Here is a 144179-nt window from a genome sequence, read left to right as displayed (position 1 = left end):
TAAAAAAGGTATTAAAAGTAGTAAATTTAACTTAAGGATTGCTGTATGATACTGTATTAATTAAATAAAACAGTTACTTGTCATGTTTTATGCATATGGTTGTGTTCTTTATTCTTTTAAATTAATCTTATTGTAACAAAAACGACTATGTGAGTTTAATGTCTCGGGGAATAATTAACTCAAAAGGGATTTAATATTCAATATTCATGAATTTATGAATATAATTTGCTAGTCGTTCATTACGTATTAAAATTTTCCGCTAGGGAAAAATGTTTAATTAAATACAAGTAACCCTTTACGGAATTGCTTGAAATGATCTTACTAAGTTTGTCCTGCAAATTAGTTATAGACTTTCAAATCAACTCTCAATAAGGGATTACTGCTTTACGAGCGCATAAGAAACATTAACTTTACTGATCAGGACAAAGTCAATATTTCAAATGGTCGTACAAGTTACTTTACTAAAATAGTAGCATAAGCAGTTAGGTAACGTTAGATCGTAAGTTTCATTGACTTCGTGTATGTGGAAGAATAACAGATTCAACTCATTAAATGTCTTTTGGAGGTTTAATAAACACAGACTAAAAATAACACTACAATTCACACAGAAAGTACACACTAAATATGCATCAAGAGAGTAGAAATATAGATAGTAAATGAAAGAATATGGTACATAAACGAGAATAATGAATAGACTAAAATTAGAGAGATAAAGAGAGATAGGGAGAGATAGAGAGGTAGGGATGAGAAGCAGCTTCCCTTCAGTTCATCAAACACAGCCCTCACGGAGTTAACTTGTCCCAACGGGAAAATAACACGACCCTCTTAACAGCAGTTTGGATTTTAGAAATAAGAATACTTGCTTTAGTTTTGGCTTCTCGCATGTGTGCGTGTGTTCCGAGTTCAAATGTCCTGCGTGTCCGGCGGTTCTTTCCGAGGTCGGGGTGGAGCGGCTGGTCGCTCTAGAAATGGGCTGCGTTCTCCCTCGGGGCTAGTAAGTTGATGGATCGCCCTGAGGCTTTTCTGATGCGATGAGGAAGCGAGGAAAGAAGAGGAAGAGGGGAAGAGCCCGGAGAAATGTCTCCACTTGTCTTTTAAGACAATTAATCCACGCCCCTTCTGGGTTAGTTTACCCAATCCAGAGGGTGAATTCTGAGCGGGGCAGGGTTCAAGTCATGTGACCAGATCACTGCCTGTTTAATTTCGTCTGGGTCATAAAAACTGTCTTAGGTGTCACTTGCCCAGACTCGTTGGCATCGGGCCCCTAATTTAGATGTGGCTAAAAGCTATCCCCCCTTTTACAATCAACATTGACTCATCTTTGATCCTCATTGTAAGAGACCACAGACGCTACATTATTAAAGATAAGTTGTCTGAACTTAATCCCAGACTCGTTTACCTTGAGTAAGCAAGGTTTGGGTTAATCAACCGTGAGTTCAAGGTATGTGTGAGGCCAAGTTAACTTTCCTTTCTGAAATACCCCCCAGATCCTGGATAGCAAAACATGGGATTTCCAAATCTAGATAATTCTGATCCAAATTTAAAAAAATTGAACAACAGGGTCCAGGAGACTCTGGTGTATCTTCTACTGGATTCTTTATTGAGAGCAAATTTCTTCATTAAGTCTTCATGTAAGGGTAAAAGACAGTGCTCCTCAGCTATTTTGAATGACATTGTTATGAATATGATATCAATTCACCCCTTCTGGGCCCTCCGCACCGTGTCCACCTTTCCCCCTCAGTGCAACACAATTGGGAAAAGGATCTAGTTCATTTTGATACTTTACATGCCTAAATGTTTTGTTGTCTGTTGCTTTGTGCCATTTAATTGGTGTTGATATCCATTTGTCTCTTTTCATCTTAGACCTGATGGCCCTGAAAGAGGAGAGTGAAGAATTGAATGAAATTGAAGAGAAAGATCAATATAAGAACCATGATTTCATAACAAAAGGAAAAACTGTGTTTTGCTCACAGGCTGGAAAGACATTGTCACGAAAAAGGGCTAAAAAGAAGGTAACTAGAAGTAATTTCACCTGCCAACATTGTGAAAACATATTCACTCTAAAGAAAGACTTTAACAGGCACATGAGGATTTACACAAGAGAGAAGCCCTGTACCTGCCAACACTGTGGAAAGAGTTTCACTAAAAAACAACACTTAGAATACCACCTAAGGATTCACACAGGAGAAAAGCCATTCATCTGCCAAAAATGTGGAAACAGTTTCAACCGAGAAGGAAGCCTTAACAGACACATGAGAGTTCACACTGGAGAGAAACTGTACACCTGCCAACAGTGTGGAAAGAGTTTCACTCGAGAAGAAAGCGTTAAGAGGCACATGAGACTTCACTCTGGAAAGAAGCCTTACATGTGCCCTCAGTGTGGAAGGACTTTCAATCAAAAACAATACCTTAAATTCCACATAAGGATTCACACTGGAGAGAAGCCGTTCACCTGCCAACAATGCGGAAAAAGTTTCAACCGAAAAGAGAGCCTTAACAGACACATGAGAATTCATACTGGAGAGAAGCCTTACATCTGCCCTGACTGTGGAAAGAGCTTTGATCAGCATGAAACCGTTAAAGACCACATGAGGATTCACACTGGAGAGAAACCTTACAAATGCCAACAATGTGGAAAAAATTTCAAACGAAAAGGAAACCTTAACAGACACATGAGAGCTCACACTGGAGAGAAGCTGTTTATATGTGGTGGGGAAAGTATTAAAGTGGTGATGAATTGAGAAATCAACTTTCCCTTGAGCTTTTGATATATAAAAGGTCATCATAATATAAGAATATCCTATAAGTTTTAAAGTTTTATAAGCCTAAAACTTTTATAGAGACACCAGGCCCAGCATACGACAGGTTGGGGATCTATGACGTCAAAGAAAGCTATATATATATATATATATATATATATATATATATATATATATTAGGGCCGGGACTCGATTAAAAAAATTAATCTAATTAATTAGAGGCTTTGTAATTAATTAATCGAAATTAATCGCATTTTAATCGCATATAAATATTTTACCTGAGAACAATGAGAAGTCATTTTTCACATGGATTTTTAGTATACCATTGAATAATGACTGAATACATAAGCTTAATCAACAAAATATTGTTTATTTATTTCAGTCCAGCAGACCAGTGCAATGTTTGCCATTAAGTGTAGCAAAAGCATATTTGTGATATTTGAGGCTTGATGTGCTGCGGTGATACGCTAATTCCTTGTTGTATAGCAGGGGTGTCCAATCCTGCTCCTGGAGGGCCACTGTTCTGCTGAGTTTAGCTCTAACCCCAATTAAACACACCTGTACCAGCTCATTAAGGTCTTATTAGGCATACTAGAAACTTTAGCAGTGTATTGAGGCAAGCTGGAGCTAAACTCTGCAGGACGTCAGTGGCCCTCCAGGACCGACTTTGGATACCCCTGTTGTATAGCTTGCACACAACCATGCTCTTGTCGACGCTTCCATCATTTCGTTTTTTAAAACTAAATTTCCCATCCACGGGGCCAAGCAAAGCGGTCTCATCAGCTTCTTCGTTCATGTTCACTATGGTTTGTTGTTTTCATGGTTGTTGTCGTGACTCATGAGCGCTAGTTGGTGTTCCAGTATAATCGGTCCGTCAAAACTCATTCATTGAAAAACGTTCCGCGGGGCAAAAATAAGTGCGATTAATTTTTTTTTTTTTGCGTAATTAATTAACGCGGTAAAGTCCCGTAGTTAATTAATCTTAATTAACGCGTTAAAGTCCCGGCCCTAATATATATATATATATATATATATATATATATATATATATATATATATATATATATATATATGAGCAGGGATGGAAATTAGCACCGTCACCAGCCAAATGCGGGTGATTTTGAGTTGTGGTGGGTAAACTCGCTTCACCTACCTGCCCCATGGCGGGTTAATAAAAATATCTATCGTTTCACCTCTTTGTAAACTTTGTTTAATGCATGCGAGTGCTGCTGCCGTATATGAGCAGTTGTTTTCGCCGTCATCACCACCCTCCGGGTGTGTGTAATGTTAGAGCCAGAAGACGCGAATGAAGACTCGCGCGCGGAGAGAAGATCCTGTCTCTGTGCATCATCCGAAAGTGCGCTCTCGTCTCACCGGGCGCATATATTGAGTTCTCTTTCAAGTCTTGCGCTGGAATGGACAAACTCCCACAAAAAGTATGTCAACATGTCCACCTTGTACACACGAGTGAGGTCAAGTTAAACATTTTATTTTGAATTTTATTTTATACTGTGCATTGTTGCAATGTGCTAAATAAATATTTGCATAACTTGTAATTGATTTATTATTTGAAACTTTAATATTAATTTATGCAATTGCGATGCCTTGATTTTTAGTAAAGTTACACAGCCATAGCATTAGCCATGAATGCAATGGTACTAATAATTGGCATAATTTCGTTTGGCTTTTTGGCCTTGGTATCCTCTCTTTCGGTTTTGGCCAAGAATTTTGATTTCGGTGCATCTCTTCTGACAATGTTCTGCTCGGTATGTCATCAACACGCTTGGGACTAAAAACCTAAAACTGGAAGCCATAAAAGACCACGAATCATCCAAATGCCACATCCAAGTAAAAACAAAAAACAAAACAAAAATGCACAGACCCCTGCTCATTTAATGAAATGTATATCAGTTCATGGTTTGTGTGTGTATAAGAGAAAGTGTCAGTATTTCATTGAGACTTTGAGATAAATAAACGGCTTAAGTATTGTAGAGCTTATGGTATTAATTTTCACGTGCAGTTACACATTGTCGGTTAAAAACAAGAAAGTGGCTGGTAAAAACATTGAGTGGCTGGTAGATTTTGAAATCCATCAGCCACAGTGGCCGGTGGACAAAAAAAAGTTAATTTCTATCCCTGCCCTGATACCTTTGAAAGTTACCTCCGTTTTAGGAACCGAAAGTTGAGGTTATCTAGGGAGGGACCTATAAAACCTGTTTTATTTTTTCCAAAATTCTGTTGTTTTGTTGTTGTTCATTTTTGCAAATTCGTTTTTATTTTTGGGAATATATATATATATATATATATATATATATATATATATATATATATATATATATATATATATATACTTTTTTTTTTTTTTACTCTTTACTGTTATTTTAGTCGTAAAAGGAGTGTGCTTTTAATGTTAATATAATAGAACATAAAACATAAAAAAAAAAGGAATGACCTTAAATTTATTGAGTTAACAAACATCACATTTACTTTTCAGGACAAATACTGCATGATGCAACATAACACTGCATTTCAAGTACTTCAAGTCACAACAAAATATTATGGTTATGAGCTTTAAACTTTCCAGTAAAATACATTATATCAGTTTATATAAGTTTAAATGACGTAATAAAGTCACGTAATTAATTAATCTTAATTAACGCGTTAAAGTCCCGGCCCTAATATATATATATATATATATATATATATATACAGCATGTTATATGCATATGTGTTTGGGTCGAGCAGACCACCAGAAAAATCTGACAGACGGTATTTGTCTGTATTTGCAATACACGAGCCGCGGTTCAGCTGCGCGTGACAAATGCTGCCTGTGTAAAAAGATTTGCTTCCCCTGGTCGTTTTCCCCAGACTTACGTTCCCACACAAAACAGAATTTCCAAATATGTAAAATTCCGGGAAAGTCTGCGTTAACACTAGATTCAGCGTTAATACACAGATTCCGCATTATATGCCAGTGATATGCCAATGACGTTATATGTTCACGGAAATTATAGGGCCCTAGTTATCCACTCTCTCACTCCTAAACATATCTGGGTATTTCACATACCCCCCCCCCCCCCCCCCCCCCCAAATGTCTAAATGTTTTGTTGTCTGTTGTTCTGTGCCATTGTACTGGTGTTCATTTTGCATTTGTCTCTTTTCACCTTAGACCTGATGTCCCTGAAAGAGGAGACTGAAGTACTGAATGAAATAGAAGAGAATGATCTATTCAAGAATTGTGATTTCATAACAAGAGAACAAACTTTTAGTTGCTCACAGGGTGAAAAGACGTCACAAAAAAAGGCTGAAAAAAATGGAACTAGAAGTAATTTTACCTGCCAAGATTGTGGAAAAATATTCTCTCTTAAATCAACCCTTAACAGGCACATGATACTTCACACTGGAGAGAAACCTTACACCTGTCCTCAGTGTGGAAAGAGTTTTGCTGATAAATTAAGCCTTAACAGGCACATACGAAGCCACACTGGAGAGAAACCTTATATCTGCCAAAAGTGTGGAAAAAGATTCAGCCTAAAGGGAAACCTTAATAAACACATGGGTGGTTGACATATTTGGCTGAAAAAAAGTTTTAAAAAAAAATCTCAAATGCAAGTCATGAAACTTATTGGGTTATATTCAACCAACTCTTATATTTCCATATAGATATGTGGTCTTGTAGATTTTGTTCGGAATTTTACATTTATTCACTAGTTTACTGTCTTAGTGACAAAAATTGTCATATGGTGTGACATGATTGTTATTGTGTATTAAATTAAAAAGGGGTATAATGTGATCATGTAAGTCTATTTATCTTGCTTCTTTATCATTTCTATTTAAAAGTATAGCATTTCTTATGTGCATATATATTACATTTTGCATTATTTTACTTTATCAACACTCATTAAGATGTTTACTCGTAATCTTTCAATATACTTCAAATTAATTTGGGAATACCTTGTTATAAAAGTACCAAAATGCTTGTAACCTTTCCTGGCACTATTCCCCATCTGTCACATTGATGATTGTATGATTAATAACCAAAAAGCCTTTTTTTTTCCCCAAAATTCTGAATGTCACACCAAATGACATGGTGTCACACCATATGAGGAATCACACCAAAATAAACAATCTGAATGCAAAAAAAAATTTATTAGCTGCATTTAACAAACAACCAAACTGACAAGTTGTTGTTGTTGATACTTTATTGATCCTTTACAGGAAATTACATTGTCACGCTAGCTTCAACTCACAAAAGAACACAGCACCACTTTTAAGTCTTTTACGATCTACAGTATAAAAATGAAAAGGAAATAGTATCTAAAAACTGACATAATAAGATAAGAAATGAGCACTAACAAGTGAATCTTTGTTTCAGCAACAAAAACACAAAATTGTTTAAACAAGTGAATTCACTCTGAACGTTTGAACCTCCTCTTTAAGTTTTTCTCTTGATATCTGTAAATAGACGAATTCAATCATGTATATTCAGAATACATGAAATTCATGAATGAAATTCAAGCATTTCAGAAATACAGAAATATCCACTGCAAAAAAATTACAGATTAATACTTTATTACATTTACTTTTGCATTCAAGTGTGATTGAGTGAGTCTGCATGATTGCTAGTGTGTTTGAGTGAGAGTGTGTGTTTGTGTGCGAGTGTGTGTGAGTGTCTGAGCGAGTGAGTGTGTGAGTGAGTCAGTGAGTGAGTCTGTCTGCTAGCGCAAGTGTGTGTGTATTATTATAATTTTTTTTGTAGAGCCTTCTTTGAGCTGAGTTTTTCCATTGATAATGTGCTTTTCAATTTGGTCTCAATATAACTGCACAATGGTGCTGCATCACTATCAATAAGTTAAATGTTTGTATTTACTTTGCTAGGCTGAATCCAAAATCACCTCCTAAACCCTCATTCACTGTTCCCTACTTTAGTCCACTAATATACCTGAAGGAGAGAATAAAAACGTGTGAGTGAATTCGGACAGTCATTGTGTGTACATCTGCTGTACACTTGTTATTGTGGTGCATTGTGGGATAGAATGTGTGCACTGCTGCACCCAATAATATCCACTATGGTTTCGGACAACACTACAAATAGCTGTCTCTCAAATAATGCCCTATTGGAGGGTATAGGGGGCGATTTTGGATTCAGCCCTTGTCTTTTCCTCAGGACCTCCTCTCGACTTGCAGCATCTGCATTTAATCTTTCCCTGTATTTTCTTTTTCTTTCTGTACTAACTACTGAAAATGTACATCAAACTGAACAATAAATAAATATAGGGAAACATTTAAGTGACAAAATGCTGTAGTTTAACATTGATTCAGCTTAAAAATGGGATAGTATAGGGAAGTAAGGATTCACCAAATGGAGGTGGTCTATCGATATTAAATGTATGAATAATATAGTATCAAAATATGTTAAAATGACAAAATATTCAATAAACTTAACTATTAGCTATAAAATATGCTTCTAAGAGCATTATTTATGTATTTAAATACAGTTCATATCATATAGTGTGACAAAATGATCATATGGTGTGACAAGAAAACCTTGTCACACCTTATGATATTGTGTCACCCCATATGAGGTTTTATGTACTTATATTGGTATTAAGAAATGTGCTTTATGCTAACATTCTAATGCCATGCTAACTACAATATGACAATATAGTTTGAAAGGTAATATTGACTGAAAAGTAATTTACTTTAGGCATTTTTGTGTAAAATGCGTCACACCAAAAGACAGCGCAAAAGGGAACTGAAGCAGGAGTGCCGGATATACTTGATTTTTTTTTAAACATGAAGAGAGAAAACTCACCTTGTAACTTTAAGTGTCCTTCTGAGGTGTTGTTCTTCCTCCTAAAAGAAAAAGGAACCTCCACTCCCCAAAGGTCTCCAAACAATTGCCCATTTAAAAAAAGGAATATGGCGTCACACCATATGATATCCATTTTTGGGACAAAATGTTTTAGTTAAGGGTGGCTTCAAAATATTTTGCCTAAACTTTTAATCAATCATTGTCACAAGTAGACATTTGGGTTATCAATATAGGATTGAATAAACATAAAATAAAATAATTTTCTTGTTTTATTCAAAATCTAAATTTGTGAAATCTGCTTGGGACAGTCACGCCATATGAGCTTTTTATGGTTTGGCTGAAAATTGTGAAAAAATGAAAGATTAATCCTATAAATGCTCTGTATGTCCATATATAACAGCACTTTCTGAACAATATCATAACAGTTTTTGACATATTTTTTTATAATTTACGTTACTTTGACACATTGGACCAAAAAAAGGTCATGTCATGTCAACCACCCACATGCAAATTCACCCAGGAGAGATTTTCACATGCCAACAATGTGGAAAGTGTTTCAGCCTAAAGGAAAACCTTAATAAACACATGCAAATTCACACTGAAGAGCAACTCTACATATGTCCTCAGTGTGGAAAGAGTTTCAATCATAAACGACACTTTGTAGACCACATAATGATTCACACTGGAGAGAAGCCGTTCACCTGCCAACAGTTTGGAAAGAGTTTCAACCGTAAAGGAAGCCTTACCAGACACATGAGAGTTCACACTGGATAGAAGCCGTTTACATGTGGCCACTGTGGGAAAAGTTTTAGGTATAAAAAAAGTGCTGAAGTACCACATGAGTGTTTATGAATGAGTGAACTGATTTTTTTTATGACATCAGTGTGGAATGAATTTCACAGAAAGGATACACCACATGTTTGAGAGACTATTGAGAATATTGTGCTGATTATTGTTTTGGTATTAAATCACCTTAGAGGCCTGGGGCCCATTCTTCGTACCATGTAAGAGTTTCCATGATGAAAGCATTGTTGATTAGTAGTACCCAGAGATGCTCACAAGTCTCTGAGCTGGAGTCCAAGTCAAGTCTCAAGTCTCTGAGCTGGAGTCCAAGTCAAGTCTCAAGTCTCTGGGCTGGAGTCCAAGTCAAGTCTCAAGTCTCTGAGCTGGAGTCCAAGTCAAGTCTCTGAGCTGGAGTCCAAGTCAAGTCTCAAGTCTCTGGGCTCAAGTCCAAGTCAAGTCTCAAGTCTCTGAGCTCGAGTCCAAGTCAAGTCTCAAGTCTCTGGGCTCAAGTCCAAGTCAAGTCTCAAGTCTCTGAGCTCGAGTCCAAGTCAAGTCTCTGGGCTCAAGTCCAAGTCAAGTCTCAAGTCTCTGAGCTGGAGTCCAAGTCAAGTCTCTGAGCTGGAGTCCAAGTCAAGTCTCAAGTCTCTGGGCTCAAGTCCAAGTCAAGTCTCTGAGCTCGAGTCCAAGTCAAGTCTCAAGTCTCTGGGCTCAAGTCCAAGTCAAGTCTCAAGTCTCTGAGCTCGAGTCCAAGTCAAGTCTCAAGTCTCTGAGCTGGAGTCCAAGTCAAGTCTCAAGTCTCTGAGCTGGAGTCCAAGTCAAGTCTCAAGTCTCTGACCTGGAGTCCAAGTCAAGTCTCAAGTCTCTGAGCTGGAGTCCAAGTCAAGTCTCTGGGCTCAAGTCTCAAGTCTCTTTTTTATGATAAGTCTCTTAAGCATTGCATCACGTACGGCGGCCCATCCAGGCTGTGTAGAACACTGCAAAGCTATAGGAATTCAAAGCATGTAAAATGTTATTTTGACACCTTTCTCTATTAACATACCGTATTAGCTTTGATTTTGTTATATAACTGTAAACAGGCTATTGCAACATGACAAAAACACCAAGAATGCTTTACCTTTAAGATAATATCTGTATTTTGCCTTAGAATAAACGCACAATAGCCTATACAGTACAGACCAAAAATGTAGGTTCTGAAGAAAATGGAGGAGGTCCATATTCCACGAGTAGGAATATAATGTGGCCCCTTTAAGAGCTGCACGTTTCCCCATTGAACCATGTATGTATCGCTGCAGCCCGGAGACCTGCAGGTGGGAGGAGCTTACGCAGCAAGTGGGTGGAGCTTATGCCGCAAGTAGGAGGGATTTTGACAAATGTGCAAGTAGGAGGGGCTTATGCCGCGAGTAGGAGGGATTTTGACAAATGTGCAAGTAGGAGGGGCTTATGCCGCGAGTAGGAGGGACAAACGTGTGTGGAAATCCTTTTCGGTCTATGAGAAATCCCCAAGCGTCATTGAGGCAGAGGACCGCGGTGAATGAGAGAGGCAGAAAGTAGCGACAGTAATGAAATGAGACCATTAAATATCAGGTTCTATTTCATGGTTTAATTTCTTACGTCTTTGTTATTTATCGTGTGTCCAGACTGGCTTTCGACGTGACTTCATCGTTTACATTGAGCGGTACTGGCTACCACTCAATGTAAACGATAAAGTCACTTACACCTTTTGCCATACTTAAAGGAATGCTGTTTTAAATTCAAGGCTGTAATGTAGGCCTTCCTCAAGCCTATTTCTCAATATTAGCTACACATTCTACAATATCACAATGAGATGCAATTGCTCTAAGCGAAGTGAATTTCTAAATGCATGAAAAACAGTTGGCTAATGTAAACTTTTGTTGTCGTTACCATTCATCTTTACTGGATTTTTTTTTTTAAATAGCAGACTAATGTTCTTCTGAAGATACACATTAAATTGAAATCTCAGGGTGGATAAATTATTTTTTAATGAATAAAATCATGTACAAGTCATTCATTAATTGTATTATTTTTAGTGTTTTTTTAATTATTTGTATAAACACTATTGCAGCACATTGGAATTCATCTACATGCAGTAAACACAGCAAAATCCAGGGTGGGATGTTTCTGAATAAATGCCCTGGAGCTCGCCTCGCTTTCCCTTCCCAGCATAACCTTGAGACACAAGAAGCGCAATAAGCACTAGGGTTTATGTTGACATTGAACAATTACAAACATTAAGAATAATTTCTCAGCTCTGTAGGTCCACGCCGTGCAAGTGAATGGTGTCCAGAACTCCAAGCGCTGACATGAGTAAATTAGACTTTATTACTATTTTTAGTATTCCTTTTAAATGCCACAACTAGACTAACAACTAATTTATTCATCACCAATTTACACAAAATGTTCAGCATTTGTACTCAAACTGGCACTCCAAACAAGTGGAGATGGAGTACATTTTCCATAAGAGCTGTTTGTAGTGTGAAGATGTATTTTTCCAACATGCAACACCAGAGGGAAAAATATTTTAAAAATAATTTAAAAAAAAAGTAACATAACATTTAACATTATCAGTGTTGTTCTTGTTATGGGTTTTATTTTTTAATGTCAATATTTCATTTCTAGCCATAAGAAGTGTGCCTGATTTTTCAGTTTTTATCCCCCAACTATATCCCTGAACCTAGAGCGAACCAATGCCGGGCTTGTAGGCAGCATCTCCTTCTTCAAGAACAACTTCAAGCAATATGTTCTTAAGCAACGCTCCTGATAACTGAAAAGATAGCAACAGTTAGCACAGGCCGTTAAAAAAGCACATTATATAACATTATTCAACTACTTGAAGATGAAGCATGATGAAGGGTCATCATCTCTTAACACTCCATCCTTAAAGAAAAAGTGGATTCAAGTTGTAATATTATACACATTTTAAATCATTATTAAAATGGGTTATGCATACCTTGCTAATTTTATCTAGTAAAAATTAAGTAATTTAAAATTAGCTGAGCAATATTATAGTTAGCCTACATAATTAGAAACCCAGCATAGTGTATTTTTGTATTGCCACAGGTTTCAGGGAGAAGTGCAGAGCATTCTTCTTCTGAAATTGGATTAGAATAAAAAAAAGATACAATTATCCATTACTTTTTAATTAATTATTTAATTAATTATTAGCAGTACAATATCAAAATTAATTGAATACAAGGATGCATTAAATTGATCACAAATTACAGTAAAGACTAGTCAATACAAAAAATTGAATTAACTACAAAATGACAAACATTACACTGCTTAATACCTCCATAAACACTCCATAATACCTTCTTATGGTCTTCAAAATCCATGATCGAGAGCAAATTGTAGAAATGGATGTTACAGATTTTGTAATTTGTGTGTGCTACTTAAAAAAACTACAGAAATAATTTGGATACACTTTACTCTTATTCTTTTTAAAGACTAAAAACAGTGTACAAACACCATTATATGTACTTTTTCACAACTTCTAATGCATTTTTACTAAACCAAAAAAAATTAACAACAAGCTTACCCCTTCAATTTAACGATGATGAACACGTGAAAGTGTTTTCGTCTTTCTTTGTTTTCTGATGGATCGCAACAAAACTTACCTTACCGCCACCAACCAATAGCTATACACAGTTTACTCAATAAACCAATCAAAATCCTGTGGAAGTTTGCACAGCCCACTTGCGGCTAAAGCTCCACCTACTTGCTGCTGACCCACCCATTTGCAGCTGGCCCCGACCCAACTCCCTACCTGAGGGTGCGTCGTTTCAAGCTCCGCCCCCATTTCGATGGCGCGCCACTATTCAGTGAGGGAATGTTTGGTGTGCAGTCCTGTGGTGACGTGTGTGTGCAGGCTTTTGTTATGTGTAGGTTAGCTAAATTATATTGTTTGTCCATGTTAATGTGTTGTTTGTGGTAACTTGCGTTCATTCAATTCCAGTGGTTTTAATGTAAATATGTGAGCCGCGGTGATTCGTGCTGTGAGTAATTGTACAGCTATGCGTTTCGGTGACAATCACTCGGTACGTAAGGTTAACCGTTTTGACTAACGTTAAGTGAGCTAACCAATTGTTGTTTTAGCAGGAGAATCATTTCCTTCACGGACGCTCGGCATAGAAGATGCTGGGGTGACGGTCTCCTGCATGAAACACGTTTGAGCTCGCGCTGCTGTTTTGTTGCTATATTACAAGTCTGACGTTTTCCTGAAAGTCTGCTGTTTCCACAGTTTCATCATTGTGCGGTTTAGTTTGATCTTCCTAATAGTAACTTGTTTCTGAGATTATCGTCTCTGAGGTCTGAGCGGCCTGGCTGGCCGATCTGTTTCCGCCGACTGCCACCTGTTTGATTCTAGTGGCTGTATATCAGTACTGTGTGCATTCAGTCAATGAATGTCACCTCACTCTGACATTGTAACTGTAGTGCCAGAAGTCCGAGTGAATTTTAAGTGTGAATTTGTCTTTAATTTAACTTAGGGATATTTTCAATTGTTAAGGTTTCATTTTGTATTGTTATTTTTGTTTTCTGTCCAAATAGTTTTTCATTGTGTTGTCATTTAATTTGTTACAGGAGCTGGGAGTTTTCTGGAGGGCGACGTCCTGCTGCCATAGTGTGGTGTTCACACCTAGTGCTGTGTGTTTTCTTGTATCCAATCTTCACGTGTGGTATGGGCGTGTATTGTATCACGGGAACGTTCTATATTGGACAGTGGGCCCAACCCTCCAGATACTTCCGCTTCTGGTCATTTTGTATTATTTGTATTGTGTGTGTATGTGTCGGATGGAGATTGGCGACTCCTGCTCGGAAGTTGTCTTTTATTCAATATTGTGTTAAATTAAATAAAGTGGTCATTTTTCATACATGCGACTTGCGTCTCTTCACCCATATAGATAACGAACCTGTGGTGTCTTAACAAAAGAGAATTTACTTGGTATCGTCCCTGGCGAATTTCCAGGGTGGCGTATTCGTTGAATTAAATCTATAACTCTCCCTTTGGAATGCCACATATGCAAAAAGAATAATTCTGCTACCCATTTGTTTATTGTTTCTATTGGCTGTTAAACAGAGAAGCACTAATGGGAGTGTAGGCGGGGTGTGTTCTGGGGAGATGTCCTCTTCAAAAGACTGTTCTCAAATTCCCTACCTATCTTCTTGTTCGCTGTTACTGTCTAGTGCAGCCAGTATGTTACATTGGATACAAGGTTAGATTAAGTTAGTGCTGTAATAAAATCCAATACACTAGCCAGTGTTTTGTTTTAATTGAATTATTCTGTCAGTTGTGTCTCTATGGGCCATGCTAAATGTGCACGATTCACCTCTGTACTCACTGCTCTTTTATTCATTTTTGTTAATGTTAATTTCAAAATTTACTAAAACATTAACAATCAAAAGTTGTATTTGATAACATTAGTTAGTGCACTGTGAACTAACATTAACAATGAAGATCTCTATTTTTAATAACTAACGTTAGCAAAGACTTAAATACAGTGCACTGTCTTAGTTGTATATTCAATTTAAATAAAAGTCTCATATTTATTGCCATTTTAATTTAGCAGTGTAAATTATTTAATCTGTTAGGTAACAAGCTTATAGTGGATGATTATAGCTACATTTGTAAGATGTTGACATTAAAGGGGGGGTGAAACACTCAGTTTCAGTCAGTGTCATGTCAATCTTGAGTACCTATAGAGTAGCATTGCATCCTGCATATCTCCGAAAAGTCTTATTTTTTTTATAATTATATACAGTCTTGTTCAAAATAATAGCAGTACAATGTGACTAACCAGAATAATCAAGGTTTTTAGTATATTTTTTATTGCTACGTGGCAAACAAGTTACCAGTAGGTTCAGTAGATTCTCAGAAAACAAATGAGACCCAGCATTCATGATATACACGCTCTTAAGGCTGTGCAATTGGGCAATTAGTTGAATTAGTTGAAAGGGGTGTGTTCAAAAAAATAGCAGTGTGGCATTCAATCACTGAGGTCATCAATTTTGTGAAGAAACAGGTGTGAATCAGGTGGCCCCTATTTAAGGATGAAGCCAACACTTGTTGAACATGCATTTGAAAGCTGAGGAAAATGGGTCGTTCAAGACATTGTTAAGAAGAACAGCGTACTTTGATTAAAAAGTTGATTAGAGAGGGAAAAAACCTATAAAGAGGTGCAAAAAATGATAGGCTGTTCAGCTAAAATGATCTCCAATGCCTTAAAACGGAGAGCAAAACCAGAGAGACGTGGAAGAAAACGGAAGACAACCATCAAAATGGATAGAAGAATAACCAGAATGGCAAAGGCTCAGCCAATGATCACCTCCAGGATGATCAAAGACAGTCTGGAGTTACCTGTAAGTACTGTGACAGTTAGAAGACGTCTGTGTGAAGCTAATCTATTTTCAAGAATCCCCCGCAAAGTCCCTCTGTTAAAAAAAAGGCATGTGCAGAAGAGGTTACAATTTGCCAAAGAACACATCAACTGGCCTAAAGAGAAATGGAGGAACATTTTGTGGACTGATGAGAGTAAAATTGTTCTTTTTGGGTCCAAGGGCCACAGGCAGTTTGTGAGACGACCCCCAAACTCTGAATTCAAGCCACAGTACACAGTGAAGACAGTGAAGCATGGAGGTGCAAGCATCATGATATGGGCACGTTTCTCCTACTATGGTGTTGGGCCTATTTATCGCATACCAGGGATCATGGATCAGTTTGCATATGTTAAAATACTTGAAGAGGTCATGTTGCCCTATGCTGAAGAGGACATGCCCTTGAAATGGTTGTTTCAACAAGACAATGACCCAAAACACACTAGTAAACGGGCAAAGTCTTGGTTCCAAACCAACAAAATTAATGTTATGGAGTGGCCAGCCCAATCTCCAGACCTTAATCCAATTGAGAACTTGTGGGGTGATATCAAAAATGCTGTTTCTGAAGCAAAACCAAGAAATGTGAATGAATTGTGGAATGTTGTTAAAGAATCATGGAGTGGAATAACAGCTGAGAGGTGCCACAAGTTGGTTGACTCCATGCCACACAGATGTCAAGCAGTTTTAAAAAACTGTGGTCATACAACTAAATATTAGTTTAGTGATTCACAGGATTGCTAAATCCCAGAAAAAAAATGTTTGTACAAAATAGTTTTGAGTTTGTACAGTCAAAGGTAGACACTGTTATTTTTTTGAACACACCCCTTTCAACTAATTGCCCAATTGCACAGCCTTAAGAGCGTGCATATCATGAATGCTGGGTCTTGTTTGTTTTCTGACAATCTACTGAACCTACTGGTAACTTGTTTGCCACGTAGCAATAAAAAATATACTAAAAACCTTGATTATTCTGGTTAGTCACATTGTACTGCTATTATTTTGAACAAGACTGTAAGAAAGATGCGCTGTTCCAAGTCTTTCCGAAAAAAGCAGAGCGGGTGGGGGCGTATCGTGTGAGCGGAGCTAAATAATGACGTGTGCGCGCCGCTGTTATTGTGTTGAGTGCGTCGTAAAGCTGTGTCATCCCTAACAGCGGGAAAAAAACGTTATTCAAAATAAAAATATGGCTTTTAATCAGATACAGCCATACATCTATGATCCGGAATCAGACCCAGAGGCTGCAGTTGAACAGGAGCAGCAGCAAAAACGACTAGAGCAGGACGTCTCTATGTGGTACAACTTGTGTTATTTACATATTTATACTTGAATTATATCGTCGTATTTTTGTCTTTGAAGGTGTACATGTGGGAAGTGCAGTTGTGCACGTGTGTGTGTGTGTGTGTGTGTGTGTGTGTGTGTGTGTGTGTGTGTGTGTGTGTGTGTTTACGCGTGGTTTGTGTAGACAGTAAGCGGACCGGTTTTGCACGGCAGGTTAAGTTAGTGTTTACATAGAAAGACATGGAATAGTAGCGCATTTGAATGAAGAAGCGTGCTTATTTAGTTCAACATATTTCCCCACTCTTTGTGTATTGTTGTTTGGAGTGCTTTTACAATACACAAACATAAAGTTACACATATAGTGGCCAGCTAAACAAATGTACGCGCACTACACATCGCATGCTCCATTGATCAATTAACTATACGTGATCATGTTTGGGCTACTTGATGAGCATAGGCAAAAACACAGACATTTGAAGCAGTCTTACTCACCGTCTGCGGTACTAACGTTGGGACCTTTATCGTTGGGACTGCTCCATCCTTCAGCATTAGGCGATTGGAAAATCCGGCGTCGAGCTGGGCCTTGTTTATGAAACAGTCGGCACCGAAATGCAGTGAACAGATATAAACATTCGCGCAACTCAGTTGCTGATCCGGAAAAGCAAATTACATCCACTGTTTCCTTAACGCGGGGTTTTTGGCAATCTGTACAGGACTGTCTTGGTCTGGCAACCAAAAATGCACTTTTTTGGTGACCTTGTTAATTTCTTGAAGTCACATCACCTTTGCAGCGCAGCCTACGAGCCAGCACTTTGATGGGCGTAGCCTGTTACTTTCGCTCTCTCTCTCACGCTCTTCCGGTAGAATTGTCCGTAAGGCCCATACAAGGAAATTCCGAAACTTTAACGTCAAGTGGACCCATGAATGAAAAAAAATTGCCAAACCTTATGACTAACCGGAAGTAGTATTTTTGACAAAGAAATACTGCCATCAAACTTCCACCTTAACTTTTGAAACTTTGTCTATGTTTAGTATGGGATTCCAAGTCTAACAGTGTAAAAAGATCAGTATGCATGAAACAGCATTTCACCCCCCCTTTAAAGAGGACACTTTTTGTGACACACAAATGTACTTTTTTCTGGAGTTAAATATCACAAATATGCAGGTTTAAATTAGCCTGACGTGGTCATACTCAGTTCTAGTCAGAATATGAGTCTGTCTACTTGTCAGCGCACTAAATGTCTGTCAAACACACGCGATTACTGGACAGTCTTACTGTCAAATACACACAAGGTTAACATATAAACACAGTCGGTTACATCTAAAGTGAAAGTAAAATTGAGTGTATATGATATGTGACCAGGCCTGACAGCAGCGCAGCCTAGTCCTTAAAGGGACGGTTCACCTCTAAAATGAATAAAAAAGACCTTTAATACAGTAGCTTTTAATCAATGTTGTATATTGAACAATATGTAGTTTTAATTTTAGCCTACATTTATTCATTCAATTTCATACTTAAATGCTACTGTACATCTCTGAGCTGCCACTGTAAATCTTTATATATATATATAAAATATTATACAATACACTAGGAATGTGTACAAGGGTTTTTAAGTAAAGTTTTAAGTTTAAGTAAGGATTTAAGTAAGGTCTTTTAAGTAAAATAAAGAAAGCATATTGCAATAAAAACATTTTCTCCTTAACCTTTTCTGTTCCAGTTGCCTAAGAATAGAATAGCAAAAAAAAAAAAAAAAAACGAACCTAAAAACCGAGGTATGTATTGAACCGTGGACTAACTGTATTGTTGCATCCCTATTAGATACATTTAAAATGATGTTATGGCGTTACTCTGTGTGTGTGCTCAGCGGCTGCTGTGACACTTGTTCACACTGCAGTGAGAGTAATGCGCTTCTGCAGAATAAAACTGGAAATCGCAGATATGACGCAATTGACAGGCATTAGACATCTCGGCTCCTTGTTAAAATAGCAATTTTCTCACAATTTACAAATAATTTTAAACATTTCGAATTTTGTAAGAACTCAACTGAACAAAATATATAACACTGGCCTAGTGGTTTTTGGATATTTTACTACAAATATACAACAACATAGTGCACTGTTCATGACGAGTATAACCATTAATAACTATTATTCTTTCTGAAAACACAGTATACTACTTTTTTCATAGCTGTTTTATCAGACAGAAAAAATGTCACTATCTTGATTAAGCATCTATAACCATTGACTAAATTGCTAGACGTAACATTAGCTAGCAAGTCAGTATCAGGTTAAAGCGCGTCAGTAGATAACAGAGAACACCGACACTATCCACATGTGAAAATAATTCTAAACCCAAAATGAGTTTAAAGCCACTTATACTAATCAATAACAATAATAAACTTACCACGATCTTGGTCGGTCCATGTCGGCTGCAACTTCATAGGCGCACTTCTATTATGTGGACTATTTTGTAGGATAATTCATGTATACATGTCCTTCTCAAAAAATTAGCATATTGTGATAAAGTTCATTATTTTCCATAATGTAATGATAAAAATTAAACTTTCATATATTTTAGATTCATTGCACACCAACTGAAATATTTCAGGTCTTTTGGCATACAGCTCATGAAAACCCGAAATTCATGTCTCAAAAAATTAGCATATTTCATCCAACCAATAAAAGAAAAGTGTTTTAATACAAAAAATGTCAACCTACAAATAATTATGTTCAGTTATGCACTCAATACTTGGTGGGGAATCCTTTTGCAGAAATGACTGCTTCAATGCGGCGTGGCATGGAGGCGATCAGCCTGTGGCACTGCTGAGGTGTTATGGAGACCCAGGATGCTTCCATAGCGGCCTTAAGCTCATCCAGAGTGTTGGGTCTTTCGTATCTCAACTTTCTCTTCACAATATCCCACAGATTCTCTATGGGGTTCAGGTCAGGAGAGTTGGCAGGCCAATTGAGCACAGTAATACCATGGTCATTAAACCATTTACCAGTGGTTTTGGCACTGTGGGCAGGTGCCAGGTTGTGCTGAAAAACAAAATCTTCATCTCCATTAGGGCTGCACGTTTTCAAGTTTTTCATTAACCGTTAACCGAGGCCCTTAGCGGTTAATACTCGGTTAACCATAGTGTGCGTCAGGGTTATTTTTAGCTTATTAATTTGACGACCACCATCTCCGTAGTGAACGCGCCTATATAGAGAAATGCACATCATGGATTACATAATCAGAGAGTAGCCTATTTCTTTTCGTTTTAAATTGTTAAAAGACATTTCAAGTTTCTTAAGATCTATTTCATGTCTGCGAGGCGTAAGCTGAGTTTCGTTAAATTAGGATGAGATGCGCTCCAGTTCACGAGCAATGAGAGTGGCCGCGAGGGCGCCTGCACGATTAGAGCATGTAGTAAAATATGCAGCCGAGAATGATTCACACAGACACAGCGTTTGACTCGCGCGGCTGAGCCTCTCCCGGCAGAGAGTTCAAGCATCTGTGGACTCGTTCCTTCAGCTCTGGCCATATTGCTTTCAGTCCGCGATTAGCTTTTTTGTTTTCTTCATTACAGTTAAAGTAAGGTCTGCTTTTCTCTAGTCATTCACAAGTTTCTCACTTCAAACTTCCTTTCTTCTGCTCCGTTATGCACAGCGCGCGCGGCTCCCGCTCTGCTTCTGCCCTAATGCGACTTATAGTCCAGTGCGACGTGTTATTTTCCTCTTCATGACGCATATTTTGACTGATGCGACTCATACTCCGGAGCAACTTATAGCCTGAAAGATGCGGTAAGCACTGCATTGCAATACTTGCATTTTGCCCCGTCACTCATTTTTAAAGTGCTCCCACGCTTTCTTTGCCCGCTTCATTGCCCGCTTAGAAAGCTGGTCATGACTTCTTTTGGATATTACAAATGTCTGGGAGCGCTCTGGCGGTCTCTAGGGGTGCAAACATATATTACAACTAAATTCAAGGCACGCCACTTAACCGAGCAAAATGTTTCACTCGGTTACGCAATTTTTTACGGTTAATTGGTCAATCGGTTAACCATGGACACCCCTAATCTCCATAAAGCTTTTCAGCAGATGAAGTGCTCCAAAATCTCCTGATAGCTAGCTGCATTGACCCTGCCCTTGATAAAACACAGTGGACCAACACCAGCAGCTGACCATCACTGACTGTGGGTACTTGACACTGGACTTCAGGCATTTTGGCATTTCCTTCTCCCCAGTCTTCCTCCAGACTCTGGCACCTTGATTTCCGAATGACAAGCAAAATTTGCTTTCACCCGAAAAAAGTACTTTGGACCACTGAGCAACAGTCCAGTGCTGCTTCTCTGTAGACCAAAAGTGGCTTGACCTGGGGAATGTGGCACCTGTAGCCCATTTCCTGCACACGCCTGTGCATGGTGGCTCTGGATGTTTCTACTCCAGACTCAGTTCATTGCTTCCACAGGTCCCCCAAGGTCTGGAATCGGTCCTTCTCTACAATCTTCCTCAGGGTCCGGTCACCTCTTCTCGTTGTGCAGCGTTTTTTGCCACACTTTTTCCTTCCCACAGACTTCCCACTGAGGTGCCTTGATACAGCACTCTGGGAACAGCCTATTCGTTCAGAAATTTCTTTCTGTGTCTTACCCTCTCGCTTGAGGGTGTCAATGATGGCCTTCTGGACAGCAGTCAGGTCGGCAGTCTTACCCATGAATGCGGTTTTGAGTAATGAACCAGGCTGGGAGTTTTTAAAAGCCTCAGGAATCTTTTGCAGGTGTTTAGAGTTAATTAGTTGATTCAGATGATTAGGTTAATAGCTCGTTTAGAGAACCTTTTCATGATATGCTAATTTTTTGAGATAGGAATTTTGGGTTTTCATGAGCTGTATGCCAAAATCATCAGTATTAAAACAATAAAAGACCTGAAATATTTCAGTTGGTGTGCAATGAATCTAAAATATATGAAAGTTAATTTTTTATCATTACATTATGGAAAATAATGAACTTTATCACAATATACTAATTTTTTGAGAAGGACCTGTAGATTATTGCAGTGTTCCAGGTAAATTAATCATTAAAGGATGGACTAATCTACAATATCATGCACTTTCCCAACTAATCCTAAACTAACTTTTCCTTATGAAATAATAAAACAAGTTATTTCGTTCTTTGTGCTCGTCCTTGTGCTTTTTCTCTTGCTCATGTTTTCACTACTTATTTAAAGCTCAGAGCATTAATCTCAAAACATTTATAAGACACCTCTACATGACAAAATTAGCACAACAAAACTGAGAAAACAGCAAGAACTTTAATAAAGCATAATGAAAGCATTTGATCAAAGCAATGTGAATTTTTTTATAGGACTTTATACAATAAATTGCTTAAAATCAAGCAGCTTTACAGTATTAAACATGAACAACAGTGTCTCATTTCGCTCTCCAGTGTGTTCAAGTTCTCACTCACAGACGTCTGATCAGTCTTCCTCTTCTACTTGTGATCCGATCGCCAAAACATCTTAATACCAGGTGTAAACATGGCCTTAGATTAAATCAAAACTCAGTTTTCCACATTTCTAATAAACTTTCTTCTGTTGCGAGAACCATCGTCAAAGTAGCTCCATAAGAACCGACAGTAAAAACACAGGATGAATGAACCCACGGCAGTCCCGGGGCCAAACGCAGATAAAGACATCTGAATGCTGATGAGAGTTTGACGATCGTTACAGAACATGGAGTTACCATTTGGCAAAACTCTAAACATCAGGTTCAGATGCAGTGTGAATATAGCCCTAATTTCACACAGATACATATTTTCTGGTGCCATTTGAAATAGTAGAGCCTTAGATCTGCATGACTTTTCAGGAGTATCTGTAAAGGCAACAACGTACTCTGCAAGTACAGAGAAAAAATGTTCTCGCTGCCAGGGCTGCGAGAACAAAATGACCAATCACACAATAGTTCTCGGACACCCGCAAGAAAAAAGTTCTGCTCAGGCGATGTGTCGAGAACAAGCTGTGAGAACTCCCAAACCAGGTCTGTGAGAACAAAATTACGTCATTTTGTTCTCGCAGCCCTGGGAGCGAGAACTTTTTTCTCTGTTTTTGCGGTGTATGTTGCAGCCTTTAAAGTGTGATGGCAAGAGACAATTCAGTTGATTTTTAAAATTGCTGCTTCTTTAAATATTTAAATATTTATTTCCAGATTGAGTTTTCAAATGCTGTTTAAGGTCTCTTTAATATGAGAAAGCCTTCTAACACTGAAGACATGGGAACTTCTTTCTGGTGTGAGTTATCATTTCCTGTCTGTAAAACCAATTCTCATGTGAACTCTCATGTGGCCCTTAAGGTTATCTTTATATCTGAAACTCTTTCCACACTGTTCACATTTAAATGGCTTCTCTCCACTGTGAACTCTCATGTGGCCCCTAAGATTATCTTTATATCTGAAGCTCTTTCCACACTGTTCACATTTAAATGACTTCTCTTCACTGTGAACTCTCATGTGGGCTACAAGGTTTCCTTTTAGAGTGAAACTCTTTCCACACTGTTGGCAGGTGTAAAGCTTCTCTCCGGTGTGAACTCTCATGTGGACTATAAGGCTTCCTAATTGAGTGAAACTCTTTCCACACTGTTCACATTTGAATGGCTTCTCTCCAGTGTGAATTCTCATGTGACAATTAAGAGTTAATTTACGTCCGAAACTCTTTCCGCACTGATCACATGCAAATGCCTGTTCTCCAGTGTGACTATTCATGTGATCCCTAAGGCTTTGTTCCCATGTAATGCTATTCCCACACAGAGTGCAGGTGTAAGTTAGCCTGACAAGCCAGACCCACATCAAGATGTTTGGTCTGGAAACTCACCATTGACAGGGCTCAATCCGAGGGGCGGGATAAACGGTTGTCTTTCAAACTCCCTCTGCACGCGATAGGATAGCGCTATACCAACCGGAGCAACGACGGTGAAGGGGAGCTCGCTGACTGATTAAACATTCGCCGTATCCGGTCAGCTAAACTCCGAACACATCTTCCCTTTTTGAGAATGACTTCAGTGCCGCTCTTTGTTCTTTTCTCAGAGGAAAGCTTAACTCCAAGTCTTCCAGAGTCGCGGTCAGAGCTGATTCGAAAGACCGCCGCCGTTCGCCAGTTTCTGTGTTACTAGAAGCACGCAAACGCAACTCGACCGTCGTCATTATGGCCCCGCCCGCCGAATCTATAGCCTACACGATGTGATTGGGCCGTCCAGATTCTGAGGAATACAGCTCAGATAGGAATTGAGAGTTGCTAGACCACACTTGCGGGCAAATTCAATTTGCTGCCGCTAGGGTGCGTCAAGATTTCTAGGCTAGGTGTAAGTTTCTCTCCAGTGTGAACATTCATGTGTTTCTTAAGGCTATGTTCCTGTGTGAAGCCATTCCCACACAGAGTGCAGGTGAACGGCTTCTCTCCAGTGTGAACTCTCATGTGGGCCACTAGGTTTCCTTTATGTCCGAAGCTCTTTTCACACTGTTGGCAGGCATAAGGGCTCTCTCCTGTGTGAACTCTCATGTGGGCTACAAGGTTTCCTTTATTTCTGAAACTCTTTCCACACTGTCGGCAGGTGTAAGGCTTCTCTCCAGTGTGAATCCTCATGTGGACTATAAGGCTTCCTGTGTGAGTGAAACTCTTTCCACACTGTTGGCAGGTGTAAAGCTTCTCTCCGGTGTGAACTCTCCTGTGGACTGTAAGGCTTCCTAATTGAGTGAAACTCTTTCCACACTGTTCACATTTGAATGGCTTCTCTCCAGTGTGAATTCTCATGTGACAATTAAGAGTTAATTTACGTCCGAAACTCTTTCCGCACTGATCACATGCAAATGCCTGTTCTCCAGTGTGACTATTCATGTGATCCCTAAGGCTTTGTTCCCATGTGAAGCTATTCCCGCACTGAGTGCAGGTGAACGGCTTCTCTCCAGTGTGAACATTCGTGTGTTTCTTAAGGCTTTGTTCCTGTGTGAAGCCATTCCCACACAGAGTGCAGGTGAACGGCTTCTCACCAGTGTGAACTCTCATGTGGGCTACTAGGTTTCCTTTATGTCCGAAGCTCTTTTCACATTGTTGGCAGGCATAAGGGCTCTCTCCTGTGTGAACTCTCATGTGGGCTACAAGGTTTCCTTTATGTCTGAAACTCTTTCCACACTGTCGGCAGGTGTAAGGCTTCTCTCCAGTGTGAATCCTCATGTGGACTATAAGGCGTCCTGTGTGAGTGAAACTCTTTCCACACTGTTGGCAGGTGAAACTTTTAGTTTCTGTCTTTTGAGCTCTTTTTTTAGAGCAAGTCTTTTTAGCCTGTGTTGTTCTTTCTCCAGTCATGAAATCATGATGTTTATCAGAATGGTCTTCTTCCCTTTCATTGAGGTCACGACTCGCCTCTTTTAGTGCACTCAGGGAAAAAACAGACATAAAACAAGTGAGACATTTAAAGCATCAAAAGCAATAGCATGTTTGTTATATACACTATCTAGGGACCAGTACTGCGCAGCTTTGGCCCTGGACGGCCACTGTCTTGCAAATGTAAATGTTTAATCCCCAATTAAAGTCACCTGTCTGTAATTTTCAAGCAGTCCTGAAGTCGTCTTCTCATAGGATAAGGACACAGACTCATGAATAATTATGAGAGACTGGTGAGTCGTCAGTGGTCGCCGTACTACAGTACGACAAAACTTACAAAGATAAATTTAAACGTAGAAGTTAAATATAGGTTTAAAATGAACTAGTTTTCGACTACAATAAGAAAAATGGATGATGACATTGACTTCTATGATGCTCAACACTCATAACGCTGCTAAAATCTCAATTTGGTTTAGGGTTTCGTGACCCTTTAAAAAGTTATTTGCATCTCAGTTCAAGCTCAGTGTCAAATATGCATGTCAAGAAAATAACATTTCCCCCCCATTTTCACAGACAAAGCTTAAGGTATTCCCAGACTAAAGGACATGTTTGAGGTGTTTTAACTGAAAGCAACTTGCACAATTGTATGTTAATATGTGTCAGTGCCTATAGCCGTATTTTAACAGGACATGTTTGTGTAACAAATCTTACAATCTGATCACAATCTCTCAACGTCTGTGATTTCATGTAGCGGTTTGAACAAGACCATCATCCCTGTGTTTATTACAGTGGTGGGAAATATACACGTCTTTTAATGTTTTATTTGTTAATACAACTTTAATTGATAATTTAAAAAAAACCTATTTAAGTAAACTTCACCAGTTTATAGAGTGGCTGTTTGTAATAGTTCATGAGTGAGCAGAGGAATCTAGGCCAATTTTTGCAGTTTCTGTGATTTGGCTCTCTTCATTGAATGTATGTGTTGATGTTTTTTTGTCAGATACCATCCATATTGAAATGTAAGTATGCTGAAGACTGGTGTGTAAACAGCAGGTCAAAAAACACACGAGGAGAAGCTTTAGGATAATACAACATCAGCAATCACAGACAGTCGCATTCAGACAGGATTAGATTTCTCAGAGGGCCGATGAGTTTGCCAAAAACAGTAGGTCATAAAAACACTGTTGTCCTCAACAATCCAAACTAAATTTCAGAGTGTCTCAATCAGATTTGGACCGGATTGAAATCACTAAATACGAATTTTCACTAACGTCCCCCTGGAAACTAGTCCTGCCCGAATATGGCCATTGTTTGGTCTCAAGATGATCATTAATGTTGTTGTTTTTTTTTTTCTAAGACATGTTTATAAATGTTCATTTACTACTATTTATGTTCAGGTATGTTATAATAATAGTAGATATTGGGTTTAAAACACAAAATAACAATAAATTACGGTGTTCAGCTTTGAGAATAAACCAACCTGTTTGTTCCTCAGTTTCTTCATCTTTCACGCTGAATATTTCTTCAATCTTTAACTCTTCACTCTCCACTTTCTTTGTTTGTTCCTCAGTTTCGTCATCTTTCACACTGAATGTTTCTTCAATCTTTAACTCTTCACTCTCTTCACTCTCCACTTTCTTTGTTTGTTCCTCAGTTTCGTCATCTTTCACACTGAATGTTTCTTCAATCTTTAACTCTTCACTCTCCACTTTCTTTGTTTGTTCCTCAGTTTCTTCATCTTTCACACTGAATGTTTCTTCAATCTTTAACTCTTCACTCTCTTCACTCTCCACTTTCTTTGTTTGTTCCTCAGTTTCTTCATCTTTCACACTGAATGTTTCTTCAATCTTTAACTCTTCACTCTCTTCACTCTCCACTTTCTTTGTTTGTTCCTCAGTTTCTTCATCTTTCACGCTGCATATTTCTTCAATCTTCAAGTCTTCACTCTCCACTTTAATAATCACCATCTTTATGTCTTCACTCTCCACTTTAATGAAAGCAATCTGTATAATAGTGTCACGTTGATCTCAGTTGCTTAACCAGGAGTTTTTCTGTGTTTGTCCTGTTTAAGATGAGAATAATTAATAGAAAAACACAACACTAAATATCTGATTGTGTCAATCAGCTCTAGTTCAGTAGTTCAGTCACTGGTAAGAGTCAGAGTTGATGGACTTAAATCATTTGATTAGACTAAAAACACTTAAAACAATCTCTGAGTGTCCCACTCAGCTAGCTAGTAGTTCAGTAACTTGTAAAGGAAAAAAAACTCATAAAGCTTATAAAAACACTCTACATACTACAAATTATTAAAAGAGCACATTATATTGTATGTTTTGTATTTAGACACTTATGCATTACATTTATGATTTGTAGATTAAATAAACTAAATTTCCATGAAAAAATGAACAGTTGGTTTGCAGAATTTATAAACGTTTGATTGTTCTCATTGCATTTACACTTTTTGACCAGCAGGAGTCAGTGTTGGAAGTGATTTGAGTGATTCGACTCAGTGAATCATTCTGTGTTGCGATTGATTCAGTTGACTGTTACAGGGTTCCCTTTTGAATAGTCAGTTGTACTGCGTCAAAGACGCACTGGGAATTCTCCTATTTTCAAATATACTGAAGTAATTTGTAAAATCACTACTGCCCAGTCAAAACAGTGTCGGACGTCTCACATGCTATTGGCTGGCCAGTGGGAACCGAATGAGCCAACGGCAGAACAGCGCAATCTGAGCGCACCACGCAGATACTGCCATTGCTGGTTTCGGCTGCTCTCACTGCATCGGTATGGCCATCTCCTCCCTCCATTCACGGATGGCACTCTTCGCAGAGCCCGACCCAGTCCCTCACGCACTCCCATTTCCTTTTCAGGCCAAACCTCTGTGTAAAAAAACTGGGAAACCAGAGGGCACCGTTGACAACCCCATCCCCTCAACATCACAACTCAAAGGCTGGTGCGAAACCCAAACTACGCTGTGTCCTCACTAAAGCTGTGGGTGACCTGGGCCTGGATTGAGCCTGCGCACAGCCGCCTTGATGAGTGGTATCAACTGGGGCTCCAACAGGCCCCTTGACAGAGAGGCGCTCCGTTCTTCCCTGAGGTGCACGCAGAGCTGGTGAAGTCATGGCAGGTACTTCACTCTGCCCGTCCACGGCGCACACGCTCTCGACCATTGACGGCAGCATCGGAAAGGGCCACGAGAAGCTTCCTCTACTCGAGGAAATGGTTGCGGCTCACCTCTGCCCACGCTCTGTGATCGGCTGGAAGCACAACATCTCCCATCCCTCAAAGCCCTGTCGTACTACGTCAGCCTTGGCGAATCAGGCGTATGCTTCCGCTGGACAAGCAGGCTCCACGCTCCACTCGATGGTGGTTCTGCAAGAATTTCAGGCCAAATTTCTCTGTGATATGCGTGAGTCTGGTCAAGATCAGGAGGCTTTCCGATCTCCGGAGCGCCACAGACCTGGCCCTTCACACCAAGAAAGCCACCACCCAAGCCATAGGCAGATCGATGGCCAGCCTGAACATTCTGGAACACCACCTATGGCTTAACCTGATGGAGATAAAGAAGGGCAATAAAACCGTTTTCCTCAACGTTCCAACTACCCCTGTACGGCCCAGCGGTGGATGGCTTTGCAGAGCATTTCACCACAGAAAAAAAGCATCCCAAGCGGTGCCATTTTTTACCGACACGAGCCAGCAACAGCGCAGGCGCCTGGGCCCACCCACCGCACGACCAACGTCCAATTCACTAGCAAACCACCTGTTTCGCAGGTATGATGCTCACTTCTGTGGAGAGCAACGTGACACATGTCCTCAAAACCAAAGTGGAAAGCCTACTAATGAAAAAAGCTAGAGGTGGTGCCTCACGCCCAGAGGGAGTCAGGGTTTTACAGCCACCATTTCCTCGTCCTCAAAAAAGATAGCAGCCTCAGGCCCATCTTAGACCTCATACATCTAAACAAGGCTCTTATCAAACACACTTTCAGAATGCTGACATTTACCCTCTAGGCGCCACGGTCGAGTATACTCTACAAGATGTGGCACTGAATAAAACGGCCGATTTTGTCAAATAGGGTGTCAAATTTAATTTGAACTCCCCACCACTAGATGGCAGACATGTCATACTTCATCCCTACTCAAAAAAACATCATGATTCTATACAAAATCTATAAGCAAGAGTAAGAGTGCATTGAATCAGTGCAAACAAAAGCAGAGCTGGTGTGCAAGTGAGCCGTTTTATCAGAGCATTGTCAACGTCAGCGAGTATTTGCATTAGATTACTTATTACTATTATTATTTTCTAATGGCATCACTGTGAGAGACATAATCTAATAAAAAAATTCAGAAATCACAATATGATTTTTTTTTACTATTTATTTGTATGATACAGCTGCAAATAAGTATTTGAACACCTGTCTATCAGCTAGAATTCTGACCATCAAAGACCTGTTAGTCTGCCTTTAAAATGTCCACCTCCACTCCATTTATTATCCTAAATTAGATGCACCTGTTTGAGGTCGTTAGCTGCATAAAGACACCTGTCCACCCCATACAATCAGTAAGAATTCAACTTCTAACATGGCCAAGACCAAAGAGCTGTCCAAAGACACTAAAGACAAAATTGTACACCTCCACAAGGCTGGAAAGGAATATGGGGAAATTGCCAAGCAGCTTGATGAAAAAAGGTCCACTGTTGGAGCAATCATTAGAAAATGGAAGAAGCTAAACATGACTGTCAATCTCCCTCAGACTGGGGCTCTATGCAAGATCTTACCTCGTGGGGTCTCAATGATCCTAAGTAAGGTGAGAAATCAGCCCAGAACTACACGGAAGGTGCTGGTCAATGACCTGAAAAGAGCTGGGACCACCGTTTCCAAGGTTACTGTTGGTAATATGCTAAGACGTCATGGTTTGAAATCATGCATGGCACAGAAGGTTAACCTGCTTAAACCAGCACATGTCCAGGTCCATCTTAATTTTGCCAATGACCTTTTGGATGATCCACAGGAGTCATTTGAGAAATTCATGTGGTCAGATGAGACCAAAATAGAACTTTTTGGTCCTAATTCCACTAAATGTGTTTGTAGGAAGAAGAATGATGAGTACCATCCCAAGAACACCATCCCTACTGTTTAGCATGGGGGTAAGCATCATGCTTTGGGGGTGTTTTTCTGCACATGGGACAGGGTGACTGCAATGTATTAAGGAGAGGATGACCGGGGCCATGCATTGCAAGATTGTGGGAAACAACCTCCTTCCCTCAGTTAGAGCATTGAAGATGGGTCAAGGCTGGGTCTTCCAACATGATAATGACCTGAAGCACACAGCCAGGATAACCAAGGAGAGGCTCTGTAAGAAGCATATCATGGTACTGGTGTGGCCTAGCCCGTCTCCAGACCTAGACCCAATTGAGAATCTTTGGAGGGAGCTCAAACTCTGTGATTCTCAGCGACAGGCCAGAAACCTGACTAATCTAGAGAAGATCTGTGTGGAGGAGTGGGCCAAAATTCTCCTGCAGTGTTTGCAAACTTGGTGAAAAACTACAGGAAACGTTTGACCTCTGTAATTGCAAACAAAGGCTACTGTACCAAATATTAACATTGATTTTCTCACATACAAATAAATAGTTAAAAAATCATACATTAACTACAACAATTTCAGACCCCTCCATGATTTCTAAGTGGGAGAACTTGCAAAATAGCTGAGTGTTCAAATACTTATTTTCCTCAATGTATAATATATATGTGCCCCATATATGGAATCAGAGTGCCTACTGTATGTAGTAAATGGAAAATCTCTACAGCAAAAGGCAAACCGCTACATGCATTCAGTTTGTTTCTGCCATTTATTAGTAATGATTTACAGTTTGTTTACTATTTACCTGAACATTCAGTATCGTGCAATATAGCATATATAAAGTAAGGGACATTTTGGGGGGAAAGAAGTGCTGCATTTTATCATTTAAACGTGGCTTTTCATTAAAATTCTATAATCCAAGATTGCCACCACTATATACCATCATAATATGCAAATTAGATGGGAAAATGTAATCCCTACATAAACTTTTGGGTCATCCTTAATATTTCTCTAGTTTACAGAAAGTGTCTATCTTTTATCACTTTTAAGATATAGCCTTTTGAACAGTGGTGGAATGTAACGAAGTACAAATACTTCGTTACTTTACTTAAGTATATTTTTCACGTATCTGTACTTTATTTAAGTAGAATAAATAGTGCATACTTTTTACTTTTACTTCGTTACATTTTGCAGCAATTATTATACTTTCTACTCCACTACATTTCTACAACGTTTCGTTACATTTTCGTTACATTTTCTGATCAGTTTCAGGGCTCGAGATTAAGGCTTGCCCGGATAATAATATTTCGTAGTATAATGTACGTTATAGGCTAATGAATTGACGGTTGCGCTGTTGAGGCTTGCGCAGCCTCTCGAGGAGAAATGGAAACAAATCAGCCCCGCTCACACAAAGAAACTTAGTAACTGCATTAAAAATTCAAAATGTTTAGTTTTTATATTTTATAACAGTTAAAAAAACACCACGACACGACCAACGAGTGTAGTTTTCCTGAATACCATCACGACAGAAAATTTGACACTGATTTCATTTGACAGTTCCATAAACAATGAATTAACATCAAGTCACTTACATTTTACTGATTGCTTTATTGCTTTTGTTCTATTTCAGCAACAAAAATATTTCCAAGATCAGATTTCCACATCCGAACCATAACGTATTGCACAGCAACAGTGCGTTACTGAATCAAAGATTCAATGCCCTATTCATAAACGACTGCCTCATTTATGAACGAATCAGCTGTTTGAACGAATCGACTCAATGACTCTCTCATAAGGATTCACCTGCCGCCATCTACTGGTGGTTTAGTTAACTTTTTTTTAGTTAAAACAATCTCATAGCATTATTTAGTGCAGTTGTAATTTTTCAGTGTTAATTATTTAATTTGATTGGTAACAACCCTATTGTATCTTATTCTAATTTAATTTATTAATCAAATTTAAGAATATAAAGGGAAAGCTAAAGCAAAGCCTATATTTAATAAGATTTGGGGAAAATGTCCTTTATAAAAGGTAAAAATATCATACATATGAAGATTTAAATACATCAAAGCTGATGAGAATGTTGCTTCAGAAAAATGACATTGCAGATAACCAGAATTGTAAGTCCGAATGTAAACTAGGCAACAGATGGTAAGAACAATTACATTAACCCAAAACTAACTAAATTAAAATGCCACCGCTCATACTGTTTTCTTCTTTTTAATTATTAGAATTAGACATTAAGAGAATACATTTTTATGCAAGTACTTTTACTTTTAATACTTAAAGTACATTTAAAATCAGGTACTTTTTACTCTTTACTTAAGTAGGGTTGTCGTTGTAGTACTTCTACTTTCACTAAAGTAAATATATTTCTGGTTACTTGAACTTTTACTTAAGTACTGAGAATCAGTACTTCCTCCACCACTGCTTTTGAAATTAAGATGTCAAAATCGAATGTTTTAGGAAAAAACCTCTGGCGCCTAAGGGTTAAAAACAGATCCTCGCACAAATCCGCCCAATGGACTGTTTTTTCTCAGTGGAGCTGATAGATGCTTACTTTCATATCAAAATTATTCCACATCACAGACCATTTTTGACATTCGTGTTCGACGGGAAGGTTTATCAGTACACAGTTCTACCATTTGGCCTTCCGCTCTTTCACTAAGTGTATGGATGCAGCTCTCGCCCCCTTTAGACAAGCGGGAATGCGCATTCTGAACTACCTTGATGACGCTCGTACTGGCCAGGTTAGAGGAAGAAATAAAATCAGTGCTACTCAGCCGGCTAGAATGCCTGGGTCTCAGGCTGTATATATCTGAGTAAATACAGCCAAGAGCTCATTGCTTCCCAGGCAGAGAATCTACCTCCTGGGAACAATTTTGGCTATTGAACGAATGCGCTCTGACTACACAGCAGCTTGCATGTTCGTACAGAAAAAGCACCAACAGACCAGTTACAATTTGTTCAGAGAATGCTAGGCCTAATGGCATCAGCTTCTCCAGTACTTCCGCTGGGCATGATGCACATGCGCCCCCTGCAGTACTGGCTAAAATCACGGGTTCCTCCCCAAGCGTGGCATTCAGGCCAGCTTTGGATAACTTTGTTCATTTTGCAAAGTGGCTCGTGGCTGTGTCAAAGCCCTGGCCCCGTGGTCAAATCACTGGGGACAGTTTCCAGATGTATGTATGGTGGTCACCACGGACGCCTCCAACACGGGTTGGGGCGCTCTGTGTAAAGGCCAACACGGGTTGGGGCGCTCTGTGTAAAGGTGCTCCAAAGTCTTTGCTGCTACAAAGTCATCTAAAGCATCCCATAGCTTAATGTGAGGGACAGACAAATATAGATTGTTAAATTAAAGTTGACAGAAACTCTTCAGATATCAATCATTTAAAACAGAGCATCATATTCCTTACCAACCTCTTTTTTTTACAGTGTATGGTTACGTATCAGTGCAGTAAAACTCTCCAATTTGATATTTTGCATTATAATACTTGATCTGTTGATAAAGGTGCTGTGAATTGGCATAAAATCACTTGCTGGAGTTTATTGCAGTTTCTAAACAATGTTGTACTCGCTAGTACATATATACAGACACAGGGTGTCTGTTAGATCACACATCACAAGGACTATGAATTGGCATCAGACACACACACTAACTGTAACATATACTGTATGCTGTTAATGCTCTTCACCTCCCAAAAGAAGATATAAATACGCAAAACAACTGTTGATGTCAAATTATTATTTAAAAATGACAGAGTGGATGAGCTTTCTATCATTGTCCTGCATGGTTTGCAATCAGTAATGTGTGGAACTGCACCTATATAACAGTTTTAATACACTAAATTCTCTTTGAATTTCCACCCTGTTAGGTTGATAGACCTGGAATCGAACTGGGTGGAACATTTTCAGTTAGCTGTGGCCTTCAAAGTGATCAACATTTATCTAGCTAACCTTCTACAGATAAACAGATCTTTAATAACCATGTCAGATATGTTTTTACATTATTACGACCGTCGACCAGACAAACATTCTTCATAACATAGCCTAACAGGGTCAACAGCATTAAACTACATTCTCACCTGAAAAACTCATTTTGTGACACAATAACTGTAGTATTTTTACATTACTCTGGCCTCGAGGTTTGCCTTCCATCACTTCATCCACTTGACAGCAGGAAGCAGGCTCCTGATTGGTTACCGCAGTGCGAATATCCGCCAAAGTTCAAATTCATGTTGCTCAATTCGCGTAATTCGTGCCGCAGAATGTCTATTCGCGTCTTTGCATTGACTTAACATGTAAATCACTCACGCTTATCGCTTCATTCACATCTGGTGTGAACGTACCATAAGAGTGGGACAAGCAGGATAACATTTCACAAACTAAAAAAACAGGCAGGAGTGAGAGTTGAAGGTTATTTCTGTTTACAGTGGTCTTTTTTGGAAGGCCGAGAAAATACTTACTAACAGGGAAGATGACCTCAGGGACACTGTAATGAAGAAAATTGTATAAAAAACTATAGATTCACTTTATTTATATGAATGATTTGAGGAAGTTTAGCCTATTCTATAACAATCTACAAATATTTAGAAATTATCATCATTTCATGGTTTATAGCTCTTGTGGAAGTTGATTACTTTGCATGAGGACATGATACGATTGAATCCATCAATAAATACAACATTTATTTTTTAATATCTGTTTAAGTGATAAAGAGAACCTAAATATGTAATTTAAGCCATTTATTATAAATATGTGACGTATAAATCAGAGAAAGAAAAGTCACAGTATAACAGGACCAGCCCAGCTTATGATTATATTGTATTTTCTATAATAAATTAGTGTGCTCTTACTGGAATCTGGATTGTGATTAACAAATACGAGTGACCAATAGTTCAATAAACAAATAAGAGTGACCATTAGTTCAATAAACACAGACGTAGATTCTACAGTGATGTGGAAATATATGAATGATACATTTAAACCCTTTTCTATACTTAAACAAACACTTTGAGCCAGGAAAACCCCTGTATTGAGTTTCAAAAGCTCAGTTTCTCTCAGCTCTACTCACCAGTGACCGAATTCATGTTTATCATAAACCGATTCACGATATATAGAGAAATGAGACGCATAATTTATGTTACTCATGTATGAATTGGTCTTTACTCACACAAAATAAAGTCTATTAATGTTAGATAACGCATTATAATGTTAAGTTTAATATTCAAACAGTGATTTGACGGTTCTTGTTAAAACGATAGCATTGCCTGAACAGTTTATATTGATTTATACGCTTAAAACAAACCTTTCTTCTGCAGAATCACAACAGATGCAGGAGCGCGGCGCAGCCTTCTGACGTCACAACACCACTCCAAAATAAACGTCCTGCACACACGCTCAATTCACAGATGTGCATAGGCATTCGCATACAAAAACACAAAAAAACATAAGTTGAATTCTTGTTGAAATACATATTTAAACACGTATTGGTCATTGATGTACTAAAATTAATTTAACAAACAAAGAGTTTGAACCACATCTAATATGTGAGATTCTGTGCTGTGAGCAGAAACCAACAACTTTTTTTCAATGACAATGATTGCAATTTTTCTAAAGAGCAAAAATAGTACATGTTTTTAAATATAATTAAACCTTTTTAGGGCCACAGACTCAACAAACAAAAAAATATGCAACAATAATTAACATTTTGAAATATGTTACAAATAGTGAAAAAATAATTTCTCTCGTGTATTTCCCTTATATTAGATGAATAGGGTGGAAAACTGAATAAGGAGCACACTAACAAGGAGGCTAAAAATTGCAGTTTATAACGTCAGTTTTTTTCTTCTTTTATTATTAATGGAAAGGATACAGAGATGACATGTTTATGAATGTAAAAAAAAAAAGAGCATATATTTATTATGCAGTTTTCAATCAACAATATAGGAGAGGCTCAAATATTTTTGTATAAGTGTACATATAAACCAGAACAAGACCTTTGGTCACCAAAAAAAGAAGAAGAAGAAGAAAACAGAAAAAACCCAAAGCGGAAGTATAATACAATTTTGTAGCAAGTAAAATAAGAGTTTATACAGATACTGATTGTAAGAACTCTATGCAGGGTTGCCAACTATTACAAAAACCTGAGCGATTATCCTTCAATAAATATATATATTTTTTCCAAATGTTAAGTATTGGACAGATTTTAAAGCCACATTTTGTCAGTGGTTATAGCTGGTCCTTTCCATATCTTACATGATTGTAAATGAAAAGCTACACACTCCATCAATTAGTGATAGAAGAACATATAATAATAATCACAGACTCTGAAGCATCTGCAGCAGTGCCGCCACATTCCTCCAGCGTTCCATTAGAATGTTCATCAGTGCTGATCTCTCTATTGTGATGTCACAGTCAGAACACACTATAACTGCCGCTGCAGGAGTCCTGAAGCCCATCGCTTTCTGCAGTCTCGGTGTAAAGTCATTCGTCCTCAGTATTTGGTGTTTGATGATCGTTTACAATGGCTTGTAATACTGGAGTTCAGTCAGACCATTACAGAGAACTGGCCTATGCGGTGCGTTTAGCTGCAAAACTCTCTGTACCACAGCCGGAGAACGTCACTACTCAATCAGTCATAGACAACTTCTTCTGGAATCTGACTGAGCGGTATGTCTATTTATTTATTTGTACAATAAAAATAGAAATATCTATTATATTCTAGTGATGAAACTTATTTTAAAGCAGTTTTTGTGTAATTGTGTTAATGAGTCCTCTTTCACGCTTGAACGAACAGTAAAACACAAAATTGAGCCAAAATGCCCGTTTTGTCAATTATTCTTAAAAGACTAGTCTTAAATGAGTCTTAAACTTAAATAAGCTAAATAACGTCTTAAATTAACTAAAAGAGTTAAGAGAGAAAACGCGTCAGATCTGCAAAATGTTTGGCAGCGGAAGATCTTAAAGTGAGAGCTGCCTAATAAACCAGTTTCTGTCATTAAAGATGCACTATGTAACATTTTTGCAGTAAAATATACACAAAACTACTCTGTCTGTGTTTTACATTTGGTTCAGTTGAGTACTTATAATACTCCAAATGTTTCCAAATATTTGTAAATGTGAGAAAATTGCTATTTTAACCAAGGAGCCGGGACGTGTGCGGCAGTCGCCTCTCAGTTTCGTCACGTCTGCGTTTCCCTCAGTTTCCGGATTTATTTTGCAGAAACACTTTACTCTTAGCAGTGTGCAATAACAAGTGTCACAGCAGCCGCTGAATAACATCATAGCATCCATTTCAACACACTCGAATGTATCTAACAAGACAAACAGAGCTGTATTACCTCATACTCATGACCAGTGTTGGGGAAAGTTACTTTTAAAAGTAATGCATTACAATATTGAGTTACTACTAAAAAAAGTAACTAATTGCGTTACTTAGTTACTTTTTATGGAAAGTAATGCATTACTTTACTTTTGAGTTACTTTTGAGTTACTTTTTCTTACCTGGCTGAGTCTTGAAATTCTTGTACTAGTGTTTAACACAGTAATGTTCCTTCTGTACTTTTTGTGTGGGTAGATTATGGACTGCAAAATTGAAATTTACTGTCCATTGTGATAATAAACAGTATAAAATAGGCTAGATAATTGCCATTATGAATTAAGTTATATTAGAGCAAAAGACATAAATAGACATACGTTTTAAATGTTTAATAATAACTTATTAAAGAACATGATACTACAAACAACGCCACAAATTTGTAAGTACATTTGTAAGCTTTTAAATTTGATACATTTCACATGGCCTATATAAATTCATAAATTTATTCCAATAGACCAAATGTCCTCAAAACAAAATTTATTTTGTGAAAAAAAAAGTCCAAATCACTTCTGCAATGTAATGCAATAATAATAATAATACAAAAAAAAGATTTATCTTAATGTAACGTTTAGATTATTATCTTAATACTAAGAGTTCACCATTTCATCTGGGTTTTATTTCAAAGTAACGATTGTAGCGAAGAAGGAGCAGTTTCTCAAAGCGCTGGTCTGTGAGACGGTTTCTTTTTGGGGTGAGAATGAGACTTCCAATACTAAACAGCCTCTCAACTGGCGCACTGGAAGGTGTTGCTGTGTTGGCTTTTAAGAAGATCTTCAAAATCCGGGGGAATTCATGTAAATTTCCCATATCAGCTGATTTCAGGTATTCGCAAATCTCCATGTCCACAGTAATTGCTTGTTCGTCATGTTGATTCTTCTCTTCAGGAAATGCAAAGAAGTCATCTTCGTTGTCTCTGCTTTCAGGAGACTGCAGTGGCTCTTTCTGTGGTATATCAATGGTGAGAGCACGACACTGTGCTGCCAGAATCATCTTGATGTTGTCTTTTCTTGTTTCATCCCTCATCCACCGCAGCTTGAATTTTGGCAGTGTTACCGCAGCAAGCAAAGCTTCATCACTGTCAAGGATGGAGCTAAACCCTGTCTTGATAGCCTGTAAGAGAATTTTAGATGGGTTTTAAAATCTAGTTTTAAACTGAATTAAAACTACCAGTTTATAAACTAATAGACATGCGTTCATAATTAAATTTATGTCAGAAAAGTAGAATTAAACTTACAGACATAGTTCACCCAAAAATGTAAATTAGCCAATGATTTACTCACCCTTAACTCATCTTAAAAATGATATTAAAAATTAAGAGTTATATAAAAATGTCCTGGCTAATCCAAGCATTATAATGGCAGCCCAAAATTTGAAGCCCCCCCAAAAAGCATCCATCCATTATAAAAGTGCTCCGTAGGATCCAGGGATTAATAAAGACCTTCTGAAGCGACATGATGGGTTTGTGTAAGAAAAATATCAATATTTAACACATTATAAAGTAAAATATCTTGCTTTTGGCGGACCACCTTCTGTATTCATCTTACGGCAACGCCTTTAATATGGATATTTTTCTTACACAAACCCATCGATTTAATTCAGAAGGCCTTTATTAACCCCCTGGCGTGGTATATATTGCTTTTATAATGGATGGATGTGCTATTTTGGTCTTCAAATTTTGAGCTGCCATCCACTGCCATTATAAAGCTTGGAAGAGACATGTTTTAATAACTCTGAATGTATTCATCTGAAAGAAGAATGTCATACACCAACTAGGTGAGTAAATAATAGGGTAATTTTCTTTTTTTGGGTGAACTATCCATTTAAACAACCATTTAGCTATATATTGAACTCATTTCATAATTGATGAACTACACAGTTACTGAACCAAACTAAAACACTGAACTGATTTGAACTGAATAATGACTGTTAACTATTTTCTTTACAGTGCTGCTTAACAGCGAAATTTAATTCTGTTTACATCATTGAATCATTATTTTCCTGTTATCACTGAAATGCTGCTTTTAAACAATCTATATTGTATAAAGTTCTATATAAATAAAAGTTACTTGACATAATATAAAACTACAATAATAATAATAATAATAATAATAATAATAAAAATAATAATACAACTAATAATAAGACAATATTAAACAGACTTACTTGAACTATGAGGTCTGGGAGGTCAGCCATCATATGAGAGAGGCCCTCTTTCAGTGCCACGATTTTGGCCATCAGGATTTCAAGGGTAGGTTGAAGGGTCCCATAGAAACAGTCATCTTCACCTTGAAGTATATCCAATGCCATACAGACAGGCTTCAGAACCTTGCAGTATTCTTTAAGGAAAAGATACTCTCTCTCCGTAATGCATCTGATGTCCAGGCGAGTGCAAAGTTGATTGAGGTCCACTAAGGGAATGTCTGTGACTCTGCTTAGCGCATCATGAAACGAGTTCCACCTTGTAGTTGAAGGGACCAGCAACTTCCTTTTGCTGAATTCCTCCAGGCTCTCTGATGCCACAGTTGATCGACTAACTTTTGACCACAAGGCTGAACATTTTCCAGTTGCACTCCTGTACACTGCTTTGCATTCTACCTTCGCTGTCAAAAATGTGACTACGTCGTTCGTGCATATAAGGTTAAGGGTGTGGGATGCACACCTGTGATGCGGAGGTAGAACATACCTTTCGCTGGTCTCAATGTCATCGCGTAAAACTTCATTCAAGTCCGTAAAGATGACCTCGTCTTCATTATGCTCTGCTTCATCGTCATCATCAGCTTGAAACATTCTGAATGCTTTTACAAAGTTCGCGCCATTGTCAGTGACAGTGGCAGTTATCTTACCACAAAGAGCAAACGAGCTGTGAATTTGCTCTATCTCCGCTGCGATGGCATCGTACGTGTGTCTCCCACGAAATCGTCTGCAGGCAATTGCAGCTTTCTGGCGATGCAGTGTAGCAGGTAGTGTTGTAGTCAAGACCACCTAAACCGAGACCAAGACAAGACCAAGACTTTGAAGGGTCGAGACCAAGACAAGACCAAGACTTTGAAGGGCCGAGACCGAGTCAAGACCAAGACCAAGACAGGCCGAGACCGAGTCAAGACCGAGACCAATGCATGTCCCCACACTTATGATAAAATGTGGAATATGCATATGATTGGCACTTCTCTCGTATGTGTGGGTGTGTAAGTGTACCATGAGAGAAGTTTTGATCAAATAATCAAAAGGCATTGCAGCTTTGTGGGAATTAATCTTTTTCTTCTATAAGCAAATAACACTTAACTTTTCTTAAATGGGAGGCACTGAAGACGACGTGTCCATATTGTTTACAGTCTATGGTGGACACAAACACCAAACTGACACTAACAGAGCTTTGTGTTTTGTTTTGTGAAAAGTGCTCAATCCCATTTTAAAACTCAAAGCTCCCTAAGAATGCTAATCTGGATGAGGTATTAATCTCAGACACAGTCCATTATGTCTTAAATGAATGTGAATAATAGGAGGTGGAAGATGTATCATACAGATATGCATTAGTATGCTGCTTAAGCAAATTATTTTAAATATGTACATATTTTTCATTTACAAATTGAAAATGTTATTGTGCAGCTTTATTGTGCAACAACAAGGAAAAGAAACCCTGTACTTGCATTTTTTGATTAACTACAGTTTGATTTAACAAATATTTCACATGTGCAGGGTTTTGGGTCAAAAATGGTCTTTGGTGGTGGCTGACACACACACACACACACACACACCATTTTTTTTTTTTTAAAATGCAACGAAACAATCATTCTTTATTATCTTATGTTATATCTCATATTATGTATGATCTCTTATCTTGATGTTTCTTTTGTTCCAACAGGTTGAATTGTTTTGGTATATAATCATATCAATATTAGAAATAGCATTAACAGTTAAGAAATAGCCACAATTTCTGCCATATACAATTTAATAAAATGATCCGCTAGCTAACAAACAGTTTTGTTCTGTTTTCACCTCACTCCAGTCTAAACTAAATGATTTTAGACTATTTATTTTACTACACATTCAACATACATAAGCTGAAATACTGTGGATAGTTAAAACTAATAAATCTTACTCTCCACTCTTGCTAAATTGGGTAAGCACACTTGCGTTCTCATTTCTGAGGTGTTCTGAGTAAATGATTAAACTGATTCGTTCAGTTCATTGTTGAACAGATCAGTTCTTATTACTGTCGTTAAAATGATTCGGTTCAAATGAGTCATTGGGTCGTGAATCGGACATTAGCAGACCCGTTGTATGTGAATCACGGCTGTCAGAACATCGCGGAAGGTTTGTCACACAGAAAACACTTCATAACTGGATAGAAATTGTTTCCTATTTATTTAATGTATGATTTATGTCAGCTGTTTAGCTGGTCAAACGTTTTTTGAGCACAATTCACACCGAGCGGTACTTCAAAACAGTTGTCCGAACGCGCAACGTTCAACATGGATTCGGTTTTCTGAACTTTTGATTTAGCTTAATATGTGAAGTATCAGAGAGAGCGTATGTGCTTATTTTGAAGACAGAGAGAGTGCGCGCAGGGTGGAGTTCTCTGTTCTTTATATGCCTTCAGCTGTGGTCTTGACCGGTCTTGAGACAAAATCCCGAGTCATCTTCGCCCGAGACCGAGACGAGACCGAGTAAAAATGCGGTCGATACCGAGACGAGACCAAGACCTTTAAAAAGTCCGATCTCGAGTACTACAACACTAGTAGCAGGATCGATCCAGTGTACAGTAATTCCCAAAAAACTTTTATTCTGAGCAGTCCATAGATCAGCAGTGGTGGAAACATATTCCAGATCGGCAAAAGTTTTCTTCAGGTCTGTCTCCATGTCCATATACGCCTTGTCCAAAAAGCTTGTAAAAGTTTTGCGATCGGGCAGCACGGCCCCCGGCCTTTTCCCTGTCACGGAGATTTTGCTGATGATATTGCGAAATGTGGGCGCCTCCACAGTGGACAGTGGCTGCATCTCCTCAACAATAAAAGCAGCAACCAATTTGTTCAGTTCAGTCGAACTAATTGTTTTACCTGGCGAACTGAAATCAAGTTTTTGTTGTTTAGCTTCAGGCGGGGTGCAGGAATCATTCGGCTCTCTCGCTTCCAGCGATGTAGTGCTGTGCTTTGCATGCAGGTGTTTTTTTAAATTTGAAGTGGTGTTTTTAGCAGTTGACAAAAGCTTTTCAACCGCACATAATCTACACTTAACGATTATTCCCTTCTCCTTTTCTTTTACGATTTCAAAATAATGAGAATACTTCCATCGCAGTAATGTACAGCTCTGGCCTGCCATCTTCGTTTCTGACTGACTAGTCTGTTCCCGCGCACGTGAGTGCGTGATTCTACGACAACGTTCATTTTAATTCAAAAGGCTATTTAAATTTTTTTTTAATGCAAAATTAATAAAACTAAAAAGTAACTCGCATTACTTTTTTTAAAAAGTAACTCAAATATTAATGTGTAAATTTATAAAGTAATGAGTTACTTTACTCGTTACTCCAGAAAAGTAATATTATTACGTAACGCACGTTACTTGTAACATGTTACCCCCAACACTGCTCATGACCAGAAAAACGGAAATGGTGTCGGCGACTGTGGCATAATAAAAGTCCCGCTGCTCACGAACCGTGTGTTCATCTCAATAACACTCGCTCCAGTGGCCATGCTCAGCTCTACAACACTCGCTCCTGCTCTGCTTTATACTACAGTAACATTAATAACCGCACCCATGACTATGATTTCTGCCAGAGTCTATCCCGATTATTTCCCACCGGCTGTGAGCTGAAGAACACATGTCCCAAGATACTGCGCTCAAACTTGGCGGCATCAAAATATGCCGTTGTTTTGAATAGGTGACCTCTAGAGGACAGACAAGTTACAAAGTGCACATTTAATGTTTATCAAAAAACAAAGGTAGCAAGAGAAAATTGCAGCTTTAATAAGGATTCATCTATATTTAGTTTATAATTTATCTGTATATTGATTATATATGAAGGCCGCAGTTAAATATGACTTATAATGTGTTTATTTGAAGATTATTCTAAGTTCACTTAAATTAAAAGCTTTTATTTTTTAAACTAATAAATGTTGTAATAAATGTTTTAATCAATTCTCAGCACAACAACAGCACAATGAATCAAAACCTTTCGGAAAACAAAAGCTTATTTAAAAATCAATTAATCACATATTAAATAATCAATCAAATAAGTCTCAGTTATACAAACATTTAAATACCCTTACTACACATTAGGTACTTTAAATATATACTTTTTAATAAAATTATTATGTTTCTACTCCAATTTGTTGGTTAAATATAAACACTAACAGGTTAAGTAAACATAGAATGAATATGTAATAGAGTGGATATATTTAGCAAAATCAGTTATTATTTTTCTAGCTAACTAACAAGATACATTTACTTGTCTTATATTATATTCATGGTTTTGTGTGTTTTTCAGGAATTTGGAAGTGATACAGGCAGCACTGAGCTACCCTGTAAGTCTACTTTTGCATATTAATACATGTTTATCATTTATAAGTCCATGTTTAGGAATAAAGCAAACGATCTGCTCAAAGAAAATTTTTATTCATTAGAACAAACTAATTTAGCTTTCCCCCTCACACACACAGTTCTCCAGACAGCAAATCCATCAAATGCTGACTGCCATTGCAGCGTCAGCCACCACAACTGCAGCTGGTTTAATGTCAAAACTATCTGGTGTAGTGGGCATGGATACCTCTGCAGTGGTGAACCCAAACAGGCCATCCACATCCGCATCCACTGAGGATCTTCAGCAGGACCCTTCAGAAGAAGGACCAGTGATCCTGAAGACGGAGCGGCTCCCATTTGTGTATCTACTTGAAACCCTTTTTGGGATCACGGTGGATGTTCTCCTCAGCAGCGGTGAATGTGATTTCAGCAACTCTCTGGGTGAAGACGGTGAACTCGCTGGCATTGTGGTGGAGGAAGTTTGGCATCAGGTGAATGTGGTGATGCACAACAACATCCTGAAGATCAACGCAGCCTCGTCACCGTGCTTCGTTTACTTCTGTCCGGATGAGTCCTGCTCTAATATTGGGGAATTACTGATCAGTAGGGTCATCCGAAAGCTGAGTGTTTTGCATTGCCACATCACCCGCGGAGCGGCCATGACAGCCATCGGCACGGTCCTCGCGGCAATAGAGGCCAAACTCCCCTGTGCTCTCAGACCAAGTCGTACGGTTGAGGCCACAAGCAATGTAATCGACTACATTGTGGAGGAACTCATTCGGGCATGGGATCCTACTGCAGCGTCCAGGACATGGAGAAGTGGGCCTGTTCCAGTTCTGCAGCCGACTTTTGAGACACATGAGGGTGGACTGTCACTCGTCCTGCTGGAGTCAGATCAACCCTCAGACAGTGACGGGCCAAAGACCATCACCTTATTTGACTCTCTGATGACCGCTCTTTACATGTCGAAGTGCAGCGGTCACGTCAGCGGGCAGGACATCGGTTACGCAGCTTCAGGACGACTGCAAAGGCTCACAGATTTAATGAACTGTGTCCAGAGATGTGAGATGCCGCCCACAGAGAGAGACTCGGAGGAGGTCAGAACGACTGCTAGAGATTTTCTCCATTATTTTGTGGAGGAACTCGTGCAGCGTCTTCTTGTGTCCTCCAGATTCCCTCAACCTGCGAAACTCCCTGAAAATACTCCAGTGATGCCCTTCTCCATTAAAGAAGAAGATTTCGATCTGACAGTGGTGGATCATCTGACTGAGTTGGTGGTCAGCCAAGTTTTTGACTCGCTGGAAAAGAAATTTCCACCGGCTGAACAGTTAACATCGACTGAGATGAACAGTCAGGCTGTGTCGGTTCAGGAGGATCTGCCAAAGCTGACCTTCAGAAACAGGTTAAAGATGATGAAGTCAAACATCCTTAAAAAGGTCATTTCTCCTCTGTATAAATGTTTAATGTTCTACCTAATACCTATACTTGCTGAAATTAATTCTGTTTTAAACACTACTGTTTTAAATCATGAGTGTCATTTGTTTGCAGATGAAGAATCCCTTCAGGTCCAAAAAGGACAGGAAGAGCAAGGGTGATACTGAGGAAAGAGCAGCTCAAGAACCCAAAAAGAAGTCGTCATTTTTAGGGCGGAGGATTTCCTTCTCCCTGAAAATTAAGTTCCGTGGCTGGTTTTAGCCCGTTGGTGCATGAACCTCACATCTGTGGTCATGAAATCATTTGAGAGGCTAGTTTTGGCCCACCTGAAGGACATCTCTGGACCCCCTGCAGTTTGCTTATCAGTGGATGATGCTGTCGACACGGGGCTGCTCCACATCCTGGGACTCGTGTAAGGAGCCTGGACTTCAGCTCCGCTTTAACTCATCATCACGGATACCCACAGCCTTCTGTGCCCTCCTCCATCTGTCAGTGGATCATCAGCTTCCTGACAGACAGGCGGAGGGAAAAGCGCTCTAGATGGCTTTCCACTTTCCAAAACATCTGCTTTTAAAGATGCACATGGAGATGTGTCTGATCTTTGATGCCATCATGGGCAACAAAGCAACGTTGATTCTGTGTTAATTTGATCTAATATTTGATGTTTGTTTTGTATGTTGTAGATTTATATTGCAAATAAGAATCGATAAAATGTTAAAATGCTATTTTGATAATAATAAACATAATAAACATTTGATAATAAGACAGTTTTTCAATAACAAAAGGGCCCCTGTTGTTGGGGGGAAAGGCACAATGTTAGACCGGATGAAATCTCCACGTCACAAATATCAAATCCAGCCCTGGACGCCGTATCTTGTCAAAAGATATCAGTTTGTCTGGTGTGTGTGTGACCAGCAAACCTGTAAACAGAAAGACTTTACTAAAGACTCTGTTAACAGCTTTATCAGAGTTTGACTGAGAAAGAAAAAGAAGAGCAGGAGTTGTGATGATAATAAATGAGCAGAGTTTATTGAATAATCTTAGTTGTGTGTATTTCAATGCTCAGACTTCGTCTATATGTTACACTTCATCTGACCAGTACAATTCCAACAAGTGTTAATTTACCAATGGAAAAACTACACTCCAAAAATGGCTTGGTTAAAAACAACCCAATTGGCAACTCAGCGCTGGGTAAATATTGGACAGAACACATTCTAGGTTAAATTAACCCAGTGGCATTTTAACCCAGGAGGCTGGGCTGTTGAGAAAACCCAAAATGTAGTCAATTTTTTGCCATTAATGGATTTGCTCTTCTGGGTTATTCTTGCTGGGTTGTTCTTAAAATCTCTCCTGTGCATTAGCCTACTGTAAAACTAGACAACCATGAAAGAACAAATGAAGAATGCATGTTTAGACTGTTAAAACAATCATTTTTATTGCTTGACAAATGGTACAACACACAAAGTGTTAAAATTGCCAACAATGAAAACTACAAATATACTGTAATATATAATTATAATATATTCTATCAATGTATTCACGTTTAAATCAAACTTTTATTTTGAAGGGTTGCCGTGAAGTTCGAGTGTCTGTGTTCATGATATGACAGTTTTCTCAAAATGAAACGGTAAATTCTCATGTCCTAACCAAGCCTGCAGTCTCCCTCTCAGATACTGAAGCTTTCGCGCCTCGATCGCCCCCCGGTGACCGGTCCCAGTATAGCCGCCCCTCTGTGTTTTCTTTTTTTTTCTTTTTTTTTTTTATTGAGCAAAATTAAAAATTTACAAAATAATAACTTTTACAAGGTAGGGGATCAATGATATACATACACTTACAGAAGAGGAGAAAGAGAGGAGGAAAAAAAGGGGGGGGGGGAATAGTAATAATAGAGTTTTAGTAGCAGTAGTCATCATAATAATAAATATAACAACAAAAATAATAGTAGCAGAGGTGGTAGTAATAGTAATAGTATTCATGTTAACAATCGTAATAGTAGCTGTATCATCTGTGAATTATAATAACGATAATAGTATTAGTAATAATAATAATAGTAGCAGAGGTGGTAGTAATAGCAATAGTATTCATGTTAAGAATCGTAGTAGTAGCTGTATCATCTGTGAATTATAATAACGATAATAGTATTAGTAATAATAATTATAGTTGTAGTATTAGTTGTTGTAGTTGTTGTGATAGAGGTAGTGATGACAAGAATAAGTATAGTAGTATTCATGATTATAATAATAGCAGTAGTGGTAGTACTAGTAATATATAATAACAGTAATATTATTAATAATAATAAGAAGAAGAATAATGATAAGAATAATAACAGAATAGCCAGTAACGTTATTGTAGATATACACTATTTAATTTTATTTTATAGATCTGGGAACGACTCCACAATTGCCAGTGAGCACAACCAACAGACATCCCTAAGATAGACATGGTCCCCTCTCTCCATTCCTCATCCCCTCTGTGTTTACTAATGGACGCGAGGCAAACTAAATAATAAAATTACACTTCAAATATTTTTTCCCCAAAGTTAGTTTATGTCACTGAAGGCAGTTATCATCACGATGATTTAATTTCAATTTCCATAACTGTTTATTTCACACCAACACAATTAATTGTTCAGCATCTGCGAGAGTGTGGGCGGGCTTTTGATATTGCAGCTGTACTTCCTGCGCTCTACTGCGCAACTCCGGTCCCGAAATCGCTACTGCGCAGACTCGTTCCCAAGATGTCCGCGCCGTGCAGGCCGCCTGAAAGCTTCAAATCTGCCAAGTGGAAACGGATGATGTCGAGTCCTACATATTTTTTTACGGTCTATGGTCCTAACTCCTCAGTGACACGGCAGAGGCTTAAAAGACAGCAAGCGTGTGTGTGTGTACGCTCGCGCACACGCCACCGTCATTCACACAGAGACGCAAAACATGGAAGAGTAATATTTAAATAGTATTTAATATACACAGAAACTGGTCACGTATATAATCGGCTACAGTCTGGAGCCCTGTGTGATGCGACTGAACGCAGCTGCGGGACCGAATATATTCTACTTGTGAATCGATGCTATACAGATAGGCTGTCGTCACATTTTTAAATATTTCAGTATGTGGTACCGAAGTAGCGTAACGTTACCGGTACTTGTGACATCCCTATATAAAACCATATTTAATTTTCGTAAGGGGATCATGGTTCCGTGTAATCACAAACTGTATTCTATCGTCTCACATGCCTAACGTTACCTAAACTAACACGAGTCAGTACATTGCATCGGATTCTGAGGTAAAACTTTTGTCGTCTTAACAAGTAAGCTTAAGAATTGTTACCGCGAGGAAGAAAAAAAACTATAATTATGCTAATTAAAATGATTATTAATGAAAGCATATGAACTTATCTTAAGACATCTGCAACCAGTGGCTTTGCCTTTTGCATTGTCCTTTCAAAATGACAGTTTGGGAGCGAATTTAAACGAATCAAGGCGGGAAGCACGTGAAACAACCAAGCGCTGGGTAGAATCAACCAAGCATTGCGACCCAGCAGGGTTAACCCAACGACTGGAAATGTGAAACTACCCAATGGTGTTTAAAATATGATTAAGTAAACTAACAAAAATGACCCAACAGTCTTAACCCAGCATTTTGGGTTAAAAAACAACCCAGCATTATTTAGAGTGTACGAACTTTGGAAAATCACTGCTTCACAACATCATACTGTGATGATAAAAACCTTGAAATGGAGACATTCTCTGATCTCCTACCCGTGAAGACAAACATCCCTTCAGACCACAATCATAAGATTAAACAACAATAGAACATAAATAATATAAAATAATAAAACATAAAATGACTAAATGAATAAATGACAACTATTCTAAATGAACTAACTATTCAAATGATTATAAAATGTAATATTAAAACAAAGAAAATAAATTATTACTTTATTTATTTATTTTACTCTCAATGTGAACTGTATTATTAACGTACCTATGTGTTAGTAACTTTGTGTATTGCACCAATACTTACAACTCTGAATGTTGTAATTTTTTTCTACGTAAATTTCTATGCACATTTGAGATTTTAGACTCAGCAGAGAGTGGGACTTTTATTTAGTTTTTGATGTGTGACGTCATAAGGCCGCTCCGCGCTCCGGCATCTGTTGTGATTCGGCTGGAGAAAGGTTTGTGTTGTAAGCGTTTAAAGTGATTTAAAGCGACTCATAATGAATCATGAATTGTTAAGTGTAACTTTTATCAGCGTTGTGTGAGTAAAGTAACATAAACTCATAAGTAACAGAAGGAGCGGCTCATTTCGCTTTTTATCGTGAATCAGTTCAAACATGAATTCAGTCTCTGGCGAGAGGCGAGAGAACCGGAGCATTCGACTCTCCGAGTCAATTGAACCGATTGATTCACAACAAATGATTAAGTGATTCGAAGCACTCCATTTCTATTTCTATCTCGATTTCTATAAATTGTTAAATAATTAAACGGACAGTTATATAGACTCTTAATATATTAGGCATTATTTTATTAGTTTGTTGTGTTAGTTCTGAGTGTTTTCTTCCAATCAGGCAATTTAGGTCCACTAACTGTCGCTCTGACTGATGAATAGAGAAATTATTTTATAATAGAATTCACGACAATAAAATATTCTTTCACAGAAATATGATACTTAAATTTAAGACATAGTTCAGTAACACTCAACAACTGACCAACTAATAATATATTAGGCTCAAACCAAATGTGTGAATTATTCCAAAAATAAAAAAGCAGTGAGGAGACCAAACACTGCGTCATAAGGAATTGCCTGTGAAAATGAGATAATAATGGTTTGTGAAATAATCAACAGAGTGATTGTTTTGAATAATTAAAAGTCTCCACATTTTTATTTTTAGATTAACTTGATTGAATTAATGATAAATGCAGTGACCAATCGATTAGATCTCTTTTTGTTTAAATCTCTTCTCCTCCATCTAAATTAGTTTGGGTTAATATGTTTTCCTCATTCGAGTGGGAATACATCTGGATGAAGTGTCCTTAAAGAAGTGTAATTTAACATTGTTGACTGAAAATATCCTGAGAAACACACATTAGAGATGAGATGTCTCAATTTATAAGTGTTAAAATGAACTGAAACCTCTTCTTGTACCTGTTTTACTTCATTCATATCAATATGACTTTTCAAAAAAAAAAAAAAAACTTTTGTATTATTGATTTGTTCTTATTATTAGGAAAATGTTATATTTATCAATAGGGGTATAACAATACACTCGTGTCACGATTCTATATGTATCTCGATACTGAACTCACGTTACGATATGTATCCTGATATTTTAAGCCAAAATAAAGCAGGTTTTTTTTTATTAACTTTTTTAAATTAGCAAACTAAATTGAGTAACTCTGTCAGAACCCAATTTTTCATATTTTCAAACAGCCTTTAAAACTTTACAGGCTATAAATACATTTTTAAGTGGTTTTAAAGTTTGAACTGTATCTCTGATAAATTAATTTAGTATGTTTATGATGTGCTTTAATTCTAAGTTCAGCCTTTTCTTCACACTATTATAAAGATGGCATTTATTAAAGAGGAGCGTGAAGACATAAAGATGGAAGAAACATTGAGAGTGAAAGATGAAGAAAATGAGGAACAAACAAAGCAAGAGGAAAGTGAAGAAATGAAGATTGAGGAAACATTCAGAGAGAAAGATGAAGAAACTGAGGAACAGACAGGTTGGTTTCATTGATAATTAATTATTTTGAAAAATTATTATTTTCAATATTTTACCTTTTAATATTTTGTATTTTAAGGGGGATTTTACAAAAAAAAAAAGGTAAATTGACTTAATATTTACCTCTAAATTGTGACCATTAATCATCTGCAATGCAAAGATGTAAGCACTAGATGGCTGTACAGCCTAACATATAAATATAGAAACGGTGGCTGCTGAAAAAGTAGTTAGTATAGGGTGAATTCAGGTTTATTGAGAATTTTCCCAGTGAATCATTTGATATCATAAACTAACTGATACACACAATACTCAAATATAGTCTACATCTCAAACTGTCTGTCAAAGTTAAAATGGCTCCTCATTTAACATCAGTACAAGAACAAAACAATGTCATGTTGTTCTCGCAGACCTGGTTTGGGAGTTCTCGCAGCTTGTTCTCGACACATCGCCTAAGCAGAACTTTTTTCTTGTGGGTGTCCGAGAGCTATTGTGTGATTGGTCAGATATTTAAAGTGGGCGTGGTTAATGCGGAGAAACGCAGATGATCGGCACCTGCTTTTCTCGTGAAGTATGAATGTACTTTGTTCTTGCAGAGTATGTTCCAAGCTTTAGCCATGAGTCTTTTTGGGAAGTTTTTCACACCTGGATTTGGGGATCCTCTACTATTCCTCCTTGCAGATCCTCTCCAGTTCTGTCAGGTGTATGACAGGTCAGCTGTATCGGTTTTCGTTTTTTTATTTTTTATTCAAAATATTCACAGACTTGTTACCTATGTCATGAGCTATCTGATATTCAAATGTGTGTAAGTGAATGTGTTTTGTCATAAGGATCATGTTAGTAGATCTATAATGCGCAATGGGCGCTGCCATGTTAGTTTGCGCCTCAGAGAATCGGATCTGTCGGATTTACATCACGTAAATTCATCCTTGTCTCACGAAATACATGAAAGTAATCGGTGAACTCTGAGAAGAATAGAGCAAACTATATAGTAACTTGTACTGTATAATGTGTGTCTGATATGTATAAAACAAAGTCAAATTATAACTGTTAGAAAGGAGTTATTGCCACTTCCACAGACATCAGCGTGTTTTTGCTGCTACTTACCGTATTTCCTCAAATAAAAGCCTGTAGTCAGAGCCGAACAGCCCTATACGCTCACTACGCAAGCTGCAAAGGGCCCCGCAATTTACTCAAGGAGCCGCCTCCTCGTGTCAAAGCGCGTCAATCAATGTTAAACACTGATGATAAAATTAAGCGGAATTATCCTTCTGGCCGTAAAAAGGGGGAAAAAAACACCAAGAGTGAATTGCAGGAACAGCAATCAGGTAAACTTGTGTTCTCTCCTCTCCAAGTTTGATGTCAGCAAATAAATGTACCCTAAAGTTAAGTTGATGTGCATCTGTCTTCTGTTGTCTTGCTAAGCTGGACAGGCAAGCTATGCATATTTTGGTCTATCTAGCTAGCTAATGCCAGCCGCTTTCAGGGCTGTGTTCTTTGTCTTTGTGCATGAAAATGAAAATTATTTAAGTTTTTTTGTTTTGATAAACGGCAACGGTGTTAGTTTACTGCAGCTCGGAAAAGATCCTCGTCGCGCATGAACACGCGTTCATATGCGCGTGCACGAAATGAAACGTGTATTTTCTATGGGATGATTTTAGACTCAAAATGATTAATACACTCACGCACAATTATCCATGAACGTTTTACTATCCACAAACAAATGTCTTTCAACTTGTATGTGCAAAAATCAGACTTGCATGAATGTGCTGCAGTTTGTATAAATAGAGACATTTTTGTGAATGCAAATGTTTTATTTTGCATTTGTGTATCATCATTTGCGCATGCAACAAAGAAGATGTGCATTTGTGGATCATGGGACACGCGTGCATTAATTGCCGTCTTTTCTGCATTGATCTCATTTGATTCATTTGAATTTTGAGACTTTCATTTCGCGTTTTCAAGCATTTCACATCCCACACACACACAACAACCAGTGAATATGCCTGGTGCTGAGTATTAATGTATGCACAAAAACCAAATGTGCATTTCTATATTTAAACTAATACTTTACCACTTGTGTGTGCAAAATCCAGATATACATGATTGTGCAGCATTTTGTACAAATAGAGACATAACTGTGAATACAAAAATTCGATTTTGTATTAATGTTGGCCAGAATTTGTGCGTGCAAGGAGTAAGATGTGCATTTGTGGATCCGGTGACGCGCGTGCATTCATGGACTCGTTTCCGAGTCGATCCTATTTGATTCATTTGGATTTTGAGACTTTCATTTCGCCGGTTTGGCCTTGCACGATCCACACACACAGCTTGTCGAAGAAAACCTGCTACCACTAGATGGCGGTATCCTGCCAAAACAGACACCCGCACTGTAACGCTCTTCTGCCTTTATAACGCTTAATGTTTCCAATCCTCGTTATGAAGACGAGGACTCGCTTAACAGTAGGCTAACATTAAAAAGATATTAATAACGCATACTTTGTATAGGCAGGCAGATTAAATCTGGTTATGAACACAACATTTTTTGTTAATTAATATGCGCTATATTGCATATTAAGCATTTTATAATTGTTTTCTATGGGATAAAAATATTGTGATTAAAAAATGTTCAATCTCAGTGTAACTGCTTTTTTTATATATATATTAAATTATAGTATTATTAAAGGTCCCGTTCTTCGCGTGTTTTCAAAGCTTTGATTATGTTTACAGTGTGCAATATAACATGAGTTCATGTTTCGCGTGTAAAAAAACAGTATTTTTCACACAATTTACTTATCTGTACAGCGCTGTTTCCTCTGTCCTAAAAACGGTCTGATGATTTCCTTGTTCTATGAAGTCCCTCCTTCAGAAACACGTAATGAGTTCTGATTGGGCCATCGCTTCCCTTGTTGTGATTGGACAGCAGCTTAGCGCACTTTGCCTGGAAAGGTCCCGCCTCTTACCATAACGGGGAGATGCAAGCGCTGAATGCGCGCTCTCCTCCACTTGGGAGAACAACAAGGCCACGCCCCCTATTTTGCGTGCTCTTGTGGGCGGAGGGTTAGTCAACAAACGGTTCTAGTGACGTCATCACAGCAGAAAGTGCAGGGGTGTAGTCCAAACCGGCCGTTCGCTGTAGGCTTTGAAAGGGAACTTCTGTTAAATAAAATATCTCGCTTGGCATTGAACTTTGAGCTTTATAATTTTACAGGTATTATTTATGCTCTAACAGCAACATTACACACTAACTAAAGTTTTAAAGATGGAATCACGAAGAACGGGACCTTTAAGAATTTAACTGTCATGGGGGAGATTTTTAATAGTATTTCTTGGTAAAGAAGACTTACAGTTAACAGCACGGTAAAAAAAAACTCAATCTAAGTTACATCAAGGGTTAAACATAATAGAAATGGCACATTAAAGTTATAACTGCATGATGAAACCACTTTTGTGTGTGTGTTTTCGTATGTTGTACACTGTGTACAGGTCTGGTATAAAGAATGTTTTTGCTCAGGTTACCAAAATGTCCGCCCTAAGGCCGGGGACACACTGCAAGCGTGCCGTGAGCGTCTCGGCTGCGTGGCGTGTCCGTTTTTATTTCGGCTCCCATGTTAACCGGTTAGCGCTTGCATACTGCCTGCGTCAGCCGCGCGGAAAACGCGTGCATGCTTCAAATAGAAGAGACGCCTATTTTTCACGCGACACGCGAGCGTGTTGGAAGCGTTTCTAGGCAAAATAGCATAGGAAAAGATGTTTATATGCCATTTTGACACGAATACATATTAATAAATGACATTTTCATGTTTGAAAGTCTGTAGTTAACATCAATGCAGATATAGGCCTAGTTGTAATAATAAAAAACAACATAATTATCGATTTTGAAATATTAAACCTGTCAATAGCCTACAGAACGAAATATTCTGTAGCCTATTTTGCCGTCAATACATGTATGGCCAATAGGCTACTGCCGACGTTGTCTTTGCTGTATCAATAGGCAATCTATTTATATTAAACATGAAGTATAGGGCTTCCCAGCAGCAGCAGCGCCGCGTCAGACATGCTTCTGGTGTGCAAAGACAGAGAAAACGCCAGGCAGCCGCCCCGAAGAAACGCAGAAACGCCACGCTTGCAGTGTGTATCCGGCCTAATAAAGAAAAGATCAGCGATAAAAGAAATTAGAGGGAACATTGGTTGTCAGTGAACTATTTTTGTGAGTTTATCTAAATTGAGGACAATAAAAGCTCATAAAGCTTTTTCAGCTAAAGGAAACAAACACAAGTGACTAAGCATATATAAATATTTATTTCTATATTTTATATTTCTTTAAAAATGTAACTGTACAACTGGTAACTTGATGAAAAAAAAAAAAAGTCTTCAATATCAAATTAAAAAATAATTCCCATACACCTCCAGAAAACATAACTGCAGTAAAATAAAACTAAGCCTCTGCAATCTGATATAAAAATACATTTCTGTAAAGTGTAAACATTGCTGAATAAAAATGCACCAGGAATATCACTGGATTACAACAATCTCTTGACCAGTTCATATGTATTTGTATTTTTAGGGGCGGGGTTAGGAGCCGGTCAGGACGAATGAGGTTGTAGGACTGTCTTGTGTGTATGGGGGTAATATTGTTGCTTTATTCCAAACAAATATATTGTTATCCACAAATAAATGTAAAGCGATTCACAAAAAATAAATAATTTCACAAATCAATAGAATGAGATCCACAAATATATGCAATGAATGTTTCAAAATCCACGTGCTGTGCTGCGATCCACAAATGTGCAAGACGAGATCCACAAATGAAGAGGAAGCCATCAACAAATGCACAGGAAGCGATTCTCAAATGAATGCAACTTATGCAAGGCAGAGTTGTGTTTTTGACATGTGTGGATTTTTTTGTTACTCACAAATATAATTGTATTTATTTGTGAATCTAATTAATTTTTGTCAAACTCCTGCATATATTTGTGGATCTCATTCTATTGATTTGTGAATTTTTTTTTTTTTTTTTGTGAATTGCTTTACATTTATTTGTGGATAACAATATATTTGTTTTGGAATAAAGCAACAATATTACCCCCATAACTGTAGTACCGCATTGGTTTGATTCGACAGTATGCATAGCTACCAAGTCCGCGTATAACACGTGACTTATTTGGGCTTCTTTTTTTGGCAGAAAAAATCTTGAGTTGCAGGTCGCAGTTTTTTGGGCTTATTTGAAAAAATGTGGTTGCTTGTTAGGAAAATATGACAAGCAACTTCGTTTCTTTACATTTATGGTCGCTGTTTTGTCCAAATACATTGCCTGACACTGTCTTCTCACAGCTAATAGCCATAGTGCAACGATACAAGTGCTGTAGTCATTCGTCCTCATACATCCCGCCTCCTTCTCCTCTTTGAATAAAATCGCGTTCAACGTGCAGGCATGTGATGTGATGTTATAAATGTAATGATAGTTCATAGACGTAAATAGACGAATACAATTTTTTTTTTTTTTTTTTTTTTTTTTTTTACAAACAATGCAACCAGCAGAGATATACAGAGATGGAGAGGAAACAGGGAGGTAAGCCACCTAATTTAATTTTAAAAATATTTTTTATAATGTAGGCTATTTATTATGACTATTATTATTTGGCTATTATAAAAAATAAAAAAAAATAATAAAAAAAGTATAGGCTACTAATAATAACAGTAGGTATGGTTCGAATGTATATTATTATAAACATGTCTCTATATTGCAGCACTCTCAGTGTTTTCCTGGGCACTAACTCCCAATCATAGACTGTAAAAAAAGTGCATAATAATCCTAAATAGTAGCTATGTGACATTAGTCATTTTCAATTCTATTTAGAGCAGATTGCACATTGAGATGCAGGGCTTATCCTTTTTACGGTTTATAGTGTGCATGTTCACCACTGCTCATATATGTGTGCAATAACTCCGACTGGAGTTACCATAATCCTTCACGTCACTTTTTCTCTTTTTCCATCTCCAAACCTCTTCTGTGTCTTTATTGCAACTTGAAGAATTTTGTAAAATCCCATCTGTATTTGCTTTTTAAACTCCAGGAGATTTCAATTTAATATGTTGCAGGCTCATTTATTGATAAATTATTGATCATAAATTATACTGATGATAATAAATAATATAATAATATTGGGCTTGTTTTGGGCCCCCCACCCCTCTAGGTATTCTTCATACCTGAGAAGAATACCTAGGTAATGTTTGGAGCAGGTCTTAATTCTTTTGCTACTGTAGCCTACTTTGAGCTGAGCTGAGTTGTAAATTAACTTAGTTTCCTGCAAAAGTGCCCAAGTCTAAATTGAGCATAAATGCAAACACATATCATACACATACAGATGAGCATACACACACTCTCAACACCTGGTTTTGTTAATATTATGGATCTCGTTTTTGTTACCAAATTGATTTCGACAATTTTTGAATAACTGAAAAAGTATGCATGTCTATCTGCTTGAATTTTCTTGATCCTTAGATAACATTGATTGGAATGAAGTTGGTTCAATGTAAAATTAAATAAATAAAAACTAGCTTAGATTTAGTAAACTACTTTTGCCAAGTTGCTGTAGCTTAGCTTGCTACATTTCCTAGGGGGGTAGCTTCAGTGTAGTGCATCTCACTCTGCATGTGAAAGTTTGAAAGGGTTTTAAATCTTCAAAATCAAGTAAAATGACTCAAAATCAAGTAATTTAAGCATGCCAAAGTCAACTTTAATCATATAAAATGTAATTTCCAAACTGCAAAATTGTGGCCAGTGAAAATGCTGAGCGGCTAGTAACTTTGGAAAACCACTAGCCACAGTCGCCAGTGAGCAAAAAAGTGAATGTCAAGCCCTATATATATATATATATATATATATATATATATATATATATATATATATATATACAGGTCCTTCTCAAAAAATTAGCATATTGTGATAAAGTTCATTATTTTCCATAATTTAATGATAAAAATTAAACTGTCATATATTTTAGATTCATTGCACACCAACTGAAAATATTTGAGGTCTTTTATTGTTTTAATACCGATGATTTTGGCATACAGCTCATGAAAACCAAAAAAATTAATCTAAAAAAATTAGCATATTTTATCCGACCAATAAAAGAAAAGTGTTTTTAATACAAAAAAGTCAACCTTCAAATAATTATGTTCAGTTATGCACTCAATACTTGGTGGGGAATCCTTTTGCAGAAATGACTGCTTCAATGCGGCGTGGCATGAAGGCAAAAAATGTTCTATATAAAAATGTCAACACAATGTAAAGTATTTGCTCTGGCTCTTATTTTCAATCATTTTGCTCAGTTTTTAATGCTTCTTGTTGTAAACTGTTGACATTGTACAAGCAAAATGTGACGGTTGGTCAGTGTTGTGTTTGTGATTATAGACAGCTGGGTTAAAGTCACTCCACCATTTCTGTGTGTGTTCTGCATTGGAGCTGATTTCTGACCAATTATGTAACAAAGTAATTTTTATACTCTCAGTAAAACATGATTTAAGGGAGTAATATTAGCTACATTTTGTCTTTTTTTTAATAAAAAAATTCCAGCAAACTTCATTTGGGGTCAAAAAGACCCAGATAGCTTAGATAAATATAATTTTAAGCCAATTAAGCAAAAATATAATTAAAACTAAAGATACAACCATCAGTTAGACAATACGGTTCAAAACTGGTATAACACTTGACATTCTGTCCCCCTCACTTTTGAAATGATGGCTACACCCCTGTCTGGACATGTTAGGAGTTGATAAAATCCAATAATCCGAAGAACTCAAATATTATGGAAGAAATGTAAAAAGCCTTTATTTCATCATGGCTTTAATATTTTAAAAACAGGTGACAAGTACTGGACACCTATAAGTGTTGTGGCTAATGAGCCTTCATCAGGGTGTGAGCCACAAACACAATCTGAGTTCATTAAGTTTATTAATTATAATATTAATCATCACCTGGTCACGCTGTACATGACTAGGAGAAGGACTATCAAATAATACAAAGAGGATTTATCTCACCCAATATATTGGCCTAATTTCAGTTACATTTTCATTAACAACTCAGCTGTATGTGGACACCTTTATTGGGGGTAGAAATGCATATTGAATTCATTTTTTTTGCAAATAAAACTCCCATAGTCCATAACTACTGTAGTTGTAGCTAATTTTAATATATAGATTGAGTTAAATCTTCGAACATTTGTATAACTTGTGAGTGACTTGCTTGACCCAAGCTATGATTTGACTTGCTTGACATAAAGCAGTGACTTGACTTGACTTGACTTGACTGTCACAACAAATGTCTTGGACTTGCTTGAGACTTTGAAGGTTAAGACTTGAGACTTGCACATGTGTGACTTACTCCCACCTCTGTAGCAATGAAATACTGTGAAACATTAGTTGGGGCTGTTGTGGGGTTGTAATATAGTTTCTTATTTGTGTGTACTGAAAGAAATCACTGGATGATATCAAATGTTTCTTTAAGGTCAGAGAATGAATGCAATGTACTTCCCTTAAATTACTGATCAATTAGGATAAGACTTTGGTCTAGTTTATTCTTGGTTTTGTGACCGAGCCCTGGCACACCTGTATTTGTCTTGTCTTTGTGTGAGCACATGGCTTGTAATTAGTCTCTGCTGGCCTTGTGCTTGTGTTTGTCATGTTTGGTGTGAGCACATGGCTTGTAATTAGTCTCTGCTGGCCTTGTGCTTGTGTTTGTCATGTTTGGTGTGAGCACATGGCTTGTCATGTGTTTCCTTGTGCCATGTGCTCTCCTGTCCATTGTCTAACCCCACCCACCTTGTTTCTTGATTATTTGTCCCACCTGTCTTCCCTCGTTACCCTCTTTTTTTTTTTTTTGTCTGTTTATTCTCCTTCCCTGCGTCCAAATTTGCATACAATCCATACTAAATAGTATTCGAAAATAGAATTAGTAAGTCCCATACCCAGATGGTTTACTATTTCCGGTCAGAATTCGAAATGCGGATCGACACACACTCTTAACGCCTGATATTGCCCACAACCCATTGCAAGTTGGATGGGGATTTGATTAGAACTACAAACGCAGATAAAAAGTGTTTAAAAACCACAAACATGACGGATGTGCGAGTCAGACGGTTAAGTTGAGAGGTTTAGATAAAGGTTTGAGTGATCAATTATCAGTATTTACCCTGACGAAAATATATTTATTCAGTGCTATCCACATTATATTTCACCTGCAGCTGCATTGTACACTTTTGTAACAATACATTTAGCCATTAACTTTTAAATGTGTCATTATATTTTAACTGCAAACCCATGAGTCTCTCTGCATTAAAGACCCACACATGGCAGATCAACGTGCGACTACATTTCTCTCCGATACGGTAGGAGATTAAACTGAATGTGGAGGATTTGAACTGTGATGAATCTGACGATGATTGACAGGGCAGATAAACGGTGACGGGATGCACGTAACTAAGCGACAGAGTCCATTAAAGATGGCGAAATAGTATGTCCCAAAGCTTGCATACTTTTCTGCTACACACTCAAAAGTATATACTTTTTCTTCACAAAAAGAGTACATACTTTAGGACATAGTATAACTAGGCGAACTGGGACGCAGCACGTGTGTTTGCAGGTTATTGCAGTGTTTGCAACTATTTTGTAACCAGTTTATATTGACGATTATGTCACAGTTACCAGATACACGGAAGCAATTCCACTCCGTAAAATCACATCTCGACCAGTTGTTAAAGCTTTAAAAAAGTTCTTTAGTACTTTTATCTAAATTGTGTGCTTAAGTTTTTAAATCACTCAAATTACACATCACATCCAGTGCTCATCATCCAGAGAGTCAGGGGTTCCATCAGACCTTAAAAGTAATGCTTAGGAAATACTGAATCGAGACATGGTCTGAGTGGGACGAAGGTGTTCCTTTGCTTTTATTCTCAATCTGTGAAACGGTGGAGGAGTCTCTCAAGTTCAGCCCATCAGAGCTGGTCTTTGGCCATACTGTGAGAGGACCACTGAAAGCTCTACAAGAGAGAATGTTAAGCCCCGTTTCCACCAAAATTACCCGGAACAATTTGTACCAGGAACTTTTTTACAGGAACTTTTCTCCCCCCAGACCTGCAGCTGTCTGCGTTTAGACCGCGATAAAGTTCCGAGAAGATTAGGCAAATTAGTCCGGTGATGTAGGACTGCGCGCGACTGCTCCTCCAAATCAGTGAAGGACATGTAATCATTTTTAAGTGTACCGATTGAAAGATTTATTGGACTGTTTACATGAGACGTTATCTAAACCGATCTGGTGTTTACATGTGATGACTTTCAATCGCAATCATTTTGTCACATGCAGTTTGTCTGCCGCATCAAAAATGTCAATGCTGTTTTCTCCAGCAGCTGGAGTGTGTTAACTGTAGCCCTAGCAACTCTTAACGGCCACCAGGACTAATACAGTATTATTTATAGCTATTTGTTGTAAAGTGTAATAATCATCCCAGAGAAAAAAATCTTCTGTCAGGCGCAGTTAAAGTAAAAACTGCCTGGGGCAATATACGCTGTGTCATTACTCCAACATTATCTTCATAACTTACGAAATAAAAAGTTTACCCCTCAGAAAAATTCACTTTCCTCTCTTGTCAACATGAGCGCGGCGCTCGCCGTGACGCCGTCACGTCATGTAAGGACACACACTTAAATGTAATCGGTCAGGTCGTTTACATGGTGAAAAAAAATTAATAACGAGTATGGAAGAGATTCAAGCTGTGCTGCTTTTGCTGGTTATGTATAGGTTTACTAAAGAGGTAATTAACAACGACAGAAAAGAGCACTAGTATGCAGATTCAGCAGCATGCAGCATATTCAGAAAGCTTGTAAAGCTAGATTTAAAATGACAATGTATATTATTATCAGCTATTACGGACATTGAACGTGAGATGGCTGAGACGACCGCGCGCCATCAGACAGAGAGCAAGACTGATATTTACTGAACGCAGACCGAACCTCGCAAAAGACTTTTAAAAATGCCTGTTGAACTGAAATGCTGCGTGAGCTCAACCAATCAGCATGTTCAGCGCCCAAGTCCCGCCCTCGAAAGTTCCTGAACTTTGAAAAAGTACTACCTCGCGAGCAGGGCCGTTTGGAGGGGGAAATATTTACCCGGAACTTCATTTATTCCCTGGTTCCTGCGGTCTAAACACACGAAGTACCACCCAAAGTTCCTAGTTCCTGGGTAAAGTTCCTGTGGTGGAAACGGGGCTTTAGGCATTGAGGACTCAAAACAAATGTGTTTGATTATTTCATTCAATTCCATGATAGGCTTCAGAAAACTTGTGTGCTAGCTCATGAGACATTGGCTAAAGCTCAGGGGAAGATGAAAATGTGGGCCTTCCACACTGTCCCTTTTTCCCTCATAGGAATATAAACTAGTTGTATGTTGGTTTTGATACTTTGTCTAAATGTTTTGTTGTCTATTGCTTTGTGCCATTAAACTGGTGTTAATTTGCATTTGTCTTTTTTTTTGCCTTAGACCTGACGGTGCTGAAAGAGGAGAGTGAAGTACTGAATCAAATGGAAGAGAAAGATCAATTTAAGAATAATTATTTCATAACAAGGGAAAAACCTTTTCTTTGCCCACAGGCTAAAAGTACTTTGTCACAAAAAAAGGCTAACAATAAGGGAACTACAAGTCGTTTCATCTGCCAACAGTGTGGAAAGAGTTACAAATATAAAGTATACCTTGATCGTCACATGAGAATATACCTTAACAGACACACGAGAGTTCACTTTGGAGCGAAACCTTACACATGTCCTCAGTGTGGAAAGAGTTTCAGTAAAAAACAATACTTTGAAGATCACATAAGAATTCACACTGGAGAGAAGCCGTTCACCTGCCAACAGTGTGGAAAAAGTTTCAACCAAAAAGGAAGCGTTAACCTACACATGAAAGTTCACACTAAAGAGAAGCTTTACATCTGCCAACAATGTGGAAAATGTTTCAAACGAAAAGGAAACCTTAAAATACACATGACAGTTCACACTGGAGAGAAGCCTTACAACTGCCCTCAGTGTGAAAAGAGTTACAACCGAAAAGGAAGACTTGACACGCACATGAGAGTTCATTCTGGATAGGAGCCGTTTACATGTGGGCACTGTGGGAAAACGTTACGTATAAAATAGCCCTGAAGTACCACATGAGTATTCATTTATGAGAACTTTTTTTTTTTTTTATGTCATCAGTGTGGAATGAATTTCACAGACAGCAAACGCCTCTTGTTTAAGAGACTGAATAATGTGTTGATTATTGTTATGGTACAAAATCACCTTAAATTTCTATCAATCTTGAGGACCTGTAGAGAAGTATTGCATCCTTCATATCTCCGAAAACTCTTTAGTTTTATTATATTTAATAAAGCTAAAGAGTCTCTTCTTAAAATTTAACACGAAAAATTTCTTCTTTCATTATGTTGTCATCATTTTTTTTCTTTGTCCATTTTAAAAGTTGTTCATGAAACACAAAAGAAGATATTTTGAAGAATGTTGGACACCAAGCCATTGTGGTTAGGCTACCATAGAATATTGTATGGAGAGAAAAAAAACTACGAAAAAAAAACTTTGATGTTACACAGAAATAAATTCAATCAGGTCTGGAAAGACGTTAAGGTGAGTAAACGATCACATGTTTGTGAGACACTGATATCTATCTTTCATGAGGTTCTCATTGAAATAACATTGTTACATTTTCATTAGATATATTAAAAAGTTCATAAAACATTTAAAGAGAAAAAAACTTAATTCATGGGATCCAGACTTTAAAGATATTTTGTTGAATTATAATTACATTTTAATTGAGTTTAACTGTAGAGCATAGTAGTCACAGGTAAAACCATGCCTATATGGTTTCTAAAATATATAAACCATATATAATAAAGTATTGAATTTGTAATAAAAAAATATTGTAAACACATGTAGAAAATACGAAATCAGCCTCTATAGTTGTTAGAAATTATAACTCTATAATAAGTTATTTTTATTCCTCAATAATAGCAACATTTTTAATAAATTCGTTTCTTCCAAAACACCCTATTTCTGCGAGGTAAATTGTGGTTGTGCTAAAGTGACAAGTTTGTAGTTGTGTGTATTGCCGTTTTCCACTTTACCTTGTCATGTATTTACATGCTCGCGGCTGTTTACAGCTGATTCATCACAGAATCGGTAAGGTTTCCATATCACATGACTGTATAAAACCAAATGGGGAGTCAAATTGCCCTTCATCACTTCAGAGAGCAGCAGAAATGCAGCGTATGTGCGAATATTCACCTTTTACAGTTCCATGCGCCTAAATCAAATAAATAAAAAAGCGCCTAATATGGAGGGGAGGTCTCTCTCGCTTTGGCCTGTCAACTCTGAAGACAAACCAATGGGTCGCTGCATGATGGGCCGGTCACTGACAAAATAAACAACCTTGTATTGACCACAAAGTGCGTCGGCCCACTGGGGAAGTCAATCTAGCTGGACCTGTGTACTGAGTGGCCATTCTGAGGGCAAGAAGAAAAAACTGAAATGTTAGTTACATTGCACACAATTATGTAAAGTATCATGCTGTAATTTTCTTTATAATGTATAATGTTGTAAACTCCCCCTGTTTGGCCCAACGTAGGAATCCGACAGCTGGTCGAAGGACTTCTGCGTGTATAGCCCCGTTTCCACCAAAATTACCCGGAACAATTTGTACCAGGAACTTTTTTACAGGAACTTTTCTCCCCCCCAGACCTGCAGCTGTCTGCGTTTAGACCGCGATAAAGTTCCGAGAAGATTAGGCAAATTAGTCCGGTGATGTAGGACTGCGCGCGACTGCTCCTCCAAATCAGTGAAGGACAGTAATCATTTTTAAGTGTACCGATTGAAAGATTTAGTGAACTGTTTACATGAGACGTTATCTAAACCGATCTGGTGTTTACATGTGATGACTTTCAATCGCAACCATTTTGTCACATGCAGTTTGTCTGCCGCACCAAAAATGTCAACGCTGTTTTCTCCAGCAGCTGGAGTGTGTTAACTGTAGCCATAGCAACTCTTAACGGCCACCAGGACTAATACAGTATTATTTATAGCTATTTGTTGTAAAGTGTAATAATCATCTCAGAAAAAAAAATCTTCTGTCAGGCGCAGTTAAAGTAAAAACTGCCTGGGGCAATATACGCTGTGTCATTACTCCAACATTATCTTCATAACTTACGAAATAAAAAGTTTACCCCTCAGAAAAATGTACTTTCCTCTCTTGTCAACATGAGCGCGGCGCGCGCCGTCACGTCATGTAAGGACACACACTTAAAAGTAATCGGTCAGGTCGTTTACATGGTGAAAAAAAATTAATAACGAGTATGGAAGAGATTCAAGCTGTGCTGCTTTTGCTGGTTATGTATAGGTTTACTAAAGAGGTAATTAACAACGACAGAAAAGAGCACTAATATGCAGATTCAGCAGCATGCAGCATATTCAGAAAGCTTGTAAAGCTAGATTTAAAATGACAATGTATATTATTATCAGCTATTACGGACATTGAACGTGAGATGGCTGAGACGACCGCGCGCCACCAGACAGAGAGCAAGACTGATATTAACTGAACGCAGAACGAACCTCGCAAAAGACTTTTAAAAATGCCAGTTGAACTAAAATGCTGCCTGAGCTCAACCAATCAGCATGTTCAGCGCCCAAGTCCCGCCCTCGAAAGTTCCTGAACTTTGAAAAAGTACTACCTCGCGAGCAGGGCCGTTTGGAGGGGGAAATATTTACCCGGAACTTCATTTATACCCTGGTTCCTGCGGTCTAAACACACGAAGTACCACCCAAAGTTCCTAGTTCCTGGGTAAAGTTCCTGTGGTGGAAACGGGGCTTATGTCTTTTTTAGGCGCTTCTATAAAGAATACTGCAATTTATTAAAATGTGAAGATCCAATTTTAAATCTGACTCCATGTTTAAATTTAATCTGACTCTAATTGTATGTAATTTCATTGAGTTTGTTACGTTTATAAATTACGGCTGATCGTATGATTAGTTGTGATTTAATTTAGATCTTTGATTTCTCTGAGTATCTCTACTTCTCACTTTCTTTGTTCATCAAGGGACACGATATCACTCAGAGACATAATGTTCGCGATTTACATTCTGGTTTGCTCACGGTCACAGACTGGCCAGTTCTGATATTAGTCAGAGGATTGCAGAGTGAATATTTTACCTTTAAGTGGTTGCGCCTGCTTACTCATCTTAAAGCGTAATGGGAATAACAATCACAGGAACTGCAACTTGCTAATACAGTGATAGTCAGAAATCAGATTATCCCTAATGCTGTGCTCCATGCTCCAGTCATTGAGTCCTACGGTTTGATCTATCCTGGCACCAAATCTGTGGTAATAAAGGACTCCGATTGATCATACTAAAAGAAGCGGCCTTAGAATAATACAAGATTAATCAAAGTTAATGTTTATTTTAGCCAGGCAAAAACATCAAAATATAGTCAAATTAAAAGACAATTATACACAACTGATCAGCATACAATATTACTCAATTATAAAATAGTATAAACATAGTTTCAAAGAGTCATCATTTACCTGGCTATAGAGACACACCTGAACAGTGTGGGAAGTTCTGGATACAGACGCTTCCCTGAGAGGTTTACCCCTTATCCTTAAATACTCAACCAGATCAAAGAACAAGAAACATTTATCACCCAAATATTTATGCAGATCTTGGTTCTTTTCTCAGACCCAAATGGTCCCACCTATCATTGATGCCTGACAGCAAATGTTTATCAAAAGATCTTTATGAGCATCTCCCACACCATAGGAACAAACCCGGTTGTCCTTCTTTTACGACCTGTTTTACTAGAGCTGGAATGTCACCTGTTCCACTGATGTGAGGATGAAACCTGTTTACCAATCACACCAAAAGTATTTATATTGACCATACAGAAACAGCTTGTGGCAGTATCTGTGAGATTTGCATGTTTGTGTGACCCTGATATAGAGGGTCTAGAGCAGGGCTATTCAATTGGCGGCCCGCGGGCTACATGCGGCCAGAAAGCAACCTCCAAATGGCCCAGCCCGTGGTCCCGCCAAAAATGCACATCCCTACGTAAATTCATACAGTAGTACAGACCACGTAGCCTAGCAACAACGCAAACAATGCAGAGCAAGCCGGTTGTAGCCTAGATTACAATCAATATGTCTTTCTCAACACTAAAACCCAAAATTGCCAATGAAAACCGTCAGTTTAACCCTGCCTGGACTGACAAATATTTGTTTATTTTACCGCCACATCCAAACGCCAAACCGATGTGTTTAATTTGTAATGAGTGCGTTGCCGTATTTAAAGAATACAATGTGCGGAGGCACCACAGCGAGAAACACCAGACTTTCCGCACCAATTTTCCAGAGGGATCTCAAGAGAGGGTGGCAAAAGTGCAGAGTTTGATTGCATCTTACAAACGGAGCAGTACTACCATGGTGCGGTCATTCACAGCCCAAGAGAGAGCAACCGCAGCATCCCTTCGTGTTTCCTGGATACTGGCAAAAAAGAAAAGGCCATTCACAGACTCTGAAACCGTGAAGGACTGTATGCTGTCAGTCGTGGATGAGGTGATAAATGACGATAAAATTAAAACAAGCGTGGCTTCTGCTATAAAAAACGTACCCCTGTCAGATACTTCCAACATTCGTAGGGTTGAAATTCTTGCTGCAGATGTGTATGAAACACTGTTAGGAGACCTGATGAAAGCTGATACTATGTCTATAGCAGTAGATGAGTCCACAGACAAAACTGATACTGCTCAGTTGTGCATACATGTCCGTTTTTTTGACAGCAAATGCTTCAGAGAGGAGCTTCTCTGCCTACTGCCGTTAGAAGGACACACAACGGGCGATATAGTCTTTGGGAAAATTTCCGCTTTTTTTAAAGACTGGTCTGGATATGACGCGTGTGTGCATGCTTGTGACAGATGGGGCTCCATCCATGACAGGTTAAGTGAATGGTTTGGCAGCACGTTGGTCTGCTGTTGCACCTCAGTTGATCTCCTTACACTGCATTGTGCATCAGGCGGTGTTGTGCGCGAAACTAAGTGGGGCGTTTAAAACGACCATGGACAACGTGATGGCTACAATTAACTTTATTCGCTCCACATCAAGCCTCCAACACCGCTTGTTCCGCATGCTGCTGTCAGAACTGTCTGCTGAGCACCACGACCTGCTTTTGCATAATGACGTGAGGTGGCTGTCCAAAGGCAAAGCACTGGAGCGGTTCTGTGGTCTCAGAGAGGAGATCATAACTTTCCTCCGCAGCAGCAAGCAAAAAAAGGCAGAAACGCACTTGAGTCACATACTGGACGACAACTTCATGGCTGATGCCTGCTTTCTGTGTGACATATTCAAACACCTGAATGATCTCAATTAGACATGTGCCGATTTTCGATAATGCGATTTATCACGATAATGAATATGCACGATATTGTTATCGTGGGCACTTTAAAATATCGTAAATAATAATTTATTAACAATTTATCATTTTTTTATAATGCACTCAAGAATACTTTGCCCATCAACCGTATAAATGCTCAACACCGCTGTATTCTGCGTCAAAGGGACACGCGCTCAGATATAAACAAGCCCAACGTGCGTTTGCACATGACTGAGCCGGTGAAGGAGACGCGCTGCTGAAGTGCCGCTCAGTGACAGCAGAGGGCGCTGATGAACTGCAGAATGAAGCCGTTACCCCGGAAACCAGCAAACAAACAAAAAAAACGCGTGTAGTTTTTAAAACAGCTATTCGTTTTTGTAATCTCAATGTTGTTCATCACAGCACCAAATACTTAATACTTAAAGACTTAATAGGCTATTTATTTATTTAAACATTTTTATGTTTTAATCTGGACTACAACCCTAATAATTAGAACTGTTCTAATTATTTGTTATTCAGTATAACTTTGAGATACGACTTCATTAGTTAACATGTTAATTCATTATTACCAAACTGACAATGAAAAATACTTATAAAGAATTAATCATTCTATGTTAATTTCTCAGTTACTGTTTAATAACATTAAAATCAAAATCAAAATAACTTTTAATGGACCTAAGATAAAACTAACAATGATCAGTATTTCTTAACTAACATTAACAAAAACATTATACTTTCTGTACCAAATGTAGCTATTGCTCAATCTTAGTTAATGCATTAACTAATGAGCCCTTATTGTAATTTGTAATCCTACCTGTTGTTCTTTATAGCCTAATTCTTTTGCACTTTAATCTGTTTGAAAATTTTACTTTTACAGCTCTGAAAAAAATCAAGAGACCACATAACATTGATTTCTCAATGAGAGGTCTCTTAATTTTTTTTCCAGAGCTGTATATATTTTTGGTGCATTATTGTATTTAAACATTCAGTTATTTTTGTTCTTACAAAAATAGTTCTTAAAGCTGTTATGCTATGGCAACACTTTTTTTTTGCAACTTATTTAAATATTGTGATAATATCGTATATCGTGATAAAACGTCATCAATTAATCGCAGCATGAAAAATTGATATCGGCACATGCCTAATCTCAATTTGGCACTACAAGGCAGAGACAAAACTGTCATCGACCTTGTGGAACATATGCGTGCATTCCCAGTTAAACTGGACCTTTTCGCAACTGATTTGAGCACAGGCCGAATGCTGCATTTTCCGACACTCCGCAAATGCATCTTATCCCCAGCACAAATCACGGATGTGATGACAGATTTTATTGCGAGGTTGAAAATTAACTTTGCTGGTCGATTGGATAGACTTGTTCTGCCCACAGAGGTGGCCATTTTTGTCAGAGACCCGTTCACTGTTGCAATAGAAGGGGACTTATCCGCCAGAGCAAAGCAAGTGGTTCCTTCCATTGACGAGGGGAACTTCACACTCGAACTTGTTGACATGCGGTCATCTGTAACCATGGCACAGGAGCTTCGCACTAACGGGCCTACAATGTTTTGGACTGATGTCAATGTACATCAGTTCCCTAACATTAAGAAAGTAGCGATCGTCATGCTCAGTATGTTTGGTTCAACTTAGACATGTGAGTCAAGCTTTTCACACATGAACGCCATAAAAAGCAACTCTCGTTGCTCCCTGACAGACCGTACTCTCCACCAATCCCTTCGGATTGCATTGACAACTTATAAGCCTAAAGTCACTGCTCTCGTTCAAAACAAAAAATGTCACTTCTCCCACTAAATTAGCTGAATAACTGTAGCCTACATCAGTATAATGTTGGATGTGTATAAAGGCATGCCTAATCACAAATGTGGTGATTTCAAATGTGGTGAGTCCACCTTGTATTCATGTGTTAGTTGTGAATACTGTGCACTTTTTTATGCACTTTGAGATGTTCCTGGGTAAAATGTGAGCAAAATGTTTATTTTGTTTCAAAAGGAAACTTAATGTTATTGCTTATCTACTACTGTGCACTATTTTGTTTTATGCACTTTGTGATCAGATAAGTGAGATATGTTGCCTAGATAGGCAAAGACAAGAGGTGCCTAGGTCAGTTTTTTGGAAAAATTAGGGGCTACCTCAGATTCTGTTCAGTAAGCTCTTTTATAGTATTTTGATGCACCTTTTGATGTGCAAACTAACCAAAGTTAAAAGAGAAACAATGAATAAACTTTACATGTATTCAATAAAAATTTTTGTGCTGGTTTTAAAATGTGTCTTTACGAGTTGCTTCGCTGCTGAAATAACTGGCCCAGCTAACTTTCTTAGTTTGAAAATCTGGCCCAGCTGATTTTGTAATTGAATAGCCCTGGTCTAGAGGGTCATATCTCAGCAAGTGGTGAGGAAATAGCATTGGACCAGGTGGAGTCTTGTTTTCTCTTGTATTCAGAGAGTGAAGTTTTATTGTCTTATTGCAGCTTTAATCCATTGAGTTTGTTCTCAGGTGAAATCAATTCTTACAATGTAATAATCCTGTCAGAAACACTGCCCTGATTAAATTCTGTCAGAATATATTTTATAACACTATCATTTCGTCACCGCCTTATATAAATCATGAACATAATTTGAAATATCTTACAAAAGGTACATCAGAAAATATTTGTTCCTGTCAGAACCCATTCACTGAGACCAAATCCTGTCAGAATATATTTTATAATGACCATATCGTCACCGCCTTATAAAAAGCATGAACCTAATTCGAAATAACCCTGTAAATTAAGTAGTCTACTTTCTGAATTTGTTTTAAATGTAAATGAATGCATTACAAGTTAAATGACGTGATCTACTGAATGTACTACCCTTTCCATCCCGTTTTTCTGTTACATTTCTAGAATCATCCTTATTTGCCTACCAGAAAGTGTTTTTATCAAAAAAATGATTTACTGCAAGGGCCTGCAACTTGCTCAAAATCCTTAGTTCATTTCGAAAGTATTTGTCAATAACATATCGGTGCTATATAACAAGTACTTGTTTCATTTTTCTTAAAATAGAAAAAATGTTTTGCCACGTTTTCAATATAACAGTAAACTCAGAATTACCAATACCTGATGTAAACTATAAAAAATATTGAAAATGCACAAGACTGGACTTATATATCCAGTCTACATGGATTATATAAATGTAACATCACAAATAGAAACATTATAAGTGCAATGAGTCCTTAAACACAAGAGATCTTTTTTTTTTTTTTTTTACGCAAACACACAGCAGCAGGTGATATGAATAAAGAATTGTATTTATCAGTGTTATTACAAACACAGAATCTGTTTAGTTCTATTTCAAAATTAAATATGATCCGACACAACAATGGTCATTAAATCAAACATAACATTGAACAAACATAAAACTTAACAAGCATAACATAAATTTAGTAATATAGTAAAATAATTTTTTTCCTTTGTGAGAATTTTATTTATCAGATTTATGACAAACACAGAATCTGTTTAGTCCTATTTCAAAATAAAATATAACCCGACACAACAATGGTCATTAAAACGAACATAACATCGAACAAACACAAAATAAATGGAAAACACAACACATTGTCTGCCTCACCCATACAACATGTTGCCATGTTATTTCTATTACATTCAATTACATCACCCCAAATGTGTAATTAAAATGCCTGTAAAATGCCATCCTTCAAATATTGTGCAAAGTCTTCATATTGGTTATGTATTGGCAGCCTTAATACAATGCCGCAAGTATTTGCTTCAGGAAATATCTTGGCTGGCTCATTTTCCTGCTGATGCAAAAACTACTGGGAAACCCAGTTTGGGAATGAAGATGGCTCCAGAGGCAAATGCCAAAATCTGACTTAGATTAAGAGGCGATGAAGCGCCCTCTAAAGAAAAATGAACACAAAAAGGTTATTTTTGTTTATAAAGGATTATTTTTTCTTACAACAACCCATCTCTTTTTTTCAGAAGGCACTTATGGAAAAAAGAAATTCTTGATTCATGATATAAATAAAAAATAAAATTAAACTGCATTTTTCAGGTGGATCAGCCAATGTTCATGCATAATCTTAAGTGCGCATCTTAGAGCACTGTCTATTTCTATAGCAACCAGAGCTTCTAATGACAAGTGCAGTAAGTCACAGGTGTTTCTGTCTTTAGCTACTCATTGGAGATGCGAGAAACCAAAAGGACTATTACATGGGGACTCTTAATAGCATTAACTATTACAAAATATAATCACAAATATCAAAGAAAAATAACTTTGGTGAATAAATGGTGATAACTTTTTCTTTCTTTGATGTATATTTTGTTGTAGTTAATGATATTATAGGTATGATATATTATAGATATAGTTACGTTATGGTCCTTGAGGTTAATAATAATAATACAAATAAACAGAGCAATTCCAATAGGGTCCTCCCACTATTGGTTCTTGGACCCAATAAATCAAATTTAAATCTCTAAATCAATTAGCCTAGAAATCTAGACGCACCCTAGCAGTAGCAAATCTAATCTGTCGCGAGTGTCGTCTAGCATACCCTTCTGAGCTGTAAACGCCAAACTGGTCGGGCCAATCACATCGTGTATAGAGTCGGTGGGCGGGGCTTAATATAATGACAGCCGAGTTGCGCTTGCGTGCTTCTAGTAAACACAGAAACTGGCGAACGGCAGCGGTCTTTCGAATCAGCTTTGACCGCGACTCTGGAAGACTTAAGTTAAGCTTAAGTTAAGCTTTTCTCTGAGAAAAGAACAAAGAACGGCACTGAAGTCATTCTTAAAAAGGGAAGATGTGTTCGGAGTTTAGCCGACCGGATATGGCGAAAGTTTAATCTTTCAACTAACATTAGCTCTGTTTCACCTTCGTTGCTCTGGTTGGTGGTAGCGCTATCCTATCGCGTGCAGAGGGAGTTTGAAAGACAACCAATTAACACAATTCCTAAATTCAAAATACAAGAACTATCTTTTGCCACTTTTTAATGTGGTGTGGTATATGAATGTGAATGCCTAAATACTTTCCTCTAATGCTTTTATACAACTTACAATACAAAATAACCATGAAAGAACATAGGTTGACATGTGGAGATATGTTAAAAGATGCAGTACAACTTTCCTGAAATATGTATATCATGTAATTGCTCAGTGTTTCAACACTGAAAAGACGTCTATAAATGCCTTTCATCACTTATTAAGATAAAACATTAGTAGGCTAAATTCAGAAACTTACTGTTCCACAGAATCCCTCTTTCTGCTCTTCAGCAAGAGGTTTTGTTGCTGCTATCACCATATCATCCCTGTCTTCCAAGGACTGTGTATGCCGCAGTGACCCCAACATTGCCAGTTCGTCAGCAGCCCCCGTGATGGCCTTCTGTGCATCAGCAATATTCTGTGCCGATTGGATCTAAATCATGAGGCATTTAAGACAGAGTAAGTGTACAGCCTTTGGATTCACATAATGGTCCCTAAGAATGGAGTTAAGAAACACTGCATACTTTTCTGTCAAGCTATGGGAGCTCTAGCGTAAACTTAAATGTATTGATACATGCACAGGTCCAAGGGCTCGATGTTTGCAAGCACATATGCTCATATGTGTACATGAAAATAATGAACATGCTCCAAAAAACTAAATTGTTCTGTTATTTTCAGTCTCTCCCATTCACTTTCAATGGTCGGCCATTGTGACCATTTTTGACCATGCCTACTCTCAGATAAATGAGGCCCACGATTAATCAGATTCAAACAGAAATATAAAACCAGTCCTAATTGAAAGAGAACAAGTTGACAAAAAGATTGAATCCAAGAATGGGTGAAAATATGGTATAATGAGTGATTTATAAGCTATTTTTTTATAGGCCGGTCATTTCTAATCAATGTAATGTTGCCTTCTCTGCCGATATCATGGTCCGCGCTAGTAGAGGTTAGTCACTGAACAGGAAGCACAATACTGGAAAGCGGAGGTAGTTCAGCACCCATTGGTTGCTGGAGAAACAGGTGGATTATGAAGCCACATTTGGGCCAAGTCGTTTTGTTATGTGGGATATGTTGATCTCAACATAAAATAACTGACTCTTTTAATTTTTTTAAAAACATTTATAGGCCGTATAGCATGTGAATGGATTGTCTGATCTGTGCACTAGAGCAGGTTAAAATATCACACTTGAACAGTTTTTATAGCACCTAATATAGTATTTATGGGTGCTTTCACACCTGCCTCATTTAGTTCGGTTGAATCGTACTAGAGTTCGTTTCCCTCTTTGGTGCGGTTCGTTTGGTCAGGTCTGAAAGCAGCAATCGCACTCGGGTGCGCACCAAAAGCGGACCAAACATGCGTACCGTGACCTCCTGGAAGAGGTGGTCTCGGTACGATTTCAAACGAACTCTGGAGCGGTTTGTTTGTGGTGAGAACGTGATCCGACCTCAAACAGAACCAACTGCAAAAGTACTGATCATTTTTGGACTGAACCAGCTGCCGTAGTTAGCTGCGCTGACATTGTGTGCATGATATTATTACCTGATAGATCGTTGGCAATATTTTCGGAAGATGGAAGCATGTCAAGAGTTAATAATTAATGCACGCCTCCGCTTGAAGTGACGAGTGGTGCGCGCTCGCCGTCTGCAGTGCATTAGAACGTTGTTTTCATGTCGCATCCGCGCTTCATTATAGAAATGTTTTGTTTGCATACTGTGGTAAATACACACAGTGTAGTAAATTATGGCCAGGGACAAAACTGGCCCGCGCAGTCGTCTCTCCATAGTGGTATTATAGTTTGCTGGCTTTGCCTCTTCTGCTGGAATTTTCCCACACGTAAATTCTGACCAATCGAAAAGCAGTTTAGGAAATACGCCATGGCCAATGAGTGATGTGGATGTTGTCACGTGCCTGCGTTTTGGTTCGTTTCAACTGGTTCGGACCAAAGCAATCAGTGTTTGTGAAAAGGAGTCAAAAAAGCTGAAAAATGCAACACTGTATAATTGTTTGCCCTTGGTTCGGACCAAATGAACCGAACTAGAGATGTGAAAGCACCCTGAAGCACCTAACCTTAATAAAACAGGCTGTGTGACTTTGAGGAATGATTACTTCAAAATGTACATCCATGATCCATATGCAAGTGTGAGTGACTTTATTTAAATTAAATAAACAGTGTATCATATGCACTCCAAAATGAGTTTTGGCGTATACATTCCACATCATTGCACACTCGAACTATTTATACGCATTTACATGTGATGGAGTTGGATGATCACACCACTCTCTGGTATCCTTGTGCATATCTAACAATAGTTAATGGTTTTACCAGGGCTGTTATGACAAATAAAAGGAAAGCTAGAATTTTAATTGACACAGACAAAATTAGCAAGTGATGTTTCCATATTTGATGTTTTAGCCTTGTGTCTACACTACTGAAACAGTGTGAATTTTAATATTTATTGTTTGGCCCATTTACACCGATTGTAGGTGCCTGACAATTTTTCTAACTAAAGAATGAGTTAAAGGTTTAGTTCACACCAAAATGAAAATTCTGTCATCATTTACTCTCCCTCAAGTTGTTTCAAAACTAACTTTCTTCTGCTGAACACAAAAGAAGATATTTTGAAGAATATGGGGAAGACAGTAGCTGCTGATCATACTAAAGGACCCTATATATAGTGCTGTGATAGTCTCTTATTCTAGGTGGAAGTGGATCAGCTTATGTGAGCTTGACTGACGTGACCTGACGGAAACACTGTATGATTTTTGAAAAATATGATTCATTTTCACACTCTGGTTAAAGGGATGACGCAGCACTCATTAAAAAATGATCAAAATGGTTACATGTATTAAAAAGCTTTTAAGCTTTAAAATGATACCTATTTTTGTGTTATTCCATTCAGTGGTTGCTGAGTAGTTTATGATTTTTTCAGTTGGCGGTACACTTCGGGTTTAAAGGGTTAACCTGATTTACAACTTTTCCGATAAAAATGCCCTAGATTTTGTGAAACTGCACTTATGATAAAGTTTACAATACCTTGTTTTATGGTATCATAATTTGAGCTGTTGTTTTGTGGTGTGTACTTTGATCTTAACACCAATAATCTTATTATTTATTAATCTCAGGTTAGGTAAAGTAAGTAAAATATAAGCATTTTAAATTACAATAAGTTCAGAAGATTTCGCTGAGGTATATTTTTGATCAAACTCTTAAAACACTATAAATCAAATCTTCCGTGGACAGTTTTTGTAATCAACTACATTTCTTTTAATTGGTAACTTTCATTTTTATTATGAACAAAAATGTAGAGGCAAATCAAACTTAATCATTACAGTATAAACAATAATCCTGCTTTGAATGAAAAGTGTAGTTAGCTCTGGGCTGCTCGTCTCCTGTAGTTTTAATCAAAAGCAATTTACATTACAATTTAATTCATTTGTACATCACCTTTTACACTGGTGCACAGCTTTACAGAATATAGAGAAGAAAATATAAAGAAAAGATTATTAAAAAAAAAAAAACAAGCAGCCAATGGAAAAAGTGCCAAGTAAAATCCTTAAGATATTTACAAATTATTCATTTAGTAATGTCAATCTTGAGTTGTTGTCAGCATTATCATTGTAAATAAATGTGTGCACGTATCATTTGGTAAAGTATTCTAATGTACAATGTAGGTGCTGTTGTCTAATTATGCATTGTGGAGGATATGTTAATATAATTTTCCCTCTTTATCTCCACACGTCTCCCTTATCTTTCAGTGTCCTGTCAGCTTTAGTGTTGGTTTCTCACTCATATATAGAAGCAAAGGTCACTGTTGATCTGGAGAAAGGCTTTAACTCTCTCTCTCTCTCTCTCTCTCTCTCTCTCTCTCTCTCTCTCTCTCTCTCTCTCTCTCTCTCTCTCTCTCTCTCTCTCTCTCTCTCTCTCTCTCTCACACACACACACACACACACACACACACACACACACACACACACACACACACACACACACACACACACACACACACACTGAAACTCCCCGATGCAGTGATGACCAGGCCGAGATAAGTGTACTGCATCGTGTGCTCTATCTAGGGCGGTGCTGCCTACAGGCCGAGGTAAGTATATGTATAAGAATTTCAGCAAATACAGTGACAGGTGACTGAGTGCTGACGTCTCTCGTGTCTCTTCCTGAAAAGCAGTTTCACAGTTTTAGCAGTTTAACGTCCTTTACAGAAGCCAAAGAAATTTCAGTTCAACATGACAGTTCAGAAGAGGAAAAATAAAGATCTACAAATGCTATCTGAGGTGAGTGTTTAATCTTTCTTTAGTCGTTTGCTTGTGTGTGTGTGTGTGTGTGTGTTATTATGTGTCATTGGTGACTTTAATGCAGTTGTGAAGTAATTCTGATGATTTTATTTAAACTTCCTCATCTCATGATCGAACAGAAGATCGAGTGTGTCTTTGTGTTGAAACCTAATGTTTCATGGCAAATATAGAAGTGTATTTGAATTCTTGCTGAATGAGAGAAAAGAGCCCAATGCCGTTTCATTTTGGCTTTAAATAAATTCATTTTGGTTTAACGTGTTGTTTGTTATGAATGCCACTAAGATCAACTTATAATCTAATTTTATTTAAAGGGGGGGTGAAATGCTGTTTCATGCATACTGATCTTTTTACACTGTTAAAGACTTGGAATCCCATACTAAACATAGACAAAGTTTCAAAAGTTAAGGTGGACGTTTGATGGGAGTATTTCTTTGTCAAAAATACTACTTCCGGTTAGTCATAAGTTTCGGCAAGTTTTTTGAGATCATGCGTCCCCTTTGACGTTAATGGGGGCGGAATTTCCTTGTATGGGCCTTACGGACAATTCTACCGGAAGCGCGTGAGAGAGAGAGAGGGAGAGAGCGAAAGTAACAGGCTACGCCCATCAAAGCGCTGGCTAGTAGGATGCTGCACAGGTGATGTGCACAATTACAATGTCACCAAAAAAGTGCGTTTTTGGTTGCCAGACCAAGACAGTCCTGCACAGAATCCCCAAAACCCCGCGTTAAGGCAACAGTGGATGGAATTTGCTTTTCCGGATCAGCAACTGAGTTGCGCGAATGTTTATATCTGTTCGCTGCATTTCGGTGCCGACTGTTTCATAAACAAGACCCAGCTCGACACAGGATTTTCCGATCGCCTAATGCTGAAGGATGGAGCAGTCCCAACGTTAGAAGGGTGAGTGAGACTGCTTCAAATGTCTGTGTTTTTGCCTATGCTCATCAAGTAGCCCAAACATGATCATGTTAATTGATCAATGGAGCATGCGATGTGTAGTGCGTGTACATTTGTTTAGCTGGCCACTATATGTGTAACTTTATGTTTGTGTATTGTAAAAGCACTCCAAACAACAATACACAAAGAGGGGGGAAATATGTTGAACTAAATAAGCGCGGCTCTTCATTCAAATGCGCTACTATTCCGTGTCTTTCTATGTAAACACTAACTGGCCTGCTGTGCAAAACCAGTCCGCTTAATAACGTTACAATTGTCTACACAAACCACGCGTAAACACACACACACACACGTGCACAACTGCACTTCCCACATGTACACCTTCAAAGACAAAAATACGACGATATAATTCAAGTATAAATATGTAAATAACACAAGCCGCTAAGCATATTATATAGTTAGTGTATAACTTGTACCACATAGAGACGTCCTGCTCTAGTCGTTTTTGCTGCTGCTCCTGTTCAACTGCAGCCTCTGGGTCTGATTCCGGATCATAGATGTATGGCTGTATCTGATTAAAAGCCATATTTTTATTTTGAATAAAGTTTTTTTCCCGCTGTTAGGGATGACACAGCTTTACGACGCACTCGACTCAACACAATAACAGCAGCGCGCACACGTCATTATTTAGCTCCGCTCACACGACACGCCCCCACCCGCTCGGCTTTTTTCGGAAAGACTCAGAACAGCGCATCTTTCTTATATAATTATAAAAAAAATAAAGACTTTTCGGAGATATGCAGGATGCAATGCTACTCTATAGGTACTCAAGATTGACATGACACTGACTGAAACTGAGTGTTTCACCCCCCCTTTAAAAATGTAATATATATTTTATAGCTACTTTCTTTCTTGTGCTGTTCTGAAAACAGTTACATTTACAGGATTTGCTGTGGAGTGAGGGGAAATGAAATGCCGCTAGAGAGTTTCTATAATGTTTGTAAATGTTTTATTTTATTTACCGGTATTTAATATATGAATTAATGTAGTTGTTTGTAATTGTGAAGTTAAGGGATCTTTTTGGAGTATGATCAGATTCTCTTTTGTGACTTCCTCTTCTTGGCCAGGTAATGTTTCTCTAAACTTGGGGTGAGGCTTCTAAACGAAGTGAGTTTTTAGGGCGTAATGTTCAAATGATGATTGTTTTGAGCTGTCACATTTATCGAGGCACAATTATTCGTACCATGGGATTGGTTGCAAACGAATATGTTTCATGAATCACATGTGAACCCTGTCGTAAGAAGATAACCAGGGTCACTTAAAGGGCACCTACTATGCCCCTTTTCTCCAGATGTAATATAAGTCTCAGGTGTCCCCAGAGTGTGTCTGTGAAGTGTCAGATAAAAGTTCCTAACAGATAATTTAATATGCCATTTTGAAAAAGCTCATTTTCTCAAACTCAAAAATTGGCAGTTTTGTGTCTCCTTTAACTCTTTCCCCCCTTGCTGTTTTTTTTAAAAAAAGTGGCCAGCCACCACCAGGGTTTTTGATCATTTTTCACCTAAATTTAATAGTCCATAGAATATTTTTGTTTTATAAATATCTGACCATGCAATATATCAAAAGAAAGAGTGGACCATCTTCTTAAATTGTATCCAGACTGTCTCCAGATCAGATTCAGAGTGATGATCAAACACAGATGGAGGAGATTGAGTCCATCAACACCCCTAATGCTTCACAGTCCTGTAGCTCATCCTGGGTCCATATTTCATTCAGTAGCATTAGATAGTTTTGATTAATATGATGTTTAATGTTGATGATCATGTTATTTTACATATGCATCTGCTTACATATGATCGCTTGTTTTACTGTGTCCTCACAAGTTTTTTTTTTTTTTATCAGGAGACTCTGTACTCATTCAGAAGATGATTATAGTTTAGTTTCACCAACAGTAATTCTGGATTGCCTCCACAAAACAGTAAATATGAGCTAGTAAATCAGAACACTGAGCGCCAATGAGTGCGGGTAAACCGTGTCTACTGAGATCACTGCATGTTAGGTATTGTTGTCACATGATCCTGCAGCAATCACATTATGATTTGCTGCCACAAAGTCATCTAAAGCCATTCCATAGCTGAGTGTGCGGGACAAGGATATTATATTAATATGATTTCCATCGTTAAATTAAAGTGGACAGAAACTCATCTTCCGCCGCTGCAGCTGTCAATCATCATCTCCATTCAGCATTCAAACTGCACGTCGCGTTCGGTTACAACAGTCAGCAGGTAAAACTCTCCAAGACCATATATTCCCATTATAATAATTGATCTGTAAATAAAGGGCTGTGGATTTGAGCTTATAGCTGTTTCTGATCAAATGCTGTACTCGCTATCGGGTGACAATCAAGGGGGTAATCTAGCGCTCGGAAAGCATTCCACCCATAGGGGCTGCCATTGCTAACCAAGCCATCACCTGCTGTTAGCATCCCATTGACTCCCATTCATTTTTGATCACTTTGACAGTGAATAACTTTACATCTGAGGCGTTTAAAGACTCCATTTGTCCATTGTTTATTTATAAAGAAACACGACAATGCATAAAAGACTCCATTACCTTGTATCTTACCTTGTATCGCCCCGCAGAAGCTGTTTCTGTAAAAATAGGCTAACGATTGCGTCATAACCAACGCGACCCTGTCGCACAGTTGAGAAATTACCGTATAGACCTGAGGAGACGCTCAGAAGCAATCTTTTACTGTCTATGAGACAGTCGGGGGGACGTGGAGACATAAAGTCTGAAAAAGTCAAGGGGGAAGAATGGGGAGAAGCCCATAGTGAGCCAAAAGCAACGGGAGAAAATATTTAAACAACGTGATTCAGCTTTCACTTTCCACAACTACTAGAAGACCTACAGCTGTCAGACAGGAGGCTCACGTCACATCTACGTCATCAAGCTCAGTCTGAGCCTTCGCAGTTCGCTCAGCCATCAGGAAGTGAGTGCTCCTTTACTGACATCACATCCCGCCGTTGAAGTCAATGGGAACGCTCTGTCCATTTCTTTTACTGTCTATGGTGATAATACAAGGACTCATTAGCATCACACGCACAATAACTGGAATTTAAAACTGTGAAAAAACAAATGATCAGTGAACTGTTGGACAGATACATTATAGACCGGGGTGCCGCCTGACGTGAGCAGGGGTGCCTTGTAAAAAGTGCCGGCACGCACTTGCACTGCAGTTCATCTTACACTGGGTTGTAACTTGAAAATAATGCTTTATGTGTGTTTCTGTCAATGGATACATGTGCTTGCTCCTCAGTTAAACACTTCAACAACAGTGATAAAAAAAGAAAAACATGGGCAAAACTGTCTCTCTTTTGCCAGAAGACGCGTATGAGAGCGCACGCACTGTGAGAAGATCAGTCTCTGTGCGGTCATCCGAGAGCGCGCACGTCTCAGCGCGCAAATATTGAGTTCTCTTTCAAGTCTTGCACTTGAACGGACAAACTCACACAAGTATGTCAGCATGTCCATCTTGATGAGTATCCAAGCAGACATAGTCTGAATATGCTTTAAGTGAACTTTATACAGTCGAGAAAGACGACTCATTAGGTCTTAAAGAGGCAGTAGCCTTTACTGCTGTCTGTTTAATGTCAAACAAAAGATAAAGACATCACTCACTGCTCTTGATTGAATAGTTTTTTAAGTTTAATAAGGATTAATCTTTAATTTAAACAGTTAAATATGCAGTTATTTTACATTTGATTACTTTATTCAATTTCTCTACCTAAAAATAGATCTAGCCCTAGCGTAACGTATGTGAGGGGGTGCCACAAAATTTAGAACAGAAACACAGGACTAGGATTTGAGCACCATACATGTGTTTGCATCCCGGGTTAATTTTCCCATGATGCATCATTCTCCATCTAAAACTGATCAGGCAGACTAAACCGTAAGTCGTAGAGACTTGAAACTTTCTGGGCTTGCAGTACTCACACAAACAACCAACGTCACCAAGGCACGCCCCGATTGGCCTGACGGGAGGGCTACAGCGAGCAAAAGTACCAAATGGCTCATAACTCCTAAACCACTGGTCATAGCCTCAATTGTCTTATATCGCTGGATTCCTTGGCTCAAGCCGGACAAAACACACACCGGACTTTTGCAAACTACTCCCAGCTTATTCCCCCGATCAGAACCAAACCACTGTAGAAATGTTCTTTGGAGAGAGACTGAATAATTACGAAAGAAATGAGAAATTTCGATGCTTGGTCGCTAAGGGGAACCAAAATGTGCAATGTCTCCGGGGCCACTTTTAGTAAAAAGACTTTTAAACAGAGGTAGATATTTTCACTAAACGTTTACATGTCTATGAGCTCAAATGTAGGTCACATGAAAAAAATTGTGATAATTGGCCACTTGGTGGTGCTGTAACAGGGAAAAAAATCATGAAAATGGCTATATCTGCATCCAATCCAATAGTCATATTAATAATTGGCATGCATTGTATTTGTTCAGGGTGCCATGACACCTCAGAACGCACTGCATGAAAAGTGGGATTTTCGTCAGTAAGCGGCACTGTAGATTGTCGTGGAAGATCAGGTTTACGACTGTACACGGCAGTTTGCAGGCGACACCGAAAACTGCCGTGAATTGTCAGAAATTGACGTGGGCCTTGCTTGGCAGTTGTCCCCCCCAAGACCCCCCTTCCCTTAACTCCAGGGGAGGCTTTAACATGTAAATGAACATGCTGTGAGCTATACAAATGCAAATCAGGGTAGCAGGAGTTTTTACCCATGTGACATTTTTCTAAAAGGTATGAACTTCCTTCTAAGAAAATCTCTCAGTATAGCCTAATTGTAAAATCTTAAACTTAAGCTTGAATTTATATATTTGATGAAAGTATTCTAGATTATTTATTGTGTGTCATTTGCAATCAGTCCCCGTGAATTCAGTGCGACTCGCAATTTTGACCAATCACCGCAACTTTTACCAATCATTGCGGTCTCCTGCTAATAAGCGGCGTCATACATCAGCAAACTTTATATATCATATATCATTGCCTGTCAAAATTAACGTGTTAACGCAAATTAATTTTAACGGCACTACACACACACATATATATATATGTGTATGTGTGTGTGTGTGTGTGTATATATATATATATATATATATATATATATATATATATATATATATATATATATATATATATATATACAGGGGTTGACATTAACTTTTTTGCTCACCGGCCACCGTGGCTAGTGGTTTTCCAAAGTTACTAGCCACTCAGCATTTTCACTGGCCACAATTTTGCTGTTTGGAAATGTTGTATATGTTTAAAGTTGACTTTGGCATATATAAATTACTTGATTTTGAATCATTTTACTTTATTTAGAAGATTTAAAACCCTTTCAAACTTTCAAATGCAGAATGACCCCCCAAATCTTGTATATCAGCTGGGATGTGCAGGTGGGCAAGGGGTGGGCAATATAATAGATTATAATAGAATATAATAGGCTAATATGAGAAAGGTAATATGACAGGCTATGAGTTATTTTAGTTAGGATATATATATATATATATATATATATATATATATATATATATATATATATATATATATATAATATATAATTTAAAAAATACCCTAAGCAAATTAGAAAAACAATAGTTATTAAAAATAAAATAAAAATTCCGATACTAATACGACACAATGTAATTTATTGAATGTAATTGTCATTGGATACGACTTTCATCGAAAAGAATGTAACAAAATGTGGGCGTGGTCTGTGTTGTGAAATGAAACCACATTAAAATTTCCCTTAAACTGCGTTTGAAACATACAGCAAAGCAGCGACAGAGGAAAACACAGAGCCTGATATTATGCAAACATTTACCAACAATGTGGAAAGCGTTTTAAATCTGTTCAGTGGAAAATCCGCTGTGACGAATCTGTCCTCGTCTAACATCTGCTGTAAATCCAGGTAAAACTAGCTGCGTGCACGCGCCCGTCCCCAGATAACATGATCCCCAGTTGATCCGTAACACCGGCGGGAAGAAACAGCTGAATGCAATCAGTGGGCTATCTCGTCAGCTTGCTCAGTTTGCTGCCGATTTTAACGAGCAGTTAACTTTAGGAATCTCCAGGTTGCTGTCCATAGATGATAGGTTGCTTGCTTTGGAGTCGAAAAACTGTGTGGAAGATACGAACGAAGATAAGAAGAGAAGACGAGTGCCTAAGAGAAGACCAGTCCTAAGATTGCGGTAAGACTGTTATCTAAGCTAAAGTAACCTAAAGCAAAGCTTTTTAAGTAGCACAAGCTGAAATTAGCCTTGTAAAAGAACAAATGTAAGTTGCTTTATAAAAGTGTTTTCTTTTTCTGGTCATTTTACAGGAAGCAGTACGCCTTCTTCACAACTTCGTCATAACACTCATTTAATTGTTTTCCAGCTGCATGTAAGACATAGACAGTACGCAGGAGGTACAAACATCCAGTTCTTGAAAAGCTGTGAAGAGTTCAACTCGGAGTCGATTGAGAAGAAAGAGGGTAAGATTTATTAGATTAGATCCGTTTTTGGTCAGTGTGACTATTTTTCAGGTGCATTTTACGCAGTACATCGCGCAATACTGATTGTCTTTATTGTTTGTTTTTACAGCTGCTACAAGCAAGAAAGAGTGTGTTAGCTGAGGATGAGGTGGGCCTTTGGAAGTGCGCTACCATAGACCTGATGTCTGATGAGGAAGACGGCATCGTTCGCGCGGTGTCTGGATGGACTGTTCGACCAGCCAGGAGCTCGCCGAGCTCTGTGCCACGCTGCAATCGAGATTAGAGGCGATTCCAAAGAACAGGGCAACGCACGACAGACGTCTGAAAAATGGACTTAAAACAGACAGAATGGCGCTAGTTACCTACAGCTCTGAAGCGGAAAAAAGAGACTTCATGGTGCTGTAGGATTTTGGGCTTCTCGTGAGCTTCCTATTGTTGTGTGGGCAGATCTCAAACGTTTTGCATTTGGTTGTGTGTTTGTGTTTGTTCTAATAAAGCTCTTTCTTTGAATAAACTGCACGTCCCTGGCATATTTTCCTTTCCTCAATAAATGAATGTCCTTGATGGTTATAATAGCGTAGTCCATAGGATAACAATGACATGAATATAAAACATAATAGCATATCACATGAATATGAATATATACAATTAAAAAATAATATGCAAATCATAATTTTATATATATGTGTGTAAAATTATTATAATTTGGGGGTTTAAATTTATTAATTTATTACCCAGGTTGACCAATAGTAACAGATCTGCCAACCAATCACGAGTGATATTTCTTGTTTCAATGTAGTAGTTTCAACCAATACTGAGTGAGAAAATTCAAGCCATTCCGGCAAGGCGCCGCCCAGAGCTGCTATTTATATGCTAATTAGAGCCATTAGCGCCGGCGCCAGCATGCCTCCGCAAGCTCCACATACGTCATGGTTCGTTTCCGTCAATATGTGGCACAGACGAACGCGACGTTCACAGGCTGTAAACTGACGTTAATTGTCGAAAATCAGGGAGATTTCCGGCCGTTTACGGGGACGAAAATCCCACTTTTCATGCAGTGACGTTCATCAGCCAATCAGATTCAAGTGCATAACGCTTATTACGTAAGCACTCATACGAAGATTCATGGGACTAATAATATATTTGACGCAAATCAATGCAAATATTGTTTGCAAATGTTCCCAAAAAGATTATTTGCCAGATTTTAGTTTCCTGTTCTGTTTGACCTGGTTACAACCTTGCTTTGAATTAGTCTATTATTTTAAAATAAAATTCAAATCATTAATTATTTCATTATTACATAATGATTTAATTTATATAGGTTATTATTTAAAATAATAATAATAGAGTAGGCAAGAGAACCCAATGTTCATGAAGAACCATTCATGTTCAGAAGGAATGTTCAAGTTGGAAGACGAGTTCATGTTCAGAAGAAACATTCATGTTGAAGAGAACTGTTAATAATAAAGATTGAGAATATTGGATCAGTTGTGCTCTTTTTTTCTTTTCTTTTTCTTGATGCGGCCCAGCCTGACCTCTTTCGCCACCGGTTTGAGACCCGTTTTAGGGGAATGTTGTAATACACTAATAATCACACAATATTAATAATTGGTCATATTTTTATGAAAAATTATTTATTATGAAAAATATCTTCAGATTGTATATACAAAACTTGATGAACGGACTGAAAACTTTGGCATTTATGTGATTTTGCTATGTTCATATTCAGTTACTATGGTCCCAAAGGCAGTTCTTCTCTGAGAAGCAGAGGTGGGCATTGCACTTGCTGCAAAGTGTGTTGGTGTAGCCTTTACCACAGTGTCTGGAGCGTCCTCCTTGATTTGCTTCATATCTTCTGACACAAACTTTCAGATATACTCCAGTGGTGTATTAAGGGAGTGGCATCATTAGTGATAAGACCTGAAAAGTCAGTGTTGGGACAGTTTTAACTGGTTTTGAGAACGGCACACTTGGCATTGCTTGAGAATCTCAGGTGAGAGTGTCTGTAGGGAGTGTCATGCTTGAGGAGAGTAACGAAAGGAAAGGTTGTACGTGAGACTACATGAGATCGTTTGACATACAATAATACATCTGTACATAGACATTTAATTACCTGTCATGTAGTTTATAATTTATTTTTATAAAGTGTCTAATAAAAGCAAAGCTAAACCGTTTTCTTCATGTCCAGCAGAAGTGAGTCAGTGAAGGACGATGGCATCTGTGGATCAGGATCGTGACACACTAGATGAGCTGGAAGAACAAAAGAAAGGTAATGAAGGAAAGAATATCAGTAATGTTAAAGTTGTCCTTTAGTAAATGTGATTGATGTCTGTCTCTGTTCCAGTAGAGATGAGCAGCAGGGCTCACACTGGAGTCTGTGTTGATGTGAATGCTCAGACAGGAGCATCTGTACATGCTCCTGTACTCGCTGGAAACATCACATCAGTGATCTTCAACTACAACACTGCAGGACACGGTACTGTCACTATAGCTCTGCTTCAGTGTAATGTAACAAATAATATTACTTTGTTACAGTAGTTGAGTATTTTTGGGAGAATCTGTACTTTACTTGAGTTTTTAATTTAATTTGGTTTAATTATCTGAACATGCGCCACTTGTTTAATTAGGTCTAATTATCTGAACATAATGAAGTGAATGGTGACTTATACTCAGGAAGAGAATTAAAGGGAGCGCTGTATGAGGCCGCTAAATCTCACAGTTCATTTTGTGGTCATAGGCAGGCATGCTTTAGCTTCAGTATTTTCTTTTGTCTAATTGTTTTCTCTCTCCTCACAGAGCTACCGAAAATCCCAGTGACAGCAGAGAAACTCACAGAAGAGCCAGGTACAGTCCTAACAGTGTCGACCAACACCAATAGACATGAGCAGCAGGTTTTCTTCTGTTAGCCATCTGTTAGTGCTGGTCTGTTTATTTTCACTGAATGAACATTCAAGAATGAAAAATATTTGTATCAATTTTTTTTTTTATTACATTCCAATTAATTGTAAAAGTTATGACTTGTAAATAATCTTAAAGGAGTGTCTATTCACACCAAGTGCATATAGTGTGGCTCTTTTGGCAAGTGCCATTCACACTAGCTCTACCTAACAACGCCTGGTTGGGCAAAACAAGATTTAAAAAACAAAAAAACATAATTTCAGCAACTTCAGTGGTGCAATCTGTAAACCGTAAGGCTTAAAGGACAACTCCGGCGAATTTTTAAGTTTATCTTGATCGTTATATGTTTATGAGTACAGTCTATAGAAAAAAAAAAAACGAACTGAGAATTAGATTGGTGCAACGCGGAGTTATTACAGTTAATGCCCAGATCCCCCCCTCAGCTAAAACGGCAGCTTTGGGGGCATAAACATAAAGGGTGTCTTTGTGCCTCTTAACTAGAGTTGGGAATCGTGAGAAATTTTCCGGTTCCGGTTCCATTAAAATTATTTAACAACTAGTGGTAAAGGAGAAAAGGCGCAATACGCAACTTAAACAGTCCTTTTTGTGTTTATTACTTGCTCTCAAATGAATTTACAGGTTGGCAATGTAAAAAAAAGTCCTGTACTATACATATATTACAGCATTAAAGGGGGGGGGTGAAACATTCAGTTTCAGTCAATCTCATGTCAATCTTGAGTTCCTATAGAGTTGTATTGCATCCTTCATATCTCCGAAAAGTCTTTAGTTTTATTATATTTATAAAAGAAATATGGGCTGTACCGAGTCTTTCCGGAAAAAAACGAGCGCCTGGAGGCGTATCGAGTGGGCGGAGCTAAAGAATGACGATCGCGAACAAAGCGGTGACGTCCTCAAGCGTGGAGAAACCCATGGCTATCTCAGCTAATAGATATATGATCCAGAATCAAATCTGAGGGAAATAAATTGAACAGGAAAAACAGCAACATCAGGACGTCCGTCTCTGTGGTATGTACTGTATTTATTGGCCTTTGTGTGTCTTTACTCGCATTTTATGAGGACATGATTCGGTTTATGGACTATTGAATGTGACTAGACCTTAGAGGTAGCAAGCAAAACGGTTTTGCACGTCAGACTAGTGTAACGTTATACAGAGAACAGCAATGGAGTAACCATTAGCGCATTTGAATGACGAAGCACGCGATCGTGTCGTTTACTGATGTTTACTCACGCGACGATAGCCAACAGCACAGACATTTGAAGCAGTTTTACTCACCGGCTGCTTCCAAAGCCGAACCTTTATCGCTGGGACTTCTCCGTCAAAAACACACTTCTTTGGTATGATTTGGTGAAGTCCTGTGACAGCAGTGACCGTGGAAATCCACTTTGAGACGCGACTGCAGCGATGTTGTGAAGCTTCCCGTCATTTCTGCGTTCAAATCGGTTCAAATGCAGCGTTGCCTTCCCGGAATGCTGTGCTGAAGCGTTGAAGTCGCTCAACGTCACCCATAGGAATAAAGTGGAGCGTGGCGTGACATAAGTGTTCACGGGCGATTGGATCTGCACCTGAGAGAGTGTTTATGGGCGTGCATTTCCTCTCTCTCCCTCTAGTTACGCGCGCGCGCACCCTACCGGGAGAAGAGCCCGTACGGCCCATACAAAGACCTTCCGATCTATCGACGTCAAGCCGCCCCATACTCGAAAAAAACTCTCCGAAACTTGTGAGAAACCGGAAGGAGTATTTTTAACACAGAAATACTCCATCAAATGTCCAACATTAGTTTTTGAAACTTTGTCTATGTTTAGGATGTGAATCCAAGTCTTTAACAGTGTAAAAAGCTCAGTATGCATGAAACAGCATTTCACCCCCCCTTTAAGGATGACTCATTTTCACCGTAGTGCAGCCCGTAGTGAGAAATTCACATTGGCCAATCAGATGTGGTTTTCGGCTGCAAACTTTCGCAGTTGGTTAGTTCTACAAAGGAAATGCCCATATTTGGATTAGACAGCGCTGTGTGTGAGACTGAGAGCTTTATAAAGATACCAGGCATGACATGCTTCTGTGAATGGAGACGGCACGGGAGCTCGCGTTAGAATAACTTTGGAGGATTTCAGGTAGAAATCTAAAGGCGCACGGTGACAAAATATAATGAAATAACCACCTTAAATGTGTAATGTTGCCTTTTTTTATTTTGACATGAAAGCTTACATGTTAAGGGAGCAAACTGGCCCAATCTCATGTTTTCACCTGTCGCGTCTCGCCTTAATAAATAACACCTAACGTTAACTCTAGCTAGCCAGCAATACAGTCATGTAACTCAAGTGTTACAACAGCGGATTCACAAACCTGCAACACTTTCGTCTGACGCAGAATCTCTCTCTGGCCGGTGAGGTTTAGTGTTCATTTAAAAAAAATGTGTAATGTCCATGTTAACTATAGTTAACTACGACGCCGGTGAAATACAATAGCCTGCCAATCCCTTATGACGACGAAGAAGAAGATGTATATTCTTCTTCATTAGTTTTTATTGGCAGTTGGCATTGGCAAACAAGCTGAGTGATGTGCGATGCATTGCCGACCGCCACACACATGGTAATAGAGCTTTTGCTTCATTTTTTGTTGCTCCAGTCTGAAAGACTGAGAGAAAATGAAACATTTAAGTTTTTTTTTTTTTTTTTTTTTTTTTTTTTAAACTAAAAGATTCTGGGCTTTTGACAAAACATTCGGGGCTTAAGCCCAATTAGCACGACGCTATCACGCATGCAGTATCTCAGCTCACTGGTTCTCACAGCAAAATAGGAGTGTAACGATTCGTTTTTACAACGATTCGATTCAACTGAAATAAAACAGTCACACTGATTTAAATTTTTGGCTAAAAAGTTACTGAATCGATTTCAAGTGACTGAATTTTTTCGGATCATATTGTTCTAAATAAACCAATATCGTCCTTTAATCGGATCGACAACCTCAAAGCGTGATACGAATCGAATCATTGTTAAACGAATCGTTACACCCCTACAGCAAAACATGTCTCAGTTCAGTGAACTGTTGGAGTTACAACAAATACTTCAAGATATTAGTTTATTTCCAGTCTGAGGGACTGTCACTCATGTTAGAAAGTGAGTAACTATAGTAACTAGTGAGATCAGCGCTGATTTGAGATCCGAACCGTTTAGAACAATTCAGTCCGATTTGGTGTACTGGTTCGACCGGATCACTAAAAAAAGATCCGGTTAAAAAGAACGATTCGTTCGTGAACCGGACATCCAGCGGCTATTGTTTAGGGTTCTTGCCACCACGAGACAAATCGGCATTGCAAATTGAACATATAGCTCGACTTGAATTGCCTTCTTGTGACTGAAAGTACTGCCAAACAACACATTTTCTGTTCAAAAGTTCCATTTTCACTTTCTCACAGCCTACTGCATTCGAACGGTCCACCTAGTAAACACGTTGCCATAATCAACCGCGGCATCATCGACCAGTATCGCGTAGTGCAAGCGGGTTCGGTTCAGTGAAAAAAAATTCTAAGGTTCGGCAGAAACCGAACCCAGTCAAAAAGCCCAATATTCGACCGAATCCGAACCCGAATCCTGGATTCAGTGCATCCCTAATATGCACGAGTGAGAAAGAGCGGTGATGGTTTTGAAGACAGAGTGCGCACGGCTCTCTGCTGGTTCTCCTTCACTCAGTTAACGTGCGCCCTGTCACACGCATAAGTAATCTACATCAACTTATAAATCTCTATAACTCATAAAATAAGGCTTTTACAGGACAAAAATTTCCCCTCAAAGATGCGTCATTCCGCTCTGCGCTTTGAGATTAATGTGGGACACAAGCTGGATAGACACCTTCTCTAATATATGCAACACTTGCTGTAAAACATCTGAAGAGCGAATTTTATCTTCCACAGGGTCAAGACATTTAGGCTATGTTTGATTATGCACTGCTAGAAAAAAAAGGTAAAAGCGCTGGGTGTGAACTGCGCTATTCAAATAAACTTGACGTCTAATCAACAAGTCTAATAACAAGCACAAACTCTGTTACATAAAATGTCGTTTTTTTTTCTTCCGAAAAATTAAATTTTTCTACTTTATCACAGTAAAAGATGTGAATAGGTATAAATGAAAGGAAGAAACGTTTATAATTCCCTGCTAAAATGAATGTAAAGATTTGGGAAAAGAAACGTCTCGGTTACGTATGTAACCCTCGTTCCCTGAGGAGGGAACGGAGACTTAACGTCAGTGACTGACGAATGGGGGTTTCGCCTAGAAGCCAATCATCTTCGAGATCTTAGAAAACGCCCAATGGCAGTGCCAATGCCATGGGCATGCGAAATTTGCATGTGTAACTCCGCCTACCCACCTGGGTATATAAGGAAGTAGCTGGCAAGAATCGCATTATGTTACCTGCTGAGGAGCCAAGACTGAACTCTCGGCCGTTCCAGCGGTACAGCGGAAGTGGCAGCGGGACGTTACGTCTCCGTTCCCTCCTCAGGGAACGAGGGTTACATACGTAACCGAGACGTTCCCTTTCGTTCAGTCACTCCGACGTAACGTCAGTGACTGGCAAATGGGGGTCCCAATGAAATAACGCCACTCGGCTGTCTTCCAGTGCCCTGCGCAAGCGTGAGAGCCCTGATGCAAGTTTAGGACGGTCAAAGGCCTCTACTTAACGCAGGAATACCAAGGTACACTGGGAGGCATATTACAGAAGGAGATATGCGCCAAGATGCCTACCCGTAGGGAGGACTTAAGAATACACGTATGACCCGAGGGGCTGCATACGGAAGATCACTGGGGTACCAGCCGCAGGTGGATTTTTAACCCCAGGGGTGGCAAGTTGCCAAGGGAATACACCCGCTCAGGGAGGCTTACGGTGGAATACACATGTGGGGGTCACCGGAGGGGAACCATGCACACGGGGCACCTGGCCGGACACGAGTGTCTGGGCTAAGGGCAGACTTACTAGCATCGGCGTCGTCAGTGCTGGAGGAGCTCAGGGTTCTCGGGGAGCTCACCTGAGAAGAATATTGCATGTATCCAGTCCGTGGAGTGGAATGGCGAGCAAGCGAAGACACCTGAGCCAATCCATTACCGGCCACTTGTAGAGGCGAGTACATAGTCGGATACAGGCTCCACTCGGAGGTTATAAAGCCTGGCGAATGTGTTTGGTGTCGCCCAGCCTGCAGCTCTGCAGATGTCTGTCAGCGGAGCGCCATGTGCTAAAGCCCAAGAGGAGGCCACACTCCGAGTGGAGTGGGCCCTGACCCCAAGGGGACATGCACGTCCCTGCTGCTGGTAAGCCAAAACAATGGTGTCCACTACCAGTGAGACAGCCTTTGCTTTGAGAGAGCCTTCCCTTTCAGCTTCCCACCATAACAGACAAAGAGCTGGTCTGAGGTCCTGAAACACTGCGTCCTGTCTACGTAAGCGCGAAGGGCGCGTACTGGACAGAGCAATGCCAAGGCTGGGTCTGCCTCCTCCAAGGGCAGCGCTTGCAGGTTCACCACCTGGTCTCTGAACAGAGTGGTGGGAACCTTGGGCACATATCCAGGCCGGGGTCTCAGGATCATGTGAGTCGGCCGGCCCGAATTCCAGGCACGCTTCGTGAACCGAAAATGCCTACAGGTCCCCTACCCTCTTGATGGAGGCCAATGCGGTCAGGAGCACTGTCTTCATAGACAAGAACTTAAAATCTACTGACCGCAAAGGCTCAAATGGGGCCCCCTGCAGAGCACTTAGAACTACTGAGAGGTCCCAAGAGGGTACGAGAGGAGCACGAGGAGGATGTAGTCTCCTCGCACCCCTCAGAAACCTGATGACCAGGTCGTGCTTACTTACCGTTTTACCGTCCAAGAGGTCATGATAAGCGGCGATAGCGGCCACATAAACCTTCAGGGTGGATGGAGACAGCCTTCGATCCAACCCTTCTTGGAGGAAGAGAGCACAGACCCGATCGGGCATTTCCAGGGGTCTTCTTGGCAAGAAGAGCACCAATTAACGAAGAGGTTCCACTTCAACGCATAGGCCTGTCTCGTGGACTCGGCCCGAGCGGAAGTGATGGTAGCCACCACCTTAGGTGGTAGGGTACTCAAACCTGCCGCGTCCCGTCCAGGAGCCACACGTGGAGGTTCCAAAGATCGAACTGATCCCAGATCAGCTGGACCGATTGGGGATGGAGTCTCCACTCCCCAGGGATTGGCTGAAACCGTGAGAGCTCGTCGGCTGCACGGTTCAGGATCCCCGGGATATGGACAGCACGAAGGGACCTCAGGCGCTTCTGACTCCATAGAACGAGATGGCGGGCGAGTTGAGACATGCAGCGGGAGCGTAGACCGCGGCCGTGTTGTCCAATCTGACTAGAACGTGTTGACCCTTCAACAACGCTAGGAAGCGGTGCAGGGCGAACCGTACTGCCAGCAACTCGAGGCAATTGATATGCAGGTGGCTCTGGCTCTCTGACCAAAAGCCGGCGGCTGCATGTCCATTGCACATGGCACCCCAGCCCGTGGTGGACGCATCTGTTGACACAACAACATGCCGGGAAACTCGTTCTAAGGGCACACCTGCCCGTAGAAAGCTGAGGTTTGACCACTGGGTGAGTGTCTGTCTGCAGGCCCGAGACACTGGGACCCGGACCGTGCCAGACTGCCATGCCCATCTCGGGACTCGATCGCGAAGCCAGTGCTGAAGCGGTCTCATATGAAGCAATCCGAGCGGCGTCACCGCGGCTGCAGATGCCATATGCCCCAGGAGCCTCTGAAACAGTTTTAGTGGAACCGCACTCTTGCTCTCTATCTGACAGAGGCAAGTCAGCAGTGACTGTGCGCGCACGCCGGTAAGCTGCGCACACATGGCGACTGAGTCGATCTCCATACCGAGAAAAGAGATCCTCTGCACTGGGCAGAGTTTGCTCTTCTCCCAGTTGACCCGAAGGTCCAGACGAGCTAAGTGGTGGAGAACCAGGTCTCTGTTTTCGCACACCCGGTCCCGAGAGTGGCCCAGTATGAGCCAGTCGTCGAGATAGTTCAGGATGCGAACCCCTTGCTGCCTGAGTGGCGCCAGGGCTGCCTCGACAATCTTCGTGAAGACGCGAGGGGACAGAGCTAGCCCGAATGGTAGTACGGCATACTGGTATGCCCGCCCTTCGAACGCAAACCGTAGGAACGGTCTGTGTTGCGGAAGGATGGACACATGGAAGTACGCGTCCTTCAGGTCGATCGCTGCAACCAATCGCATGGACGAACGCATTCAAAAAGGCGTTTCGCAGACAACATCCTGAACGGAAGCCTGTACAGGGATCGGTTCAGGATGCGAAGGTCCAGGATCGGTCGTATCCCACCGGATTTCTTCGGTACAATGAAGTAAGGGCTGTAAAAGCCGGACTTCATCTCGGCTGGAGGGACGAGCTCGACCGCGCCCCTCGCCAGTAGGGTCGCGATCTCCGCACGCATGACTGGGGCATTGGACCCCATGGTGTACCGGACACCCCGGAAGCGGGGAGGAGCTCGCGCGAACTGAATCGCATAGCCAAGCCGGATGGTCCGTGCGACCCAGCGGGACAGTCCCGGCAGCTGTAGCCACGCTCCCAGGGAGTGTACCAACGGGGTCACGCGGAGCACCGGCGTACCCTCGGTGGGGCAGCGAGGCAGCGTTACCGGCCCGGACCGGGCGGCGGTAACGGCTGCGCCCTGACAGAGGAGACCAGGGAAGGACTCGCGTTCCACTGGGGTCTGCTCTGAGAGGGGGCTGGCGACAGAGAGGGACGAGAGCGCCGTGGCCCGGAGGCGGCGCACACTGCCGTCACCGGTCTCTGGGTGCTCAAGGATGGGTTAATCAGTTCCTTCTTACAAAGGGTGCTGCTGACCCGTGGGGCAGCAGCTGGACAAAGGATTCTCCCCCGGCCCTCCACCGGGGGAAGGGGCGGACCTGCCACCGTCCCCTGAAAGAACTGCCCATCCCAGAGCTGTCCACGTCCGGAGCGCCGCTGGCCTCTTTTTTTTATTTATTTTTTTTAGAAAGCTGCGGGGCTGGCATGGACTGGGACGGCTTCTTGCAGTGCGCTCCGCGGTGTGGCCAGGGTGAAGGCTGCTGCTGTGGCCACGCGGGAGGGGGTCGCCGGAAGTCGCCCTGGCGGCGAGGAGGCTGAGGCAACTGTGCCGGCGGCGCTTAGGTGCAGCAGCGGGCCGCCGGGGCAGATGGCCTCAGTCTGCCTCTGGGGACGGCCAAGAACTGTTGGGCGCAGTCCCTGACCGTGCCGCCGAAAAGGCCGGCCTGGGATATGGGCGAGCTGAGGAGGCGGGCTCACTCAGCCTTCCCACATCTACCAAGTAAGGCCAATTGTCTTTCCCGGACCACAGCTGTGGACATCACCTGACCCAGGGGGTGTGTGGCCACCTACGCCGCGCTGGGAGGGATCGGTGGCGGCACGCCTTTCTAGAGGCAGTGTTACCGGCCCGGACTCGGGTGGCATAACAGCCCGGTGTCGGGGCACTGGTAACGACTGCGCCCTGACAGAGGAGACCAGGGAAGGACTCGCGTTCCACTGGGGTCTGCTCTGCGAGGGGGCTCATAGCCCTGGATCAGCTCTGTCTTTGTGCATACGCATCGGGGCGGCAGCTTACCCCATAGCACTGCTGGACTACGCCACCGAAGTAGATGAGCCAACAGGCTTGGGAGGGCACTTAGGATAGCCTCACCGCGTCAAGTCAAAGCACTCAGTGGACACCGTAGTGCGCAACAGAGCACCTGACTGAGGGGGAGGGACCCCAGTGTACCCTTAGGCCGCGACCCCTCGAGGGCAGAGAAGGCGGAGGAGACCACCAAATGGTCGCGGGAAGACCCGGAGATCTCCCGGACCGCGTGCACTCCTCATGCATCTCGGGAGCGAACTGGCATTGGGGGCGGGGCCCGCAGCTGTCGGGTGCCACCTTCAAAAACCAATCGCCCAACCCGCGAACACTCGTGACAGGGTGGAGATTCACACCAGCCCGAGGCTCGCGGCTGCCCGAGATAACATGGCTGTCAACTCTAGGTCAGATTCTACAGTGCTACCACACCCGGAGGCGGAGCATAGCCGAATCGTCATCCCCAAAGGACTCTAGCCCACCTTGAGATGCAGCAATCGACCTCTCGCCACTATCTGGAGTATGAACGAAATGAACGGGGCGTCAGCAGACGGTCCTGCTGCTTCAGTCCAACACTCACTGGAAGCGATGTGCAAGAGGGCGGGAGTGGCCCGAGGAATGATCGTCGGGGTTCTTAATACCACAGCACCGCCCTCAGGTCACCCTGGCCACCAGCCAAAGTACCACCTCTCTCGGAGATGGTAGATCAGGGTGTGGCAGAGGGGACTCTCTCTCTTTACAGAGATCATTTAGTCTCGACCACAACATCGCGATGGTCATGTTCCCACAGAGGGAACACAGCACATCTACAAACACTGTCCGAACGTGCTGGGCCCAAACACGTCGAGCAGTGAATGCGTCCCAAAGACAGCAACAGATATCGACCGCACCCGGAAGTGCGCGGGCAACCCGTCTTGAAAAAGACGTGCCACACGCAAGCTCTTTTTGTGAGAGGAAGCTCTGCAGAGTGCCGAAGCGCCCAGGGAAAACACACACAGCTGTTGCAGATCACTGCACAGATCAGCAGGCAGGCAAAGTGAGATCGCTGGAACGCGCCGTTACACCAACACCCTGGAGAACCGCTCATCTCGAAGACTGAAGAGAAGACTTCAGAATTCAGGCTTGCCGGAGTGAAGAGATGCTCTTGGCTCCGAAGCAGAAACATAATGCGATTCTTGCCAGCTACTTCCTTATATACCCAGGTGGGTAGGCGGAGTTACGCATGCAAATTTCGCATGCCCATGGCATTGGCACTGCCATTGGGCGTTTTCTAAGATCTCGAAGATGATTGGCTTCTAGGCGAAACCCCCATTCGTTAGTCACTGACGTTACGTCGGAGTGACTGAACGAAAGGGAACTAGATGTCCCGTGGGATAAAATGGACTAAACGTTAGGCCTATTGTTAAAATTCACACGTTATTGAATTTTCAATAATTTTATCCCTGAAAACTTATTTTTGATCACCAAAATAATATTAATGATGATAATGATGATTTAAATGTTTTTTCTTCATGCTTTAAAACAGCTTGAATGTAACTCTACACCCTTGCCTCATTTAGTATGTGCAGTTCTATGAATACGCAAATGTCCCCCGCCTCGACTCACTCACCAGCTTAGAGATCAACTTGTTGATGATCACATTTTGACATGACTGGTTACAAGGTAGTTTGTGACATTATAAACCAGGGCCGGCCCTGACCAATTTGCTGCCCTAGGCAAGATTTTACTTGGTGTCCCTTGTATCAAGGTTTTTATATGTTGGTTGTGTTTTTATAATTAAAAAATAAATAAACACACACACACAAACACACACACACACACACACACACACACACACGTCTGGTGCGCTATCTTTCTGGGGACTCACCATAGACGTAATGTTTTTTATGCTGTACAAAACATATATTCTATCCCCCTACACTGCCCCTACCCCTAAACCTACCCATCACAGGAAACATTCTGCATTTTTGCTTTCTCAAAAAAACTCATCCTGTATGATTTATAAGGCTTTTGAAAAGTGGGGACCGCTGGCTGGTTCCCACAATGTATGTAATCTCAGGTTTTACTATCCTTATGGAGACATTTGGTCCCCACAATGTAATATAGGCTAAACAAGGACACACAGACACACACACACACACACACACACACACACACACACACACACACAAGTGTGTATATATCCTCCACTAAACTATGCATGCTCATGTTTTCACTATGAATTAAACTTTTTAAGAAATTTTTATATTTAGTGTGCATTTTATTTTTTTGTTTAGCTATTTTAGATAAACCTGTATATAAATATCATTACTAATTTCAGAAAATAAATTTTAAAAATGCCATATATCCCCTTACAATACTGAGTAAAAACATTAGACTATAAAAAAAAAAAAAAAAAATTATAAACAATTGACAGGATTTTTTTATATTCTGATCACCCAGAACAGTTGCTTACATAAAGTTTAGGGTAAAAATAACTGGAATTAATTAGCAAACATTCATATTTAGATAAAGATAGATATGCATTTAGATAAACTGTTCATTCATTTCATCACTTTACCTCGGTCTTTATCCCCTTATTCCTGATCTTTCCTGTATCTCGGTCCAGTCTTTTTGACACATTGGCCATCCGTCATGAATAATCATCACATTAAAAACTAAAGCAATCATGTCTGTTAGATGCGCGAGAGGTGACGTGACAACAAATTCCCAGCATTAAACTGATCGCGCGTTCAATACCAGACACACTAAAGCACTCGCTGGGCAGGGGGAGATTGATGTGGTGGTCTGGGCAGAGTCTTGGGATTTATTTAAGATTTTTTTTTTTTTTATATTACGAAGCAATATTAATAAATAGTAGCAGTAATAAAACCACTCATTTTGGCATTAGAAAAATCACTCATTTTGGCGCCCCTATGGACGAGTGGCACCCCTAGCATTTGCCTATTCCACCTATGCCACGGGCCGGCCCTGTTATAAACAACAGCAATTTCAAACCACATTTTTTTCCTTTGTCTTTGGTTCACTGCAATTTTAAGGAGAAAATCTATTCACTGAAGCATTTAGACATGCTCATAAGTTATTCTGAATATACACGTAACCAATATATATTTAGAAAGCCAAAACTTGAGAGTTTACAGCTGAATGCTCAGAATTACTCAGACAGACTCATTATTCTGTTATGAATCGTTTGTTTTTTAACAACCATTATTCAAATCCATTAGAACATGTATGTCTGCCTAAATGGCCCTTTAACAGTGCAGTATTTAATTTAGTAGTCAACATTATATAAAGTCTTTCTTAAAGAAAAAAAAACTAAACTAAAAACACATTATGCTAATTATTGTAATTAGCATTAGAGTTTAAGTTAGCATCAAGCTACATAATACAATTTAAAATATTAAAATTACACCCTTACTCTATATGTCACTTTAGACCACCGAGTGTTTGCATTAGTTTCCTGTCGCGATATAATGGGATTTCATTCATATGTTGATGTTAAAACATGTTATATTTATCATTTTATATGGAGCAAATCGTTACACTTGTCAGCAGTCATAATGTAAACATCCATTATACATATAAAATAGCCGAAATCACATGAAAAATCACACAACCTTATTCCATAGTCATCGTGTGTTTATTAGCTTCTTAGTTCACGTGTAGAAATATAGAATAGGCTCGTTCTTCACAGAGCCAGAATGAGGAAGGAACAGCAAATGAATGCCTGATGACTCATATCTGACTCATATCATTAACCCTTTAGAACCTGAAGCTAAAAAGGGGCGTTTTCACATATTTTGTTTTTTTGACTGTAGAATTATAATAGAATGTGTTATCCTCAAGCAGGGCCGGCTCTAGCTCTTTGGTTGCCCTAGGCGAGATGGAGTTTTGCGCCCCCCACCCCTCCACCCCACCCCACTCACTTTTATCGTCTCTATTCTAATTCAGCACGTCTGTTTTCCTAGGCCTACCCCTAACCGAGAAGCACTTATTATTAAACACGTTCAACGCTTTATTTCCACTTTTCAAACATTTTCTCACTTTTTATTGAAAATAAATGCCTTTCCGATCTGATATGTGATGGGAAAAGGGAATAGAGCGAGTGTGGTAAAAAGCAGGATCGAACCTCTGATCAATCTGCATCAAATCTTTTTGCCATGCGTCTTACCGCTACACTACAGCCACTGAATAGAATTTAATGAACACAGCATATTTGTGTTTAATGTAAATAATATGGTATCTATCGTTAGGCTGCTCCAGTAAAAAAAAAAAACGAGAGGCCGTATTTATTTCCTTCCGACGCCCACGTAGAGAGCGTTTGTACTTTTTATAACTAACGTGCATACGTTATCCATATTCATAACGAACTGGACTTTTGATATTTAAATGACATCCATGTAGGTTATTGTAGATTATTGTCAGTGAAGTTATGTTTGCAATACGTATAGTAATTATGTAGAAAACTAGCAAGTGATAGCTTGGTGACAATATTAATAATATTTATAAAATAAATATTAGTTGATAAGATTGATACTAAGTAATTTTATTTTGTTTGACATCTTTTGGCTGAGATAAGAAGACTAACCTCTATACTGGGCTTTCTTTCGATTTTCTTCCTTTCTCTTTTTCTCTTTTTCCGTCCCTGTGCACCTGCGGGGTTTAGGCGCCTCATTTTTGATGAACGCGCAAGATGAGTACTTAGCCTGACCTAACGCCTGAACTAATAATCAATAATCACCATCAATTCAATCCAGTAATCAGGTTGATAAGTAATTAAACGTGTGGCTGAGGGGGCGCCCTATGATGATCATGTTTAATGATTTTATGTTGTATTTCGCTTGTTCCGATTATATGCTTAATGTGAAGTAATGGGCGGCACTAGAGCCCGCTCACGCCCCTAACACAATTGTCGCCCTAGGCGACCGCCTAGCTCGCCTATAGCAAACGCCGGCCCTGTCCTCAAGTGCAAGGTGTTATTTTTTTCAGAAGACAACTGGCTTTCAATAAATTACAGTTATTGACCCTCACTGTATGTGATAAGTTTGAAAATAGAATTTAAAGAGGCAAAAACTGCAAAAACTTTAAACTTGAAGAATAAACTATAATACATATATACAAGTCTTTTGGTGGCACTGGGTTGCAGAGTTTTCACTCAGGAGCCTTTTTCTTTACCCCACGGCCCCTCTGAGGTGGTGCTGTGGATGGCCCGTTTGCTTTTGTACAAGCCACACTGGGGAAAAAACAAAACAAGCTTGTATTACAAACCCACAATATATTTATAAATGTATTTTCCATTATAAAATAATACATTAGTTAAAGCAAAATTGTAAAAAACAAAACAAAATAAACACTTAGTTATAAATACAACCAAATAACAATGAAGTAATAATACAAAATAATTACTTACACACATGCCAACACACACATGTACACATCACACACATGAACACAGGCAAACACATGAATGCCATGCATGCAAACACATGAACACATGAATGCCATGCATGCAAACACATGAACACATGAATGCCATGCATGCAAACACATTTGAATACACGCATACACATGAATGTAGTGCATGTAAACACATGAACGACACATGCAACGCATACGCGCGTGTACACACACACGCACGCACGCACGCACGCACACACACACACACACACACACACACACACTATGATGCATGAAACAGTAGCATTTTGAACTAAAACATTGAATCTATGACTATTTCACCGACATTTCTCACAGTTTCAGCATAGAAAAGACAAGCTTCACTTAACAATCCATGTCTAGATCAAGGATAGCAACAAATGCCTCCTCAACATCTGAATATGCAGTCTCTGGGTCTGAAGAGTCCCTCTCAGCCGCCTTCCAAGTGTCAAAGATAAACTCAATAGGCTCCTATCTTGTATACACTGTCTTCGCCATGTTTTTGTCCTTTTTTAATTGTGTTTTGAAATCTAAAAATTCTCTAAAACTCTGCCGCTCTCCGTATCTCCGTTCTATTCGCCCCTTCCCGCTCCCCCCCGAAAGTCACAGTGATTTGCTGATGCAAAACATGACATTACCGTAATAAGCCGCATATAGGCGGAAAGCGCAGGGTGTCTACTTTCAGGAGCAATTTAAATTATTATGATAGTGGGTTGAAGAGTTACGGTAACTTCAATACAGCTTGGTTGGCTGTGTCGTCGTCGACACGTTCGGTTTTAAAGGGTTAAGAGGAGACACACAGAGAGAGAGAGCTATGTGCATGTCTCAATACTTTCAGATCGCATAATTCAGTGAGAAATGAATAGAAATGTTATTCTGTATGACAAAATATTTTGCAAACATGTGATAATATATCAACGTTTCTCCAAATATGAGCACTTTGCGAGCTGTGTGAACACAAATGAGCTGCTGCAGACGAGAGAATTGATGTGCGTGTGATTTTCCATTCAAAATATCGTTTGATAACGGATCGATTATAATGCACTCCTGACATAAAGAAATGAATGTCACTGCAACCCAGTTTTATCATAAACAGTGTTCAAATATCAAAGCTGGAGTCTTTAATCTGTCTGATAATACTGAGTTTGTCCAGATAAAGTAATAGTGCGATGTTTTTAACGAGCAGTGAATGTTGAACAATAGTAATCTGGGGCCGTCTGCGATCTTTGAAAGGCATGGGGTTAAATCATATTAAAAATGCAAAAATAAAAACTTGAATTTCAACTCAAAGACTATAAGAATTTATTAAAAACATGATCACTTAGCCTTTGCTGTCTTTGCCTTCTTTTCTTAAAGGCTCAACTGCAGATGACAAACAAGCTGCTCCTCATGATTACACAGAGACCAGCCGCAGACTGAAGGAGAAATTAAAACAGGACTATGAGCGGATATTGACCGGTAATTCACAGACGGGTCATCGGGAAAAGCTGAACAATATATTCACTGATTTATATGTGGTGAAGAACGAGACCGGAGGAAGAGTAAATGAACACGAAGTCAGACAGATTGAATTGAATCATAAACAATGTGATACCAATGACACACCAATTCAGTGCAATAATATTTTTAAAGACAATAAAAGGGTACTGACGATGGGGATTGCAGGAGTAGGAAAAACTGTCTCTGTCAATAAATTCATCCTTGACTGGGTTGAAGGAAAAGAAAATCAGGATATAGTCTTCATTTTTCCTCTGCCGTTCCGTGAGCTAAACCTGATTACAGAGAACTGCAGTCTCATGGGACTGCTTCATGAATACTTCTTTAGTGATCCTAAAGAACTGCCCTCTCTTCCTGAAGGTGATGGTAAGGTCTTGTTCATTTTTGATGGACTAGATGAATGTCGCTTTCCTTTGAGCTTTAAAGAGGGTGGCAGATTCACAGATGTTCACAAAAACACAACAGTGGGTAAGATAGTTACAAGCCTGATCAAGAGACACCTGCTTCCCTCTGCTCTCATCTGGATCACATCCAGACCAGCAGCGGCCGGACAGATAGACCGCAACTACATTGATCAGGTGACAGAGGTGCGAGGATTCAACGATGAGCAGAAAGAGCAATACTTCAACAAAAACAGCAGTCCTGAGGTTTCTGAAAACATCATCAGTCACATCAAGAAATCCAGGAGCCTTTACATCATGTGCCATATCCCTGTCTTTTGCTGGATCTTGCTTACTGTCCTTCAGCCTCTACTGGCTCAACAAAATGACAAAAAAAGCAAAGACAAAACTCCCACAACTCTCACAGGGATGTACACACATTTCTTAATTTCTCAGCAGCAACAGATGGAAGAAAAATACAATGGTAATCCTAAACTTAAAGCAAATGACAGGTCATTTTATGAAATTATTCTGAAGCTTGGGAAACTGGCCTTTCAACAGCTGGAGAAAGGAAACCTGATTTTCTACAAAGAAGATCTTGAGGAATGTGGACTAGATGTCAGCGAAGTGTCTGTGTACTCTGGGTTATGCACTCGAATGTTTCAGGAGGAAAAGTCAAGAAATGTTTTCAGCTTCGTGCATCTCAGCGTACAGGAATTCCTTGCTGCTCTTTATGTGTTTTTGATAAGCAAAAACAAGAAAGAAAACCCCTTTATTGAATCCAGGACAGAAAAACTGGCGTGGAATCTTTCCAAAAAGACACCATTTAAACTTCATAAGGCTGCGATCAACAAGGCTTTACAAAGTGAGAACGGACACCTGGACCTTTTCCTCCGGTTTCTTCTGGGTCTCTCACTGGAGTCCAATCAGAGTGACCTGAAGGAACTACTGCCAAAACTGAAACTGAAAACAGAGAATGTTAAAGACACTGCTGACTATATCAAACAGAAAATTGAAGAGGAGAAATCAGTGGAAAGAACCATCAATCTCTTCCACTGTCTGAGTGAACTGAAAGATGACTTTATGGAGGAACTCCAGAAGAATCTGAGCTCAGGAAATCTTTCAGCACAGGATCTCTCCTCTGCTCAGTGGTCTGGTCTGGTGTTTATGCTCCAGATCTCAGAAGAGACTCAAGAGCAGTTTGAACTGCATAAATACAGAAGATCTGATGAAGCTGTGAAGAGACTGCTGCCAGTGATCAAAAACACTAGAAGAGCACTGTAAGAGTCTTTTATATATATACTGTTAGTTTTTTTAATAATCAGACCTTAATCTTACATGGGTGACTTGTTCACCTAGACTGTACAGAAAAAAATGAATAAGTATGATAATCTTAATTGCTGATGTATCTCCACCATCAGACAAGCTGGGTCAGGCATCAGGCACAACTCAGGAACCTGAGTTTATTATATCATAAATTAACTGGAAGTACTGGTTGTTTTATAAAGATTTTATTTAGCCTTGCTTACATCACTTTAGGGATTTACGATTTTTTCAAATGATCGGTGCTCCAGATTATAAACCCTACCTAATAAGCATTAATATGGGGTAATATTTTATTGTCCATTGTCCCTGTCAAATAAAGAATAAATAAATATTGCATTACTGTTGTTTTGTTCTCTACACAGGCTACAGTGCTGTAATCTCACTGCTCAGTGTTGTGAGAGTTTGTCTTCAGCTCTACAATCCTCAAACTCTGTCCTGAGAGAGCTGGACCTGAGTAACAATGACCTGCAGGATTCTGGAGTGAAGCTTCTTTCTGATGGACTGAAGAGTCCAAACTGCCAACTGAAGACACTGATGTAAATAGTTTTAAAATAATTAAAGAAATACTACCACAATATATGGCTTTGTCACAGAATGTGGTATCTGCTCTCAATGAAATGCCAGAACAAAAGACAAAACAGCATTTTCGAGAATTAGATTTTTTCCCCCATATTTATATAGATGTCCGTATTTTCAGAGTTGAGAAGTATGACCAACGTGAACTGCACAAGTCTGAGAAAAATATTGTTGAGGGTGGAGGATCGGCAATGGACTGTATAAAGATTGAAATTGCAAACTGGTCTTAAATAAGAATTACAACTGTAAAATGTTGCAGTTTTCTAATACATATACTGTGTGAAAGTGAATAGCAGAAAAAAGTGAAAAAAAAGTGAAAATGAAGAGATAAGAACATTTTTGCACAGTATTTTTTATAAATTCCTCAATGAAAATATTCATGACTGGAAAAATAGTTTGCAGGAGCATTTTGACATGATTTAACTCATCATCTTAATTAAAGGTTGGGTGAAACACTCAGTTTCAGTCAATCTCATGTCAATCTTGAGTACCTATAGAGTAGTATTGCATCCTTCATATCTCCGAAAAGTCTTTAGTTTTATCATATTTATAAAAGAGATATAGGCTGTACCGAGTCTTTCCGGAAAAAACCGAGCGCCTGGAGGCGTATCGTGTGGGCGGAGCTAAAGAATGATGAGCGCGCAAAGCGGTGACGTCCTCAAGCGTGGAGAAACCCATCTATCTCAGCTAATACAGATAATGATCCACAATCAAATCTGAGGCTGAAATAAATTGAACAGGAGAAACGGCAACAGCAGGACGTCCGTCTCTGTGGTATGTAAGTTACTGTATTTAATGGCCTCTCCACATTTCTGTGTGTTTACTCGCAGAGTATGAGGACATGATTCGGTTTATGGACTATTGTATGCGACTAGACCTTAGAAGTAGCAAGCAAAACGGTTTTGCACGTCAGAATACTGTTATGCAGAACAACAATGGAGTAACCGTTAGTGCATTTGAATGACGAAGCACGCGATCATGTCGTTTACTGATGTTTACTCATGCGACGGTAGCCAATAGCAGAGACATTTGAAGCAGTTTAAGTTAACTCACCGTCGAAGCTTTATCGCTGGGACCGCTCCGTCAGAAACACACTTCTTTGGTATGATTTGGTAAAGTCCTGTGACAGCAGTGGCGTGTAAATCCATTTTGAGACGCAACTGAAACGATGTTGTCAAGCTTCCCGTCATTTCTGCGTTCAAATCGGTTCAAATGCAGTGCTGCCTTCCCGGAATGCTGTGCTGAAGAGTTGAAGTCGCTCGACGTCACCCATAGGAATAAAGTGGAGCGCGGCGCCGTTCACGGACGACTGGATCTGCAGCTGAGAGACTGTTTACAGCGTGCTCTAGTCACGCGCGCGCGCACCCTACCGGGAGAAGAGCCCGTACGGCCCATACAAGGACCTTCCGCTCTTATTAACGTCAAATAGACCCATACTCGAAAAAAACTCGCCGAAACTTGTGAGAAACCGGAAGGAGTATTTTTGACACAGAAATACTCCATCAAACGTCCAACATTAGTTTTTGAAACTTTGTCTATGTTTAGGATGGGAATCCAAGTCTTTAACAGTGTAAAAAGCTCAGTATGCATGAAACAGCATTTCACCCCCCCTTTAATGTCATTTCAGTTCTATTTTCTGATAGAGCATGAATAACCAAATGCATTGAAAGACAACAATACTCAAGCTCTGTGAAAGGTTTTGTCACAAACTCAAATGACCTCTATCCTTTACGAATACAGTTTCTGGAGACCTTACTGTACATGAGCTTCCAGAATTTCTGGCTGAGGCTGGGTGTGACTCTTTTCCATAAATTAAACATAGAAATGAAACTGTATAAATAACTAAAATAAATCACAGTCTTTTCTTAGTCTTATTGTGCAAACAATAAGTGCAAACAATCAAATTCCTCTCTCAATATACAAAGTGATAACAAAGACCAGAGCCATGAGGTGGTTACAATTACACACTCCAACATAAGATAAGGTTGATATTGGGATTATCTCCACCTTCTTTTGATTAAAAAAAGGGGGGAAAGTTTTAAGACTCAGACTAATTCCCTGATCAGTGCCTTTCCTAACAAACTAGTTAGCTGATTGAGACGCACCCATAATTTTATAAATAAATGTCAAAATGTATTCAGTAATAAACTATATTTTGACAGTATCTACAGGGGCATAGCACAAGATCCAGACCAATGCACCATCTCCTGGCCCTTTGCACTGCAGTCCTGATGAGCCCCCATGTTCCCAAAACAAAAAAGCTGTAGATACTATTTTCAAAGTGAAATAGCTTAAAGCTACACTGTGTGATATTTTCCCCCATCTAGTGGTGAAAAGGTATATGACCATCCAGTGAATAATAGTTTCTGTTCCTCTCAATTTCGATTTCGTTTCAACTCCTACGGTGGCCGATTTAGCGGCTTCCAGTTCGACCTCTTCGGTGAGTGTTGCTTCAAGTGATGAGGTTACTTTTAAAATCTTTTATAATTTGCAGCTATTTATTTTCCAAATGATCTATGATCAAATTAATCTATGTAAAATGAATAATAGTTTTACGTTTTCGTTATTTTCTTTACCATTTCATTGCTAACATCAGCTATCAGGTTCCCAGACGAATGCAAACTAATCTTAGTAAAGTAACTTTTATCAGTGCTATCGTTATTCTGTATATTGTACGACATCACTAGCGTAAGGCAAAGTTTACATTGTAGGCTATATCATTTTCTCTAATGACCTACCAGTGCCCCATTCGTAGGCTAGTCATAATAAGGTGTCATAGTGTGAAATATATTTACATTGTACAATAATACGTCTTAAAAAGATTACAGGACAGATGTAAAAGTAAAGGTGAAAGTCTCGTCAGATTAGACTACATTAATTGTGTATACAGTAAAATAAATGAAAAATAACTAAAATTTAAAGCGCCTATATAGCCTACAAATTATAATGCAATTAAAATATTAATCTCATGTTATCCGTCATAGAACACGGATTTATGTTACAAGGTAAACAATACTTTTTCATCATTGACGCGAGGAAAACTATCCTAGACGTCATTCTAGTGTTATGCACAGCACACCATGATATAATTAGCCGAGCAAAAATAAAACTTCCAATATACAGAAAGAGGCTGAATTAATATTACCTGTTGAGAAGAAAGCAGGCAACGTCGGCGTCCTTTTTAAAATCGTTGCTCCTCATGAGCTCTTTCCATCTTGGAAAGGCCACTCCAATATTTACTTTTGTCTTGTTGATTTACCTGTTGCGTTGCCGTCTTAATTCTCTTTTCCGCTTCCTTGGCGACTCTGGCAAATATCCTCGAGAATAAGAGTGATCCTCCATCATCATATAGCAGCCTCAAGCAATCCCCCTCTTCACATTCGACACGGTGCCATCGAGTGTTAAAACGCGAAAAGCGAAGCTTGAATTTACGGGTATGTCCCTCTTTGGCTAATGTACTTTCAAGATGGAGGAGCAACATGGCGACCGCCATCCGAACCCCTCACCCGTATGTGTTTTCAATGGCATATTATAAACTTATGAGAATACTTTATTACTTGAAAGAAGTAAATATACATTAATGAGCACATATATTTTTGAAAGAACTAAGTGTTTTTAGCTAAGAATAAACTAAAAAAGTTACACAGTGTAGCTTTAAGTGAAAATAGATTAGATTTACACCATATAAAAGGAGCAGTTCTTTGCAATATGTGTAAATAGTAATAACATGCAATTTATACTTTTTGACAGAAACATTTGCACCTCAGTATTGTTATACATTAACATGATTCACTAATAATACGTGTAAATAATTATATTTATTCAAATTATTAAATGAATGCAGGCTTAATAGGACACCTATCCCTAATTATTTTCACTGACAAATATTGCAAATTATGTGGTGCATTTCAGTCTTTAAGTATTTTTGCTTAGGTTGCACACTTTATTTATTTGTGTGTACTTTTTAGATAATTATTCTCTAATTTTACATTAAAATATGTTGCATGTTAACATTGTAGACTGGCCCTTTAAGAATTGCGACTGTAAATCATGCAAAAGAGAGTGGAGTCGCACCTTTTCTTTACTGCATCCGTAATATTTAGGATTTAAGATAATATTTATTATATTTGCTTAATTTATTAACAAATCAAGATTAAAGGAAGATTTTTCATAAAGAAGACGGATTATGTGGGTTGTTTTTATTGGAAAAGGAGCGAGTTGACTGGAAACTTATATGCGAACACATTGCTTTTGGAACATTTCTTATTAACAACATTTTTATTCAAAGTAAATGCCTTTCCGAAGTGATGGGAAAAGCATTGTCCTTTTGTTGTCTGGACTATTGCTCCTCCCTGTTCACAGTACCTATCAATATTACATAATGTAAATATGAGTTTTCTAAATTACTAATGTAACTTTACACTAAATAATATTACTCTCTTTTAGCGATAGTAGGTAAGGGTGCTACCGCTAACGTTCGCTAGCAGTTCACTAATTTAACACAGAAAAAAAGAACTGTATTTACAGATAAAACTGACCTTCATTTGAAGCCCTGAACAGGTCAGTAAGTTTGCAACGTTTTGCTGCTTCTTCTTTGAGTGCCTTCTTTTTCTTTTTCTTTGCCCTTTCCCTCTCTGCTTGACCTGCCGCTTTCTCCATCATCGGGTGCTGACCGCTTGTTTGGCTGAGGCAAGTCGGTCAAGACCAGACTAACAGATTTGTGATTTATTTGTTTTTATTATTATTAATAATTTTATTGAATGCCGAATTCAAAAATTATTACTTTAGTAAAACCAATAATATAAAATAAGAATTATTAAAAAAATAAAAAAATAAACACTCGCCATGGCAGCAGGCCAAATTAGTTGCCAGGCCACCGGGATTTATCCCGGTGCTCCCGATGGCCAGTCCGGGCCTGCTTACACTGCACACATCTGCACCACATACGGCTATGACACGACCACTTTAGTCGATGCTAGAGTTACCAGCCGTGCCACAGCATGTTTCTGAAGCACCTCTCCATGCTAGGCTCTGCTGTGCAATGAATCCTCTGCCATGGTCTCGTCATTCATCTTGCCCATCACATGATCAGTGAACCGTGATTCTATGCTATATTCACATCTAAATTCGCACCGCATTTTTTCAACTCAACGAGAAATCTTGTCACATTTTAATATTGCGAGATCTCATGGAAACCGAAAACGTATTAGTGTGAATAAGGCCTGAGTCTAGTAATCCTGAAGACTTTAATTAGCTGGATCAGGTAGGGTGAAGCTACACTCTGCAGAGCAGTGGCCCTCCAGGAGCTGAGTTTGAGTCCACTGCAGTAAATGCGCACATTAACTCCTGCAAGTGAGTTTGGGCCACTCATAACATGAAATTAAATATGCAACGTATCCAATAAGCCTAATATGCTGAAAATTACATGTTAATGTAAAAACAAAACATTTAATTATTCACTGGATATTACTATTAAAGTTTTTTTTTTTACATGGTTACAAATGAATAATACCTAATGAACAGCTGAATAGGTAAAAATGTTGTTGTGGACTGTTGTTGTGTGTGTTTGTAGGTTGTCTGGCTGTATGGTGACAGAGAAAGGCTGTGGTTATGTGTCTACAGCTCTGAGTTCAAACCCTTCACACCTAAGAGAGCTGGATCTGAGCTACAATCATCCAGGAGATTCAGGAGTCAGGCTGCTCTCTGAAAAACTGGAGGATCCCAACTGTACACTGAAAAAACTCAAGTATGTGAATCAGGAAGATTTTTAATTACACAACTCCAAAAGCAGCATTACCATCTTCACTTATTACAAAACAGTTTGTTAAAGCTTGACTAACGTGACTTGAGGCCGTATTTATCAAGCTTTTTAAAGTACCATTTTAGTCTTAAGTGCTGAGAATTCATGAAAGTTACTCCTTTCAAACTTAAATATAAAAGCAAGTTATCAAATTTCTTAAAGCTAAGAATCATTCTTACTCTTCCAGTTATTTAAGACAGCTCGAGTGGTCTCTCAAGTGGTTAGGAGTTGCCAGTAGGGGCTTGTGATGGCAATGTGAAGACACCCAGCAAACACATTTACGTTGTGGCAACGTTTGTGGCATGTTGCATTTCTACGTCACTGGCAACGTCACTGTCTACATGCTCGCAACAGTGTAACAACGTAGAATTGTAAGACGCGACAGGGCTGTAGAGCATTGTTGCGTGACATTCAGCAACTTAATTTATGCTATATAGATATTCCCCATTTAGCATGTTTTGTAGTTAATTTTTAATGTCAGAAATTATACTTTTTTATATAGGTCTATTGTTTATCCTATTATTTTTGGGCCTGACAGTAAATTAATTATAATCAACACCTGCAACACTTTTAAAGAGTAAAAAGAACATACAAGGTTAACTAACTCAACTTTATTAAAACAGCATGTGGTAATCGAACATACATACACGTATATTTTGTAAAAAATAAAATAAAATATATAGAATAAAACAAATATTCAGTTAGATCTGCAGAGACGTGCGCAAAATATTTCAAGAGAGGGAGAATGTGTTTGAAATGTTTGATGACAAGCAGTTAATCAAACGGTATCGTTTGGACAGAGCAGGCATCATCTTTTTCAGTGCTGGTTAATGTTGGGCTTTAGGCTATAATAATAAAAAAAATATTTTCAACTAATTCAGCAAGCCGTAGCAATTGCTTCTTCCTCCTGCCAGTTTGGTTTTCTTTTGGAATCCATGGTGGCTGGCTATATAAAAAAAATCTAGGCTATATATATATATATATATATATATATATATATATATATATATATATATATATATACAGTGCCTTGCGAAAGTATTCGGCCCCCGTGAACTTTACGACCTTTTGCCACATTTCAGGCTTAATGATATAAAACTGTATTTTTTTGTGAAGAATCAACAAGAAATGGGACACAATCATGAAGTGGAACGAAATTTATTGGATATTTCAAACTTTTTTAACAAATCAAAAACTGAAAAATTGGGCGTGCAAATTTATTCGGCCCCCTTAAGTTAATACTTTGTTGCACCACCTTTTGCTGCGATTACAGCAGTAAGTCGCTTGGGGTATGTCTCTATCAGTTTTGCACATCGAGAGACTGAAATTTTTGCCCATTCCTCCTTGCAGAACAGCTCGAGCTCAGTGAGGTTGGATGGAGAGTGTTTGTGTACAGCAGTTTTCAGTTCTTTCCACAGATTAATAATAATAATAATAATAATTCATTACATTTATATAGCGTTTTTTCTAGGCACTCAGAGCGCTTTACATAGAAGGGGTAATCTCCTCATCCACTTGGATGATGCGACGGCAGCCATATTGCGCCAGAACGCTCACCACACACCAGCTGATTGGTGGAGAGGAGATTCTCGATTGGATTCAGGTCTGGACTTTGACTTGGCCATTCTAACAGCTGGATATGTTTATTTTTGAACCATTCCATTGTAGATTTTGCTTTATGTTTTGGATCATTGTCTTGTTGGAAGACAAATCTCTGTCCTAGTCTCAGGTCTTTTGCAGACTCCATCAGGTTTTCTTCCAGAATGGTCCTGTATTTGGCTCCATCCATCTTCCCATCAATTTTAACCATCTTCCCTGTCCCTGCTGAAGAAAAGCAGGCCCAAACCATGATGCTGCCACCACCATGTTTGACAGTGGGGATGGTGTGTTCATGGTGATGAACTGTGTTGCTTTTACCCCAAACATAACGTTTTGCATTGTTGCCAAAAAGTTCAATTTTGGTTTCATCTGACCAGAGCACCTTCTTCCACATGTTTGGTGTCTCTCCCATGTGGCTTGTGGCAAACTTTAAACAACACTTTTTAGGGATATCTTTAAGAAATGGCTTTCTTCTTGCCACTCTTCCATAAAGGCCAGATTTGTGCAGTATACGACTGATTGTTGTCCTATGGACAGAGTCTCCTACCTCAGCTGTAGATCTCTGCAGTTCATCCAGAGTGATCATGGGCCTCTTGGCTGCATCTCTGATCAGTCTTCTCCTTGTATGAGCTGAAAGTTTAGAGGGATGGCCAGGTCTTGGTAGATTTGCAGTGGTCTGATACTCCTTCCATTTCAATATTATCGCTTGTACAGTGCTCTTTGGGATGTTTAAAGTTTGGGAAATCTTTTTGTATCCAAATCCGGCTTTAAACTTCTCCACAACAGTATCTCGGACCTGCCTGGTGTGTTCCTTGTTCTTCATGATGCTCTCTGCGCTTTAAACGGACCTCTGAGACTATCACAGTGCAGGTGCATTTATACAGAGACTTGATTACACACAGGTGGATTCTATTTATCATCATTAGTCATTTAAGTCAACATTGGATCATTCAGAGATCCTCACTGAACTTCTGGAGAGAGTTTGCTGCACTGAAACAATTTTTTAGTTTTTGATTTGTTAAAAAAGTTTGAAATCTAAAATTTCATTCCACTTCATGATTGTGTCCCACTTGTTGTTTATTCTTCACAGGATTACTAGATTACAGTTTTATATCTTTATGTTTGAAGCCTGCAATGTGGCAAAAGGTCGCAACGTTCAAGGGGGCCAAATACTTTCGCAAGGCACTGTATCCTAGAGATGACAAAGGAATTTATCAGCTTTTCAGCTACTGAGAAATTTAGCATAGGACGTAATCTAGCTATATTTCTAAGGTGAAAAAAGGATGATTTAACTGTACTCTGGACAAAAGAATCAAATGAAAGCCTGGTATCAAAAATAACTCCAAAATTCCTCACTTTAGCTTGAGTAGCCAAGACAGAACCATCAATAGTCAAAGATAAGGAACCAGCTTTTGAAATTTGATGACAGGAACCAATAAGCATAACTTCAGTTTTAAATTAACACTTGCTCTGTGTCTATGAGTCCAATCTACAGAGTAAAAAAAGTAATACTACAACAGTGTTGAAGCTAATTAGATAATTAAATGATCAAGTAATGATTAATCCTCATATGCTCCTAGTTTCCTGTGCACTATTAGCCTGACAAGCCAGACCCACATCAAGATGTTTGGTCTGGAAACTCACCATTGATAGCTCAATCCGAGGGGCGGGATAAACCGTTGTCTTTCAAACTCCCTCTGCACGCGATAGGATAGCGCTACAACCAACCAAAGTAACGAAGGTGAAGCAGAGTTGATAGATGAAACATTCGCTGTATCCGGTCGGCAAAAACTCTGAACACATCTTCCCTTTTTAAGAATGTCTTCAGTGCCGATCTGTGTTCTTTTCTCAGAGAAAAGCTTAACTCCAAGTCTGCCAGTCGCAGTCAAAGCTGATTCGAAAGACCAGCGTTCGCCAGTTTCTGTGTTTACTAGAAGCACGCAAGCGCAACTCGGCCGTCATTATGTTAGGCTCCGCCCACCAACTCTATACAAAATGTGATTGGCCCGACCAGAGTTTGGTTTTTACAGCTCAGAAGTGTATTGAGATTTGCTAGACGACACTCGCAGCAGATTAGATTTGCTGCCGCTAGGGTGCGTCTAAATTTCTAGGCTAGTGCACTATGACACTATGAATGAAATAGTGATTGTAAAAGAAGAAAAAAATAAATAGGACTGTCAATTGATTCAAATATTTAATCGTGATTAATCGCACGATTGTCATGAGTTGCCTCACGATTAATCACGACTTAATTGCACATTTTTAGCAGTTGTAATTTGATCTTAAATGAATATGTTTCAAGTATTTAATACTCTAATCAACATGGGTATGGACAAATATGCATGCTTTATGCAAATGTTCGTTTATTATTAAAGGGCAACTAAACCCTTAACCAACTTTTTTTAGTTAATGATCTGCAAGACTGGGGTTTTATTAATGCTCTTTATTGATTCGAGTTAATGTTTTGACATTTGGGTATAAAGTGTTTTAATTCTATAATATATGGTGTAAAAACATCTTAGTGCTGCCCTCTTAAGGTTGAACGGTGGCTACTGCAGTCGAATTTTCCTATTGGACATTGTGGTGCATCGTGACGTATGATGGTACTTCCAACGGCTCACTATCCACGCCCCTGGCACAAGCTATCCACCATAGTATACACCACGCCATAAGAAATGTTTTCCCGTGATCACATGATGACAACGGCTTCACTCCAGTATGAGTGGCATGTTACATGAAGTAGAAGACTGGCTTTACACATCCTAATGAAGAAAATACAGATAAATAATGCAGTTGTAAGTACACGTTAAGCTTTTCTTGTGATATTTTTGCCCCTCGTCATGCCTACAGATAATTTTCAGAAGCTTTCAGACAAACCCTCACATGCAAATGGTTGCCGTGGTAACGAACAACAATACTGTAACGTGCTGGCGTATATAGTCTAACTTTTACTTGAGGAAATCTGTTTATAATAGGCTATTAGGTTTGGACTTATTGGTCCTGTGCTTTTTTTAGTGGCATTCAGTATAAGGATTTGACTGTTCAGTGTTCATAGATTAGTTAGTGGTCTCGTTCTCTCTTGCACTGCTGCTTTGCTAGCATGCATGAATGAATGAATGAATGAATGAATGAATGAATGAATGAATGAATGAATGAGCATCGTCAGCATCGGGAGTTAACACAGTTTGAGCCTGTGGCTCGATTGATAAGGCTCTGTGTCTACAGACATTTCACCGTTCTCCACTTCAGGTGAAGGTGGGGGAGAAAAGTCCTCTACTTTAGATGACCGCTCTGTTGCAAAGCTACTGTCCTCACTTCAGTCACTATCCATCTTTGCGAGTCAGACAGCTGTCAAAGTTGCCCTAGAATGAGTTGAAACAATACGTTAAATTGTTCTCTGATATCTACATAGAGGCTATGTGGCTTATTTAAGGGCAAACATGGTCCAGATACAGTTTTACAGGTTCATTTACAACCCTAGAAATTGTCCCTAGGATGTAATGCTCTGTTTTTTTCTTATTTGGAAGGGTCATTAATATTAATGCTGAGCTCTGCTCTGATTGGCTTAATTCAGCAGCTCACACAAGTTCAGTTGTTCAGCGAAGCGGCTCGTGAGTCCAGACAGAACACAGACCGACTGAATGACACTTTAAGAAGACCATCTCAAATGGAGATTGATAAAATGCAGCTTACTTGTTTATTGGTGTTAGAGAGAGAGCTCGAGTGCATATGGTTGCCAGATTTAGGTAAAACACCGGCTAGTATACAGGTTTTCACAGAAAAGTTCTGATTGGGGAATTTAAATTACTGAAATCTGGCAACCGCAAGCACGAAGGCTGGAACTCTCTTCTTTCCCCCCGACAAACCCAAAACCAGTGTTTTTTATTCAGGTTTTTATTTTTTAAACAACATTTTAGACTTTAGAAATTTTAGACATTTAGTCAACGATATTGCATGTTTATATAACGTTAGTCACAATGTAGTCTACGCAGTGGCGGTGATGTACTCTTAATACAAGCATGCAAAACATCATACTTCAGTTCTCAAAAATATAAATATATATTTTTTACTAAATGAATAGAAGCCTTGTCAAATGATGATCGTTAAAACTTATATGGTGGAGAAGGGGACGTGAGCGATCTGTAAGCAACTAAACTAACGTAGTATGACATACGTATCTACGGTTGTATTTTGTAACACAAAATAATATTAACCTTTGTTTGGTACTTGGAGTTTCCTATTGTTACAGTACTAGCATCTTGCGTTATCTAGACACTGCTGTCCAGGGGCGTAGCCATCTTTTCAGAAGTGAAAGGGGACAGAAATGTCGTAATACCATTTTTTATTTTTTTTTGGGACCGATATAATTTATTGCATCTCTTGCTTTTAATTTGGTAAAATATCAAATACACTGCTGAACAATAACCACTAATCTATATAATATTATTCTCCTATTTTTTTATGATTAGAATGATTAGTGAAGGATCATGTGACACTGAAGACTGCAGTAATGATGATAAATTCAGCTTTGATCACACAGGAAAAAAGCGGTTTTAATTTGTAATAATATTTCACAATATTACTGTTTTAACTATTTTTGATTAAATAAATTCAGCCTTGGTGAGCAGAAGATACTAAACATTAAAAAAGCTGCATTATTAATATGATAGGCTTTACTTTTTTGTCAATAAATAGCCTACATTGAGATGGCTTGAAAAACACACAAAGCATATATTGTCGCAATCGTCTGATTGTCGTCGTCACGTTTCATCTCTCATAACGATTATTTTCCTTCAGCTGCAGTTCCAGCGTGACAGGGTATTACTTCTACGAATCCGCTTTTGGACTTTCTGTGAGATGCAAATAAAATGACAGCAGGTAGATTAGATTAGATTGTTTTTTGTCTCTGATTTTAAATCTTAATGTATTCACATTGATTTCTATGTAAATACACTTGCCCGTGTCCTCAAAAAGCGTTCCATCAACCGAGATTAGAGAAGGCTGTCTTTGGCGTCACTGTTAATTTGTCCGCCGCCGCGCAGGGTAATGTCGGTTCGAATCCCGCTCAGAGCGGGTCAACTAGGATCGGCAAGACCCAGTAAAAGGGGGTCTCAACTAAAAAACAACAACAACAAAAAAACATGTTATTTACAATGAAGAGGCTACAGGTTACAAAATCAAATAGTTGTCAGGCAGATGTTAAAAACGTTTTTTTCACTTTTTTTTTCAGATCAATACACGCCAGTGTGCACTAGATGGCGTCATGGTGTCGGGTGTTGTTTCAAAGCTTCGGCACATTTGCTTCAACTGTTTCAGTGCTTCACGAAGCCTCGGTCTGCCCATCACCAATGAATTCACCATAGCTGAAATGAGTCATTGACAGTCAGACTTTCAAGCTGTTTCTGAATGACTTTTTGTAGCCCCCTTGCAATTAAAATAACTTTAGATGCTGTCACATACCTGCGATTGAAGCAAAAAATAATAATAAAATAAAACATGTAAAATGCATAGGGTCAAATTGAATCAAAAATCAGATTTTGTTTTATTAATGTAAAGATGAATTTATATTATAATGCACAAACCTTTCTGCACTGATTTCAGCTGTAACTTCTTCTAAAGGTCTTAAGATCTTGCAGGCTCTGTTCACAATATCCCACTCATCAGTGGTCAGTGTTGGCAAGCTGGGGCAGACAAGGGCGAGTGTGGAAATGATGGCATCCTTTTGCTGCCAAAATCTTTGCAGCATGTAGAAGGTAGAGTTCCACCTTGTAACCACATCTTGTTTGAGCTTTAACTCTTCAAAGCCCACCTGTCTCTGAGTTGCTCTGAGACGCTCTGATGCAATAGTGCTCCTGTGAAAGTGCTCAGCAATAGTTTTTACCTTCACCACAACCCCCTGAATATGTTTTAAACCTTCCCTCACGATAAGTTTTATAGTGTGGGCAAAGCTAGGCAAGTGTGTCCATCCAGCCTTCCGATTTGCAGATTTTATGTTGCTAGCATTATCAGATACGCATGCAATGACTTTATCAGTAATGCCCCATTCTCCACAGATTCTCTGGAGTTCTGCTTCCATGTCTTCAGCTGTGCCTTTCTGTAAATGAAAAACAATCGAGTAGGAAGGATGACAGTTTAAAATCCTGATCAATGAAATGGCAGGTCACAGCCATAAAACCATTTGTGGTTAAAGACGTCCAGCAGTCAGTTCTCAGACATACAGCAGAGGCATGGTTCACTTTAATCTTCAACTTAGCTCTAACTGAGCTATACATTCGGGGCAACAGTGTTGCTGAAATGGTCTGTCTGCTTGGAAGAGTGTAAGATGGCTCAAGTGCCTTGGTGTAAGCGCAGAATCTTTTGTCTGTTACAATGGAAAAGGGTTGGAAGTCAAGGGCAATCATTTTTACGAGCTCATCATCCACTTTACTCTGTTTGACAGGGTCAACTCTCTGTCTCACATAGTGCTGAACAGATGTGTTAGCGTGCACATCTGTCTCTGCTACAGGTCTGAGAGGTTGAACAGTGGCAGCAGTCTCAATGGTGTCACCACTACCTGGGACTGGGAGTGCTACTGACTCATCTGTACTCTGTTGCCCTACTTGTGTGAGCAGGGCAGTCGGGTGTTTTGTTTGTAGGTGACGCCTAAAATTTTATGTGGATCCTCCTGACCCTGAAAATACATTATTTTGCACAGTTTGCACTTTGCTTTGCTTGGTCCTATTTCCTCAAAGGGGATCCAAATGTTGCTCCTCTTTCTTGAGGTCATTTTTTGGAAGGTTGCCTTGCTTTGCATCACTGACTTTATCTTTTTACAACAATTTTTTTTTAATTAATTAATATCGATCCACTTTTATTCTTTTATTTAAAAAATGCTTTTTATGAATATTTTAATGCTTATTATGAAAGTTATCAGTTTAATTTGTTACCTGTTGTAGGCAGTCAGAGTAATTTTAAAGAAATGTTGAAAGAAGTGTTTTGGTTATATCCAACTCCAAAAAAACAAAAATAACAAAAAACCTGTAGGCTATTCAAAAGAATATTGTGCTGGGAGTTTAAAATCCCGATCAATGAGACAGACTCCCTTCATCATAAATGATCCCCCTCTTTATCATCTCTACCTGATCTCTACCGTCTTTATAGTCTCTACCTGATCTCTACCCTCTTTATAGTCTCTACCTGATCTCTACCCTCTTTATAGTCTCTACCCGATCTCTACCCTCTTTATAGTCTCTACCCTCTTTATAGTCTCTACCTGATCTCTACCCTCTTTATAGTCTCTACCCTCTTTATAGTCTCTACCCGATCTCTACCCTCTTTATAGTCTCTCTACCTGATCTCTACCCTCTTTATAGTCTCTACCTGATCTCTACCCTTTTTATAGTCTCTACCCTCTTTATAGTCTCTACCCGATCTCTACCCTCTTTATAGTCTCTCTACCTGATCTCTGCCCTCTTTATAGTCTCTACCTGATCTCTACCCTCTTTATAGTCTCTACCTGATCTCTACCCATCTTTATAGTCTCTACCCGATCTCTACCCTCTTTATAGTCTCTACCTGATCTCTACGCTCTTTATAGTCTCTACCTGATCTCTACCCTCTTTATAGTCTCTACCTGATCTCTACCCTCTTTATAGTCTCTACCCGACCTCTCTACCCTCTTTATAGTCTCTACCTGATCTCTACCCTCTTTATAGTCTCTACCTGATCTCTACCCTCTTTATAGTCTCTACCTGATCTCAACCCTCTTTATAGTCTCTACCTGATCTCTACCCTCTTTATAGTCTCTACCCGATCTCTCTACCCTCTTTATAGTCTCTAGCTGATCTCTACCCTCTTTATAGTCTCTAGCTGAGCTCTACCCTCTTTATAGTCTCTACCTGATCTCTACCCTCTTTATAGTCTCTACCTGATCTCTACCCTCTTTATAGTCTCTCTACCTGATCTCTACCCTCTTTATAGTCTCTACCCGATCTCTACCCTCTTTATAGTCTCTACCCGATCTCTACCCTCTTTATAGTCTCTCTACCTTATCTCTACCCTCTTTATAATCTCTACCTGATCTCTACGCTCTTTATAGTCTCTACCTGATCTCTACCCTCTTTATAGTCTCTACCTGATCTCTACCCTCTTTATAGTCTCTACCTGATCTCTACCCTCTTTATAGTCTCTACCTGATCTCTACGCTCTTTATAGTCTCTACCTGATCTCTACCCTCTTTATAGTCTCTACCTGATCTCTACCCTCTTTATAGTCTCTACCCGATCTCTACCCTCTTTATAGTCTCTACCTGATCTCTACCCTCTTTATAGTCTCTACCTGATCTCTACCCTCTTTATAGTCTCTACCTGATCTCTACCCTCTTTATAGTCTCTACCTGATCTCTACCCTCTTTATAGTCTCTACCTGATTGCCTAATCCTAACCCATCCTCTGCACCTAATCCTGAACCTACAAATATTGGGATTGTCATAAGAATTTGGCACAGCACCTGTTCAAATAACTTGCCACGTAGCCTACTGGAAATGCTTAAAATATTTTTTTATCTATTTATTATTAAATAGGCCTCCATTTTTATTAAAATGGAAAAAACTGTAATTTTAGTTAGGTGTATTGTGCATGCAGATTGTATATTAAATCAGAGAGTTTATAATGACAATAAACAAAGACTGGTTTGGGCTTCTCTTTCTATATACTTCAGACATAAAGAACATCTGTGTTTGTGAGTCAATGTGTGCAGGTGCAAAACAAAATAACACCATTAATTTGAGCGAATGAAAAGGCAATAATCAGCACAATGTGTTCATGAAATAACTTTAATAGAATGTTTTTAATATGCAGTGACACACAGATTACTTACCTGAATTTTTAAAATATAATAACATGACAATCAATGACAAATAATGACATCAAAGTAGCCTGCCAAGCATCCGGCTTCGTACTCTTTTGAATTGCTGTCGCTGTACTTTAATGTCATCGGCTACACTGATCGGTCTTTGCAGCTTTGGTTCATGTCCAACAAGCCCACTGACTGAGTTGTTTGAAAAGAGATGTGTATCTTTGCATGATGACATCAGGAACCTATGAATCGGCTTTTTGAACTGGTTCATTGAGCCGGACTGTCCGAAAAGAACCGGTTCGCGGAAATGAATCGGACTTTGCATCACTAGTAGTGAGCTTATCAAAAAAAAGTATAAATGAATAAAGCATTCGCCTAGTGACATGTAACCTGGCAAGGATCTTCATTCACCAAATTGCAACACAGACCCCTGTGCTAAAATACACATGTGGAAGATGCAGAATGGATAAATAATAACTCAAACAATAAAAGAGGATTTCTATAAGCCCATTAATGGCATGTTTGTGTGACGAAGGCTCAGGTTAGTTGGGATCCATGTGCAGTTTATTTAAATAACACAGTATCAGAGTACAAACAGGCTTAGATTGAATCCCCTGGCAGAACAGCAGTGTCAGAGGAAGGGCAGAGAGAATCGTCAGAACAGACATAAGGTCAGGGCAGGCAGCAAACCATCAGAGTCCAGATTCCTGGCAAACAATGAACAAAAGGCAGGCAGAACAGGATCGTCACAAAGAGTAAGGCAGATTTAGTCCACAGGCAAAGGTAACACAGGGAAAATAACGCTTAGTAATGCAGCAGGGGCAAACAAGACTTCGCACTGCCTGCCTGTAGCTGTGTCCCAAAGTGAAGGGTGCGCACTTCGAAGGCCAGGCCAGGCCACACCTTCAAAGTGCACGAAGCAGCACGAAGGGCGAACCGAGGGACAGGGTTGCCAGGTCTGAATAACAAAACCCCTCCAATTGCTAATCAAAAGTAGTGGAATCACGGCCAAAATGCCGATTTTTCAAAAAAATATCCCGAAACGCGGGGTGCGGGTAGTAGAAATATTGCTTAAGTAAAGACAACTTAACCTGTGGACTATAGGCTACCAACCCCGCTAAAGCAACAGTAGCCTAAATGCAACCCCACTCCAGACTTGGCAACAATGAAGCGTCATTAATGGCCTAGCAGGTTGTGACAACTGACAGCGGACGTTCGTGAGGAGATTTTAAAAAGACAAAGGGAGCATATATATATATATATATATATATATATATATATATATATATATATAGCCTATATCCCCATTTCGATCCGATGTTCCGCCGGCAGCACATCGGATCGTTATCATAAATTGTATAAACTCAGGAAAAACACGTTTAACATGTCTCATATCCGCAGAAAGCTGAGATTCTCGCGATTCGAAGGATGTAAACCCTTTTAAGATACAATCAACACAGCAGATACAATCATTTGATTTGTCAGACCACCCCATTGGGCTTACTCTGAATAAAAACTGGAGAAAATCCATAACATTCCACCAAAAACGGTCTGGTTACACTGTGAAGGGTCCAGTCAATCCAATTCAGGGCAATATTTAGTCCATAACACATGCATATGTCAATAAACATCCATGGAGCATAGTAGCATCATTTCACATTAGCTGATTGAGCAATCAAAGCATCAGATTATTCTGTCCATAGTTCTATGAAAACATGTAAACAGTCGCAATTGTCTGCTATCTAAATGATCAGTGAACGCTCCCCTTTTGATTGACACATCATTTGAGCCAATCGGTGCATCTATGTGGTAACTTCAAGCTCCAACAGCCAAGGAGCGCTCGAGATGCAGAAAGTCCCACCCTCAATTTGAGTGGCAGTAATTCGATCCAATTGCATCAGACTTCGAAAATGACGGTCTTGTCTGATAGCCAATGAAATTCTGAACGTATCAATATACAATATATTTTAGTTTCAAAAATTGAAAAAAATGTTTCAGTTATGAATGACAGTGAATCTGGATAAAGAATAGAATAGCTCTAAGTGTAACCTTTCATATGAGACTAAAATTATGACTCTACATAAAAGCATTCAAGAATAAAAGCATTTTATCTGTTTATGGTTCCAAAGGGCCATTTGGAGTCTCCAGGTGGCCTTTTTTGCAGAGCGCCTAGAAATACATTTAGATAAACAAGTTTAAAACACTCATTTTATGAGGTATTGATATCAAATTTGAAATTGGATTTGTGATCCCATTGTGTTTTCCAGCTAATAGCTACCAGCTATAGTTATCTGCAGGCATCTTCTTACAAAAAAAATTAGGCAGAATATTTTTTTTTAATTTTTCAGTGAGTTCAAAATTATATTACTCAATACCAGTAAGACTTACAGTGATTTTGACAGTTTAGGAACAAACCTCAGAGTGTCACGTTTTAAAAGAGACCAAATCCATGCATATCCTCCATATGGTTCAAGCACAGCATGCAATTTATTTTGGGTATGCCCTATTTCAGGCGTTTTAGGCAAAATTGACAGGAATGCTAAGGGGATATATATATATATAAAAAAAGTATATATATATATATATATATATATATATATATATATATATATATATAATGTATAGCTTTTTATTGGATTTTGACATGCTTCAAAGCCTGCGACGATGGGAGACCGGACCCCATGTAAATCTGTAGCCGGTTAAATATTGTCAAATTGCAATTATTAGTTAACAGTTTATTTCTTATGTTAAATGTAACGGTTACAATATATTTTAAACCTTTATATATAAGTCCAAGTTTTTCTTTAAGTAGGCCTACTTATTTTTATTCAACTCATCATCTCAGATGCATTGTCTACTTTTTATGACATGATGCCAGCCGTCGACCGATTCAGCCTCGCAGAGCTGCGGACAGTGGAAATATGCCCTGATCATCCCAGAAGATGATGTCCCGCTCAGGTCTTACCAGAGTCTCTATTGTGCATTATTCCCCATCCCAGTCCAGCTCCAGCTTCTCCCGCTCAGCACAATGAAAGTGTAGAAAAGTGTTTTCTTCCGGTTTAGCTGATAATTAAAATTTCTGTTGTTTCTGATGTTAAACTCATAGTTTATTGTTATAAGTTTAAAGTTATATTATTGGTCTATAAATAGGCTAGTTGTAAAAAGCCTACTTTAGGTAGGCTTATAGGCTATAGACCAATTTATTTTCATTTACACATTTTAAATTACATGACAAGAAAATATATGTATAAACATATATAAATGTGTTTAATGTAGCTACAAATTTTAACGTGCACTACAAAAAATAAACAATGTAGGCTATAGAACAACCACTTCTCTTTAATTTAGCCTATGTTTGAAGTTAACGAAAATGAACAATAGACAGCAGTTTCTTTGTTTAATTTACAAATAACTTGCATAAAAAATAATAATAAGCTAATAATATAGCCTAGCCATTTAAATTGTTCTGTGTCGGCCACGCATTCAGCCTTTGGAGGATCGATCTTTCGGTGACCGTTGTCAGAGAACATTCATTCATTCATTCATTCATTCATTCATTCATATAAAAAACTTTATTTTAGCATCTAAGTCAGCAGTTTTCGTTTATTTGCATTTTTTCTTATAATTCTGAGTGACAGATGTCACATTTGATTTAGCCTATTTTTCTGTGATATTTGTTTTAGCTACGGTGTTGACAGTAGGCTGTAAGAAAAATAAATGATTGCACAGACAATTCCTATCCCCAGTGTCTCTCTTTCTGTAAGGGGAATTTAAAAGATAGATTCTGGAAACAAAATCTAAATTTAGCTGGATCAGTCGGGTCGGGAATAAAATAATTTATAGCGGGTGAGCACGGAGTGAATTTTACACGCGAGCGGAATGGTGCGGTGCGGAATAGTGGGAGCGGGACGGAAATACAGCCCCACGCGTCGATTATATTTTGAAGGCTATTTAAAGAAAGTGTATGAAAAAAGAAAGAAACAGAGAAAAGGGTGATAATGGATTGATTCCTCTTCTTGTGAGAATGGTTGAAAAATGAATAGCATTTATGCAAGTTAAAATTGGGAAATTAAAGTTTATCTTGGTTGCTCAGCGCAGGGAACTGGAAACTGTGCGAATGCACTAAACGTTTTATTTACTTCAAGCGCTTGCGCTGTTGTGTTCAATAGTATCCAGGCTAACTGAGTTACCGACCGCTATACCATATTTAACTGGGAAATCTGATCGAGTGCCGCGGGAAAACGGACCAGTCAAATCCTGTAGTCACCAGTGTGCTATGAATTCTGGGATAGGGAAGGCTGCGAAGTTATGGGAAGGTTCCATCTGCTGTACCCTTCCTTTGCCTGAGAACCGAAGGGCGCATTTTGAAGTCACTCATGAATTGCGGCAGCCTTCGTAGTGCCGTTGTGACGTAATCGCACTTCAAATGCGGCCTTCAGAGGTGCAGCCTTCACATTGGGACAGCCTTCGTAGTGCCGCTGTGATGTAATCGCACTTCAAATGTGGCTTCCAGAGGTGCAGCCTTCACATTGGGACAGCCTTCGTAGTGCCGCTGTGACGTAATCGCACTTCAAATGTGGCCTTCAGAGGTGCAGCTTTCACATTGGGACAGCCTTCGTAGTGCCGCTGTGATGTATTCGCACTTCAAATGAGGCCTTCAGAGGTGCAGCCTTCACTTTGGGACAGCCTTCGTAGTGCCGCTGTGACGTAATCGCACTTCAAATGAGGCCTTCAGAGGTGCAGCCTTCACATTGGGACAGCCTTCGTAGTGCCGCTGTGATGTAATCGCACTTCAAATGTGGCCTTCAGAGGGTGCAGCCTTCACTTTGGGACAGCCTTCGTAGTGCCGCTGTGACATAATCGCACTTCAAATGTGGCCTTCAGAGGGTGCAGCCTTCACATTGGGACAGCCTTCGTAGTGCCGCTGTGATGTAATCGCACTTCAAATGTGGCCTTCACATTGGGACAGCCTTCGTAGTGCCGCTGTGACGTAATCGCACTTCAAATGCGGCCTTCAGAGGTTCAGTCTTCACACTGGGACAGCCTTCGTAGTGCCGCTGTGACGTAATCGCACTTCAAATGCGGCCTTCAGAGGTTCAGTCTTCACACTGGGACAGCCTTCGTAGTGCCGCTGTGACGTAATCACACTTCAAATGCGGCCTTCAGAGGTGCAGCCTTCACATTGGGACAGCCTTTGAAGTGCCGCTGTGACGTAATCGGACTTCAAATGTGGCCTTCAGAGGTGCAGCCTTCACTTTGGGACAGCCTTCGTAGTGCCGTTGCGACGTAATCGCACTTCAAATGTGGCCTTCAGAGGGTGCAGCCTTCACATTGGGACAGTCTTCGAAGTGCCGCTGTGACGTAATCGCACTTCAAATGTGGCCTTCAGAGGGTGCAGCTTTCACTTTGGGACAGCCTTCGTAGTGCCACTGTGACGCAATCGCACTTCAGATGTGGCCTTCAGAGGGTGCAGCCTTCACTTTGGGACAGCCTTCGTAGTGCCGCTGTGACGTAATCGCACTTCAAATGTGGCCTTCAGAGGTGCAGCCTTCGTAGTGCCGCTGTGACGTAATCGCACTTCAAATGCGGCCTTCAGAGGTGCAGCCTTCACTTTGGGACAGCCTTCGTAGTGCCGTTGCGACGTAATCGCACTTCAAATGTGGCCTTCAGAGGGTGCAGCTTTCACTTTGGGACAGCCTTCGTAGTGCCACTGTGACGCAATCGCACTTCAAATGTGGCCTTCAGAGGGTGCAGCCTTCACTTTGGGACAGCCTTCGTAGTGCCGCTGTGACGTAATCGCACTTCAAATGTGGCCTTCAGAGGGTGCAGCCTTCACATTGGGACAGTCTTCGTAGTGCCGCTGTGACGTAATCGCACTTCAAATGTGGCCTTCAGAGATGCAGCCTTCACATCGGGACAGCCTTCGTAGTGCCGCTGTGACGTAATCGCACTTCAAATGAGGCCTTCAGAGGTGCAGCCTTCAGAGGTGCAGCCTTCGTAGTGCCGCTGTGACGTAATCGCACTTCAAATGCGGCCTTCAGAGGTGCAGCCTTCACTTTGGGACAGCCTTCGTAGTGCCGTTGTGACGTAATCGCACTTCAAATGTGGCCTTCAGAGATGCAGCCTTCACATTGGGACAGCCTTCGTAGTGCCGCTATGACGTAATCGCACTTCAAATGTGGCCTTCAGAGATGCAGCCTTCACATTGGGACAGCCTTCGAAGTGCCGCTGTGATGTAATCGCACTTCAAATGTGGCCTTCAGAGGTGCAGCCTTCACATTGGGACAGCCTTCGTAGTGCCGCTGTGACGCAATCGCACTTCAAATGTGGCCTTCAGAGGGTGCAGCCTTCACATTGGGACAGTCTTCGAAGTGCCGCTGTGACGTAATCGCACTTCAAATGAGGCCTTCAGAGGTGCAGCCTTCAGAGGTGCAGCCTTCGTAGTGCCGCTGTGACGTAATCGCACTTCAAATGCGGCCTTCAGAGGTGCAGCCTTCACTTTGGGACAGCCTTCGTAGTGCCGTTGTGACGTAATCGCACTTCAAATGTGGCCTTCAGAGATGCAGCCTTCACATTGGGACAGCCTTCGTAGTGCCGCTATGACGTAATCGCACTTCAAATGTGGCCTTCAGAGATGCAGCCTTCACATTGGGACAGCCTTTGAAGTGCCGCTGTGATGTAATCGCACTTCAAATGTGGCCTTCAGAGGTGCAGCCTTCACATTGGGACAGCCTTCGTAGTGCCGCTGTGACGCAATCACACTTCAAATGTGGCCTTCAGAGGGTGCAGCCTTCACATTGGGACAGCCTTCGTAGTGCCGCTGTGACGCAATCGCACTTCAAATGTGGCCTTCAGAGGGTGCAGCCTTCACTTTGGGACAGCCTTCGTAGTGCCGCTGTGACGTAATCGCACTTCAAATGTGGCCTTCAGAGGTGCAGCCTTCACATTGGGACAGCCTTCGTAGTGCCGCTGTGATGTAATCGCACTTCAAATGTGGCCTTCAGAGGGTGCAGCCTTCACTTTGGGACAGCCTTCGTAGTGCCGCTGTGACGCAATCGCACTTCAAATGTGGCCTTCAGAGGGTGCAGCCTTCACTTTGGGACAGCCTTCGTTGTGCCGCTGTGACGTAATCGCACTTCACATGCGGCCTTCAGAGGGTGCAGCCTTCACATTGGGACAGCCTTCGTAGTGCCGCTGTGACGTAATCGCACTTCAAATGCGGCCTTCAGAGGGTGCAGCCTTCACTTTGGGACAGCCTTCGTAGTGCCGCTGTGACGTAATCGCACTTCAAATGCGGCCTTCAGAGGGTGCAGCCTTCACATTGGGACAGTGTGATTACATCGTACATATAATATTTAAAAAAATATGACGGTTGTTAACGGAGAAACAAAGAATTGTGGGTTATCTCCAGCCGTGAAGGCTATACCTCATGCACACTCCGAAATCCTCTGAAAGAAGGACGCATTCGAAGGTCGCATTTGTTGAGTCCTACTCACTTTTTTGAAATGAGACAGCCTTATGACGTATGCACCCTTCTAATGCGACCTCCGGAGGACGCAGCCTTCTAAAATGAGACACAGCTATAGCCTGTGTGTTCAGGGCTAAAGAGTCTGTGTGATGAAGAACAGGTGTGTGCTAATCAGTCCCAGAATGTGGGTGCGTGGGAAATGCAGTCCGTATGAGCTCAGTACTCTGGAGAGTGCGACCTCCGGTGGCCGCTGGTGGAAACTTCACCGGCGTTTGTGACAGTTTGAGTCATGCTCTTAACGAAATATATTTGTTTTATTATTTCCACTTACCATATTGTGAATAATAAATATATTTTAATTTGTTTGTTATATATGGAACCTATTTATTATTTATTATAATTATTTGACATCACGTAGCATACTTTCACACTCCGAATTATTCCTTAGCATCCTCACGTACTAAACAGCATTTTTTAATCGCTTGCGTGCTGGAGGTACGATTATTATTACATCGAGTGCAGAGTTATGTCAACATTAAAGATAGCAGTATCAAAGTGTCTCAAGAGGAAAGATAACAGCAAAAATAGGGCATACAAAGAAGAATGGGAAGACATCTGTGCGTGTATCCTGCCTGGTTTTGTGAATGTAAAGCTGGTGTGTCTAATCTGCAGTGAAGTTATCACTGTTTGTAAAGAATATAATATCAGACGCACCACGAGATGAAGCATGGCACATTTTTTTGCTGGTTGTCTTGTCAATATTTTTATATAAAAAGGAAGCTGAATTTGAGTTTTTATTGTTCACGTGTGTTAGTGCTGACGCCCTGCGATATAGGCAGACGTTTCAATGGTTTACTGTCCGTTGTATCATATCACACATTTCATGACGGCTCTTTTAGAGGCGTGGCTAGCAATCTATTTTAACTTTTCAAATTGAAAGCTCTCAATTTATCCAAAAATAAAACATTGCTGCTCAAACGTTGCTGTATTTTTTTGGAAAGCTAAAGCACTAAAGACAGTGAATGTTAATATGCCTAGATTCGCACTGCCCGCTCTGAGCGAGGTTCAAACTCGAGTCTTTTGTGATTGTGAGTGTATGAGTGATTGTGTTGTGTGAGATTGTGTGTATGTGTTTTTTGTGAGAGTGATTGTGTGTGAGTGAGTGTGTGTGTGTGTGTGTGTGTGTGTGTGTGTGTGTGTGTGCACACTGATTAACTGTCACTGTGTGTGTTTTGTAGTGTGGATCATGGAGGAGAGATCAGGATTACTGCAGGACTACACAAATGTACGTCTAAAAACACATTATATAAACACACACACACACACACACACACACACACACTGTCCTTATGCCTAAATCTACACCCAACACACACACACACACACACACACACACTGCCCCTACCCATAAACCTTCCCAACACACACACACGCACACACACACGCACACTGTCCCTACCTCTAAATCAACTACCCAACACATGATCCTATCTGATCTGTTTGGTCACCATGGTAATTTCAGTCAGAGCCTCAGTTGTGACCATAGACCATAAAAAAATTTGGACGACTCGACATCATCCGTTTCCGCTTGGCAGATTTGAAGCTTTCAGGCGGTCTGCACGGCGCTGACATCTTGGGACAGAGTCTGCGCAGTAGAGATTTTGGGACCGGAGTTGCGCAATAGAGAACAGGAAGTAGAGCAGGAAGGACAGCTGCGATATCAAAAGCCCGCCCACACTCTCGCAGATGCAGAACAATTAATTATGTTATTGTGAAATAAACAGTTATGGAAATGTAGAAATTAAAGCTAAAGCTCCAATCTGCTCCCAAAAATCCTGAAAAAAGTCAGTTAGTGCCTCAGTGACAACTTCACTCAGAGAAGACGTCAATCTCAGCTGTCAATCATGACCCCCCCCCCCCTTTTTATAGCATCAATAATTAACTAAAACTAAACTTATTTTAAAAACGAACACTTGAAATGAAATCATCGTGATGATAACTGCCTTCAGTGACAAATTATCTTTGGGGACAAAATATTTGAAGTGTAATTTTATTGTTTAGTTTGCCTCGCGTCCATTAGAAAACACAGAGGGGCGACTATACTGAGACCGGTCACCGGGGGGCGATCGAGGCGCGAAAGCTTCAGTATCTGAGAGGGAGACTGCGGGCTTGGTTGTGACTCAATCTATCACAGAACGAAAGAATAAAATGAAATGAGAATGAAAGAATAAAACACTTTATGAAGATTTTCATAATAAATGTCCTTCTGTGATAGAGTTTGATATCATTGGTTGCTTGGCAACAGACCTGAGAGTTGAGCGCTGAGCTACAGAGTAGATGAGATTTATAGACAGGATAAGAATCATAAATCAGGCTCAGACCTGAGAGTCGAGCGCTGAGCTGCAGATGAGATGAGATTTATACACAGGATAAGAATCATAAATCAGGCTCAGACCTGAGAGTCGAGCGCTGAGCTACAGATGAGATGAGATTTATAGACAGGATAAGAATCATAAATCAGGCTCAGACCTGAGAGTCGAGCGCTAAGCTACAGATGAGATGAGATTTATAGACAGGATAAGAATCATAAATCAGGCTCAGACCTGAGAGTCGAGCGCTGAGCTACAGATGAGATGAGATTTATAGACAGGATAAGAATCATAAATCAGGCTCAGATCTGCTGCTGGAGATGAGGTGGGGGAAACTGTCAGATCTCAACTCAAGAGAGTTTCTGTAAGAATAATGTTAATGTTTTCCAGTGTTCATTATAAGATGAGATTCATAATTCCTGACTGTGATGTTTTCTCTTCCTCAGATTATCAGAAGTTCACTCTGGATCTGAACACAGCACATAATCGCCTCCGTCTGTCTGAGGGGAACACAGAGATTACACAAACTCACACAGTCCATCCGTATCCTGATCATCCAGACAGATTTGATTATGAGCATCAGGTGTTGTGTAGAGAGAGTGTGTGTGGAGAGAGTGTGTGTGGACGCTGCTACTGGGAGATTGAGTGGAAAGGTGTTGTGTGTATATCAGTGTCATATAAGACCATCGGCAGGAAGGGACGGGGTCATGAGTGTCTGTTTGGAAATGATCAGTCCTGGAGTTTGAGCTGCTTTCCCTCCAGATACTCATTCAGACACAATAACAGAGAGACTGATCTCCCTGTAAAGCCCATCAGCATTAGAACAGATCCCAGTAGAGGAGGGTATGAAGGAGAGTTTGTTGATATCTATAGAACAGGAGTGTTTGTGGATCCCAGAGCAGGAACTCTGTCCTTCTACAGCGTCTCTGGAGACACAACGAGCCTCATCCACTCAGTCCAGACCACATTCACACACACACTCTATCCTGGGGTTGGGTTTTGGGTTTTTAGGGGATCATCAGTGAAACTGTGTTGAGGAGTCAGGACAGACTGATGAGAGATTCTACCCATAATGCTTTGAGCTCATGATAAACCAGAGACTGTAGCAGAGCTGCCAACTTTTCAAAAAAACTTAGAGTGAGATTTGGTGGGGCCAACCAAAATGTTGCCGTACAAAGCAAAAATTGCAAAAATAAATAAACAAATAAATAATAATAATAATAATAGCTCTCTCTCTATACATCAGCATTTGAATGGGGTACTATTGTTTGTTTGTTTTTTGCATCTATATGACGGTTTGTATATACATCCTATAGACACACACAATTTTATAGCACTATAGAGACAGTGGCGTAACTTAGTAATGATGGGCCCAGTGAGGCCAGTGAGGGTATGACAAAAATGGTAACACTTTAGTTTAGGGTCCAATTCTATATTAGGAAATTGGCTGTTTATTGTTACTGTCACATGCCTGTCTTGTCTTGTGTGCACATGTGGGTTTTGTGTTGTCGAGCATGTGCTTGTGTCATTGTCAGTTCCCTCCCCCTTGTTATCTGATTAGTGTTTATTGGCCCCACCTGTGTTCCCTGATTCCCTTTTGATTTCTTCCCTTTATAAGCTCCTTGTGTTTGTCAGTCTGGGTTGGATCGTTGTATGTAATGTCTGCGTCTCCCGTCCTCCCCGTGATTCTGTACTGGTATGTTTTTGAGTTTATGTTTTGATTATGTATTTTTGCCTCCTTGTGGGTTTTGTTTTGTTTTGTATTTATGTTTATTTTTATAATAAATTATCACTTCTTTTGCACTTGAGTCCTCGCACCATTTTCCCTTGTCTGTGACGTGACAGTTACTTATAAATCAAATATTAAGGCCTTATTCTGTATAAGACCTACATCCCTTAATCATAATAAAGGCACGGTTTTATAATCAATGAGATTCCAAATGTGAGGTAGTTAGGGGGGTTTTGATTTCTATGATCTACATATGTGCATTTTAATATGTTCTGAAGACCAAAAATGTTTGATAACAATAGCTTAAAAACCATGTCAGGGACAATTTTCGTCAGTGATGAAAGTAAATCTGGTTAACTGATATTTATGTTTTATGAATCATTTTCATAGATGCATTAATTTATTGAAGGCTACTGGGAAAGGTAACTACGATTATTAAATTAATTCACAATATGCACACATTCATCAGGCTACTAATCTTATGCCCAATACAGGCAGAAAAAAACTGAGCTATTTAATTTAAGGCTACAAATGGAATTGTTTTAGACCATTTTAGTTGGCCGCCCATGATTTAGACCAACTAAAATCAGTAGCTTAGTTTGGTATAGTTCTTTTTGCGTCCATCTCTCTCCAACACACACGCTCGTCGTATTCTTGATCATACTTTGCTTTGGGGTAAAAAAAAACTGGCTACTTTCACAGCGTTATACGGTTAATGAACATCCCAACGCCGTTTAGATGAATCGCCTATATGTGAATATGTGCTGTGTAATTATTATAAAAAACAAACAACAAATACGACATTTTACGACAAGAGAAAGCGTCTGATCATATCAATATGGATACGTTTGCACCAGCTCTGCAATTTAGCACTCCAGACAAGTTACATTTATTACACTTTATAAAATATAGCATAGCCTCTTGCTTTAAAGGCACACATATAATAACTATCTATAGGCCTAATTAAAACATTTATTCAAGACATGTATTAAAAACGGACAGACTTACACTTTATAAAATCATTTCAGCTTTACTGGAAGGCCCCGGAAACAGGCAAGAGGTTTTGTTTTACGCACGTCAATCGCGCAGGCGAGTTCTGATGTTTTTTTTCTTCCTCACTATAGGTATATCATGATAGCGGATATCATTTTTGGTCATACAGATAAATGTGAGACATAATTTATAATAAACTTACAATAACAACAAAACTTTGTGCTTTTGTAAAATAAATAAAAACGGTGCACTTTCTGTTTGCGAGAGGATCTGAAACTCACTGAATACTTATCACATGACATAAACATGAAACATACGTCTAAAGAAAGCTTGAAATTGCTACTTTTAAATCAAACAATTCACATTTTAGAGGGAAGTGTGAGTGGAGCGCACTGGCAAACAGAATATCTAGCGCAGCGTCACACCAGTCTGCTTCACTCACATGCTCTGATGAAAAGGTGGTCAGTATCCTAAGCGTGGCGGTTGAGTGCGAATGCCGTGTGATTTTCGAATCTGAAACCAGTGCATTTCATTTGAAATGTGAGTGTCACAATATCATGTGGAGTCACTTTGTCGCCAGTGGCCCGTTTGCGATTTGGGTAGGTTTGCACTGAAGTTACGCCCCCTGACTAGAGCCATGATTTTCTCTAAATAGAACAAATTGATTACATCATCAACCTACAGCATACTTTTACAAGGAAGAAAAAGGAAAAAAATCTGTCCTGTCCTGTCTGTTGTGCGGCTCTTTTTTTGCTGTGGCTGATCTAAAAAAAAAGTTGTATAGTAAAACTACTTTAAGTAGTTAAGTTACATTGACGCTACCCTTATGAAAAAGTAGCTACACTACTATCAAAAAGTAGCTTTTGAAACTACTTTCTTCTTCTTTTTTACAATGAGATTGTTACAAATAACTGAATAACTGTTAATGAAGAATGTTGTAATATTTGGGGTTCCAAGCAACATAATGCAATGTAATTATGATTTCAAAGAGTATTGGGTGAATTCAGGTTCCCTTTCAGTCGGTCACGTTCGACGTACGTCAGAACTGAACCGACGAATTGGGATCTGACTTCAGAGACCTATCCACTTCGAGTGTATAAAAACAAGCCAATCGGGGATTGGCATGTGATCCACACATTCCACGCTCCGCCCCGCAGCGCGGGTATAAATAGGAAGTGGAATGGCAGATCAATGCTTTCAACTTCGGAGCCGAACAGTAGTGTTTGCTGTGGCCACGAAGAGTGTGTAAATTGAGTCTCTCTGAGAGGAAGGAGAACTGCCAGTGCGGGTGAAACGGCGCTTCAGCGAGAGACCGATTTGACGTTGCAATCGTTTGCATTCAAAAAGAGCTTTATTGTTGGTTTGCTGGGCGTTTTCCCTTGAGTGTCACACGCAGGCTTGCACTGTGGACTGCGTGCTGACCGCGGTCATCTCCCTGAGTGGTTCAGCACATCTAAAAGAGCAGTTTTTCCATTCTAAAAGAGCAACACGGTTTGACCCTGCGTCTTTTTCAAGATGTCATTCAAACCGTGCATTCCTGGAATGCAACTGTTTCCTGTCCTCATTGACGGCATTCTCGCAGAAGAACATGGTCACGTCTGCGCGTTGTTCGTCTCACCCTTTCTCATAAAAGGCGAGCGGCCGGCTGACAGCGGTGGTTGTCACAGCAACCGACGCGCGTCAGTCGGTGCTCTAGATGCGCGGCCGAGACTATGAAACCTCAGATAGGGTCGAGTCCCTTCGCCTATCCCCCGATCTAGTTCATATTCTGGTGTTACTGGAAAAAGGACTACTTTGGCTGATAAGCGCTGGTGGCCTGAGGATTACAGTGGGAATTCCCCACCGGGTAAACCCCTTCGGGCCCCCACTCCTCTATTGCATCAAAAGCATGCTGAGACTCTGTTCGTGGGTGGTACGGATTCTCTCATGAGAACATGACCACATCAGGGCATTGTTCGCCTTGCCTTCTTCATTGAGGCTTGAGCGTTCAGTGCGCTGTGTGCCGTTCTGACGGCCACGTTCACTGTCTCACATGCCTGCTTGTAGTGAGAGATAGAATCGCTGATCCTGAAAGAGAAAGGGTCTTAGCGGTTAATTTTTTTCTCTGGCAGAGGACAGATGTCAATTGCTGCATCGGAGAGAGGGAAATATGGAGGGCCAAAAGGGCCACAAAAAAAAAAAAAAAAAGTATAATTGTTTTCCCTCTCTCACTGCCCTCTGCCCTGCACGCACGAGGGTAGTCCCAGCCCAGGGGTTGTGCAGGAACTGGAACCAAGAACTGCTGGGCAAAGTTCTCGATGGCGTCGCCGAGGAGGCCAGCCCGACAGACAGGCTTTCCTTACGCATATCTGCCGGGTTAGCCCCCTGTTCCTGGACCACTAGTGTGGACATCGCCTGACCCAGGGAGCGTGCAGTGACTTTCATCGCCCCTAGGGCGAGGTCCAACACCGCACGCTCCCTGGGTCAGGCGATGTCCACACTAGTGGTCCAAGCCTGTCTGTCGGGCTGGCCTCCTCGGCGACACCATCGGGAACTTTGCCCAGCAGTTCTTGGTGGCCCAGAAGCAGACGGAGGCGTTGCACCAGGGTGCCGATGACGAGCTGCTCGGTCGTCGGTCGCGGCGCCTCTGCCGGCTTGTCGCCGAGGGCAAGCGCAAGGGGACGCGGCCCTGAGACGGACAGGCTGGGGAGAACAGGAGCTGCTCGGGGGGAGGTAATATTCGTATCCCTCCCCCACCCCCCCGGAGGAGGACCGGGGGGCCCTGACTGGTTAACGTTCTGCCACTGGCTCTCCGGAGTCCAGCGGTACCCACATATTCAGAGCAGTTTCATCTGTGTGGCTACAGCTCCCTCGACCGCCCCGTTGGCTCATCAGTACCATCAGACTCGGCTACGCGATTCAGTTCGCTCGCCGGCCACCCAAGTACAAGGGCGTCCTCTTCACCTCAGTGCGAAGCAGCGACGCTCGAGTCTTGCGGTCAGAGATCGAGGTCCTACTGGCGAAGGACGTGATCGAGCCGGTTCCTCCAGCCGAGATGAAGACGGGGTTCTACAGTCCCTACTTCATCGTGCCCAAGAAAGGGGGTGGGCTACGGCCAATCCTGGACCTGCGCGTCCTGAATCGGGCCCTGCTCAAGCTCCCGTTCTGGATGTTACGCAGAAACGCATTTTTCAATGCGTCCGTCCCCAGGATTGGTTCGCAGCGATCGACCTGAAGGACGCGTACGTCATGTCTCGATTTTTCCTCGACACAGACCGTTCCTGCGTTCTGCGTCCGAGGCACAGGCATACCAGTACAAGGTCCTGCCCTTCGGGCTGTCCCTGTCGCGTTGCGTCTTTACTAAGATTGCGGAGGCAGCCATTGTTCCACTCCGAGAACGTGGCGTTCGCATTCTCAACTTTCTCGCCCAGTCTCGGGAGCAGTTGTGCGAACACAGGGACATGGTGCTCAGTCACCTCAGCCTGTTGGGCCTTCAGGTCAACCGAGAGAAGAGCAAGCTCTGTCCTACTCAGAGAATCTCTTACCTCGGTATGGAGCTGGATTTGGTCAACCAGACTGTGCGACTCACGGAGGAGCGAGTCAGGTCGGTGTTGAACTGCTTGAAAATGTTCAAAGGCAGAACAGCGGTCCCACTGAAACTTTTTCAGAGGCTCCTGGGCAGAGGTGGTAAAAGTACTCAAAAGTTATACTCGAGTGAAAGTATACATACCTAAATAAAATATTACTCCAGTAAAAGTAGAAAGTCCTCCATTCAAACATCACTTGAGTAAAAGTACAAAAATATCAGATTTAAAACACACTCAAGTACCTAAAGTAAAAAGTAAATATTCAAATTAACTGTAAATATCAATAATTAAGCAGATAAATTATTTTGGGACTGATATCCAATGCTTTAATTGAACAAATTATAAGATTAGATACTGTAATTAAGAATTTGTTAGATTTGCAATTAATAAGAGACAATGAAGCACCTTAAGGCAGTATAGGGGTTAAACTTAAAATAGAAAATAAACTTAAAATGTGTTCCATAATAATAGCTCCATCAAACAGATGAGCAGAATATTAACTAATTCAAAATTAATTCAAAAGCCATAACCACAATGACATATTACGTAACAATTAGTTAATAGTCATGTGCCTCAACAAGTAAAGTCAAACTATAATTAGCAAATTGTTATGATTAATGATTAATTAAACAGACAACTGAGAGCCGGAATGCATGGCTTTGAATACATGAATTTACATTATTAGTTAAAGTAATATGTTATTAGGGAATTAATTATGTCATAGAATGTTCATTAGTTGCTGGTGCAGTAATCATTAATAAATGGTTTAGTTCTTCATTAGTAATACATTATCTCATGATTATCAGTGCATTAGTTAAGCATGAATTAATGCATATCAGTACACCTGTATTGTAAAGTGTTACCGATGTTTTCATAGTAAATAGTGTGCTGCGAAATAGAAACGTTTGGGAAACACTGAGCTAACGTTAGTGTGGCAAATCTGACTTGTCTGCTTTTCCAAGTCTATACCCGACTGGATCATCCATCCATCATTGCAGACCGGTTTTGAAAGCAAGTGTAATAAATACTTGGAGTGGGCATGGGGAAACGTATTGGAGTAAAAAGTAAACTTTGCCTTTAATATTGTAGTGGAGTAAGAGTAAAAGTAGATGCAAATAAAATATACTCAAGTAAAGTACAGATCCCCGAAAAAAATACTTAAGTAAAGTATCAAAGTATTTTTACTTGATTACTTACCACCCCTGCTCCTGGGGCATATGGCATCTGCAGCCGCGGTGACGGTGACAAATCATGGTGAATGATGGTGATTTGTGACTGAAACCCCTGACCTTCGCTGGGTTTATCTGTGGTTTATAACATAATTCTGCGCTGAAAGCTTCCACTAGATCACAGTAGCGATGTTATTAATTCTGTGTTGAATTTTAACGCACTCTCACTGGATCTCCAGCGCTGTGTATCGTGTCTGTCATGAGATTGGCCCGTATGTGAGCTTGCGCTGTTCGTGTCAGCGCAGCTTTAAATGAGTAGCACCTAGCGCGGTTCCGTTCAGACTTCAAAAACACTTTGCAGCGGGGTATTGTTAATTTTTCTGTGAAAAACTGAACCAATTACGAATGACACTGTATGTTCTGTTGTTAGACGCTATCCTTGTTGTGTATCTCTGTGGCAAACGTGCGCGGGGAGTGCAATGATTACGGGAGCCCAGAGGGGAGCGTCGGCGGATTTTAAAGGTCCCGTTCTTCGCGATTCCATCTTTCAAACTTTAGTTAGTGTGTAATGTTGCTGTTAGAGCATAAATAATACCTGTAAAATTATAAAGCTCAAAGTTCAATGCCAAGCGAGATATTTTATTTAACAGAAGTTCCCTTTCAAAGCCTACAGCGAACGGCCGGTTTGGACTACACCCTGCACTTCCTTCAGGGATGACATCACTAGAACTGTTTGTTGACTAACCCTCCGCCCACAAGAACACGCAAAATAGGGGGTGGTCTCGTTGCTCTCCCACGTGGAGAAGAGCAGCTTGCGGGACCATTCTGGGCAAAGTGCGCTAAGCTGCTGTCCAATCACAACACCGGAAGCGCTGGCCCAATCAGAACTCGTTACGTGTTTCTGAAGCAGGGTATCTGCAGGTTTCACCAAGTCAAATTTAAGACTTTTTAAGACCTTTTTAAGACCATTATGAATAAAATTTAAGACCTATATCACGCAATAAAAAATAAAAAAAAATGCATAGGAAATGCAGAATCACTCAATTACTTAAACTTATAATTATTTAATTTATTTAAATTGAACAAAGTATTAGTAAACATATTATTCATAGCTCAATCCCACCAGGATTAGCATCATTTATATATATATAAATTTGACCAAAATTAGTTTTTATTGTGGTGGTCACTTCCATAGATTTGCAAACATTTTTATTTTTTTATATAATTAGGATGCAACATTAACCATATTATTATGTTAGATGCACAATAGTCAAACATGGCAATAAAACTGACAAAATGCATGAATCACAAAAAGGTATTACAAAAAAAAAAAAAAAAAGGCTGGTTCAGTTGTGTGCTATCTATCTTTAATAACACGATCGCTTGGGGTGGGAAATATGACCAACATCTTAAAAGTAAACCTCAGCAATAATTGTTAAGTAAAAAGTTTTCAAGTAATTACGTAATCAAGTAATCGGTCAGTAATAAAATGTATACTTATAAACAAATGACAATAGGAAAAATAAATACAACATAAAGATGCATATCTACAAAGAGGAACACCCATCCGTTTTTAGAAATAGGGTTTATTCAACTTCTTTAGACATTTAGATATGTGGGCAAATGCATTTGTCTCAGTGCATGCATTGTTTTAGTTTGGCAGGGTCGCTGCTAGCTTAGCTTAATTAGTTTGCTTTCACTTTGAGAACTTATTAATGCGCAGATCCAGTGCTTACTGACACGTCCCAAACTTTTTAACTCAAATCAGGATATAGACATATGCATAATGTGTATATTTGATCGTTCAAGAGTAACTAACGTTAAGCTAATGAGCATAGATATAACACATTCAATACACTCGCGCGAGCACTGACAGACAGCAAACACACGCAGCCTGACATCGGAGTTTACATCACTGTTATTAACTATTTTAGTGCAATCGGGTATATTATACTTTTATTTGGTCATTAAGCAAGATGGTGATAAAGATTCACCTTCGCGTTCACAATTGCGGAACTCCAAGAACCGTCAGACTCAGCTGAAGAATAAATCCGTTTTATGCGTCTGTGGGAATTTAAGACTTTTTAAGGCCTTATATTTTGATTTTGAAATGTAATACTTTTAAGACTTTTTAAAACTCCGCGGGGACCCTGTGAAGGAGGGACTTCATAGAACAAGGAAATCATCAGGCCGTTTTTAGGACAGAGGAAACAGTGCTGTACAGATAAGTCAATTGTGTGAAAAATACTGTGTTTTTTTACACGCGAAACATGAACTCGTGTTATATTGCACACTGTAAACATAATCAAAGCTTCGAAAACACGCGAAGAACAGGACCTTTAAAGAGATAACCGATTTTCATTCACAAAAACGGTCGTAAACGAAAAACTCGAATTAATCCATAAAATCGATTTATCGCCCAGCCCTAGTATGACCCTTGTTACCTAAGCTCACAAACAGTGAACATAAAAGTTAATGATATTATTGCCGTTGGCCACGGGTAGTATCATGAGTCGAAATTGATAAAATACTGTAATTTCAACATATCGGCGGACGAATAGTTGACAGAGCGGTAAATGTTAATTTTGAATGATTGTTTATGTAAGGTTGGTTCCTTTCACTGTAATTCAATACCCCTTTTGAGTTATTTGATCCGAATCAATTCCTACAATATTGACACGTAGACCACCATCAGTGCTCGGGCCCTAATTAAAGGGTTACTTCAGCAATTAGCATATGGCTTTGTATCAGTAGAATCCCTGGAGTATAATCAAATGATTGTGCTTTCCCCTCTCATATCCCCCTGAGACAAGAGATTTATGGAAATTCAAAATTCAAAAATGAAGAGATTCATTTTATTTCTGGAAAAATTCCTCCCGTGATGCAAATTGATGATATTTGCGTCATCTTTGGCCAGAGGCTAAAGACTACAGCCAGCAGAGGGAGCTATTTCCACGTTTTCAACCCGCACATGGGGATGGGAGATTACACTCACAGCTCAGCTCGCAGCTGCAGGCATTCATTTAAATGGATGCTAAGCAATATAAGTGTTTTAACTTCTCAAATTAATTTCTATGAAAGTTAAGCTTCCAAAGGCATGAACTGAAAACACGCCAGACTGAACATGCGTTGTGAACGTATGCCGCGAATGTGGTCACGATTACCTCAGCTCTCATCACGAGAGCTCATCAACTCATTTATGACATAAAATGCAATCTGACTCATGGGGCGTTAGTGCTATGAGACTCATGCAGCGACTCGATCGTTATATTGAACAGACACGTTCAGTTTTTAATTGTAGTGTCTTCTCCAACTCAGTCACAGTAATCCAGTAGCAGTGGCTTTGGGAATGGCCCACAGGGCAGCGAAGCATTCTGGGAATTGTAGTCTTTCATCCCAATGAGAATACATTTCCTGTCTTTTCTCAGTCTAGAAAGCACCAAATTCAAAAATAATTTCACATTTCTACTACATTGATGACCCAGTTTAAATACAGATTCATCTTTCCAGTGCTGAAGTACCTCTTTAAATCAACAACAATAAAATGAAACATACAAATCTGTTACGTTGCTGATCGTTACTGAGTGTTTGTTTGTGGTGTGGTAACGTTGCTGTGTGTGTGTGGCGCAAAAGCTGCGTGATATGCTCTCTCTCTTTCTCTGTCGCTCTCCCTGCTGTGCTGATTGTTGTAAACAGGTGCAGCTGTTTATGTGGGTGGAGCCCGGAATCGTTTGGTGGATAAAAGCCTGGAGGGAAGACTGCTCGACGAGTTCCCTTCTCCTGCTTCCAGTTGTTGTGCACCAGTGGCGTGTGTGTAAGGCTGCTGGACTGCGCCCTAGTGTAAAATCCTAGTGGGGATTACCTGTTGTTAGCGGTATAGGCCGGTAAATGTGAATTGTCCTTACCCATGCAGATCCTTTGTCAGTGGGAGGCCGTCTTTTGTTTAAATACTATTTTCTCCTGTTTTTCCCATTAGCAGGGAGGTAAGATTTATGTATTTCTTTTGTTATCTCTGTTCCAGGGAAGATTTTTAAAATAGGTAGATGCCTTCTTTTGTTTGTTATTTTGGCCTACCCACTGATACCCTGATACCATCTTGTAGGTGGTTTGATTGAGCAATAAACAAAACTGCCTCTCTGACCCAACTGGTGATTATTGTGGTGATTCTGGGA

At 39.7% G+C, this 144179-nt stretch overlaps 5 protein-coding genes across 6 annotated transcripts in view; 4 read left to right on the top strand and 1 right to left on the bottom strand.

The window, feature by feature from the left end:
* Positions 1–2887, top strand: part of LOC137049023 (zinc finger protein 665-like) — an 18296-nt gene extending 15409 nt beyond the window's left edge. The window contains exon 4 of the mRNA XM_067427419.1: positions 1864–2887. Within this exon, the coding sequence (XP_067283520.1) occupies positions 1864–2741 (878 nt within the window). The 3' untranslated portion in view covers positions 2742–2887. The remainder of the gene's footprint in view (positions 1–1863) is intronic.
* A 19411-nt stretch (positions 2888–22298) lies between these two features.
* Positions 22299–35826, bottom strand: LOC137049252 (gastrula zinc finger protein XlCGF57.1-like). 2 transcript variants are annotated; one of them, XM_067427746.1, is made up of 4 exons: positions 35767–35826; positions 26857–27438; positions 24362–25417; positions 22299–23820 (listed from the first exon to the last, which is right to left on the bottom strand). In XM_067427746.1, the coding sequence occupies exons 2-4, from the start codon at positions 27341–27343 to the stop codon at positions 23300–23302; spliced, it is 2064 nt and encodes a 687-aa protein (XP_067283847.1). In that variant the 5' UTR covers positions 27344–27438; positions 35767–35826; the 3' UTR covers positions 22299–23299. The 2 variants fall into 2 exon arrangements, with proteins under 2 accessions (XP_067283847.1, XP_067283846.1); XM_067427745.1 differs by lacking the exons at positions 22299–23820; positions 35767–35826 and adding an exon at positions 34925–34950 and having other exon boundaries at positions 23845–25417.
* Positions 35827–40726: 4900 nt separating this feature from the next.
* LOC137049022 (uncharacterized) lies at positions 40727–46050 on the top strand. Its single transcript, XM_067427418.1, has 4 exons — positions 40727–40734; positions 44324–44360; positions 44496–45791; positions 45904–46050. The coding sequence occupies exons 1-4, from the start codon at positions 40727–40729 to the stop codon at positions 46048–46050; spliced, it is 1488 nt and encodes a 495-aa protein (XP_067283519.1).
* Positions 46051–49887: 3837 nt separating this feature from the next.
* LOC137049372 (gastrula zinc finger protein XlCGF7.1-like) lies at positions 49888–66413 on the top strand. The gene is made up of 3 exons (XM_067427920.1): positions 49888–49965; positions 51358–51517; positions 63050–66413. Exons 2-3 carry the CDS (start codon positions 51358–51360, stop codon positions 63649–63651), a joined length of 762 nt encoding a protein of 253 aa, XP_067284021.1. The 5' UTR covers positions 49888–49965; the 3' UTR covers positions 63652–66413.
* Positions 66414–87929: 21516 nt separating this feature from the next.
* Positions 87930–133586, top strand: LOC137049021 (NLR family CARD domain-containing protein 3-like). Its single transcript, XM_067427417.1, has 8 exons — positions 87930–87987; positions 88063–88194; positions 88515–88562; positions 104057–105857; positions 106266–106439; positions 112052–112225; positions 131420–131466; positions 132997–133586. Exons 1-8 carry the CDS (start codon positions 87930–87932, stop codon positions 133584–133586), a joined length of 3024 nt encoding a protein of 1007 aa, XP_067283518.1.
* The last annotated feature ends 10593 nt before the right edge of the window (positions 133587–144179 follow it).

This window comes from Pseudorasbora parva, chromosome 20, assembly GCF_024679245.1.
Source record: "Pseudorasbora parva isolate DD20220531a chromosome 20, ASM2467924v1, whole genome shotgun sequence".
NCBI lineage: Eukaryota > Metazoa > Chordata > Actinopteri > Cypriniformes > Gobionidae > Pseudorasbora > Pseudorasbora parva.
Note: the sequence above shows the minus strand (reverse complement) of the source record. Positions and strands in the feature narration are given on the sequence as shown.

Excerpts from the sequence above, each read along its gene's own strand:
- LOC137049252 (XM_067427746.1), bottom strand. The coding sequence starts at position 27,343 with ATGGTGATTATTAAAGTGGAGAGTGAAGACTTGAAGATTGAAGAAATA. Across the intron at positions 25,418-26,856 it reads AGAAACTGAGGAACAAACAG|AGGCGAGTCGTGACCTCAAT; the intron begins GTTGGTTTATTC and ends GTGCACTAAAAG. Across the intron at positions 23,821-24,361 it reads TGTTCACACTGGAGAGAAAC|CTTACACCTGCACTCTGTGT; the intron begins TTACACCTAGCC and ends TTGTCAGGCTAA.
- LOC137049021 (XM_067427417.1), top strand. The coding sequence starts at position 87,930 with ATGGCATCTGTGGATCAGGATCGTGACACACTAGATGAGCTGGAAGAA. Across the intron at positions 105,858-106,265 it reads AAAAACACTAGAAGAGCACT|GCTACAGTGCTGTAATCTCA; the intron begins GTAAGAGTCTTT and ends TTCTCTACACAG. Across the intron at positions 112,226-131,419 it reads TGTACACTGAAAAAACTCAA|TGTGGATCATGGAGGAGAGA; the intron begins GTATGTGAATCA and ends TGTGTTTTGTAG.
- LOC137049022 (XM_067427418.1), top strand. Across the intron at positions 44,361-44,495 it reads AGGCAGCACTGAGCTACCCT|TTCTCCAGACAGCAAATCCA; the intron begins GTAAGTCTACTT and ends TCACACACACAG. Across the intron at positions 45,792-45,903 it reads AGTCAAACATCCTTAAAAAG|ATGAAGAATCCCTTCAGGTC; the intron begins GTCATTTCTCCT and ends ATTTGTTTGCAG.
- LOC137049372 (XM_067427920.1), top strand. The coding sequence starts at position 51,358 with ATGGCATTTATTAAAGAGGAGCGTGAAGACATAAAGATGGAAGAAACA. Across the intron at positions 51,518-63,049 it reads AGAAACTGAGGAACAGACAG|ACCTGACGGTGCTGAAAGAG; the intron begins GTTGGTTTCATT and ends TTTTTGCCTTAG.